The sequence below is a fragment of the Colossoma macropomum genome, unplaced genomic scaffold (assembly GCF_904425465.1).
Source record: "Colossoma macropomum unplaced genomic scaffold, Colossoma_macropomum, whole genome shotgun sequence".
NCBI classification, from domain to species: Eukaryota; Metazoa; Chordata; class Actinopteri; order Characiformes; family Serrasalmidae; genus Colossoma; species Colossoma macropomum.
The window spans coordinates 39,865,195-39,997,316 of NW_023494787.1; the positions used below are offsets into that span (position 1 = coordinate 39,865,195).

Consider the following 132,122-nt stretch of genomic DNA (forward strand, 5'->3'; position numbering starts at 1 on the left):
ATTGTGAAATGGCCGAAGTGGAAAATATCTTATTGGTAAGGAGGTACATGCAGGCACTGTAAGGTAAGGCAATTTAGTTAGTAAATAAAATGATATATCTACATTGTATACATTTATTGTGACCCCTGGTTCCTATTACCACCACTGTGAAGAACTCCAAGCTGGTGAGTTTCTCTATAATGCACAATTTCACACCAAACCCCTCTGAAAGACTTTGTTTATATTTTAACCATTGAACTGTGCAGAAATTTTGAAAAACTGGTAGACTTTCCTTTTAACCAGGAGATCTCGCTTTGGAGTCACTGTAGCACCGCTGTAAGAGAGGGGAGCACACACAGATGTGGCGGTGGTTAAATGTATAATTTTGGCCGGGGTGTCCCTTTAAAATTACACTATTTACAATGTTCAGCTTCCGGATCTTTAAGCGAGAAGTATCATATTATATCACATAACTTTAAGTTAAAATTAGAACTTGATTTTCTTGCCAAGACGATCGAAAAGGCTAACCAAGAGGTGCAAACAAAGGGACAATAAACACCCAGATGACCCGGCCATTGTAGTCTCTTGGAGAGGAGCTCGTCAACCTCAACACCGTCACTTCCGCCTATTCCAAAAGCTCGCAGACATCGCGGCGGCGGCGCAGAGAGGGAGAAAGTTTCCGAGATTTTCACGCTGCAGAGACTTTTCTGTTACAGAAACTCACTGGAGGGCTTTTCTAATCTGCGAATATTTGTATAGAAGACGCCAAGAAGACGGGCGACTGCTCCTCTCTCTATTTTTACTTCGGAGTCAACAACAAACAGTCAACACAGCAAAAGAGGTTAGCAGTTAGCTTGAGCTATCTGTAGCTGAGTGGTGTTAGCGGTGTCTGTTTATCCGTGTGGTGAATTGACTACAGCTGTTTGTAAATTTCGGGTGGTCTTAGTTCGTTCCTGCTGAGATAGAAATACGTGTAAACAATGTAAACAAACTGTGAAAGACGAAGCGGAGGTCAGCTTCTTGTTTGAATTTTTTTCGTTCCACATAAAATTGTGCAGTAGTTAGCTAGACGAGGCGCCAGAATGTAGCTAGATTAGCTAGCTAATTGCTGCACCATTTAAGGTGGAACGGGGAAATTCTAACAAGAAGCTGGCGAATAATAAGCTGACTAGCCTCGTAAAAGGTATTTTGAAAGGCTAAACCCCACTTCTAACTCGGAGTGGATACGTAAAGGACGCTGCTAGCTTGGTTTCGGTTTGGTAAAATCAATTGTTTTGGAAATGTGTTGAGGCATTTGTTCTATTCTAATCATAAACGGTTGGTAAGTGTAACATTAGTGAGTGTTTAGGTGTTTTAACCCGTCTAAGACTAGGGCTACATTTGCTTAACCATTTATTGTTGACTCTGCTAGCTACACCCATGGTGGTGTTTTGTAGCTAACGTTACCAAGTCAGCAAAGTTCTTCTTACGGGAGGAAATTAAGTTATGGGGCAACTCCACGAGTCAGCCTTTTGCATTCAGTACCTCATTCATATCATTTAAAGCCTTTCCAGTGCGAAAATCTCGTGTTCTGCCTAATGCGTTTTAGCAGGTCTTTCAACACACGGTGGGAAGAACTCCATTTATCAAGATTGGCTGCCTTTCTGCTCTTTGTTAGGGCAAGGTATTGAGAGATGGCGTGACAACCCTATTGTAGTTGTTTCCTTAGATCCAAATGATCTACCATGTGCTTATTCTGATCAAGGTTACAGGGAATTTGCAACGATGTTTCAAATGTAATCCATAGTTCGCTGTTAGTGGCAATGTAAACAAAGTCATTTAAAATGGTTAGAAACCTACTGACTGATTTCTTTATAATGGTGCTGTTAGGAACCAGGGGTTGCGATGTTTCCAACCCAACTATAGTCATTTATTTTGCAACATATGAAGCTACGTGTGTCTTAAGTTTTTATATGTAATGTAATGTTGATAATGATAAAACCTTCTATGTTTTTTTTTTTTAAATGCTAAGGCCAAAACATTTTCTCAAAACCATCAACAAACAATGTCTCAGGCATCGGACACCATATTTGTAACCATTTCATGCAGTCATTTTCTACGATGGAGCTTTTAAAAGCATTAAACTCTCCAGAGTCTAAACTCCAACACTGAATAATTCTGATTCAATAACAGAAGCGCATTTCATACCGAGCCACTCTGAATGACTGTTTACATCTTAACAATTTATTATGCATTATGCATAAACTTTACAAAACATTGTTAGAATTCCTCTTTAAAGACCAGTATATCAAGCTCAAGTCTCCTGTTAAAAACGATTCATATTTTCTTTCAGATCTTTCCAATAATCCATAGTCTAGCAGCCCTCCACGTTTTGTACATATTTTGCTAGTTCTCGGCTGGCAAGCATTCTGTATAGAAATAAACACAAGCTTGGCTTCGTACTGACCAACTCCAGGTTTCATTACAAAAAGAGCATAACTGGTCCTGTTTAATCGAATTTAGTGCATTGTGTGAAATACTGAGTAAAATCGTTGTTTTGATCGCAGTTTTTAAATGTACTGCTAGTGTATTGTGTCTGTGCTGTCTGGGTATCGTGAAAACGTCTTTAAATATTGTGATATATTTTTGTGATGTTTCCCATTCCTAATTTGAAATGCTAATGATTTGAACCCAACTTTTAAGTTATAGAACATCTAATGGTTGTTTTATACTTTATCCTAGAACGTGTAAGTGAAAGTGAAACCTATGAAACTTTGGCCATCTGATGGCTACGGCTGGTCAAGTTCCCACAGATGGGGTGAACCCGACAGGTAAGTCAGGTGACTGGAAAAGAACAATGATATATGTCTTGCTCTTTGTCTGCAGGAACAGTAGTAGAAGATGTACTTTCGTTAATGCTTTTGTCTGTTCTTAAAGCCCCTATCTACTGATTTTAATGATTTTCTTCCAAATATTTTTTGAAGTTTCTGTGAGCTTTTTACAATGATCTGGCAGTGAAAGAATGATGTTGATCTTCTCTGTTGAGAGGTTTTTGAAATTACCTTTGTTTTGTTGTTTTCTTCTGTTCGATTTGAGTTGAGTGAAACTAATAGTGCGTTCCGTTCTGGAGGCGCCTGCCTAACTAGTCACTCACTCTTCAAGGCATCTCTCTTGTTGGGCAGCATTTTAATCGTAAAGGAACCTTAGTAGATATCACATTCGGGACACTCTACAGAACCATCACACGTCACTGCGCTGTACACGTTTTATCTGTTTACTCGCAAATCAAATCTGCAGCAGCTGTTTTCCTTGCATTGGCATTATTGTGGTAATTTATTGTGTATGAAGAATGGGCTGCTTTAAGGAGTCATGTCTGCTGTAATATACTCGACACAAATGTCCCAAATAAATACAGATAATCGTGATTACTAGTTTGTGCATCATTTCAACTCGATCATTGTCCTCGACCTATAAATACCCTGCTTTATTTGTAACACACAAAAGATGAAAGCTACTTATAATTTGTACAGTTTTTCTGCACTCAGAAAAAAATGTTCACACACAAACTGCTAAGCTGGCTAACATGCATTGTATTTTATGCATTCTCATCTGATTTATGAGCTCCTAGTCTGAAATTTAGCCATCAACATTCATCCTGATGTGACTGTGATAAGCATAGCAATACAAGCCAAGCAGAGCAGGCAAAATTAAGCATTTATGGTATTTATTTAAAAAAAAAAAAATTTCTGAGCATTTTATTCATTTTACATTTTTATATCGTCCAGTATGTTAAAGTATTTTTCATCATTCAGAGACAGTCTGTAGCGCTGGTTCTACCATGTTTTCCCCCACATGCACTGTAAAAGTGAGCTGCTATTAGCCATTCAGCTCAGTTTTTTTCCTAGTAACAGCTGCTCTTTCTCAGCTCTTCAGCCAGCTACGCTTCTTTAATGTTATTCCCTAAGGACACCGATAGGTTACTTGCATACAAAAAGGCTTAGAAGACAAGCTGCCTTCAGAAAGGGACAGCCGTAGTCTCGGGAGCGTGCAAATGCTGCCTTAAAATGCTGCCTACTTAGACGGCTGCCTTCCGATCGGACAGCACCATAAATTTCATGTAGGAGATATCAGATATGCCAAAGTACCAATGAGAGTTAGTAATATGTAAATGTCAGCTACTCACATTCCTCGCCCTCCCATAAAGTGACTGCTCTCCCACTGCTCTGAGTCACAAAACTCCCAGAAAGTAGCTTATTAAGGCTTTTCTAAATTTGTCAGTGATGCTTGTTATAAAGATTTATTACACTATTGTTTTTAGCATAGCTAGATGCTGTTTCCTACTTGTGTTAGCCACCTGTCAGAGGATCCTATGAAGTTATAAGCGATTAATGTCATTTACAAGCATGCAATAGCTAGCAGTTCAGTTTAACTGTAAGAATAAAACGAAGCATTAGCTAAGTATTACGTTAGCTATCCCCCTAACATCAAGGCTCACTGTGATTCCCTGCAATTGTACTTTACAGGCGTGATGCCCAATAAGGCACATGAGAAATTCTCCACAGTGTCTGTAAACGTGACTGATTGTGGCTGCTTGTGTGACCTCAGTTTCAGAATCACAGTCAATCAGTTAACTAACTAGCTAGCTGCAGGTTATGGATATAATGTTGGTACTGAGCGTTCAAATCTATGTGATTGTGATCTACTTGTCATAGGATGAAAGCCTGATTTCTTGAACAACAGCTGCTTAATATTTTTAGGCCTCTAAAACTGTCAGCTTGTACTCCATTTTGCACTTTTTATTCACCAGTCAGAGCGGTGGACAAGAGTGAAATAGTTTTTCTGCGTGAGAGGCTCAGACGTTGTGCGGCTCAAATACACCGATTGGCAGTGTCGCTCCACTGGTGCCGAGTTGCTTACATTGTTTGCGTTCCGACGCGCCCTCACAGTTCTGAGCCAACAGCAGCTGTGAATTTTTGGCTGCGCCTTTATGTATTTTTATATTGTATTTATATATTTCGTGAAGATAATGCTGGTAAATGTTTATTCCCTGGCATATCTTATAAACATTTTAAACCATATTGACAGGGGCTTTAAAACTATCACGTCTCTTCATTTTGGTCGAATGAACAGATGGGAGGTACTGAGTTGTCTTTCACTTTTTGTTGCAGTTCATTGCATTTCTGTGGTATTCGTCTTTACTTCTACTAATCTAATTATAACTAGTTTGATGGTTGTCCTCCAGATGTGTTTATTCTGTTTTGGAGGAGGAGGTTGTTTCCTCGGAGAGGTACATGCATGCGTGTGTTTGTGATGTGAGTAAAGTTCATGGATGGCTAATGCTTTAGTGTGATATGGGGTCTTCGGTAACAGTGCTTCTGTTGCTTTTTATGTTGTAAGTAGTGTGTGCAGATGTGTTGTGGTTCAGCAAGATCTGATCAGAGTCAAAAATGTGGAGAAGGGGGTTCAGGACTATGAGCCAGGTGTTTGTGCATGCTCTGTGATTGTGCATTTGCAGTTGCTGTCACACTTCTAGCCAAAGTGAGCATATGATCTGCATGTTGCTACAAATAACAATATCTTCTGTGTGTCTGTGTGTTGTGGTTGGATTTTTTTTTTGTCGTCACGCTACACAGAAGGTTGGCTGTTCCTCCTAGTCAATCCAGCATCTGTGGATTACGCTTAAATGCTGCAAGAAGGCTGAGTAATGAGAATAAGAAGCAGGATGCTAAAGAAACGATTACATGAAAAATCTGCTTTACACAATTTTGCCTGTAACTCAGACATACTCTGTCAATCAGGAGATATTTTTGTACAACGTTTGCATCTCTTTAGTTGTTCAGCGGAGCTACAAAACTAATGTTAAGCATACACTGAAATTTCAGCCTAAATTTTCAGCCGAAACTGCTAAACACTTTCGGTTTTCGGCTGAAAATTTTCTGAAAATAACAAAGATAAATTGGACCTATTTTAAAATGAAAGACTTTACCATTAATGTTAAAGGTGATGAAAATGAGAAATAGTGATTTAAAATGCTGTTTATTCCTTTTATTATTCTTTCTCTTTTCTCCTGTGGTCACTGCAGACTAGGGCTGAGCGAGATGTGGAAAATATCTAATTATGTTTTTGTTTTTTTGTTTGGTTTTGTTTTGTTTTTTTTTGTTGTTGTTGTTTTTTTTTTGTTTTGTTTTTTTTTGACCAGGTTTGCGATTTAAATGTAATTTGTTTTCTTTAAAATTAGCTCTGGGACCTTCTTACCAGCATATCACGTTTTTTAAGCTTAAGACTTAAATGTTGACTTTTGTGTGCCAGAATGGTAGTTCACAAGCTCTGCATCATTAGGTTAAATTTCTCCATTTAAAATTTGAGACGTATGTGAATTATATAGTTTGTAATCACATTTACAGTTCTTAAGATCTGAAAAATGCGCTCTTTCAAGTTGCAATTTTGATATTAAAATGATTAAACGTTCAGCGGTACTGCAGACGCGTTCAAACAGTTTGAGCGGCAGCAACAATTTCCTATGTCCTGGGACAGTACACAAGCAATTTGTAATCTGTGTTCTTGCCAAGTAACGAGAGGGTACAACAAGTTCTCCAATACAGGTTTGATACCTATTGAAAACACTACATCCTGCTCGATATGCAGAATACAGCAAAACACCAGAAGTTCCTCCTAGCATGCTAACACAGTTCCTGCTTCAGTTCCAAGTGTAACTTAAACAAAATGGAATTCATTACTTTGGATGTGCAGCCATTCTGTTATGGAGGATGTTGGATTTTGGCTCATACAGTAGCCTAAATACTGTAATAATTGTACTTGTACTTATTTTATGTAAACTATTTGCTCATTGGCCAGCTTTTTTTGTAGTTTCAGCCCAGTGTGTCCTGATGTTTATTTATTTATTTTTTTATGTGTGAACTGTTCCCTTAAGAAAGCAATAACATTGCATTTCTACAGATTGTTGCTGTTCATAAAAGAGTCAACAGCTAAGAGTCCGTAAAGTACAGATAACCTCAGTAAATCTAATGCTGCTCGACTCAGTTTGGATTCTAGAGTACTGAGTGGGGAGTCTGTGGACCAGGAATTTTAGTTCTAAGGCTAAGTAAGGAGAATAAGAAGCAGGATATTAAAGAAACAATTCCACAGAAATCTTCTTTACATGTTTCACATTAACTCTGTCAACCAAGAGATGTTTGGTGTCCGAAGTTTGGATCACTTAGTTTTTGAGTTAAGCTATGAGGCTAATATGAAGCATGCACTGAAATTTTAGTCTAATTTTTCAGCCGACTCTTTTCATTAAAAGTTTTGTTTGAGCACTATTTTTGCCTTAGAATGCCCTGTGTGCACCTCTCCTCGCTTTTAAAAGATACATTTTAGGCCAAACTTATCCAAAAACCATCCTAAAACTATGTCCCGATCATTATGCAGCATATTTCAAACCATTTCATAGATGTCTGTGATATAGCTTTAGAGGCATGTAATACTTCGGACGTCCACCTCTGTGAACAATTTTTAGTTTCTCTAGAAAAGAGCTCTTCACATCAGGCTACTCCGAATGACATCTTTTATTTTTTTGCCGTTTAACTAAGCAGACATTTTGAAACTCTATCAAAATAGTAGACTATCATCTCAATCTACGCAAACACTTTGCTACCCCACAGGAAGAAACACAACACGAACATTACACACACAGTGCAAGTGTGATATTTTAGGCTGGATTGCTTACAGAACTGGTTCAGATCCCTTTTTCCCCTCTGATATCCGGTTGAACATTTTCTGTTGATATCAGCTTGATATAGATACAGGTCAATGTTGATATACAGTTTCTAGTACGTTACAAACAATGTTTACTTATGGACAGGAGTAGAGTTAAGATGGAATTTAGGCCTATCACGATCATGAAATTTTAATTGATTAATTATCATATGAATAAATGCAAATAATGATTTAATGATCTTTTCTTGTTTTTTTGATAGTTTTAAATGAACAGTTGGCTAAATTGCATACTAGTCACTTCTCTTGCTAGATATGTTTACTTAGTTATGTTTCCTTAGTTGCTAACACTGGTTGTACTGTGAAATCAATACTGCACACACACAAACATCTAAAGTTACACAGAATTATGTGTAGAGTTAAGCAGAGCTATATGTTCTGCATGAGAGTGAAAATATAAGCAAAAACACACTCAGTATGCTAGCATACATACTAAAAATGTTAGCTTCATAGCTAACTAATAAACAAACATTACTCTGCGCTGCCCCTGAACATGTTAGAACACTAAGTTAGAAGTTTTTGTCCCATGATGATTGTTTTTTCTTTTTTGAAAACATTTTTAACACCCAATTTAGTTGCAGCACAATATGATTGTAAAATCTAATGACTGAGGAAAGTGATTGCAGTCAGCTTACGCAATTGTGATCATTTCAAATAATTGCGAATAGGCGATTATGTAATAATTGTGACCGGCCTAATGTAAGTGTGCAATTCAGTCTCTTATTCAAGCCTCTGTGGTGACTTTGTTTGCAAACATTTGCAGTATGGCTAGTATTGACTAAGCTATCACGATTGGCCAAGTTCCTGATGTTAGTGAAAGCTGATGAGAGGTCGTCTGTTATTTGTCCAAATTATAAGTCCAAATTTTTCGAGTGAAGATTAAAGACCAGCATACTAAGCTTTTTTTCAGAATTCTGCATATAGATTCATTTTAGTGAACATGGTTATTTTGAAATGGCTTTAGTCATAAAGGCCTTTCTAGCTCATAAGTCTTTCATGCCCATAGTCATCTGATTCAGGTTTCTGTTGGGTTTCTGCATCCTGGAGACTGTGTTTGCTGGGAAAACAAGATAATATCAAATAAACAGAAAGGTGGAATGTAAAAAAAAGTTTGTGGTTTTTACAAGTTGCAGTTCACAAACATGAAGGGCCAGTGACCACAGACATGGATAAGCGTGTCATTCTTGGTGAAAGGTTCTGTGTAGTACTGAAAAAATGTTTCTTTGACTTGTAACAGTAACCCTCTTTGCTGCGACACAGAACAATTCCAGAAGGATTCTTTAAACAACCAACAGTTTTTTCCACCATCGAGAAGAACCATCCATCCATCATCTAAACCGCATCGAGAAGAACCTGTTGACTATTAAGAATGCATGCATTCAAATGAGAATTCACGGGTCTGTATAGAACCATTGTCTTTACTAAAGAACCCTTGAAGACCCATTTTTAAGACTATAGTCTTGGATTAAATTGCTGTGCCAGTGGTGAATTACCTTTGAAAGTCCTTTTTAGTCTAGGTTTAGGTTTCATCTGGTCTGGGGAAACTGGCCCGAAATGTTTGGCTGAAATATATTTCCATATAAGACTACAACTCCCTTACCCCATGGTTGTTTTTCCTTGTTTTTGTTTTAATTACGTCAAATTAGAAGTGGGCAGTATGATGATATTTTATCATTTTCATGATAAATTGTCAAAGTACACTTTTCTGGGCATGTCATGGATATCGTCAGCACCTAAAGAACACTAACTAACTACATGTTTCCTTACAAAGTGAGCAAAATGGTATTATTTCAATGAGGATTTCTATTTCCTCGAGCCTCAACGCACTTCTGTGTCCCATTTGCAGGCTTATTTGCATGTCAGCACTATGATAATTACTACAAGTGAAAAGGGAAAAAAAATATATCACCAAGCTAGTTCCTTTTAAAAGGAAGTCATCATCATCGGAGTTATATGTTTTCTTTGGCTATTATAGTTCTCATGTAAAACTGGTTCTTTGCATGAAATAAAGAGCAGTGCAACTCTTTAGTAGCAGAACAGAGATGCAGGAGATCATTGTTCATCAATAACAATATTAAGTGTACTGTTTTAGGATTTACATGCTGTTTTTATTACCATAAGACAGTTTATTGTAATGAGAAATAGGCGTATAGGTACTGTATAGGTACAGGCAAATACAAATTAGGTAAGGGGATATAATCAGACTGCTAAATTGATTTTTACTTGTAGCAATCAAAATATTCCTGTACCAGCTATGACAGCGTGCAGAGAAGGAAGTCTTGCTTTGTAAGTTGTAGAAAATATCCCTGCTGCTAAATAGAAGCTAAACTTTGTTCCTCTGTGTTTATCAAAATGACGCACTTGTGTAAATGGCTGCAATAGCACTTTATAACCTTAGGCAGTGATATCATCACTGTGCAAAACGTAGCTGCATTTTGTTATTGGATTTTTATGTTTCTACATCATTTACATTTTGTGAATGTTTCATGCTAAATGGAGCAATTGAAATGCTCCAAAATTACTTGAAATAAAATCTTTGTACATTGTTAACTTTTAATGTAAATTAATGTTTTTGCCCACACCTGAACTATTACTATTTTGTAGATTTTGGGTACAGTGGTAGTATTCTAAGTTCCCTGGGCCTGCCATAATACATAAAGGCCATGTGAAAAGTTGCTGGAATCAGGATTAGGATTGTTTAGAGCTAGAGATATTTGCATATCATTGCCTGAGTAACTGTTCTTTTCTCTTTGCATTGGTACAGGAACGACTGGAACTGGTAGGATGGCGTCTTTAGAAGTAAGAATAATTTTGGATTTTTGCCTTACTACACTTTCACTTACTCATATTCCTTGTCCCTTAGGTGTGTCAAACTGTCAAGTTATATTTTCTCATCCTTCAAAAGTAGCTTTTGGTTTCCTAGGTTCTATATTACATAACACCTAAATATTGTATTGCATGGACTCATTATTATACCTTTGCATCTCTCAGGGCCTGGGCTCCCCAAGTTCATCACAGACCAATAAGAAAACTATTGGTCATCGTGGGATTGATCCTACAGGGGAGACTACATACAAAAAGGTAAGAAAGTTTAGCTTGTTGTTCTGGTGTTAATTAATCCAAACACCCAAATAACATATGTGATCGATCCCTGAAGGAAAGCAATAAAATATACTGAACTTGAGAACATTTGTGGCACCTTGTGTTACAAAACAGTTATTTCTGAATTCTGTTTGAAGCTGTTAGTAGCAAGTAAAGGAGATATCCTCTGTGTTTCCTGACCTGTACTACACTTAGTTTAAAACAAGCTTGTTTTTGTTGCTCGCATTGTGCTAAACTGTCTGTAATTGGTTACTTTGCGTGCCAGTCTGATGGCCTTTTCCTGTCATAGTTTTGTTTTAATTCAATTTGCGATCCTGGGTTGATATTTTCATATGTGGCCGATATGGCAAAATGTAATATTCTTCAGGACGTTTTTTATGATACACAGTGGGTCACGATTTTTTTTTTTTCTGACGTGATCGAACAAAGGAGTTATATTGTAAAAATGCTATCAAAAACCATGAAGTCAGTTACTTGTATTCGACATATACACACTGTGCTGCACTAAATCCAATTAAACAGGACTAATTATACACTTTTTCCATGATATACTCAGAAAAGCACATTGTGACATACTGTGATGTAATTTATCATGATAGTTATACAGTATCTTCCACAAATATTGGCACCACTGGTAAACATGAGCAAAACAAGCTATAAAAAAAAAAACATGATTTTTCTTTCATTCAAAATATTAGCAAAAATCTCATCTTTATTTGAAGTATAGTGATTGAAGGAAAAAAACCTAAATCATAGCAGGAAAGGGGTATTTGTCTCAAATCTGTGTGTGCCACAGTTGTTGGCACCTCTTTATTTAATAATTTGTGCAGCCTCCTTTTGCAAAGAACTCTGGGTGTTTTCACGCGTATGCCATTTCAGTGTCTGAAGTGTACTGAGAACGCTGAGTCATAGTTTCTTTTGCATATGTCCAGTTCGTTTGTAGTTCGTTTTGTGGTTTGATTGATTTGTGCATTGTGAAAATTAAACTGCCCCAGCCCACTTTTGCTTTATGGTGAAGACCTCGAGGCTTACTGTACGCAAACAGCCGCAGTCTTCCAACTCTTCAACAGGTAAAAACAGACCACCAAGGATCATTTATAAGGTTCTACTCAGATTAAAGCCTGTCCGTTATCTGTGACAAAACAGCAGCCCTGACATATTAAAGCGATAAGATGCGAGAGCCAGCGTGATTTTACCATGTTAAAGGCTCATACTGGGCACGCAACACAATTTTAAGCTGCTTTCACACTGAAGGCTGAGTGAATGAAAAATCCGTATTAGCGTTAAATTTCATCAGGCAGAGCTCAGTGAGGAACACAACCGAAAACGGAACTCACCGCAGCAGACATGCAAGCTTATTTGTCCAATTTTGCGCAATGCGCTTTGGCCAGTCATCTCAGCGTGGCCAATAGGGGAGCAGCAGGGGTGTCTGGTGGTTCCTCTTGCCACCTGAAAGGTTAGATTTATCAGAGAACGCTGCCCACTTTGCGAGCGCTGCACACACCGTGAGTGCTGTGAAATAGAGTTGTGGTCTGAACAAGAAGTGGATCTAAGTGGACTGAGATTTAAAAGGACCAGAAAGAAAACAGTCCTCTTTATAGTTCGCTCACATTGTGAACACAAAAAGAACAAGGTCATTTGAAGTTGGTTCCCTTTCAGGTTCACTTTAACAGAACTCAGTTTGGTTCTTTTAAAACAAACTATATGTGAAAGCACTGAGTCTTCTCCTAGTCTTCTGATGAGACTGGAGAACAGATGTCAAAGGATTTGAGGTCATTCCTCCATACAGAGTATCTCCAGATCCTTCAAATTCTGACTGTCCTCTCCAGCACATCCTGCAGGTTTTTCCTCATCTGACCATAGAAAACAGTCCCAGCAAACAGACTGGGGTTATATACGTGGTGTTTGGTTTGATTGTGGTTTGGGAGATGTTCTGAACCTAAGATCTACTTAATGTCTGCAGTTCTCCATCTGTGATCCTTATATATTCTTTGTCCACTCATATTGTCCACAGTGCGTCGGGTCAGTATAGGCATCCGTCCTCTTCCCGGCAGATTCTTAACATCTTTAGTTGTTTTAAACTTCTTAATTATTGACCTCATAGTGGAAATGGACGGTTTACCTGTTGTCGTGTGGCCATTTCTTGATTTGTGTAGCTCAACAACCTTTTTCATCACTGCTGTATTCTCTGGTCTTTCTCATAATGATGGATAACTAAGGGAATTTGCTCTGTTTCTCATCTTTTATTTATATAGACATATTCCTCAGTGAAACAAGAAGTCATGACTGACCATTTAAGTGTTCCTAATCGCTCAGGGGAACTTTAAAACATAAAATATGAATAGGAATATACTTAATTTAGCTCTTCCTCTTCAGATTTTCAAGGGTTTCCAACAATTGTGGCATACATAGATTCTTTCAATCGTTACGCATTAAATAAAAGTTAGATTTTTGCTAATATTTTGAATGAAAGATCAAAAGGTTAAGTAATTAGGAAAAAAAATACAGCTTATTTTACTCATGATTACCAGGGGTGCCAATATTTGTAGAGGGCACTGTAATTGTTTTCATGTCACCCAGCTCTATATTCTCCTAATATTTTGAACAAACCTGGGAAGAAAAATAGTAAGTAAACATGTTATTGCTCAACTTCCTAGTGACACTAGAGCTGGGTGGCAGCAGGAGTGGTAGGGTGAGTTGTTGATTGCTGCTGATGGTTTCAAACGATGTGTTGAAACAATGCAGATTTACTAGATGGCAGAATTAATAGAATATGTATTCTCCACAATGAATTGTCACGTCTCCGTGGTGCACTTTGTCACAATTTTGTGTGGAAATATCACGGTTACACCCTCACTGTTTTTGTCTTCAGTATAGCAGTATAACTTTCACATCCCAATTCTGAGGTTGCAGCGTGTGCTTCGTTATCTCAGCACTTGCTGACTTGTTATAGATAGCATGTCCTGAAGTCATCTGAAGCATAACTGAGGCTAAAGGTTGAAGGTTACCTTGTGGGAAGCTTCTGTTGCTGTAATGACTTTAAGATCGTATAAGATCATATCTTCTCCAATAGTCAAAACAGACATGAGACAGCAGTATGAAAACAAACATGCAGTTATGAAGTATTTTGAAATCTTGCGCTTCATGAGACCCACAACAGTGTTGCTTTTGTTCATGTGATACTGATCATTTCCTTCTGTTTGTATTTTGCATTGGATAAACGTGGATTTCGCAGCATGTTTGTAATAATTTCTCTGTTTTGCTTTCTCAGACCACGTCGTCCGCCCTGAAAGGTGCCATCCAGCTAGGCATCACGCATACTGTGGGCAGCTTAAGTCAGAAACCAGAGAGAGATGTGCTCATGCAGGACTTTGAAGTAGTGGAGAGCATATTCTTTCCCAGGTGACCACAGAATTAAAGGTTTAAACGCAGTATTTTTAAGCTGGTTTGTAAATAGGGTTGTTGTGTCACAGTTTCACAGTACTTTTCCAAATTATGGATTAAATTCCATTCAAAATACTGAGACCCAACATGAAAGTATTAAAATGACACAAACTTAACACTTTCTTTTTTTGGATAGAATGATGCCTGGTTTAATCAATATGTATGTATATTTTAATAGAAAAATGAGCTCCACAAACCTTTTGCTAAACCATTTGGAGCTCCAATTTATGTGCTAAATTATCTGAGTAGTTTTTGTCTGCATAATGCTAATAACACTCAAGTATTTATGAACAGATATTTTGAGGCGGTTTTGTGAGAATGACCCATTTCCATGTTTGAAACATTCGAAACTTAATTTAGCTGTGTGTTTTGTTTTCCTTTCTTGCGGCTACTGTCTGTGACCACCTTAACCAACACAGTAGCCTATGCGTATCTAAAAAAAACATGAAATAAATTAGGCTGCTATTTATAGTAAAAATTTGAAAAATGGAAATAAAACTTTCTTTTTATTGACACAAAAAAAGATCTCGTCTCACACAAAATAAAGAAAATGTTCTGTTCAGAGGGTAAAAGTTGTTTTCAACACATAATGTCGAGGATGCCCGTGTAATATATCAAATTAAAAGCATGTGCAAGTTCATAATTTTTCCTTCAATTTTAGCAACTTTCATTTCTGTTTTAAAGTTTAAAAAAACGTCAATCTGTAATATTTTTCATTAGACTTCATACTGTAAAAATGGCAAACCAGAACAACACTAAGTGTTAAGGATCAGCATGTTACTCAGCCACTGTAATTTCCTTGTGTCTGCTTTCCCTGTGTCCTGTGGTTTTCTGCTTTCCCCTTTATTTTGTGGTTTTCTCTGTAACAGCCTTTCTTCTCTCTCTCTCTCTCTCTCTCTCTCTCTCTCTCTCTCTCTCTCTCTCTCTCTCTCTCTCTCTCTCTCTCTCTCTCTCTCTCTTTTTTCTCACTGTAAGCGAGGGCAGTAATTTGACCCCAGGCCACCACCATGGCGACTTCAGGTTTAAAACCTATGCTCCAATCGCCTTCCGCTACTTCAGAGAGATGTTTGGGATTCGACCTGATGACTACCTGGTAATATTCTTCCCTTTACTGTGCCTAATTGATCACAACAACACAACCTGATTTTTTTTTTTTTTGGGCTGCAAATGCGGTTAGTTGATGTCACTAGAGACGGCATTATACCGTATATCAATATTACAACTTTAATCAAAACCAATACTGATCTAATATTTCTTCTTTAAGAACCACTACGCTTTAAAATGAGCTATTTGTAATTGAAGCACCTCAATCTGAAAGTAAGCCATCATGCTCAAACTATTTAAACTACTTCACTCTGTTTTCCCTGTTGATACCCAGTCTAGTGTTTTCTACTGATATCAGTCCAATACTGATATTCATCAATACTGATATGCCATCTCTAGATCTGACCACACAGTGCAATAACAGTTTATTTAAAAAGAGAAAAATTGAGATCATTTGAAGCATCACAGGCTTTTACATTAGTTGATTATTAAAAAAAATGCACTTGACTTACATGATTAAAGTTTTTTTTGGCATAGGCCTAGATTGTATGTTTATCAGAGCTGGCTTTTGAAGTCTGCATAAAACTGCTTTGATGACATCACTGTCACTGTAGATTCACTGATCTGTGAATGTGCTTGTGTATTCTACAGTATTCTCTTTGTAATGAGCCGCTGATAGAGTTGTCGAACTCTGGGGCGAGTGGCTCTCTGTTCTATGTCTCCAGTGATGACGAGTTCATCATTAAAACGGTCCAGCACAAGGAGGCAGAGTTCCTGCAGAAGCTGTTGCCTGGGTACTTCATGGTGAGGGAGCCATCATCAGACTTGAGCTGTTTTATTAACTGTCAAATTATTGTTAATTTATTTAAAAAAGCTTTCTGTGACCATGTCTTAATTTGTAAGAAAATGAATTAGGTTTTTTGAGAGCGAGAGAGAGGCAGAGGTGTATTTCCTCACGTACTTCCCCTTTTTCTCTCTTGTAATGATCTTTCTTAATGCTGATGTTGACTCTTCTCCCAGAACCTGAACCAGAACAAGCGGACGCTGCTTCCAAAGTTTTATGGGCTCTACTGCGTTCAGTCTGGAGGAAAGAACATACGCATTGTGGTTATGAACAACTTGCTCCCCCGCGCCGTCCCCATGCATTTAAAATATGACCTGAAGGGCTCTACGTATAAGCGTCGGGCCTCGCCTAAGGAGCGCACCAAAAGCCTGCCCACCTGCAAAGACCTGGACTTCATACAGGACCTCCCCGATGGTCTGCAGCTGGAGAATGACCACTACAACGCACTCTGCAAAACCATCCAGCGAGACTGTCTGGTGAGAGGAAAAGTTTGCATGTCTACAAGTGAAGGAAGTGATGGGTGTGTTTGTGTGTCATGGAGCAAGATAAAACCTGCTAAACTTGATAAATTGCTAGGCTTTGGTCCAATAGTGCAGATAGTCTGCCCATAAGCAGGTGAAAGGTGAAACGTTATAAATTAACATTTGTTACCAAACATTTTAAATTAGAATACGGGAATAAAAGTGTCCTGTATTTGAATATGAATTTTAACTATATAATATATAAACTTTTAAGCACACCTTAATCAGTGTTTATTAGCAATTCTTCCGTCAACACAAACCACAGCTTCTACTACTCAGTCTAGTTGTCATCATCATAATTATAATGTTATTAGTATAAGTAATAGTAGTTGTTGTCATAGTGTAAGTATAAATACATAGTGTTTTTTAAAATATTTTAGTGTGCATTTAAATCAAGTAAATTCATATTTAACATTAGAATTATCTGGGACTGGAATTTTGTGGGACAAAATGTTGGCTTAATTGACTCTGTTTTTGCTTTTAACAGCATAAGCATCAGCCTAAACTCACTTGATTTATCTTATGTTGGGTAACTAGCCACATCGTCTCAAATGGAAATATATAGCTGCGGGAAAAAAATTAATTATTTGTAGGCCAAATTTAAGAATAAACTGTAAATATGAGATGGGGGGTTATGTAGCTTCTCACTGGCTGCTTTGAGATGATGGCTGATGTGTAAACTCTTTCTGTGCTACAGTTGCTGCAGAGTTTCAAGATCATGGACTACAGTTTACTCGTGGGGGTTCACAATGTAGAACGGGCTGGAGAAGAGGCGTCCACAGCAGTGTCTGACCATAGAAGGGCTCAGGGCCAGAAGGCCCTGTACTGTACAGCCATGGAGGCAATCCAGGGGGAGGCCAAGGGGAAAACTCCACCACAGTCCAATGAGAGGTTAGGCTACTGATGCACAGTGTGCAGAGCTTTTGTTTTTATCCAAAGGCTGATTTGTGGTTGACAAAATTCTGACCTTAGACAAAAGTGATGGAAGTACTACAAATGCTGACCTGACTAACAAGTAATACTAATAATACACTTCTGTCCTTACACACACAAAGTTGGCACAGTTATTCAAAATATAGAATTCATGTCAGCAACAATGCTTCTTCTATCATGTTTTGGCATGTGACATTGTTCTGTTCTGTGCAGCTGAGGCTGTTCACCGGTCTGTAACAAACGCAGGAAGCCAACTGCATTTTTAGTGGAATGCTACAGTCAATAATTTAAATTTACACATGATTCTGTTCTTTGTGCACGTTTCACTGCAGCTTGGGGGGAATCCCAGCACGCAACTCAAAAGGGGAGAGGCTACTGATCTTTATTGGCATTATTGACATCCTGCAGTCCTACAGGTACTAGAGTTTGGTGAATAATGTATTTTTGATGCTGTTATGTGATTTAATTCATAACCAAATACTTTATTTACATTATTTAAGACTTATTTAAGAAAACTGTTAATATGTTTAGGTTGGTGAAGAAATTGGAGCACTCGTGGAAAGCCTTAGTACATGATGGGGTAAGTCTGTGGTGTTTATAGAAGAATGCTTACAATGCAATTCCCAAAAGCATCTTAGTATTAAGTTTACCTTAACTGGTAGAGAGCACATTTGTTGTGAAGTTTGCTCTACCATTTATAAATCGCCTTTGTGCTTAGTGATGAAAAGAATCAGAATAACCTTTACAAAATTAAAAGGTTTAAGGATTATAGGAAAAATACACAGTTGTCTATAAAGCCATCTTAGCATGTTAGCAATTTTGGCAGCACTTTATTTGGATGGTCCTCTGTAGATGCTTTGTAGGTGCTCAGTCTATCTTTAACAAACGCTCAACTTAATATCTATTAAATGCAAGGGAAGCTGAATTTGCATGTGAAAGATTCTAATAAATTTGTCCCTAAGCCTAAACCTTAACCTCAAGGCGCAACCTACACTTACTAAATACACAATTTAGTTTAAAAAGTCTTATGAAGCTTTTAAATAGATTTAAAAATGCAAGGTCACAAAATGTCTAAAATTGTCTTATTTTTGCTATTGGAGGTATTACATTCTATAATGATGCTTAAAGATAAGATTGAAAAGAGTCACTGTGTATGTTAAATTCAGAGTAGTTTGCTAATCTGAAATACACACAACAGTGGTCTGTGGTCAGAAACAAACCACCAGTGAAAGGTCGGGGATGTCGTAACTGATTGTAGCCAAACACACTAAACAGAGAGTTCAAAGCATGTATTCATGTTTGAATTTCAACCAGTCCTTATGTAAAAAAGACATCATGACGCTTTTGAATTTGTGTGGTGCGCGTTGGAAATATTATTGTCCTTTTGTCGAGGCCTTCAAGTTTTAAAATGCAAAGATTTGAAAAACTGAAACACCAAAATGATACATGCCCACAGTTAGTGAAGTTTGTGAGAATCACTTACATTTTTTATTAATGTACTTCTGTAATCACTCACCCTGGAACTTAATTTTTATTTGTGGTTGTGTCTTTCACTGCATCTTTATTTTGCAACATTACAGAAACATTTGTGCATTATTCTCAAAAATAACCCTCTGCTTCAGGACACAGTGTCGGTACACAGGCCTGGCTTCTATGCAGACCGCTTCCAGAAGTTCATGTGCAACACTGTGTTCAGGAAAATGTCATGTAAGTCTAATTCATTGTGTCAACAAATACACTATATATTTTTTTAACCGATATACAAAAGTTGCAGTTTCACTAAAGCTGGTTAAACCCCTGTTTCTTTCACCCCTCACTAGTAAAAACATCCCCTTCTAAGAAGACTCGAGCAGGTGTGGTGTCTGCTGTGCGGAAGGCCAACACTGCCGTATCTGGACAAAGTCATCAGCCTCAGCCATCGGCTACACCATCATCAGCTAACGTGACGCAGACAAATGCAGAACAAACCCATCCAGACCAGGACACGACCCAGCTATCCAACAGCAGTGCTATCTCCCTCACTTCAGAGAAACCAGGAGATGGAGGTAGGAAGCTGTGGGGGGAAATTTATTGTGTAGTGAGACAGTGAAGTGATTTACAATTTTAGAAGGCTGAAGTAGTAATAAATGGCAGAACAGGCAACACAGAAAGGTCGAAAGATTGGGGTCTTTAAGGAATAGTCTTCCTTACATTCTTATAATGCTAAAAACAGAGCTACATTAGCATCTTGGGGTGAATCCTAGCCATAAAAGAAAGTCCACCAATTTTGCTGAATTTCGCTGAACTGTTGAGTCATTCAGGGTAATTTGATGGGAAATGCTGCATCATACCACAGTTACTTCTGGCCTTGCAGTGTGGCTGAGAGACGTTCTGTGATTCTCTATCAAGAGAAAATGGCATCTCTGTATCACACCACCTTATTCAGCTGTAAGCTAGCAACGACAACCAGCCATTTAAAAAAAACGACAGCCGGACCGAGGTGATAAGTGTCTTATAAGTAACAATCCTGCCAAAAAGAACTATAATGAATAATTTTTTTTCCTAAAAGCAATGGATCCATCGACACCATACGTGAGCGTCTGAGTGCCCTGTTTATATTTATTAACATTTTGTTGATATTCTCCCTCAACAAATGCTGTGTTGAACCCACCACCTTCTGTCAAAACTAATCCTTGAAGTGAAGAAAAGAGAGCCTCTACAGATGTTTACAGCTGAGACAGTTTACTGGACAGTTGCTAGTCTGGATACTTAATTTACTATCAGCTACTGATACAAAATTTAAATGTCTTAAAGAAATGTAATGTGTAGCTAGTTCAAGTTCCATGTAGACATCTGGAAGTCTTTGTGACACGATGTTACGCTAGATTTAGCAGCGTTTAAATGCAGCAGTGCTTGCATAAAGATCAAAGCTAATTTTCTTAAGACCTTAAAAATAAACTTATTAATCCTTTTTTGTATCATGGTTGTCAGAAAAAACTGTTAATAAAAATGTATTGAAGGCCTTGTGCCTATGACCCCAGCACACCAGTGCCACTACCTCAGGGTGCTGCACCCCTTCTTGTGTATTATTGTATAATTGTAGAGGAACTTGGTGACTGATTTTGTTTCATCAGTGATTCAAATGGCAGAAATGTAGACAAATTGGTGGAATTTCCCTTTAAAAAGCTGTTGTAAGTTAATGAGGAAATCCATTGAAAAGGGAAGTTGTTTGGTCAGCTGTAAGTTTGAATTGTGATGTTTATCAGCACTGTTGTTCTCATGTTGCTGGTTTATTATTGATTAGTTTTTCTGAGTTTCTGTGCACTGCTGAACTGATCTTTTTCTTTTTATGCTTGCAGATATGCAGCCCCGCCCTGACCTGCTCCCAAGACTTCTTACTCAAGATGATGTCACAAGCAACTCAGCTGACACAACACACTCAACATTTTCTCTAGGAAGCCTTGAACCTGCACCCAGCACTCCAGTCTTGAGGTGTGTGCGTGTGTTGAGTGCATGCATGTGGGTGCCTGTTTCTCATTGCTGGAGGAAATATGTCACTTTCTGCTATATTTCTTTCTGCCTTTCAGAGAGGAAGAGCAGAAGCCCTGCAGTGCAGATCAGAGCCAGAGTGTTCAAGAAAAGTGAGAGGCACATGCAGAAAGAGATCTGCTCTACAGATTAATGCTCAACACATGCACTCACTCACAGTGACATCTTTTTTGTACATCTTTTGTTTGCAGCACTGTATCTGCCCAGTCGTTAGAGGAGAGTCTGAATGTTGAGGTCATCTCTCTCAGCGATGTAATCCCTCAGACTGGCAGCTGTTACGTAAGTAGCGTCCTTTAAAAAAGTCAGCTTCGTGACCATTAAATACTCTGTGTGCACATAACTTGGGCAGAATTAAAACAACAGTGTGAGCAGGAATTGAGAAATGCGTTTTGACAGTGTAAGATATGTGCCTAGCACAGCTGGTGACTTAAGATATGCAGGACAAATATTATTGTTGATTTTGTGACTTTGAGAATGAGTAATTTTTCTGAAATATCGTTGAGTATTCAAAGCCTGTAAGGGTGCATTTATACCTGTAGTTTGGTTCCCTTGGTCCAGATTAATTTCATTCAACGTCATTATAACGTGCAAGAGTGGTAGCTTGCTATTGGCATGGATGTATAAACGTTCATATTTCGACTCCTTAACAACATTGTATGCATTTGTTGACATTCAGTGGAAGAATGTTGGGTTTGAAACCTTTTTGGTACCAAGGAGCACAATTTTCGTTTTTGACCTTGAGAAATCCAGCTTACTAGTTACTAATATAGGCATAATGGACTACAGAATGACGCACAACAAGGTCTTTTTGACATTGATCCAAAATATGTACACAAAAGATTGAGCAATTTATGACACAGTTTGGATCTAATGATTGTGTTGGAACATTAAAGTCCATCTAACTTAGCCATTTTGTGCTTTGGTCTAACTGGGCTTATGTATTTTATGTGAGTCTTGTTTATTGTATATCTTGTAGTATTCTAAAGCAATAAGCAATGAGAGGCTGGTGTATGTCGTGAAGCAAGGTGAAATCGCCTCAGCGCACTGAGCAGGAATATAAAATTTTGGAAATAATACATAACATAATCAGTGTGTGCAGTCAAATGCATGTGTGTTAAGTATTCTATAATAGCTTTGAACAAGTCTCAGCCTCATTTTATAAGTTTGTGTTAGATTTTCTACTTTAGAGATCATAAAGAGAGAAAACATGTTTAAAACAGCTTCATAAAGTCATCTGTTGAACCTACCATAGAAGGTATGTAGAGAGAAAACAACAGTTCATTCTATGTTTGCTCTGTTTAGACCTCTTTGGTCCATTTTGCTTTCCTATTTCAAGAGAATCGCACTAGAGTTTATTCAGAAGCGATCTTTGACAGACCGCCTCGGTGGCTCTCAGGCCACTTATTTATTGTGCACCAGGGTTCACATGGCAGTGTTTTGTCTTGTTGTAACCAGCCACACAAACAGAGCAATTGCACCAGGTTTCGTTTTAATAGAACCATACCTGCCAAGTCTGAACACACCCTAAAATGCTATTCAGACCAGTCTGACTGAATATGAATCTTAATGGTGCAGTTCACAGATGTCATTGAACTTTTTGGTACATAACATTGTTCTGGGATTCAATGCTAATATTTAGAATTTCTGTATGTACTTTTTTTGTTATAGTGATACAATGGTTGAAGGAGGAGAGACAGACTAAAGCCTGTGGGTGGACATCGAGAGAAGCTGATCAGGAAGGAAGAGAAAAAAGTCAAAGTAAGGTGGAAGCAGAAAGCATGCTACTCTGCTGCAGTGTTAGAAAAGGGAAGCAAAAAGAAGAGACTCCAAAAGGGCAAACCACAGAAAAGACTGTAAATACAAAGACCTTTTATGGATGATTACCACATCCAGGGTCGCTGCTAAAGAGACATTGTCAGTAGGAAGATGCCAGTGTTGCACATCGGGAGTTCCAAACCACTGTTCTTACAGCATTCAAACATGACAACAGTGCCTTAATCATACAGTGTGCCTGCAGTGACAGCTCACAGGAACAAGAATATTTTACAGTAGAAGGATCTTCTTTTACAAGGATCTTTAGTAAACCAAAATGTTTTTTGTTTTTTTAAACCAGAGACTGTTTACCAATGAGACAGACAAAATCAGTGCTGAGAAACATAGACACTTGCATGACCAAGGAGGTGCATACTTAACGCACAGGTCGAATCAAAAGGTGTCTGTTGTTGGGGTGAGGGGGAAGTAGTTGAACAACTGTAGTTGATGTTGCTATTAAAAGTTGAAATAACCTTAGCCTCAGCTTTGTAAACAGTTGTTGCAGATAAGTTTCATGCATCATTGATAATATTGTGAATATGCATCAGGGCTGTCTGATGATGGGGGTTTCAGAGATTAAAGAACCTGCATGTTGATTTATTCATGTAATATTAAAGTATGTTTTAAAGTGCCAAGGCAGAGTTGAATAAACTGGCAGGGCAGGATAGTTTTAATACTACAACAAACAAGGCTTTTGAAAAACTCTGTACATTAGCCACTGCAAAATTTTAGCCAGAGATGTTTAAAAGTTGCTTCATGCAAGTCCTAGTCAAGGTTTCTTATAACTAGGTTTAGGACCAGAGGGAGTTTTATTTTATTATAATTATTATTTTTTTATCTTTCAAAAATTCAATGTCTGGGTAGTCAGTGCAGTACTTGGTATTTACGGTTTAAGTTAAAAAAATAATTAAAAAAAAAGCCAAGACTGCCTATGAGAAAAAGAAATAAAAAGCATTTTGCATTGTGGCAGTGACTACAGTTGCCAAGGTAATTAACTACAATACTCATAATGCAATGTCCTCAAACCCCAACACTGCACATGACCATAGTAAAACTAAAAGGTAAATTTCACACAGATTAGCAGTCTTAATTCAGTCAGCTTTGTTCGTACTTTCCCCCCATTTGGCTGAAATTTCTTGAGTCCCTAGTCTAGAGTTCGAGGCGAGTCGTGAGTCATTTAAGCACGTCGGAGACGAGTTATCAATTAGGTCTCGAGTTAAAGTTGCTTACTAGAGTCCCCATCTCAGTTCTATCTCATGTAAATTTCACACTAGTCCAGATTGTCTGTGTAAGAGATGAAGACAGAAGTTAATGTGTGTGCCGTTTAATAAAGCTGAAGAGTAGAGTTGAACTGATTGGTAGAATGTACTGATGTCAAATATAGTCCTATTCCAGTGCCTGCAGGCTTGCTATTAAAGAGAAAACATACAGCATGTTTACTGTACCTTTCACTATATTATTCATTTAGATAGCTTGAGAAAATTGGTGCTTTGCTGGCAGTTAACTTCAGCTTTCTGTTATTTATTATCTGGATGATTTTGCTTAAAAAAAAGATATAAAACCAAAGGGTTGCTGACGTTTGAGTAAATGGGGTGAGTGAGAGATCACATATATCTTTGCTGGTATTTCCACTATACAATATATAGCTCAGTATTGTACATTTATAGTTTCTAAACTATACTTATTACTTTATTCTAAGCTTCTCAATTAGTACAATCCAACAGATAATAGAAAAAAAGTGTGCTGGAATGTGATGATGACGATGATTTTGCGAAAAACCTTTGTGAACACTAGATGGCAGTACACTGATTTTGTTATTTTGACTTGGTGACTTTGATTAATAAGTGTTGAGCACAACTGAAGACTAACAAAATGTAAAGGGCCCATATCATGGAAAAACAAATTTTTGTAGCCTTTCTTTTGATGTAGTTTGTAGTTTTTTTTTATGTAGTTCGATATAAATACTGTTGATGTTCCAATATGTATTATTCACTCTCCACTCCATACAGTCCAAAGCATGTAAACTAAGCTGGTTTTTGTGATGTGACAAAAACCAATGCATTTGCATCTTAAGCCCTGCCCATTCACACTGAAGTTATAAGGAGTGTTTCAGCCTGGACTAACTCATTTATCTGTCTTAAAGGCACAGCAAACACACACAAACAAAAAAAAATCTGGAGTAGAGGTCAGAAAAGGTCATATAAAATTTAATTATGACAATACAAACATGCACAAATGTCTTACGTGGACTTCGGAGGGAGGGATGCAGGATATGGGCCTTTTAAACTTAGCTGTGAAATGTGCATCAAAAAATTAGTACTGTCTGATTGATATGTTAAAAAAAAGGCAAATATGTTTGTAATATGCTAGAATTGTGGGAGAACTGGAGAACGTTTCTGGAGAACGTTTCTTAGCCACATTAGCACAGACTTTTCTGCCACAACACAAAAGCATATTTGATCTGTATAGTTAAAGTTCTCAGCTTTGCCACGGTTCTTTTAACCTACAGTTGCCTTACACATGAGTATTTAATATGTTTATACAGTGGTGAATCGCAGTCAAGAGGCATTGGAGGCAAAAAACAAGTCTTCTGCAATGAAAATGAGAACATTCCCATATGTATTTCTATGGTAATATGTGTATTGGAGCTGCCTCTTTTGCTGGAACGTAAGAGCTCAATGTGACGGCTAGCATGAAGACAGTTAAAGGAAGCAAGCCTGTACACATAACTATTTATTTATAAGTGTAATTTATTTCTTTACGTTTCCAAACGTGTATTATGTCGTATGCCTGGGGTTTATGCAATATATAGTATAAGAATGCCGGTCTATGTTTCCGGGTTGTAACGTCTGCAAAACCTGTCAATGAATGGTGTCATGGACCGTGAGACTGTAAGTGTGGGCAGCTCAGCCTGGCATCTCTCGAAGTCTGTGAGAACACCTGTTTCAGGATACTAAGATACTTGGAGCTTGCTCTGCTGGACATGCTGGAGTTGACCTTCTGTTTCTCTCACTCCAAGAACTATTTAAAATAGTAGGTTCTTATAATTATTCATTGTCTACCCAGGCAATTCTCTGCAGATGTTTTTGCTTTCTATTAAAGAGGATATATCAAATGGGTTACTTTTGTATGGTTTTAGCTGTTCTTTTTTGTGCTGACAGTTTTTCATACTGTATTCAGAATAAATTAAAAAACGAACAAAATCTTACATATTGACTCTGTTTTTGTGTCCTAGTGTTATGAGTTGTTACGGCAAGATAATTCAAACAGGGCTTGTGGGCTAGCAAATGAACAGCTGACCGGAAAATGGCTTCAACAGATTGTTTTGAAAATGCATGAGTCTGTCTTGACTCCTATCGTAAAATTACCCATATACATTCATTTTTAACTCTATACTGTAAGGTTTTGGACAGTGACTGTATTTTTTTAGTCTAGCACATTAAATTGAAGATGAAACAATCACAAAAATGGTTGAAGTGCAGCATTTCAGTATGAATTTGAGTGTTTATACAAATTATGGAAAAAACAGTTACTGTTCTCCGCCAGACTTGACATGCTTTGAAATTCTCATCTATTGTTAAAAGGGAATTTAACTTTTTGTGGTTTTTTTTTTCTTAAAACTTCATATTCAAATCGTTAGGAAATAAATATTGAATATGAAATGTGCCATTCTAGAGCAATCAACAAATTAAGTGAAGATTTATTTATATAGTGCTTTTTACAACAGGTGTCATCACAAAGCAGCTTTACAGAAAGTCGGAGAGAAACAGATTTGTTCACGGTGGTGATGGGAACCAGACATCTGAAGTGTTTAATGCCTCTGAAAGCTACATCACGGAAATCTATCACACAAAATAGTTATGACTATGCTGCCTGATGCCTGACACATTGTTTATAATAATAGTTTTAAGATGGTTTGAAAGGTTTTAGTCTAAAACAGTTTTATATATTATTTCATACATTTATATCGCTGTCAGAAGAAAACCTTGTATCTCCATTTTTGTTTTTGTTTTTCAGTTTTTGACATCATTTGAAAGTGTCTGTCATCCTATATATTGTATGTAGATTTCATGATGAATGGACCAAAAGAAATGGCCCAAAATGACTTGAAAATATTCTGGTTCCATTGACTTACATTAAAGTATGTTTTTTCCTTCTCCTGTAAAGTTACCATTTTGGAGGTTTTCTTCTGACAACAGTGATATGCAGGGCATTGTATAGGAAAAAAAGTGCCCAAAGAAAACCTTTTTTCTTATATTGATTTACCATTCAGAAGACACGTGCATAGTCACTGGTTGTTTTGGATAGTAAATTAAATGATGTATCTGTGTTGTAAAAATTGCGACCCCAAGGCCAGATTCACAAAAGAGTGTAAGAAAAAAAATCTTAAATGTGGCTTTTGTCTTAGCTACATATTTAATTTTAAAATGTTGAGATAAATTATTATATTTTTCCTAAAACATTCATACCTATATTACCCATGTGAAGTAATTGCCACCCTTGGCAGTAACAACTGCAGTCAAACATTTGTGATAACTTGCAATAAGTCTTTTTTATCTCTGTGGAGGAATTATGGCCCACTCTTCTTTGCAGACTTGTTTTAATTTGGCTACGTTGGAGAGTTTTCGAGCATGAACTGTCTGTTTAAGGTCTTACATCAATGGAATTCAAGTCAGGGCTTTGACTCGGCCACTACAAAACCCTAATTTTGGTTCTTTTGAGCCATTCAGAGAGGAACTTGCTTGTGTGCTTTACATCATTGTGCTGCTGCATAATCCAAGTGTGCTTAAGCTTTAGGTAAAGAACTGATGGGCGGACATTCTCCTTCAGGATTTTCTCATCGAGAGCAGAATTCATGGTTCCATCAATTACGACAAGTTGTCCAGGTCCTAAAGAAGCAAAGCAGCCCCAGACCACCACACCACCACCACCATGTTTGACTGCTGGTATGACATTCTTATGGTGGAATGCAGCGTTAGCTTTATGCCAGATGTACCAGGACCCATGTCTTCCAAAAAGTACCACCTTAACTAATCAGTCCACGAATAATTATCCCAAAGGTCTTGGGGGTCATCTAGATATTTTTGGCAAATGCAAGACGAGCCTTTGTGTTCTTTTTGGTTAGCAGCCCTCCCATGGATGCCATTTTTGCCCAGTGTGTACACTGACCTTAACTGAGGTGAGTGAGCACTGTGGTTCTTTAAATGTTTGTCTGTGTTCTTTTGTGACCTCCTGGATGAGTCGTTGATGCACTTTTGGTAAAATTTTGGTAGGCCAGACACTCCTGGGAAGGTTCACCACTGTTCCAAGTTTTCTCCATTTGTGGATAATGGCTCTCACTGTGGTTCGCAAGAGTCCCAGAGCTTTAGCAATGGCTTTGTAACCCAAGACTGGTAGATTTCAATGACCTTGTTTCACATCTGTAATTGAATCTCTTTAGAATGTGGCATCATGTGTTGCTTTTTGAGGCCTTCTAGCCTGCTTCACATTGCCAGACAGGTTCTGTGTCTAATATGTATATGATTAAATTCAACAGGTCTGGCAGTAACCACGTCTGGGTGTATCTAGTGTAACTGAACCCAATAGTGAATTGAATTTGGTTAACTGGTTGCTTTAGTAGCTAAAGGGGCAATTACTTTTCACAAAGGGCAAGGTAGGCCTGAACAGCATTTTTTCTTCAATAAATGAAATAATCATTCAAAACCACATTTTGTGTTTACATGGGTTACTTTTGTCTAATATTTAAAATAGTTTGATGATCTGAAACATTCAAGTGTGACAAATATGCAAAAACAGAAAAAACTGGGAAGGGGCAAATACATTTTTCACAGCACTGAATATACATTTGGTTCAATTTTATTTTCATTTTGCTGTCCTCTGATGCTGATGTGGTTAAACTGAATAACCAGTTAATGGAAATATGGAATATTTCTGGTAATCTGTAAAGTGTAACATGGTATTGATAGCCTACTTTTGAAAAACAATTGAAGTTTCCTCAAGAAAACAAATAAGACTTTCTTAAGAGAATATTTGAGAACATTGTTATAAGAATTGCATTTGAGAGCTGCTTAGTTTCTTAAGATCCTTTGTCAGTTTTTTCCTAGGAAAGCTTTCATAAAACTGGCCCCCTTTTCCTAGCACTATTATTGTAAATAATGTTAAAAGAGAATTCCACCAATTTATCAAAATTTCTCCATAATGAAGTCATTGCAATGAAAGCAAAGTTATTCAGATGGGTGTGATACAAAGTGCTCAATTCTAGAGAAACTTGAGTTAGTTCACAGTGACGGTGATAGCAACCAGACGTCCAAAGCATTTAATGCCTCTAAAAGCTCCCTTACAGGAAGTTGTTACATGAAATGCTGAAGAATACATTGCTTGGTGACTGAGACTTTGTTTTATGGTAGTTTTGAGAGAAGATTTTGGCTTAAAAATGTTTTGTTTAATCCATGGTGGAGGGAAATATGCAGGTTGTTCTAAGGCAAAACAGACCCCGAATAAAACTTTCTTTTCTTTTTGATTATTCGTCATTTTATTATCATGAACATTTGAACATAAATAAAGGAGCATTTTCCTGGTTGTTCTTCTGCACCAATGGGACATTGGTGTCAGAGGTGAGATTTTGCCGTCTGCAACAGGTTCCGCGTTTCAAGAGGAGCTCAAGATGCGTGACATGAAAAGCTGCACCTACACAAGCAGCCCCCTCTGTTAAAAAGGACATATGTTGTTGTTGTTTGTTAGTTTAAGGTGTGTTTACGCCGATACCATTTGTGACTACTGTACGCAAACTGAAACCATGAGAAACATTTAATGGTTTCTATGATTTTTTTCAGCAGGGCTGCAATGCAGCGTCTGTACCACGCGGTGGCGACACTAGCAATGACAGACGAAGAGCCGCTTTCAATAGCCAATCCGTTGCGCCGTTATGAATACCGCAGGTTAGACCAATCAGCGACGGCGTTGTAGAGGAGTAGAAAGTTTCCAAGATGGTGCTTGAAAGTACTATGGTCTGGTAAGAAATAAACAAACGCGTTGGTTCAGTTTTACTCTTTGCATGTCTATCTTACGTTTAAAGGTTATTGTTAATGAACCAGGTTTTGATTCGGTGTATTAATGTACGGGTGGTTATGCGTGGAAGTGTAGGCAGCGGAACAATGCAGGGCCGGTTAGTCTGATTCTCCTGAGTCATTATTACCCATCCGGACTGCTAGCTGTCTGACAACCTACACAACTGACTGAAAAACAGACTTCTGACAGTGGTAGAAACAAAGGAACGTAGCAACGACGAAAGTGGTCGATGTGAATGATAAAACATGCCTGGTTTCTACCTGCTGTGTGTGTCTGTAACGGTTTTGTAGTGGCTAACTAACGTTAGCTAGCAGCCCTGACGCTGGATTTGTAGCCTAACGGCACCGATTGCCGACAGGCTAACGAGGACGAGCATCTTAACTTCGTTTTCTGACAAACTGTCGGCAGTTCAAGTTCAAAGTCTTACTGAAAAAATATGGAAATAGTAACGTAACCTTATCGTTAATACGTGTCGTGCCGTTTAGCAAAGATGTTAACTAGGTTAGCTAAGTTAGCTCGCAGTGTGGTAAAGTTAACGCGTTATTCACACAAAGCGTCTGTGTGGCTCGTTAAGGTCACTGAAAGTGTCATTTGCTCTTTCATGTTTAGTGCAAATAGTTAGATATTCGAGAAACTAGCTAGTTCTCAGTAAGCTAACTGCGATCGGAGCTAACATGATTCAGCTAACGTGGCACAAACCTGCTTTTGTCAATGAGCTTCTTGTCCGAATTTTCCCGTTCCACCTTAAATGGTGCAGCAGTTAAACCCAGGCGCCTGCACCATTTAAGGTGGAACGGGAAAATTCGGACAAGAAGCTGGTGAGTAGGAAGCCTCGTTGATGTAAATCTCACAAATTCAGTGTTTGTGTTTGAGCCAAGAACTGATACAGGAATACAAGTAGTGTCCACAAACCACTGGACATACTGTGTAGAATTAGGGCCAGATTGCACTTTCACTTTTAATTATTAAAGTGATACTACAGACAAAACGAAACATTTGACAGTTACTACAGTGGTTGTAAACGTGTCTGTTCGCATCCTGCAGTGGTGCCTCAGTATTCTGTAGAGTCAGATTTTCCAGTTTAAAGACCAGGAAAACCCCCTTATGATAATGTATCTTGAAGGTGGGAGGAGCATTTGGGGGGGGGGCTGCTTTGGGTTGATGTTTTTTTTTTATTATTTTTATTTATTTATTTATTTATTTTTTATTATCTTTACAATTTTCTATTGGTTCCTGGTCTCACTAATGGTGTTTAGTGTTTTCCTGATGGGTTGATATCACTTCATAAAGGACTCTAATAGGATCTAAAGCTGTCCTACAAGAAACTAGTGGTCTGTAATAGTAACTCTTAAACCACTTCCCATTAGAAAACAAAATCATCAAAAAAATCATCCAAAAATCATCGTTCTAATGATCTTTTGTTCAGCAGGGTTGACATTAGCATCCGATCATCATCCAGTCAGAACACAGCATGTGTACACTTGCCTTTTTCATATGTTGCTTCTGCATTCAGATATTGATTGAGCTCATTTCCCTGTGCAATATTTAAAATTTTAATCAGGCTGCTCTGGCAGAGCCTAGTAACTGAAGCACAATCTAAAGGAAAAGTTAAAATGGCAGGCAGCTCCACAGGTGGCAAACAGCTTTTCGGCTTTTGCATTCGTAGGTCTACATCTGAATGCATATTCTGACACTCATGTTACACCACAAATGTAGCCACACTGGCCAAATCATCTTTACACACACACACATGCAATCTGAATGCGTGCTCGACTACCTCGGGATCAGGACAGCTAGAGCTGAACACATTCCAGTCACAAACGCGGTTACACTTGTCTATTAAATCTGTGTACAGGCAGTGTCCTGATATGGGGCACATTTTTCCCTTTTCTGTTTCATTTTTGATGATTCTCCAATTTTAAAACAAAAATGTTAACACAGATACACTTGATGCAGGGCAGATTTGGACCTACATGAGCCCATTTTTGATGGCCCATCAGGATTGGTTGACACTGCAGTGATTGATTCCATATGGCACATTTACATAATATTTGCTGGGTGTTGTAGTGAGAAAACAGTGATGAAACATGAAAACGATATCAAATCGTGAATTCTTTCAAACCGATGAAGCTGAGGGATACAAGGATGCGCTACAGGACTCTGCATAACATGACAAATAACATGAATCGTAGTTCTAGGCTGGAATGCCACTAGTCAGGATTCTATTAATGAGAAACACCGAAGCTCTTAGACTCTCATGGCCATGCAGTTTGCGTTTCCCAAGGCAGAACCAAATGTATTGCTTTGAAGTGCGAATGAAGTGTAAAATAAACATTCATGGCCTAAAAGGTTTAATACATACTTTCACTGTTCTCATCTATGTTATTCTTGTTTTGCAGTGTGGACAACAGTGAGTACATGAGGAATGGTGATTTTCTGCCCACCCGATTACAGGCACAGCAAGATGCCGTCAATATCGTTTGTCACTCCAAGACCCGCAGCAATCCGGAGAATAATGTGGGACTCATCACAATGGCCAAGTGAGGGCATTATTAACATTAGCCATGCTGCAGTAGCGCTTGTTTGTTGATTTGTTTTTAATGGTCTATTATGTGGATGTATTTGTGCGCACAGTAACTGTGAGGTCCTGACTACTCTTACACCGGACACGGGGCGCATCCTCTCCAAACTGCATGCCGTTCAACCCCGTGGAAAGATCAGCTTTTGTACTGGCATTAGAATAGCCCATGTGAGTATGACCTACGTCAGGGACGCTCAATCCTGGTTCTGGAGATCTGCCACCCTGGAGAGTTTAGATCCAGCACACCTGGCTTATATAGTCAGATACCCCTGTAAGCCTTGATTACCTGGATCAGGTGTGTTAGATTAGGCTTGGAGCTGCAGGGTGGTAGATTTTCAGGACCAGGATTGGGCATCCCAGACCTACACTGAACTACATTAATTTCATTTATGCTGCATGACTTACGCTCATAATGACCTGCTCATGGCTTTTCTCTGTATGTATGGGTCTTTACAGCTGGCACTGAAGCACAGACAGGGCAAGAACCACAAGATGAGGATCATTGCTTTTGTGGGCAGCCCAGTAGAGGACAATGAGAAGGATGTAAGTGTGTGTATTATGCCAGTTGTTCTCGACTTGGAGGACTCCATGCACTGCACATTTTAGTTTTTTTCCCTGCTCCCAACACACCTGATTTTCCTGAGTTCTGGCAGGAAAACACAGACATGTTCAGGGCAGGGGGTTCTCCAGGTCCAAGGTTGGGAACAACTAATATATATATATTACACACACACACACACCGCTGCTGTCGGGACAAAACCTCGTATATCTATTTTTGTTGTTTTTCAGTGTTTGACATAATTTGAAAATGTTGCCCTTTACATTGTGTGTAAATTGGACCAAAAGAAATGGCCCAAAATTACTTTTTAAAAAGTCTGGTTCCATTGACTTATATTAAAAGTAAAGTATGTTTTTTCGTTCTGCTGTAAAATTATCATTTCGGAGATAGAAGGTTTTGTTCCGACGACAATATATATATATATATATATATATATATATATATATATATATATATAAGTGTGTGTGTGTATAAATGTGTTGATTGGACTGTTCAGTGCCTCTGCATGTGAGCAGTTACCTTGCTTTTCTAATTTCCGATATATCCCTTTCACAGCTGGTGAAACTGGCAAAACGGTTGAAGAAAGAGAAGGTCAATGTGGATGTCATTAATTTTGGAGAAGAGGTGACCTGTTTTTTGTTGCATTGATTATATGTGTGGAATTAGTGTAACTAATTCTGAAGTCGAGCAGTGTTTACAGTCATCAGCACAAGAAAGCACTTTTATTAGGTTATAAAGATTATAATGCCTCGCCTATTCATTAAAGTGGTTTCTTTATGCAGCAGAATGAGTTTGCTCAATAATGATGGGCTCAAACTTGCATTAAACAGCCAACAACGTTCTGTGATGATGGCAAGTCCTATTCCAACAGTATGCTGTATTTTACGTATTTTTTCCATAAGCAACAGGTTACAGGTCATAAACAAGAACAAAACATTAAAACTATATACGATAAGGCTCAGAATGCAGCAAAACAAAAATAATATAAATTGTAATTTAATGCACCTTTACTCAGGGTTCTTTTTATAAGAAATGCTAAAGCTTTTGCGGTCATGCAGTTTGCATCTCTCAAGGTTACAGGATTAAATTTGATAAAATGTATCAACAATATCTGGTGAATAGGGCTGATTATCGAAATTTAATACATTTATGGTACCCACCGAATTACTTCAGTACTACAAAGCATCAAAAAATTGTTATTCAGTACCAAATATACATAACACTGTTGTCAGAAGAAAACCTTGTATCTCCAAAATGGTAACTTTACAGGAAAAGGAAAAAACCTACTTTACTTTTAATGTAAGTCAATGGAACCAATTTAATTTACACATAATGAAATTTACATATAATGTGAAGAGCAACAGGCATTTTCAAAATATGTCAAAAACTGAAAAATTATAAAAATGGAGATATGAGGTTTTCTTCTGACAACAGCAATAAGCAGTCAGTCTTGGCATCTGTGAGCCAACAGACTGATAACTGGCTGTCTAAAATGTCATATTCATGTTCTTTAAGTCAGGTCTTTCTTGATTAGTCTATATTCTGTTGCTGTTAATAAAAATACTCACTTCCAGCACCACATACTCCTTTCTGGTTTAAGCCACACACTTTTAAACGTAAATAGGTTCAGCAGTCAGTGTCAGAATTGGTATTGATACTGAAACATTTTTAATGATATCCATGCCCTATTAGTTAAGTGTTAATATTAAAATACTTATGACTTGTGTGTTGTCTGGTACGCTTCTTTAAGGATAACTGATGAATTTTTATTTATTCATTTATTTAATAGAGTAAGCTGGGTTTTTTTTTCTAGGATTTTTTAATCACTTAGCTTTGTTTGGATTTTGCATTTTTGCGCTCTCTTTTTTTTCTGATTGTGCTTCAGCCTCGTTGTTCTCACTTGTCCTCATTCCTTAGGAGGTGAACACTGAGAAGTTGACTGCATTTGTGAACACTCTAAACGGAAAGGAGGGCACAGGCTCTCATCTGGTCACTGTGCCCCCTGGCCCCAGTCTAGCGGACGCTCTGCTCTCCTCCCCAATCCTGGCGGGTGAGGGTGGAACCATGATGGGTCTGGGCGCCAGCGACTTTGAGTTTGGAGTGGACCCCAGCGCTGACCCCGAGCTCGCTCTGGTAAGATGACATGAGCGGGCATCTAGATTCCCAATAACTGTTGAGGATCTGGAGCCTGTTTTTGTGTCCCTCACTTAAAGGTAGCCTTTCTTAAACAACGAAATAGTGTTCAAAGCAGTGTTTGAGTTTGAACAAAACAAGCTTTAACAGTTTGTCAGAATATAGTTGAGTTCTGACTAGTGACAAAATTGAAGCACTGGGATGAAATCAAACACAACCATAGCAGTCACACCTCTGGTAATAAAATGTGTCTATAAATATCAAATAGTCTATGTTTAAACAGTTTAAATTAATCTTGCATAAAAACCTTTGTTTTATTTTCCTTCTCTCCCCAGGCTCTCCGTGTATCTATGGAGGAGCAGAGACAGCGGCAGGAGGAGGAGGCTCGCAGGGCAGCTGCCCAGTCAGCAGCGGAGGCAGGCATTCCCACCCCTACTGCTGATGGTAAGGATCCAAAGGAAAAATTAGCTTTTTTAAAAAATTTAATTTCCTGTTGCATTTAAATAAAAGGGACAATCTGGCCAAAATGAAAAATGTAACCATCATCACCACCTGCTGAAAACATGCTTACTCTCATCCTACAGCAGTGCCACAGAAGTCTCGAGAGTAAGATTTTTCAAGTTAAAGATTAGGAAACCCCCTTCTGATGACATATTGTAAAGATGGAAGGAACTTGTGGAAAAACTACAACTGATGTTTTGTGCCGAGATGTTTTAAAGCCAAATACATCATGTCTATGTATTTGCCAGGAATATCTTGCACGTCTTCAAATCATCTCTACAATGGAGAGAATTGATTACTCAAACAACAGAAATGACTCATCAGATGATGAGGACAACAAGCTAAAAGATAAAGTTAACAGTATACCTACTTGACTATCTAAACACTTTTCTTTTTTACTCCGTCACATCCAGATTTTCTGCCCTCAAGCCATTTAATTGAATTGTGTTATTAATAACGATATTGATTATAGAGGATATAATATTGATCGACAACCCTGATAAAAGTACGTAATACTAGCTTGGGTGTATTTTATATCTGAAAGATCATTGGCTGGTCTAACACTCAGGATTGGTTGAGGAACTGAGGGGGTTTCTTTATAGTTGTATGGCATGTTTGAGTAATGCTTGCTGGATACTGAAGTGAGAACGTTTCTTGTTTTTTTTTTTTTTATTCATCAAACGATATAAAATTTTTAAAACTGATGAGGCTGAGGGATACATTGCAGTGCTACAGAATATGGCATAAGATGAAAAATAACATAGTGAATGCTTCCTTTAGGCCTGAATGTCCCTTTAAGCTTTTGTAGTGTTCATATTTTAGCTGCCCGTGTAATTGAACCTTTGCAGACACCTTGTAGCCAGTGATTGCTTTTCACTATGACAGGTCAGGCCTGTTTTTTTTTTGTTTTTTTTTTGGCTCTTATGTAGTCATTTATAACAACTTTCAATTCTGATGTCAGGAGTGTCTTTGTGCTGCTAGAGTCTCCATTTTGTGACTTGCTTTGAGTTATTTGAGTGGCTCATTCATATATTTGTGTTTTTCTCAGAATCGGAGGAAGCTCTGCTGAAGATGTCTGTGTCCCAGCCGGAGACGGGTGTGGCATCACTACCAGACTTCAGCAGCATGACTGAGGAGGAGCAGATTGCCTATGCCATGCAGATGTCCTTGGCTGGTGGAGGTTAGTTTACAGTTTTGTTGACATCTGTTCCCCTCACAATCCTGGGCAGAGAGCCCAGATGATCTACCCCCTGCAAAGTTTACTTTCGACTTTAATCTTACCTGCCGGTTTAATATTCATGTTGACTGTTATGCTTGTGAAGTGGAATTTCTGATGGGACATGCTGTCTGTGAATGTGTCTGTCCACATTTTTTTTTTTACAGAATTTGGAGAATCAATGGACACAGGAGCTCCAATGGACACGGCTGAATCAGCAAAGGTAAAAGCACCTAACCAATGTTTCTTCTTGGTCAAATTAACAAAATTAATTTCCACTCTAATTTGAAATCTTGTCCTTACTCACTAAATATCTTTCTATTGCCAACAGGAAGAGGATGACTATGATGTAATGCAGGATCCAGAATTCCTCCAAAGTGTACTGGAGAATCTTCCTGGTGTGGACCCCAACAATGAGGCCATCCGCAATGCCATGGGCTCTTTGGCCTCTCAGAGTGGAACGAAACAAGATGGCAAAAAAGATGAGGAAAAGAAAAAATAAAATGTTGTAACCAAACGTTATTGATAGACAACCTATTTGATGGAGAAATAAAATGAGAAAAAATCCCCTCAGAACAAAAACAGTGAGCCCCGTATGTTGCAGCATACAAGCCTCTATAGTGACAGGCTGTAGAATGAATGATGATTGGGGCACTAAACATTGTAAAACAACTTTGGATGGATACCAGTTTGCTCAGAAATTGTCTAGCAAAGCTGGTACCTCAAATTCACACATAGCTTGCTAACTACTTTTGTTCCTTTTGTGGTCGCTTGCTCTCTCTTTATGTTCACAGCTGACTTTTTGTTTACTTTGTTTTTCTTTTTTCTTATTGCCATTAAAGGTTCAGTTTAAGAATAATGATATTCCTCATTGCTCCTTTTTACTTTCCCCTGGATTTCTATTCTGCTAATAGAAAACGATATCAGCTTTTCCACTGAATAGTCACAAACTCATGAACTGAAAGTACTGGGTATTACAGATAGGGTTTTATTAAAGACCTTTAAAAAAACATTGTAAACAAAGTTTGTTTCAGAAAATTTCTAAATGTTTTTCTTGAAAAATAAACCTACTGTATAGAATTTTCAAAGAAAGCTGTCAGTGTTCCCAAAATGATCATGTACAGTACATATAAACAAAAGCTCCAAACTACAGCAATGCTTGTGTCCATTTTATCTCACATGAACTTTCCACTGCTTTCATCCATTTATCCATAAATGGCTAAGGTTATCGTATTACTGATACAGTATTCACCCATAAAGTATTGTAAGAAGAAAAAAAAGTATGTAAAAAAAAAAAAAAAAATACAAACTAACTTTTAGTAAAGGTTTTCCAGTGCAGGTTTGTGACAATATTTACAGGTCCATACTGACTACAGTACCAGTCCTGATATACAAACAGAATGTTGGAACTATTTAGACCAGTTCTTAAACATGTATCACTTCAAGACTAACTTTGTGAAGGCACAGGTTCAAACTGCTCAGTACAGAAACTGATAATGCACTTTATCCATATGTTGACACCACATCCTATTATGACACATCATACAGTAGTGAGGCACAGTAATATACAGCTCTCCATAGGGCCGATTTTTTTTTGTACCAAAATCTAAATTTGTCATAAGGGCAATTCCAAATCTTAACAATACAAAGTTCGTCTGGCACCCTGCATTCAGCGTTCAAGCCAGAAAAAAACTGATGTGCAGATTTTTCACTAACAATCATAATATTGATCAGACAAATCACAATTAGATATTTTCCACAAATCGTTCAGCCCTAGCGCCACATAATAAAGCCATATGCTTGTGAAAGTGAATTACTCTGTTTTATGTTTAACGGTATGAGAGTAAAACTTGTCCAGTATCGGATTACAAGGTCTTTCATAATGCATGTTAAGCTCCATAAATAAATATGGAAACCTTATTTAGCACAAAACATGACAGATTACCTTTTTGAAAGATACTTGCTAAGGTTCCGAGTCTTAACAACTCATACTACTGCACCTACTGAAAATACAGAAAACATCCTGTTTCCTACAGAAGGCTGCATTTCCAACCCAAAGTGACATATGAACAATACTGCTAAAACAAAACTATTCTCATCTGTCAGAGAAAGTTATGTATAGGTATCTAATTCCCAAAAGCATGTAGAAAATAGTGTTCATGTAATCCCAGAAGACTGCTTGCGCTATAGGAACAGTCAGCACATTCAAAATTCTCTTCTTGCTCCTCATTTTGTTCAGTGTTTGCAGTGGTGGTTGGGTCCTCTAGGAATACACTAGTTTCCACAAAATTATCTGTCTGAGTCACAGAATCGTGACTAGCTTCGTCCTCAACATTACTGGTTATTGTGCAAGGTGCTGGCATGCATTCAGTGGACTGAGACTGAAGAGGAGTAGATTCTGGGCTTTCCAAAGCCTGAGGTAGATGTGTGGTATTAGTCTCAGAACAGACTGAGGAACTTTCTGGTATTCTTCGCTCAGAGTGTTCACTTCCAGACATGCTAATGTTTGCAGATGCTTGGTCACTACTTGCTGGCTGCGTGCTCTCCTCCTCATCGGGGTCCAAATTAATGAGCGGGAGACGTGTTCTTGACAGGCTAGGCATCACATAGAGCTTGTCTGGGTGGGGGTAAGTATAAAGGCGCTCATCATTTGGAACGGCATCAAGGTTAAGATTTGATAACACAGGCCTGGTAGTAGGTGATGGTGAGTCTGTGTGAGGTTGAGATCTCCCCTCAAACCCAGACGAGGTAGATTTGTTAATATGGGTAGGACAGACCTGACCTCCGAAATGACATATCTGGTGAGCATAGAGCAGATCACCTGTTGAGAAGCTGGCCTTACATTTCTTGCACTTGTGTGAAAATGCTAAAGGCTCTGATGGAATATCAGGGAGGGGAAGACCAAGCATGTCCTGGTGAGTTTTCAGATGTTCCTGTAGGATTTTGTTGTTTGTAAAGGACAGTTTGCATGTGAGACACTGGTGAGAAACTGCACCATTGTGTAGACGACTGTGCTTAAGCAGGTTTTTCAAATTACTGAAGATCTTCGCACAAACGTCACACTGGAAGATTTTTGACGACTGATGAAATTCACACTGGTGAGCATGCAAAGCTTCTCCATGGACAAAGGTTTCAGGACAGACGGGACAAGCGAAAGGTCTCTCCCCTGCATGGTCCAGCATATGCCCTTTATATGAACCAATGAAGCGAAATTGGAGGTTGCACTGTGAACAAGAATAGCAACGGCGTTTCCTACGATGAATCCTTTGGTGCAACCAAAGTCTACTCCACCTCTCAAACGACTGCCCACATGGTCCACAAACATATCTAAAACCATGGGCATGTGTCTGCATGTGAGCACGTAAAGTCCTGTATTGCTCATATCGCTGACCACATGGGCACTCAAATTTCCCAAGACTTGGTGAATTTTCAATGCATTCCAGAGAGTCATTTAAGGAGACGCAAGTGATCACAGAAGGTGTGGGTGATGGGGGACCTGAATGCAGATGAATGGGTAACTTAGCAACATAAGTCTCAGGCAACAATGACACCTCCATGACCTCAGAGGGCTGAGGATTAAGGTGTTCTGTCCCTTGCAGAAGATCAGTGGAAGCTTGGGAATCCTTCTGAGAGTGACTTTCATTTGACAGGGAATTGTTTTTGGTTTTGGAATTTTGTACAGAATGAGGGTTAAGGGTTGAAGTATTCAGAGAGGAAGTATATTTTTGGGTGTCACTGGAGAAGATTTCAGAAAGTGATGCACGACAAGCCACTTCTTCCCCGCTTGACTTACAGCAAACCTTACAATGAACGCTAATGTCGGAATCCTTCGTATAACTCTGTCCACAAGTGAAGCAAAGATATGGTGGAGCTTTTGTGTGGGTTTCAAGATGAAGAGTATACTGGCACCACTTTTGACAAAGCAGTTTGCATATCTGGCATCTGAAGAAAACTGGTGTATTTACTTGACCATCAATTCCTTGACTGACTAGGAAGCCCTCAATGTCACAGTTGCCCCCATTTATTTTTCCTTTTACACCACAGTGCTTGGATACCTGATGCACTCGTAGTGCAGAGAGGTCATGGAAAGCACGGCCACAGTGAGAACAGGAGAAAGGAGTCTCCCCTGTGTGGCCCTGAGAGTGCTTTTTCAGTGCCTTGAGTCGGTTAAACCCTTTACCACAAATGGAGCAGGCATATGGTTTCACAGGCCAATGGGTCTTCTCATGGACCTGAAGGTGTGAAGATTTCTGAAATTCTTTTCCACAGGTTGAGCAGGACAGAGGACTCTTTCCATCATGCCTATGCATATGAATTTTCAAAATAAATTTGTTGGGAAAGTTTTTGTCACAAATCTCACAAAGGAGACTCGTGTCATTTCTGAGGGGAGAAGTTAAAGGGGTAGAATCTCTGAATTTGATATCTCTGTCAGGTCCACTCTTCTGCTTTGTCCCCTGTAAGTGGATCTTAAAATGGGATACCAAACTCTGTTTTTGGGAGAATTTTTTACTGCAGCATGGGCAACGCAGAGCTTCTGACTGCATATGAATTTTTCTGTGAGATTTGAGTTCGGAGAGCTGAGCAAAGTTCTTGCCACAAAGTTTGCATCTGTAAGGTTTTTCACCAGTATGAATACGCTGATGAATGGTGTATGCCGAGATATGACGGAAAGATTGACCACAGTACTTACAAATGATAAATTTCTTTGCTAATTCTTTTGGTAGGGATCCTACTTTCTTATGTTCAGCAGCATCATCTACTGCACATGTGCCTATGTTTAGTGTTGCTATGAAGTCTTCAAAATACTGTATAAACCCACCTGCATTTTGACCTCCAGAACTTTTAACTGAAATGCCCTCTCTAGCAACCTTAAGTCCAGCATTTTCAACTGTAACATCCCTCGTTAATACATCCAGATCAGATGCTCTGATACTTGTATCCGTCACAAGCTTCTCTGACTTTTCTTCCTTTATCTTTTTATCACAAAATGCATCACCGATCTCGTTGGAATTAAATCCTGTGGTATTAACAGAGGACTGCAGAGATAATTCAAAAGCATCACCACCATTTGATTCAGTGCTGGGAGTGTCTTTCTTCTTTTCATCCCATCTTGTCTTTTTCTTGCATTCTCCTCCCTTTACGTCCTTGTTCTTTGACTTAGAAGATAAGGGAGTGGACAGAGCGAAGTGGACTTCTTCAGCTGCTGTTGTCAGTAGCATCTTGCTACTATCGGCACAAAAACCTTTTGCTGAGCATATTTCAACATCTCTCGCTGTAGATTCCCCATTGGCTATACCAGTCTTGAGAGGGCATTCAAAGGAATCTAAGCCAGTTTTTCTTGACTCCAGTTGCAAACTTCTTGCTTGCTGGCTCAATTCCGTCCTCTTGGAAACTTGTTCAGTGTTCTGTTTTGACATTTTCCTCTTATTTTTTAATTCTGCCTTTACATTTGGATTCTCTCCACATTCAACCACTAAAGGTGGTAGCTTTAATATGTGACTTTTCTGGCCAAATTTTTCCTCTTGCATTTCTGCGTGGCTCCCCAGTGTCTCTGAGCTATTCTCCAATACGTCTGTGTCTGCAACCATACCTTGATCCTGGGCAATCTTTTCACTCTTGAATTTTCTTGTCCTGGGAAGGATGCACGTTGCTACCTGTATTACTTTTCCCTTGGATACTTTTAGGTGGTGGCCACGCAGTGTGCAAGAAACCAATGAACTATCTTCGTTTGTCTTTTGGTCTTTTTCCTCAGATGTTGAAGTTAGGAGACCGTTGTCTGTAATGTCACAGCTACTCTTAGGCAAAGGATCACTGATGTTGGATCTGATTTGAGATCTTTTCTTCTTATTGTGCTTTCTCTTTTTTCTTATTGTGCTTTTGCGGTGCACTTCATATGATATAGCTGAATGATACTTTGATGAAATGCTGTCATTTGCTGCATTGTGACCAGGTTTTTGAAAACCTCTGACTTTGCCTCGGGTAAACCTTGACAGTCTTCTGGAATATCTCAAACTTGATACGTTGAAGTTTGGTAACTGCTTTTTGGACTTCTTGCCTCCGTTTTGTGCACGAGCAGGAAGAGCTTGCAGACTGTTTACCATCTTAGAAGTAATCCTCTGTTCTGGAGGGTCATTTTGCAATCCACTGGCAACAGCAATTTTTGATAATGTCCTTTTCCTGCACGTCCGGCTAAACTTTCGTTTCATCAGATTTGTGGGTTCTGTAGCCGTAGTTTCATTTTCTGCACTAGCAGCACTTGCAGAAAGATATGAGATTTGAAGGGGTGGGATATTATTTTCCACAGGAGACGTGCTCTGCTTTGAAACTTTCACAGGCTCAAGATCTGTTTTTTCAGCTTTGCAAATTAAGGCTGTTTGCACTGCATTTGTCTTTGATCGTGCAGATCTTCTCTGCTTCTTTGGAGGTCTTCTTTGTGACTTCTGCCCAGCACTGCTGGAGCCATTACAGTTAGAGATACTAGTGTGACTATCCACAGTGTCCCTGGTAGCTACTGGACGAGACAGAATTGTCTGCTTCTGCTCAGGACTCTCACAGGGGTCCTCCAACACCAGGCTGACACCAGAAGAGGCCTGGATACTGGAACAGGAGTTATTTTGTCTTGTACGGCATGATTTTCTAGAACCATCCACTGTTGACTCAGTATGTTTTTTCTCTGACTTAATTTCCATCTTTATTAAATCTCCAGAAACATCATTTTGAGAGATTTTCTGCAGATCTTTCGCAGTTATATTTTCGGAAGTATTCAGGGCTGCTGATAATGGTTTGGCTAATTTCATTAGCTTCCTCTTTTTAAAGGGACGGCGAGCTCTTTTTCTCTTTAAAACACGAGCTTTAATGCTCTTGAGATTAACCATTTTAAGATCATTCTTACCAAGACTGGGGGAACTGTCTTCACAGGTTTCTTCTACTTTGATTGAAACTCTTCCTTTCTCAAGAAAATCTGATACATTTTCAAAATGAGTAGAAGGCAAATCACAGCAGCCTTGAGAATAAATAGGTTCTAGCTTCACATTTTTTGGAGTACTCTTACAAACAAGAGAGTGGTTTTTAGAGGTAGATTCTCGTTGCCTTAGCTTCTTCAGATAATCTTTGACTTCCATTGGTTCAGTTTTAATGTCAGATACAAATTGAAATGTATTGTCTAATTCTCTAGACAAACAAGCATCAGGTGCTCTATAAGTTTCTATTGTCTCTGCTTTTGCATTCTGTCCACATTTAGGTTCTTCTGAGGTTTTCACAATACTGAAATCCTCCAAACTGTGCTGCACTGGTTCCTGAAGAGAATTCTGGTCATCAGCTTTGCTTGTTGCATTAACACTTTCAACATCTTCGTTTGAACGTCTTCTGATGCAGCTTTTAGATCCTGAATTCTGAATTTCAGGGGTTGTGTTAACATCTTCATATAAACCAAAAGATGAGAGTTTGTCTGTTGATACAGCTGGGCATTTCTGAGCACAGCCTAATGCCGCATTTTTGTTTTTTATTTTGGAATTCTTCCTTTTCTTAAATTTCCTGGTGGTATTCCTTGGGCTTAAACTTAAATTGTTCTCTGAGACTGAAATGGAATCTGCTGGCTCACAGGAAAGAGGATCTCCCTCCAAATTACAAGTTACATCTTTAGTTGTTTTGTTTGTAACTTTTGTTGCATGCACTTTTGCTTTTACAGACTTCTGTGCAGCAGATGTTGAGACTAATGAAAGACAATCTTCTTGTTGGGACACAGTTTGGCTTCTGGCAGTTTCTGGCAGCTCTGCACTGTTTTCCTCTTTTTCAGTCAAAGCTATAGGGCCACACTCCTGTTCTGCAGTTGGGGTCTTAATCACATTATATAAGCCAAGCTGTTGCTCCTCCGGGAGATGTGATGTTTTCTTTGGTGAGCCGCAACTGTTCTCTGGTTTCTTTTGCTTTTCCCTTGTGCACTGTGAAACATCAGTAGTGTTAACTGCCTCAGTAAGGCCTTCCGATGTTAAGTCCTCAAGGTTGGTCACAGGACAGTAGTCTCCAGTTTCTCTGCTTTCACAGGTTCTCTTTGGTGTTTGTCCAGTTAATGCCTCACAGTCTAAAGCTTTTCTTTTTCTTGGTGTCTTCTGCCTTTTTAATACATTTTGTAAATTCTGAGGGACATTTTCTGAGGTAAATGAGGGTGTGGACTGCTGTACATTCTTGAGAGAATCAAGTTGAGGTTGTTTCTTATAAGGGTTTGGTGAGTTTAAACACTCTTTTCCAGCTGCCATTGAGGGAAGTACTTTGTCAGAGGCAAAGTCTCCTGGCTCAGCAGCTGAGTCTTGAAATGTAGAGGGTTCCTGAGCTTCCACATGAGATGCCTGAGTACTAAAACCATTACCTGTTTTTTCCCATTTGTTTGGCTTCACTTGGTTTTTCACCACCTTCTGAGGACTTTGAACCCCAAAGCAGGCAGTTCTGGATGTTGATCCAGTTTGTTTTGTTAGTGTACATTCAGCATTTGATGCCATGTTTAAGGATACCTCTTGTCTAGGAGGTAGATCAGAATCTTCACATTCGGTTGCAGTCTCCTTTGTAGTGTCTGTTTGGATGTGAAAGGGCTGCGGAGATTTCAGTGTAGTGGTAGGAAGGATCTCCTTGTGAAGGTTATGCACAAGGTTCTCTAGCTGACTGAGAGAGGTAGAACATACAGAGCTTGGCTCAGCAGAGGTATTGGTAAAGGCACACAGCCTAACTGTGTTAGACTTCTCATTTTGAATATTAAGTTTTAAGGGGAAATTTTGGACGTCATCTGTACTTGTTCCTTGTTCTAGATTTTTAGATTTCCTTTCCATATTAGTTCTGATCATACTTAAATTATCTGACAAACAGGATCTCACTGTAGGACCTGAAACCGCTTTCTCTTTTGTAGGTACATGTTGCTCTAAAGAGCAAGTCTCAGTGGTGTTATAAAATCCCAGTGATGAGCACTGTTCAAGTGTCCTACAAGTTGTCTTTTTGTGTACCTTGTCGTTCACAGATGAGTCATCAGTCAGGGAATTTACCTCCTGCAAATAGGAAAAGATGAACTCATAAATACTATAATTTGTCTCAACTGGCTTCTTCTAAGACAATTTATACCTCAGTAAAACAAAACTTACCCTCTGTTGAAGATCTTGACTTGATTTAATAGGAGTGATCTTCGCCCCATCAAATAGAACAATAAGAGATGAATCTTGAGCACCAATCACTTCCTCTGTCTTGCAGTTTTCATGGTCATTTGAACTTTTGCAATCTACAGGGTCAAAGTGGCCCTTCAGAAGTTCTGTTCCTCTTGTCTCACTCTGTGCTTCCTCATAAACCACTGATGTTCCACAGGATACATCCTGTTCCAATTCCACACCATTACTCATTTCTAAAGCTTCTTTAATCACAGATGTCCAGTTAGAAGAGCTGCTTTTTTCCAGTTCCTGGTCCTGTAAAATAAATAATAACACAAATTCATCTCAAAAGAAAGTGAATTTAGAATTTTTAATTAAGAATAATCTGTAGTAGTCATTGTTACCGTTTCTTGAACCAGTGTATTTGAGGCATTGGTTGATGCAGCAGCTAAATCGTCATTCATAAAACTGAATCTCTCTCTCATCTCTACTGCAGTTCTTTCTCCATAATCCTCTGCAACGTGTCCCATATTGGATCTCATGGGGTGCTGACTGACTCTGTAATATGGATAATTTACTTTATCTGCTGCCATTCCTGAAGGAATTCCCTGGCCATCATCAGAAAAAGGATTTGAGGCACTAGATGTGTATGATGATGCATGTCCAACAGACTGGATGCCTCTCATCTTGTCGGTCCCCTAAAATTAAACAATATTTGAGTTTATAAAAGAAAGATTCAGTGCAGCTTGAAGCTTGAAGCATTCAATATTCACAATGAAGCTTCAACATACCTTTTGCTGAGGTGTCTGCGGCCAATTTGATTGTTCCTCATAATTTCCATCAGTTGTTGCTTCTCCATAATGTGGAGAAACATCATTAGCATTATCCAATTCTTGGCATTCCCGCAGTGTATCAGACCCATATGCCACTCCATGGCTGCAGCCCCGCTGGGCATTCCATGGCGGGAACTTGCCATTCATACTTTCACAAACCTGGGTGGTATGGTCTAACTCTTAATTTCCATTTGCTGGCAACAAAAAACAATAACAAAAAAAAAAATCAAACACGAAAGCCTGTAACAGTCCCATAATAAAGAAAAAACTAGAGCTGGGCAATATACTGATATTTATCTTTATTGTGATAAACTGCATCACAATATGATTTTCTGAACATATCCTGGATATCATATATATATATATATATATATATATATATATATATATATATATATACAGAATGTTTAGGCGTTCACAAAAGCAGTCTATGCTCTTTACTAGGCTAATAAAATAATACTGAGCTCACATGGAAACAAGATATCTAAAAAGTAACTTTCTGGTGGTAGTACTGATTTCAAGGCACCAGTATTGGTACCAGTATCAATGTTGACCCTACACAGCAATAGCAAGGCCGGCAAATCAGAAAATTTCTCTTTCTATAAACTGCCATGTAAAGTGTAATGCTGCAACAACTACTTGACATGCCATCAATTACGGAAAAAGGCCAATCTGCTTTTTACTTTACAACGTGAGTGCACTATAATGTCTCCTAACAGGGGTATTCAACTGTAATCCTGGAGGGGTGGTTTTCAGCACAGTTCCCCTGCTCAAACATGCCTGAGTCAACTGATAGGAATTACCAAATTGTTCTAAACACAAGCCATTCAGGACCAGAGTCGAATACCTCTGCTCTATGATGTTCATATATGCAGTTGTTCAGACAGACCGCAATACCCTGCAGGAAGCGTTGGGGGCGATATGGCAGCATGACTTCATGAAAGAATTTTGTACAGACTCGAATGAGCGGAAACAACAGAAAGCATAATGGTTTGACTACCCTTTAAACAGGCAATATTTTAACTGATCATTGAAATAATTAGTTGCTGCCCTAATAATGTGCTGTATTTCTTACATTCTACACACTTTTAATAAATGAAATTAGTGTCTTACCTGATTGGAGATTATGAGGATAATCAAAAATGCTATCAATTGGTGGTTACATGAATGCATCACAAATCTTGATGCTATCAGGTAAATTAGGGGTGTAAGACTATGGGCTTGGAGGGCAATGCTGTGTTTTGAGTGCTTTCTCTGATTTACCTTACTACACGTGACTTAACTCATCAGCTAACAGTCCAAGAAGTTCTTTATTAGCTGAACTGGGGTGGGTGATGGGGCCAAAATCTAATACGTGGTTCTTCAATTACTGTCCTGGAGTACAGTTTGGTGATTTCCCTGCTTAGACCAATCTGATTCAACTCATGTGTTAACTGCCAGGTTTAGTGGTTGTGTTTGAGCTGGAAAATCAACAATGCTGGACACTGACCCTCCAGGACCAGAGTTAAAGAGAGTTATACATGCAGCTGGTCAGTGTTCTTGACCTTCTTACTTGTGATATTCACCATATGTTCAAAAAAGCATAGTGTGACAAAATTTATTACAATAACAATTCCATCATACTGCCCACACCTGAGCTGACCTGAGGTAAGTCTTGATTTGAAAAACCCTTAAAGGAGAACTCCAGGTGTAAACAGTCATTCAGAGTGTTTTGGTGTGAAACGGTTCATTTGTAGAGAAACGTACAGACTCAGATTTCTTTAAAGTGGTCGTGATAGGAACCAGGGGTCCCAATGTCTACAACATATAAATATAGCCACTGTATTTACTATCCAAAACCACCAGTGAACCTACATGTGTTTTCTAAGTTTTTATGTAATGTTAATGATGGTAATATAGTAGTCAAGCTAAAAAAATAAGTTTTCTTTGGGGACTATTTTGCCCTAGAACACCCTGATTGTAAATAAATTGATTAACATATGTTTTAGGCCAAAACTTTGTCACAAAACTACCGCAAAATAATGTCTCAGACATCAAGCTGAGCATTCATAACCATTTCATGCAATATTTATCTGTGAGGGAGCTTTTGGTGGTTTCTCTCACCACTGTGAACAATTCTGACTCTGTAAGTTTCTCTAGAACGAAGTATTTCACACCAAACCACTCTGAATGACTGTTGACAGGTCTACCATTTAATTATTCAGAAATTTTGAAAAATCAGTGGAGTTCCCCTTTAAGACATGCAGATTACTGCAGTGTAAACCAAATAGTCTCACAACGTCCCAAATTCATTCAGCGTATTCTTACCTCGGTTAGACAACTGGCAAAAATGAATGGATAATTGCATAATGCAAAAACAATGAGAAAGAGGAAACGGTCACTTGGCGTATTTAAATCTGACACCGTGAAAAACTACTATCATTTTTAAAAACCTATTAAAAACAGGGATACGAAGGAGGAACTTCAGTGGTTACGGGTTTATCTACACCAGTTCTTCGGTACAGCGACTTCCTCAAACAGCGACACTTCTCCTTCACACGTTTCACTGCTTTTCTTCCCTCTGCAAACTCAGCCAGCTCGGTTCTGCCTCCGTTCACTGAGGCCTCACGGACTCCGACTCAGACTCAGCTACAGCGCGGAGCGGGTCTAAACTCACCGCTGCTGTTCAGAGCGAGTTTCTGCAGTCGACATTTCCACTTCGCTCAGAAGTTGTTAGTTACCTAAGTCCAGCAGCATGTCCTACTCCATGCTGACCACTATGCCCCTTCCCTTCCCCACCAGCAGCCCCTCAGAGTACAACTCCCCCCAACACAACACAGCACTCTTCTCTCACACCTCTTCTTCTCTCACTCACCGCTGCAGCTCGGCGGTTCACTCCTCCACTCAGGAGGGCTCGTCCGTCCTCAGCGCCTTCACGTCTTTCCCGCAGCAGCTCCTTTCTGCGCTGTAAGTTGTTTTCTGTCTCTAATGTGGACTCTGAGCAGTGAGGGTCCCGCGGCTGCACCCTGTTTTCTCCCACTGCTCCCCAACACAACATCCGCAAAGACCGGAAGTTGACAACGTTGTTGCCCGAGTAAACTCGCCAACCTCGACCACGAGTTAAACATGGAGACCCCGTACTAGCAGAGAGCACGCCCCCGCTCCGGCACCTTAGCCAGCAAGGCCGTTTCAGGTTTTAACCCAGACTGTGTTGATGTCAGAACTTTAATGAACCAGTAAAAATGTAAAAACTTCATTCTAACAATTCAATAACTTATACAGTCAGTTCAGCCTCAGACAGCGAAACACGGCCAGTGGGAATTATGTTTAACACGCAGCGTTTCCGCTGCCTCGAGTGGTGAAGGGCGCTCGAACGGCCGACAACGCGACCTCTACCCTTTTACACGAGTGAAAACACTAAACTTGCAGTGAATGTGAAACAAAAAAATATACCGGACGGACTTTTATCAAATATGTGTGCATTTTTAACACAGCAAAGAAAATGCTGGATTGTATTCACCGGACCGCCATGTTTTTCCGAGTGGTGGGCGTATCTACGAACGAACGAGCCCCTGAGCTAAATTGGGTTTAGTTGTGTTTACTAGTTACCAAACCATCTAGCTTTACATTAGCGCCCGAACACAGCACCAGACTTAAGTTCTCAGAAGTAAAAATGTTATTAGTATTAGAAAAAATGAAATTTAAAATGTAAAATTTATGTCTTACAATTCAGAAACTTAACTTTAAGAGCACTGGGCCTCATTCACCAACGATTTTCCACGTTTTTTCGTAAACCTGTTCTTAAGAAAGGTCCTAAGAAAGTCTGTCAGATTCATGATGTGTTCTTAAACCACAGAACTGTTCACACCTTTATCCTATTGAGTGTGAAGATTCTGTCCTTACCTAAGAACAAATCCCAAATAACACTGGTGGAATCTTCGTGAAAACTGCGTAAATGGGAGACATTTCCTTTTAAGAACAGATGGTGACTGAGGCCCAATTTTTACCAAATTAAAAAATTGCAGATTAAAAGCTAAAAAGGCTATCCATACATAACTCCTGGCCAGTATTCATGACATTTTAACTTGTTCAAATTAAATTTCTGATAAAGAAACTTTGGATTAAAAGCTAAAATGGCTTGTCTGGCCCTGAATTATGGGTGAGGTTAAGAAGAAATCAGCACATCTGTCCATCAATACCATTTTAGCTTGTAATCCAAATTTCTTTATATCGAAAATTCAGTTTATCCAAGTACAAATGTTACTAGCACTAGAAAAATAACATTTGACTGAAAATGTAAAAACCTAATTCTAACAATTCAACAACAGCTGGTAGAAATGTTTAGCATTTTAGCATTTAGAATTTAGCATTTAAGACTTGAGTTCAGAAGTAAAAATGTCAGTAGTAGTAGTAGTAGGGAAAAAAAAATAAATTTGAAATGTAAAATTTAGATCTTAAAATTCAAGAAGAATTAAATAAGAATTTATGGCTTTTCTCAATTCACTTGAATGGGAGGATATTGATTTGTTACATATTCTTATAAAACTTTAAATTTGCACATGTAACAGTTTTTTTTCTTGTGAGGACTGAATTGGCTCATGCTAAAATTTAATTGATAAATAAAAATGGTTCTCCCACTAAAATGAATTGAAAAAAGCCTGAATTCTTACTAGTGAGAACTGAAGCCCTAAATCAGATGTATGTATTCCAGTACTAATAATTTTAATAACATTTTTACTTTTTCAAATTAAATTTCCAAATTCAAAAATTGTGAATGAGAAGATAAAGAGCTTTCCATACATAACTCCTGGCCAGTATTCATATTTTAACTTGTTTACACTGAATTTCTGAAACTTTGAATTAAAAGCTAAAACGGGTTGTGAGTGAGGTTAGGAAGAGATCAGCACATCTCTGGCCATGAGATATCAATACTCTTTAGAGAAATTTACCATTTTCTAGCCATGAATATGACTTAGAAGTCATGAAGTGTTTGGTTAATTTATGTGCTTCTAGGCTGTCTACTCTTGGAAAATGTCAAACATTTGGAAAATATAAAATATCAGAAAATACATAGTACCCAGAAATAATGACACAAATAGTTTCTGTTTATTGTATTGGCCTTTTTACAAAAGATCACAGTCTTGCCATAACTCACTAAAACTTGTCATGTGTCACTGGATCATATACAATTTAATGCTACAGACGTTAGGTCTACAGGATGAACTAGACTAAACCACCAGTATTTACTATGAAGCACTGAACATACAGTCATTCTGAAATACTATAATTTATTTTTCATGGAAACTTCTGAGGTTTACTTTGTTTCTGTGTGGCCAATGACTTAAGTGCTAAAGGTAAAACTAATGTACACCGGTCAACTGCTACTAGCTTATTTCACTGAACGAGCTTAAATTGTGTAGCTGATCCAAAATATGTGACAGAAACTGTCCAGCAGATGTTGTGATCCATTGCATTAGTAGGCCTAATTTGAAGCTGTTTACTTATTCATAGTTTTTACAGAGCATATTCATTGTTTTCTGTCCATTTTCTATCCACCTTGTTCCAGCTTGTTTCTTAGGGTTTAAAGGTTTCTACGATGGTCTGGATCTTCTCTTCAACTTGGGTGGCAATTTGCTGATACCAGTTTTGCACCTCCTCGATTTTATCCTGGAAACTGGCACGCAGATTCTCTTTGGTCTTCTCAATGTGTTCTCGTAGATCCTCCAGGCGAGATTCCAGTTTCTCCTTTAGTTCTTCAGCCTGGGTCTTCAGCAGCTCTGTGAGGCTTTTGGCCTTATCTTCAGCATTTTGGCGAACTACGTCAAAGTAGGGTGCCAGGCGATCTTTCACATCCTCCATGCCCTGAGCAGCACGAGCCTGGACCTCCTCAAAGTATGTTGCCATTTTCCTTAAAGTTGAGAGAATGACTTCATTACAAAAGAAGAGTCTTGCATTTCAGTTATTACTGTTTTTTGAAAAACCTACGCAGTCTATAAGGTTATTCCTCAAACCATATAATTGCTGAGTAGCAGGGATGGAAAACAGTTAAGTCATTATAGTTTGTTACTATACTTAAGTATTGTTAAACTGCTGTAGGCTGAATAGCTGGCTGTATGTAAATATGTAGGTTTTGTGACATCATAAAAGTCATGAATTTAAAGGGGGCTGATTGCAGCTTAGCTTTCATATGTGGACTGATTGGACTGGGGAGTGAATGGTATGTTTTTATTTTTTTCTTCAACAGTGTTCACATACTACATCAAACTCTTTTACTTCAAAATGCAAATAAAATTTGGTTTTCCACAATATTTATGTCAAAGACACAAGGTAAATTTGTTTTTTCATGATATTTGAAACATCTGTGATATAAATAAGCTTTCTATGGGTTCTATTTTGCCTTACAACACCCAGCTCTTCTGCCATCAAAGCATTTTAAAAAATGTGTTTTAGACACCAGGACAACAACTTACCGTCAGTGTAACTATTATAAAAAATCTTATAGGATCATGAAGTAAATAGCTTCACTGACTTACTTGTTGATCTCCTGGGTGTCCTTGTTCAGGCGTTTCTTCAGCTTGCGGACATAAGCGTTGACTCTGTTTTTGACGTCCTCTGCATTCTGCTCCACCATGGTCTGGAGCTCCTGGCTGTATTCAGCCATGCGTTCTTTGGCATCTACCATATGCGTCTGGAGTTTACTGGCCAGCAGCTGAAGATCTTCATGGAATTTCTCGGCGGTCTGCTGAGCGTAAGGGGTCAGCTTGGACTGCATGTCATCACTGTACATCTGCAGCTCTGCCATGCTGTCACTGATCAGTGTGCTGGAAGATAGAAATAGAGGAGTTTAGGGGCAGAACAGTGCAGTTATTGTGATATTGTGATGCAAAAATGTTCTAAAATTCTATTAATGCAACTTAATTGTTTGCAAACAACCAGCACCATCAACGACCCAAAATACAGTGAAAATTGAGTTGTGAATCTAGTATCGTGACTCAGATCAGGTAGTAGAGTATAGAGTATGTTATACCCATAGAGAGTTTTGTATGGATCACTACAACTGCATATGGTGTAAGAGATTCTGACCAGCTCTTTGGCTTGTAGGATAAACACTTGCTGATTTTCACTTTCTTGCCAATCTGTAGCTGTGTCATTCAACTATTACAACTTTGAAACCATAAAATGAGCTCAAAATAAGAAAAAAAAACCATTGAAAGTTGGTGTCTGAGTGTTCTTTTTGAATTGCATCTTCGGTGAATTTTAATAACAGTATGCATGAAAAACAGCACGGCACAGCAGTGACTTCACAGATGCTGACGTATTATTTTTATGTGAAACAACAATTTTCATGCTTGCTTTTCATTTTAAATGGTGAATGTGCATTACAGCAATTGTCTATCCTGTGATGCATTATTTCATATCATTCTTTTTCAAAACCATTCTTTTTTGAAACCAAAAAGGCAGCAAACTACATTTTAGAGAAGCTCAGATTTTAGTAATTTTTGAAGACTGTGTAAGCTTTTCCATACTCACTCCAGTTCTCTGACAAGCTGGGTGCTCTTAATGTTCTCCCTCATCTCCTCAGCCTTGGAGCTCAGGTCAGCCACATACTCCCAAAACTTATCCACCATCACCTCCCAGCGTTCTTTGGGCTCATCCTGAAACAGGAAGCGCCCTTGGCAGCCTACAAAGTAAAGATATTATACGTTATATAGTTTTTCTGGAGAAATAAAAAAAAAAAGTACAATATTATGGCTTGACTGGACAATAATGATAAGGGGAGTCTGGATATTTAGTCGTATGCAAGAGTTTGGGCGCCCCAAACAAATGACATGTTTTGTTAATTTAAAAAACTACAGAGATCACCCCTCTGCACTTTTCAATGCACGACTGTTGTTTATTTGCTAAATTTAACTTACTGGGGAAAAAATAAAACATAAAATGTGGCCTGTGCAAAAGTTATGGCACATTTTATGTGTTATGTTTCCAATATGTTTAAATCAGCATATGCATAGAAATTGTGCACTAAAATGTTTTAGAGGACACTCAAAAATATCAACCAAACTTGTCATTTAACCAGCGGTGTTAAAACATTTGCATACGACCATACCATCAAGTTGTTCATAGCATTCATTCATGACAGGAAAAGAATCTCACCTGAGATGACTGACAGCGCGAGGATTACAGCCACAAACTTCATGATTATCCACCAGAGAGCACACCTGCAGAAAACACACGAGTCTTGAGATTTTTGAAAGAGCTAAAGTCTGACCAGAAGTAGAAGCTAAATAAACTACTATGAGATCTAGGATCTTAACCTTGGTTCTGACTCACCTCACTGGGCCGAAGACTGGAGTATCTGTGGCAGGGCTTTGGGACTGGCTGGTATTTATATGACATGGATCTAGTCAGATGACCCTGTTAATGGGCAGAACGTGTTCAGACGAAGCTGAAGTGGCATCCCCTGTCCGAAGTTCTCGCTACCAGTTGCTTTGCTAATCTGTATTGCCATATTTCATTCCACGTTGTAACACAGAGGTTCCAAAAGGACATGGCACATACTTCCTTGTACTAAAGTGAAAAACAAACTTTAACATGCGTTAAATGTTTAATAAGCATAAGAAATATTTTAGTGTAATATGTAATCATTCCCCACATTAACAAGCAGCATTTATTTACAAGGTGTGAACAAAAACAGTTCATTCTAAACTGACCCAATCCTCAGGTTTAAAGATTACAGTGGATGGACAGTGAAGTGTGAAAAACTCTGGACATCTAATGCATTTGCAGTCGACAATAGTTTGCAGATTGGTAATTCTTAAATATCAGTAACAGATTAAGTATGTCAGCACTTTGTTATCAACTCAGCAGGGTTGAAGTACTTTTAACTGAGAAGTCTTGACCTATAAACTCACATTTTACATAATAAAAGAGATAAACGCATTCAGACCTATGTACCCTGATTTGTCAAACTGCCTGTAGATAGTCAGAATATGAACAGGAGAAATGTCTAATAGACTCGCTCTTTTTCAAGCATTTTTCAAAGCTTCCAAAACAGATTATTGCTGAAAGAAGCAGTACATAGTTTCACTTTGCTTAAGTGCAACAACCTGCCACTTTAGCAATAAAACTATTAATACACTATGTTAAGGGTTACACTAGTTCAAGGTCCAGGGGCAGTATAAGGAAATTTCCATTAATCTTAGTCATGCATTTTAAAACATCAAAATCTCACGTTGAAATGATTATTTAGAAAGTGAGATGAATGTTGTTACAGTGTTGTACACCATTGTGAATAGAGTAATTGTGAATACATTAATATATACTTCCACTTTCACATATTCCATTTCCCCAATTAGCATCTGAGACAGTGACGTTTGTCTTGGCAGATGTGATCTCTAACAAAAAATACCTACTCAAAATCGCAACAGTATACTGAAAATCTTATGTGAATGAGAATGTAAGTAAGAATATGTTAAGTGTAGTTCTCTGTGTAACATCACAGTGCTTCTCGAATGTTTACTCTTTGTTCTATAGAATAAGTTGCATTGCAATTAGCCAAAGCCTTAATTAAAGGGGTGTTCTGGCCTAAAACTAAAGATTAATGTTATTTGTCATGTTATGCAGTATTCTGTAGTGCAGCATTGTAACGCTCAGCATTATCGGTACGACAGAATTCGCAATTTTATGTTGGTTTCAGGCTTCCTTAGCCTATTTCTGCCACTGGAGAAAAATATATATACAGCCATTTAACTAGTCATAATAATGAGAAAGTTTTCGACTTGACTTTAAAATAGCATTTTATTACTATGACTTGCCGTCTCATAACGATGGGATTCTTATAATTGTGACTTAACATCTCATAATAATAACTATATCATAATAATGAGAAAAGTAAGACATAATTATGAGATACTACGTCATATGAGATGCTAAATCATAATTATGGAAACTTTCTCATTATTATGACTTACTAAATGGTAGCATTTTTACAGTGTCAGAACCAGGCTTCCATAATATACTTTCACCAAAATACTCAACATGCTTTATGCCCAAACCTCAGACAACCGTTGAGAATCCCTGTGGTGTCAACCAATCCTGACTGTTAGCCTAGCCAATCAAGCTAGCAACAACCAAGCTAGCAATACAACCAAGCTAGCATTAGTGTACAATGTATGATGGTTGTTGAACTGAATTGTAAAGAAAACAGCAATTCTGTCATTTTTCAGCACACAATGGATGTCAGCTTTCAGCCAGAGAAAACAAACCAAACTGAGGTATGATATCTTGATAGCCAGTCAACTTGCTAACCTTAGCCTTTAGCTTTTTGTCCTTTGTATCTAGTCATGAGTCATTTCTTTTATTTGAAAATCCATTTTCCCCATAGTACTGATAATTTGAAGGCAGTTACCACAGTTATATATTGCTAAAATAGGCCATTCAGTTTCCTAGCCATAGCCATCAGTCGTGGGCTGGAGGTTAGGGAACCAGCCTTGTGACTGGAAGGTCGCCGATTCGATCCCCTCAGTTGACAGTATGTGACTGAAGTGCCCTTGAGCAAGGCAACTAACCCCCAACTGCTCCCCGGGTGCCGTGGATAGGGCTGCCCACCGCTCTGGGCAAGTGTGCTCACTGCCCCCTAGTGTGTGTGTTCACTAGTGTGCATGTATGTGGATGTTTCACTGCACGGATGGGTTAAATGCGGAGGTCTAATTCCAATGTGTTAAAAACACAGTTGGCTAAAGGTTCATTCATTCATTCATTCATTCGCCTTTCTCTAACATTCACGAGCTACTGAAAAACAATTATAAACAGGCCCTCTCTAAAATCCACTGCAAAGCAGTTGTAAATTACTCCCTGCCCTCAAAATCATCAGAAGGGGATTTTAATAGTCTTTAAAAGTAAGCATGTTTACAACAGATGTAACGTTTAATATTCTCATTTGGGCTTAAACTGAAAACTTTAACTAAAAACTAACTAAAAATGCATTGATAATAATTTTGCACTAGAGCAGCTATTGTAGCTAACAAATAATGGTAGCTTACAGCTATTCATTAACATTGTGCAAACCACATGCCTAAATCGGGACACATTTCACAAACCATACCAAGTAATCGCAAAATTAATCAGTATCAGAAACCACTTAAGCAAGTCTGTTTGAGATCACCATTGAGGAGCACTGTGTACATTAATCTTTAATCAAAGACCACAGGAAGTGCCCATAAATGCTGGAAACCCTTATAGAGTTAGTTTGAGTTAAATGTGTTTTTTCTGTTTGCAGAAGGTTTCAGAATTCTTTTCTTGAAAAAAATGCATTGCAACTTCCTGATGAGTGTAGATCTAACAAAAAAATCAAGATGGCTTCTCAACATAGACTTAGGGTTGCTAAGATTACTTTAGGGGAATTCCACTGATTTTTCAAAAATAAAACAAGAAGAAAATACAACATCAGCTACATGATTTCTGCACAAACTACAGTGCATATTTTTAACATTTCTGTATGCTTAATGTAAGGCCTATGTGCCCTGTAGTGCCTCACTCGTACTCGCTGATTTCCATCTTTCCCTCCAGAGGTCACTGTCAGTTTATGTCAGTTGTTCCTAGTGCTGTATTTGTAATTATTAGATGTTTTTCATGATAGAAAGTCTTTCTGATCATATATCTGTAACCCTCTCCTTTACAACACTATCTGGTTTTGGAGCATTGATTTGTCTCTGTTTTGGCCACCTTTGACTCTATGTGATATCTAGTTACTGAATAATTTGGATTGTTTTTGGACTCTGGACTTAATAAACTTGTTCTTGGATCTTGATGTTCTTCAATTTAAAATTCAAATGTGCATTGTTATCTCAGTGGTTATCTGTGTGTCTCCTTGTGTTAAGGTTGTGTTTTTAATAGGTGAATAATGCACTTTATCTGCATCTGTTTAGTGCTCCAAATATCTATATTCACAATGCCATTAAAAATATAGGGCACAAGTGAAGCACACTGTATTCCTAATACCAGAATAGATCTTTTTCATTAACTATCATTACTCTATATTAGCTTCCAATACATTTCTGACTGAGCTGAACCTCCTTTGATAGCAAGCATATCAGTCCACTAGCTTTTAAGGTCAGCACCCCACTGACTGTATCTACCACCCAGTCCTGCATATAAGGTCTAACTAAACTAAGATAAACATTACAAATAATTGAAATAAAAAAAGTGACTAAGTCTAATATAAAATTTTGTTGAAAACTGTTGCTGACTTTGTATTACCAGCTTTATTTATGATACTACTGTTAAAATTATTTACAAAATGGTAATTTACATATAAAAAAAGAAAGAAATGAAGGAAAAATAAGTAAATTGGACTGTGAGTGGAAAATGACCAGTGAAAAGTGACATTTTGCTTAATACTCTGCTTGACAGCTCCCGACAGCTTTGCCATCAGTGGGCCAACAGTGGCCGCTGTTCTCTTGCTGACTGGGTTTAGAGCTATGAAGACGTTCTAACTGATAACAGAAACATGCAAACATGAAATAAAATATAGCATGTTCCTGTCATTTCATTACATTTTTAACTTTATTTATTCTAAATAGTTGACACAGTCATACATTTTTGAGTATGTGTTAGCTGCACATTAGTTCACGTTATAGCCTTTCTTCATCTAGTAGCACAATGCTAATTCCCACTAGCACAATGCATTAGCATTTATGCTCTGGCTTAAACACAAATATTTGAAGCCTTGGACAGACATTGAGGTATTTTTTTAAGATTTGTATGCTGGGTTCCTAAATTGAATATTTAAACTTATATATTTGAACTTAATATCTGTTAGAAAGAGCTATCTGCTGACCTGCTAAAAGCTGTTTTTGCTTAGCTTTCATAGCATAAGCTTCTATCCTTAGTTTTGTACAGTGATTTACAGTTTTAATTGGTTGGATACTACTGAGTCAGTCTGCTCTACGTGGACCCCAAAGTATTACCTTACCTGAAAATGTTAAGCAAATCAGAGATGGTCAATTCGGAGGCATCCAATGATTTCATGTGGACTGACCATGTAGTTTTTGTGGCCAGTATACCTGCACAAATTTTTTGGCCATCTTGAAAACCTGTTAGTTGCTCTTTTTCTGCAAGCTGGCTAATGGAGAAGGAAGCCAGATAGCTAACGTTACAGCTAGAAAGCTAATTGTCACATCTGTATTTATTCACCTATGCATGAGTGGTATACCAGTGTACTGTATGTTTGTGTGTTTTGTGTAATGCATGCTGGGTATTGTAGTGAAACATTAATAAACAAAAACATGAAAAGGATGCAAAATCCTAAATTCTGTCAAACCATTGAGGATGAGAGATGTACTGCAGAATATTATGTAACATAACAAATGCCCCTTTTAATTAGTTTGTCATGCCTGTATGGTTATGTGAAACTGCTGTCTACATTTGAAAATGGTAGGATGCAATGACAAACGTAACATGTCATCTCTAGATAATGGTTATGTGTCAACATTGGGTTGCAAGTGCTTTTTGAACATCTTATCTCATACTTGCCTTTAAATGATGCATGTTATACAAAGAAAGCTTTGAAAATACTGTTGGGAACATTATTTTTATTTCAGCTTCTTTTTAAATAAAAAACAGAACAGTATATGATAAATAAAGGGAAAAACCTAATCAGTAAAGCCATACTATCACCTATTGTATTCCAGCAATCCTTTTACCTGGAAGTATCTCTCAGTCCTTTGTATAATTGAAATATGCAAATCTCAGCAGAGAAAATGTCTGATTACTGGCTGCTCTTTGCAAATGACTCCCAGAGAGCGGTCAGCTGGGCCTTCAGGTCCTCAGCGTAGGGGTCCAATGACTTCTGCATCTGCTGGCCTTTATAAGCCAGCTGATCTTGGAAATTCTCAGCCAATGGGATCATGGTCTTCTGGAAGTCCTGCAGGTGCTGTTCCAGTTTCTGCCTCAGCTCCTCAGTCTGGGGCTCCAGCTGGGCCTGCAGGTCCTTCATGCTCTTCTCCAGATTGGCCCTCAGCTCCTCACTCCTCTGGAGCAGAGTGGCTTTCAGAGTCTCAGCGTCCATCTCTGTGTAAGGGGCCACATTCTTTTCCAGCTGCTCCACCTGCTGCTGGAGCTCTGACATAACCTCCTGGACGTAGGGCTCCAGCTGAGACTTTACAGAGCTCAGGTCCTGCTGCAGACGCACCTTCAGCTGCTCGGCCTCCTGGGAAATCTTGGTTAGCAGGTCCTGAGTCAGAGGAGTCAACTGACCACGAACAGCCCGAGCGTACTGACTGATGACATCTGCACTCTCGGAGATCCGTGCACTGAACAGAAAGAGAGAGGCACCTCAATTATACGGCAGACTTTTTGCCTATTGTGTCCCACATGGGGTGGGAACAGTGTGGTTAGTCAGTGAGCAGCTGGTATGTGGAATTTGATATGTGTACACTATTAACCTTTGAAAGCACTGAAAAAGGGCAAATAGGCCTTCAAAGATGCTTAAAACAAACAGGCTGAATTTAGGGTTATTTGCAAGAAGCTGAAGGTAAGACCTGGTGTACTTAAAACAATGCATTCAGAGTCAGCTAGGTTAGCTGGCTAAATAGCAGTTAGGGTTTGGAAACTATGGCTGGTAATAGTGCTAAAGTTGACAGATCAGAAATCAATGCTTTGGCTTGCAGTTTTAATGTTAGAATGAAGCATTTTGATTAGAAAGATATGACAATCTGGTATTGATTTGATGAGCTGTGGTGGTCTGAAAGGTGAGCAAAGTGCATAATGTAAATCTAGCTAGGTGGTCATTGTGTTGGTCAGTTGAAAGTGCTTTTCTAGCTAAATCTTTCAACAACAGTGCTAATGTTGCAAGAAAGCTTGACCTACTGAGTCTAAATCCAAAAGGCATACTAATGGCTTTGTATCAGTAGTTCAACTCACTGAGTATGACTTCTCCATAGCAAATAAAATGACCACTGTGTGAAGGCTAATTGAGAATGACTGCCCTGATGAAAAAAAAAGCACAGACCAGCATGCATTGTCTAGTTTGGTGCTGGTTTAGCGGCTCACCCAGCATGGCCATGCTAGTTGACCAGCATACCAGCATCCAAACACAATATAGACTGGTTTTACATACAATAACTTACATTACTGCTGGCCTATGCTGGTTTTTCTAGCAGGCTGGTACTGTATGCATATGAATGCCTGAGTGAGACATTTCTAATATGATTTCTGTTGTCATATTTTGTCACTCACTTGACTTCCTGTCCCATTTCAGACTCTCTGATTTTCTGAAGTATGTCATCAGTTGTTAGAGTTGCTTTTGAAACATAGTCCCAGAAAGCATCCTTCACCATGTCCATACTGGGCTTGGCCTGGTCCTGCCACATAGACTTGGCATGGCAACCTTTTGGCATTAAAAAACAGATTTCAGTGATGTTTTATTGTGAGCATGTTTTGACATTGATTTCTTGTTTTCTGTTTAGATCAATCATGAATGAAATAAACGTACTCACCAGTAAAAACAGCAATAGCAAGAACCAAAAGGACCTTCATGGCTGGATGTCTGAGAACTCTGAAAAGAAAAACAAAGCAAAACATGATTTATGTCACCACTACTTATAATTACATACTTACATATAATGCTTCTTCATTTTCATGCACTGTATGTTTCATTTCTACTTCAGAAAAACAGAATTATCCAGTTGCTTACATCAATGTCTCCCGTTTGTCTCTGTGAGTGTGAGTGTGAGTTCAGTAGGCATTAGGTCTTTATATATACAGACCACAGAGCTCTGATGAAAGAGTCAAAGTACAAAACTCAGCGTCCTGCTGTCACCACTGTGGTGTAACTCATGCCACATCACACACTCCAACCTAACTAAAGTCAACTGAAATAGACTCTAAATCATCAGTCATCAGTATCATTATTTGATTCATCAGCTAATCTGAAATAATCAGCAACAGTGGTTTAGCAATGGGATTTCAACAGAATGGAATGTATCAGCCCAAATCTACTATATTGTGGCCATTTTAAAGGAATAGTTTACTGAAAAGTCTAATGAAAGGCTTTTTCGGTGACGTAGACTTCTATTATATGAGACTTGTAGCTTCAGTGCAAAACTAAAGCAAACTTCAGACACCAAACATGTCTTGGATGATAGACTATGTTTGGGATAAGAGAGAAAATGTCAATTTTTTCAGTGAACTATTTCTTTAAAGTGGAATTCACAGATTTTTACATTTCTGCATAATGTAATCGTTAGAATGTACACAACACATTTCAAAGTGGTTTGGTGTGAAATGGTCCATTGTAGAGACTGATTTTAAAAGTATAATGTTGATAATGGTAAAACAGTAGGAAATCTAAAAAAAAAACCATTTTATTTGGGGTCAATTTTGCCTTAGAACATTTCGTTGATCTCATTACTGTATGTAAAAGATTTCAGGCCAAAAGCTTTTCTCCAAAGAGAGAGCTTTTAGAGGAGGACATCTGGTTCCTATCACCAGCACTGTGAACAATTCTGACTTGGCAAGTTTGTCTAGAATTGCACATTTTACATCAAATCACTCTGAATGACTTTGTTTACATCTTAGGAATTTAATTACACAGAAATGTTTGACAAATGGGGGGAATTCCTGTTTAAAACAGCAGATAGAAAACTGGAAGCAGAGCACTGTAATAAATTTGATTCCTACTGACAGTGAGTTCCACAGCTCTATATCCTGGAATATGTGAAAATGCTCAAAGTGTTTATTTATTTATTTATTTATTTATTTAAATGTTCATCTTCGACACAAAAACATTGCATGAAATCTGTCAGTCCATCAGTCTGAAATCACATTGAAAATCTGGGATTGTTTTCATTTCAACCTGGAAATAAACAGCAGGACTGTGGACTTAATAAACCTGTTCTTGGATCTTGATGTTCTTCAATTTAAAGTTTAAATATGCGGTTTTTATCTCAGTGGTTATCTGTGTGTCTCCTTGTGTTAAGGTTGTGTTTAGTAGGTGAGTAATGCACTTTATCTGCATCTGTTTATTGCTCCAAATATCTGTATTCACAATGCCATTAAATATATAGGACACAGGTCAAGCACACTGTATTTCTAATACTAGAGGAGACCATTTTCATGATACATTTATCAGTACTACTGTGTTTACTCTATATTAGCTTCTAATACATTTCTGACTGAGCTGAACCTTCTCTGATAGCAAGCATATATCAGCCCACTAGCTTGATAAGGTCAGCAGCCCATTGACTGTATCTTCTAGTTCCACCCTCTGACCACCCAGATTACTGTCCTGCTTACAAGGTCTAACTAGTTTTTAATCTCCTCAGATAGATTTTAAATGCACATACCTTTTTATTTTCAAACATAAATTAAGATAAATATTACAAATAATTGAGAGGGAAAAAATGGTAACCAGGTCTAATATAAGATTTTGTTGAAAACTGTTGCTGACACTGTGCTAGATTGATTACACTGTTATTACCAGTTTTAATTATGATATTACTGTTAAAAATATTTACAAAACTAATTTACAGGATAACAAAGAAAGAAATGAAGGAAATTGAAAAAAAGTGATATTTTGTCTAATGCTCTGCTTGACCACTCAGCACCCGGAATACGCTGAGCAAAGAGCCAGTGGGCCACCTGCTTTGCCATCAGTGGGCCAACAGTGGCCACTATTCTCCTGCTAACTGGGTCTAGAGCTATGAAGACACTCTGGCTGATAACAGAAACATGCAAACATGAAATAAAATATAGGATGTTCCTGTCATTTCTTTACGTTTTCAACTTTATTTACTCTAAATAGTCGACACAGTCATACATTTTTGAGTGTGTGTTTTTGGCCATTTTGAAAATCTGCTAGTTGGCTCAAATTACTTTGAAAATGCACCTGTATAGAGTTTCATGTTTGTTCACTCCTTGGGTAAGTAATCTATTGAGAAAATATGTCATGAAAAGACTTAAAGCCAAAATGCCACCATTGCTGCTGTTGTAAATGCCTACTCTCCTCCTGTGGTGCCATAGTCACTTTGCTAATTTAAAGGTTTCTTCTAATGTATCTTGAAGGTGGGAGGCACTTTTGAAAAACTACAAGCACTTTGGGACAGATACACGAAGGCGGGCTCTTTGTCCAAGCTGGCTAATGGAGAAGGAAGCCAGATAGCTAACGTTACAGCTAGAAAGCTGACTATCACGTCTGTATTTATTCACCTATGCATGAGTGGCATATCAGTGTATTGTATGTTTGTGTATTTTTGTGTAATGCATGCTGGGTATTGTAGTGAGAATATTAATGTGCAAGAACAAGAAAAGGATGCAAAATCCTAAAATATGGCCAACCCTTAAGGATGAGAGATGTACTACACAATTTTATGTAACATAACAAATGGCCCTTTTAATTAGTTTGTCATGCCTGTATGGTTATGTGATATGATAAACTGCTGTCTGCATTTGAAAATGGTAGGATGCAATGACATAACATGTCATTTCTAGATAATGTGTCAACATTAGGTTGCAAGTGCTTTTTGAACATCTTGTCTCATACTTGCCTTTAAATGATGCATGTTATACAAAAAACAGCTTTGAAAATACTGTTTAATCATTATTTTATTTTAGTTTCTTTTTAAATAAAAAACAGAACAATGAATGATAAAGGGAAACACTTCATTAGTAAAGCCAGACTATCGGGTATTGTATTCCAGCCTTCCTTTTCCATGGTATTGGTCAGTCCTGTATAATTGAAATATGCAAATCTCGGCAGAGAAAATGTCTGATTACTGGCTGCTCTTTGCAAATGACTCCCAGAGAGCGGTCAGCTGGGCCTTCAGGTCCTCAGCATAGGGGTCCAATGACTTCTGCATCTGCTGGCCTTTATAAGCCAGCTGATCTTGGAAATTCTCAGCCAATGGGATCGTGGTCTTCTGGAAGTCCTGCAGGTGCTGTTCCAGTTTCTGCCTTAGCTCCTCAGTCTGGGGCTCCAGCTGGGCCTGCAGGTCCTTCATCCTCTTCTCCAGATTGGCCCTCAGCTCCTCACTTCTCTGGAGCAGAGTGGCTTTCAGAGTCTCAGCGTCCATCTCTGTGTAAGGGGCCACATCCTTCTCCAGCTGCTCCACCTGCTGCTGGAGCTCTGACATAACCTCCTGGACGTAGGGCTCCAGCTGAGACTTTACAGAGCTCAGGTCCTGCTGCAGACGCACCTTCAGCTGCTCGGCCTCCTGGGAAATCTTGGTTAGCAGGTCCTGCGTCAGAGGAGTCAACTGACCACGAACAGTCAGAGCATACTGACTAACAGCATCTGCACTCTCAGAGATCCGTGCACTGAACAGAAAGAGAGAAGCACCTTAATTATACGGCAGACATTTTGCCTATTGTGTCCCACATGGGGTGGGAACAGTGTGGTTAGTCAGTGAGCAGCTGGTATGTGAAATTTGATATGTGTACACTATTAACCTTTGAAAGCACTGAAAAAGGGCAAATAGGCCTTCAAAGATGCTTAAAACAAACAGGCTGAATTTAGGGTTATTTGCAAGAAGCTGAAGGTAAGACCTGGTGTACTTAAAACAATGCATTCAGAGTCAGCTAGGTTAGCTGGCTAAATAGCAGTTAGGGTTTGGAAACTATGGCTGGTAATAGTGCTAAAGTTGACAGATCAGAAATTAATGCCTTGGCTTGCAGTTTTAATGTTAGAATGAAGCATTTTGATTAGAAAGATATGACAATCTGGTATTGGTTTGATGAGCTGTGGTGGTCTGAAAGGTGAGCAAAGTGCATAATGTAAATCTAGCTAGGTGGTCATTGTGTTGGTCAGTTGAAAGTGCTTGTCTAGCTAAATCTTTTAACAACAGTGCTAATGTTGCAAGAAAGTTTGACCTATTGAGTCTGAATCCAAAAGGCATTTGTATCAGTAGTTCAACTCACTGAGTATGACTTCTCCATAGCAAATAAAATGACCACTGTGCGAAGGCTAATTGAAAATGACTGCCCTGATGAAAAAAAAAGCACAGACCAGCATGCATTGGTCTAGTTTGGTGCTGGTTTAGTGGCTCACCTAGCATGTCCATGCTAGTTGACCAGCAAACCAGCATCCACACACAGTATAGGCTGGTTTTGCTGGTGACCAGCATAATAACTTACATTACTGCTGGCCTATGCTGGTTTTTCTAGCAGGCTGGTACTGTATGCATATGAATATCTGAGTAAGACATTTTTAATATGATTTCTGTTGTCATATTTTGTCACTCACTTGACTTCCTGTCCCATTTCAGACTCTCTGATTTTCTGAAGTATGTCATCAGTTGTTAGAGTTGCTTTTGAAACATAGTCCCAGAAAGCATCCTTCACCATGTCCATACTGGGCTTGGCCTGGTCCTGCCACATAGACTTGGCATGGCAACCTTGTGGCATTAAAAAACAGATTTCAGTGATGTTTTATTGTGAGCATGTTTTGACATTGATTTCTTTTTTCAATTTAGATCAATCATGAACAATATAAACATACTCACCAGTGAAAACAGCAATAGCAAGAACTAAAAGGACCTTCATGGCTGGATGTCTGAGAACTCTGAAAAGAAAAACAAAGTAAAACATGATTTATGACAACACTGCTTATAATTACATACTTACATATAATGCTTCTACATTTGCACATACTGTACATTTATTTTTCTACTTCAGAAAAACAGAATTATCCAGTTACTTACATCAATGTCTCCCGTTTGTCTCTGTGAGTGTGAGTATGTGTTCAGTAGGCATCAGGTCTTTATATATACAGACCACAGAGCTCTGATGAAGGAGTCAAAGTACAAAACTCATTACCCTGCTGTCACCACTGTGCTGTAACTCATGCCACATCACACACTCCAACCTAACTAAAGTCAACTGAAATAGACTCTAAATCATCGGTCATCAGTATCATTATTTGATTCATCAGCTAATCTGAAATAATCAGCAACAGTGGTTTAGCAATGGGATTTCAACAGAATGGAATGTATCAGCCCAAATCTACTATATTGTGTGAAGTCCAAAATCTTTTTCTGTGACATATACTTCTATTATATTAGCTCCAGTGCAAAACTAAAGCAAACTTCAGACACCAAACATGTCTTGGCTGATAGACTATGTTTGGGGTAAAAGTAAAAATTGTCTAATAAAGCTGTTTCAGTTTGTTTCAGTCTTTCAAGTGTAATTCACAGATTTTTACATTTCTGCATAATGTAATCATTGGAATGTACACAACGTCATTCAGAGTGGTTTGATGTGAAATGGTTCATTGTAGAGACTTATTTTTTTACACTGTACAACAAAAATAAAGGCATTTGATTTACTATCCAATTCCAGTGAACCTACACATCTTCTGATTTTAATGTGTAATGTTGATAATGGTAAAACAGTGGGAAATCTGAAAATAAAAACAGTTTATTTGGGGTCTGTTTTGCCTTAGAATGCATTGTTGATCTCATTAATGTATGTAAAAGATTTCAGGCCAAAAGCTTTTCTCCAAAGTGGGAGCTTTTAGAGGGAGGATGTCTGGTTCCTATCACCAGCACTGTGAACAGTTCTGACTTGACGAGTTTGTCTAGAGATACACATTTCACATCAAATCACCCTGAACGACTTTGTTTACATCTTAAGAATTTAATTACACAGAAATGTTTGACAAATGGGGGGAATTCCTGTTTAAAACAGCAGATAGAAAACTGGAAGCAGAGCACTGTAATAAATTTGATTCGCATTGACAGTGAGTTCCACAGATCTGTATCCTGGGATATGTGAAAATGCTCAAAGTGGGGTTTTTGTTTTGTTCTGTTTTTTTAATGTTCATCTTTGACACAAAAACATTGCATGAAATCTGTCAGTCCATCAGTCTGAGACCACATTGAAAATCTGGGATTGTTCTCATTTCAACCTGGAAATAAACAGCAGAACATTTCAGGATTTTGAAAAAATTACAATGTAGAAAAGTTCTGACAAAATGAAGGTGAAATGTTCACAATTCAGCACTATCTTTAGGTCGCTACTCAAATGCAAGCAAATTTGTGACTCTGACGATGTTAAGGCTTTTGTACGAAAAGGAGTTCAAACGACTCACAGGTTTGATCTACTCAGCAGAAGCTCTCGTCAATGTTAGTGATCAGAGTCCGTGCCAGCTCGAGGGCACACTGCCGTTAAAGCAAAAGGGGGACAAACACACACACCCACACACAACATGACATGAATCAGCATAGCACAGATTGCTATGCCTGATAATATAATTCGTAATGCAACATTTTTTTTAAATTACAAAGGATTGCAAAATAGAAGCATTTGCACTAGTGCCTTCAGACTTTGGTCCTCATTGTATTTAATGTCATGTTGACCCCACAGTTTCCTAAGAAACTCTATACAAACTCACCATGACCCAAATTAAACTTGTACAGGAGGGGATAAAATTCTGTTTAAGACGAACCCCCCTGCACAGGGTGATATATAACCTGCTTATCATTTGAGATCCTTCATCCCAGTGAGCTAAGCATTCCGTGCACTGAACTCATCACTGATAAGCATACAATTAACATACAAATGTATAGACTGACCTTAGCTCTTCTTTATCTTTACATAGCATATGGCGGAGCGCTGGTACCTCCGGTCTCAGTTCTGATATTGATCAAGAGGTTTCAAGCTCAATCAGTTCAAGCAATGCAACAGAACTCAGTTTTAGTCACGTAATGTATACTGTTTTCAAGGTAAACCTTGGATAGCGTTCTCCAGCCAAATGATAAATGACAATGTCTTTTCTATTTAGAGACCCCGCTTCACATTAATCAACTGCTGAAGCCTGTATGTGGGACCACATTTCAATTCCTTACTCTCACAACTACATAACTTAGTTTCATAGAACTTACTGAATAATATGCAGCAGTTATATAATACTAAAGGGGAATTACACCAATTTTTTTTTTTATTTCTGTTTAAAATGTAAACAAAGTCAGTCGGAGTGGTTTGATGTGAAAGGCTCCATTCTAGAGAAATTTACTCAGTCAGAATTGTTCACAGTGGTGGTGATTGGAACCAGACGTCTGAAGAATTTAATGCCTTTAAAAGCTCCTTTACAGAAAGTTATTACATGAAATATGGTTGCAAATACTGAAACATTGTTTTACAATAGCTTGGAGGTAAGATTTTGGCTTAAAATATATTTTTTAATATCCAGTCATGGTGGAGAGGCACATGCAGGATGCTGTAAGGCAAAATAGTGCCCAAAGAAAATGCATTTTTCAGAGTTACCACTATATGTCCATAATTACCATCACATATAAAACCTCACAAGACGTCTGTAGGTTCACTGGTGGTTTTGGATAGTTAATAAAATGACTATATTTGCATTGTAGACATCCTGACCTCTGGTTCCCATCACCACCACTGTAAACAAATCTTAGCTAGCAAGTCTCCCTAAAGTTAGTTTATATTAAATGACTCTGAATGATTTTGTTTACATCTCAACCACTGGATTATGCAGACATTTAAAAAAATCAGTGAAATTCTACTTTAAGTAGTTGAATGAATATTTTTATTATAAGCTTAAAGATTCTACTTTAAGTAGAAACGTGACTGTAGACATTTTACTTGTTTTGTTTTCTGTTGTGTTATTTTACTTTATACATTTTTCTGTTGTGATTTTCTGAACTAAACCCATTCAATCCCAGCCAGTAATGACAACAGGAGTCCATATCAGAGACTAAAAAGGGGTCCATATCAGACTAAATTTCAGGAAAGAAGTGAGCTTACATGATGCCTTAATGTCTGACCTAAAGCTGCACTATGTAAGGGTTTTTTTTGTTAAAATTTAAATAAGCTGCAGTAGTCAGGAGAAAAAAAAAACTCACTTTAAATATGGTCACCCTACGAGGTTTTTTGGATCACATCATACATCATTACATTTTACTGTCCTTCTCCTGTAAAGTTACTTTTTGGAGATACAACATTTTGTTCAGCGATGATATGTTCCTACACCATGTGTGAATGTAATTACTTTTAATACCTACATCTACGTGATGAATGCCATGCAGTTACCCACAGTGTAAAATAAAGAGCTTCTGAACTGAAAATGAAATCCAACCTATTGACCAGACTGCTCCAGTGATGTGGACTTTCAGAAGTGATGTTTATTATCAGTTGTGCTGAGTCCTATCTGTATGAATGTGTTTACAGAGCTCACACAGGAGATTTCACTTTAGCTGAGTTGGAGTGTGTGATGTGGCATGACTAAAAGATACGGTAGTGGTGACAGCAGGGAGATGAGTTCTGGACTTTGTCTTCTTCATCACAGCCCTGCAGTCCATATATATAGAGCACCAGTACCTGCTCAGTACACACTCACCCTGGGACATACAAGGGAACAAGAAACACCTAAGAGGTAAGAAGCTACCTTTACACCTTCATTCAAACGTTTGTCAGTGTCAGTTTTTTAATAATATTAAGCCAGTTTGTTTGGAGATTTTTGAAGTGTTTACCATGATTCTAATGTGCTAGTCCTGTACAATTTCGGTATACTAGGAAGCTTGAAAATGAAGAAATGTTAGATGTGTCCAGAATGATGTGTAGAGATGGACTTTTTCACAATACCACAGTATCACAATATTTTGACACAGACTAAATGTGCTTTTAGTGTCACATTTAAAAACTACTATCACAAATTAAGAATGCAATACCATTTTGCATGATGTACTGCATGAAATCTAACTGAACAGGACCAGTTATGCTCTCCTTGTCCTACTGACGATATCCACCATATGCTGAGAGAAGCATATTGTTTATCACAATAACGTATTTAAAAAATATATTTTTTTATTTTTTTACATAAAATATTGTATTGCCCACCCCTATAATAGAGATGTGATGACTGAGAAAGCTATACAGCACTGACAATTAAATTATAATAATATGCCTAGTTCATCATATTTCAAAAGTGAATATCAAATCTCAAGGCAGATAACTCTACAAAGATGAATGTACATAGATAGTTACAGTATATTCTTTATAATTTTGTTATGTCTTTTTCACAAAAGTTCTCAAAAATAGTGAATAAAACATCTATAACTATCTTTTGGTGAAACCATGTTTAAAAACCATGTTTGTTTTGTCTTTGGTCTTTCAGAGTTCCTGAAACACACAAACATGAAGGTCCTTGTAGTTCTTGCCGTTGTTGCTTTTGCTGGTGAGTGTTTCTTTTTTTTTTAACTTTTAGTTACTAAGTTGAGAAAAATCCTAGAGATACGAGAAACAGAATCAGGTTTTCAATTGTATAAAATTATCTTGGATTTTCCATGTCAATAGGTTGCAATGCCAACGTGCTGATGTGGCACGACCAGGCCAGGCCCAGTATGGAGCTGGTGAAGGACGCTTTCTGGGATTACGTTGCAAAGGCAACTCAAACAACTGAAGACATCCTGCAGAAGATCAGAGAGTCTGAGATGGGACAGGAAGTCAAGTGAGTGGCTAACAATAAGAACTAAAGTCAAATATCAAATGACTTGATTAGCCAATTGATTGGCTTTGTATTCTAGTGGTGGCAATTTCTTCCGCCAAAAAAAGCAGTTCCAGCAGCTTAGAGTAAAGCAGCTGTTGTTGAAGACCATCTTCAACAAATCATGAAACTAACTGTTGTAAAACCATTTTTATTAACACCAAAGAATATAAATTTTTCCATTGTTGCACTTCTTTCTGTTCAGTGCCAGAATCTCCGAGAGCGCAGATGCCATCAACCAGTATGCTGTGGTTCTTCGTAGTCAGATGACTCCTCTGACTCAGGAGATGCTGACCAGGGCTTTCCAGGAGGCTGAGCAGCTGAAGATGCGCCTGCAGCAGGACCTGAGCTCTGTGAAGTCCCAGCTGGAGCCCTACGTTCAGGAGCTGATGACAAATGTCCAGCAGCAGGTGGAGCAGCTGAAGACAGAAGTGGCCCCCTACGCAGAAATGGACGCCGAGACTCTGAAAGCCACTCTGCTCCAGAAGAGTGAGGAGCTGAGGGCCAATCTGGAGAAGAGCATGAAGGACCTGCAGGCCCAGCTTGGACCCCAGACTGAGGAGCTGAGGCAGAAACTGGAACAGCACCTGCAGGACTTCCAGAAGACCATGATCCCATTGGCTGAAAACCTCCAGGAACAGCTGGCCCAAAATGCCCAGGAAGTGCAGAAGAAACTGGACCCCTATGCCCAGGACCTGAAGGCCCAACTGACCGCTCTCTGGGAGTCTTTTGCAAAGAGCAGCCAGTAATCAGATGTCTCCTGATAAACAGAGTCTGACTCTTGCATCCGAAGGACTCAGCTTGTCAAATGTTTACAAGGTTCATTATGACCACTAATCACTGTAGCACAATATTGTATTTTATTGTTCCATGTAGGTTCTGTATTAACAAATAAATGAGAAGCTGAAAAGAATAAATCTCTCTGTCTCTTTGATAAAAAACCCAGATTGCAATGTTGAATTGGCCCAAATCTGGGCCACATCTAGCATGACGGCCCAGAAGTGGGCCAGAGGTCATTGCCTGAACCCATATATGTGTTTTTATCCTATTAATGTATTCCTCCTGAATAGAAATATGACACTTACTACACTTAAACAGTGCTATTAAACATAACATTAATAAAACAAACATAACAATAATAAAAACCACAATACAATGATAAGTATTATAATGCAGTATTTAATAATACAGCTGTTTGTTATAGCTGTTAGCGGGCCACTACTTTTAAACCACCACTTTCAGAACTGACCCACCACTAAACCACTAGTTTAACCACCAGATCTTTACATATTTGGCAACCACTTTTTCTGGTGGTTATTCATTATCATTTATTTGGGCTTTAAGGAAATGATGGCCCCTTAGTTCCAGTGAAAGGAACTCTTAATGCTTCAGCACCAAGAGATTTTGGACAATTTCATGCTCCCAACTTTGTGGGAACAGTTTGGGAACGGCCCCTTCCTGTTCCAACATGACTGCGCACCAGTGCACAAAGCAAGGTCCATAAAGACATGGATGAGCGAGTTTGGTGTGGAAGAACTTGACTGGCCTGCACAGAGTCCTGACCTCAACCGAACAGAACACCTTTGGGACGAATTAGAGTGGAGACTGCGAGCCAGGCCTTCTCATCCAACATCAGTGTCTGACCTCACAAATACGCTTCTGGAAGAATGGTCAAAAATTCCCATAAACACACTCCTAAACCTTGTGGAAAGCCTTCCCAGAAGAGTTGAAGCTGTCATAGCTGCAAAGGGTGGGCCGACATCATATTAAACCCTATGGATTAAGAATGGGATGTCACTCAAGATCATATGCGTGTGAGGGCAGACAAGCAAATACTTTTGGCAATATAGTACATCTACTCAACAAGAGACTTCAACCTTGTAGATAATGTGCTCAGAAATAGGAATGTGCTTCACAGGCAAGTCAGCTATCTGTAGCTGTAGAATCAGGGAGATGCAAAAAGGTCTATGGGATGTCATTATTCTCTCACACAGTTAGATAAAGGCTCCTCTAGGCCTCTTTCATAAGAGGATTCTTCTCCATTATCTCTCACGTACATTGTAGCACATACAAGAATGTACAGTTTGTAGGGTTTCAATACAGTGTTCCTCACAGGAAGGCCAAAAGACAGAGAATCTTAAATGTCACTTCTAAATGTCATGCTGTGTAGTTTTTAACCCTTTAATTATAGAAAAAAGTTTTAATGGGCTATTCAGTGCAGCAGCTCACTTACTCTCAATCACACACAAAAGTAAACACAGTAAATGACGCCTAACTGTTTTATATAGGAAACTGTATTTATTTTCTCTGAGGCGTACAGTTTACATATTTATATGATTTAATACTTAATACAGAAGTATAAAGAAAATGAAATCCATGAAAAAAGGACAGAAAACTGATAAGGAGCTAACAACAAAAAAATAAAACTTTAATTTAAATCAAAACATTTTCTGAAAGATCACAGATTAAAAAAAGAAACTTGAGTTTGAAAAAAAGAAAAACCCATATCAAAAAGAACAAACAAAAGCGATAAGAATTACACAAACTACCAAAGCAATGCAACCGGATCGATTCTTGATGATTGTGTCAGAGACTCTCCATGGTTTCCACATGTTTTCAGAAGCTGTTCACTCATATTTTCTCACATTTCTTAAACAATATGTTGATTTACATATGTTTTTACATAATGTACACTTTTTTAATGGCCATTTTAGCTAAGATTTACATTGCAGGAGTAAGGTAAAATACTTTCACTAACAAACATACGGCCGTTAAACCTTGAAACACTTCAATTTCTGATTAAACAGGGACTAATATACATTCCTATCAAAACATGGATGTGGAGATTTTGTACTTCTCTGACCGCTTGATCTGTGAGTGTCTATATGGCGTTGAGCTGGCCTGGCTCAACCAATAGTCACACCAAATCCACATTGGAACTTGTTTTTACGATGGTTGAGGAAAGAACAAAGTGCTAGAGACAGGGGTAGAGGCAGCAGCTTTTTTTCTAGTGTGGCTCCTACTACCCAGTTACTGTCTATAGAACCTGGAGGAAAAAGAGAGAAAAACAGGAAAAAAATGAAAGGATTCCATGAAAAGTCATTTTAAATATCTGCAGAAAACACAACATACTTTCACTAAAAGTTTTTATTGTATGTGTATATGTGAATCTGTACTGGCCAAACCTTTAAATAGGAGATTGGCTTTGGGGACGTCCAGCTGGTAGCCAAACGAAACGCTCGTGTCCTGCATGCGAGCGCTGGCCTCAAACTCTACACCAATCTGCAACTACAGAGCACCAAAGAGAGAATACTGCAAAATGCTGTCTACACCAGATATAAACTTACAAGGAGCCTGATGTCTTAAACAATGTTCACACTGGTGGTGATAGGAACCAGACATCTGCAGAGTTTAATGCCTCTAAAACCTCCCTCACAGAAAAGCTATTAGACAAAATGGTTAAGAACATGCCAGCTGATGCTTGAGACATAGTTTTATGATAGATCTGAGAGGAGGTTTTGGCCCTAAAAGACACTTTTTTTCTAAGTACATTAATGGTGGAGAGGTACATGCAAGCCGTTGTGAAAAAAAAAAAATATTTTTTTCAGATTTATCACTGTTTTACCATCAACGCTACATATAAAAATTCAGAACACACACATAGGTTCATAAAATGGCTGTGTGTGTGATGTAGACATCTTCCTGGTTCCTATCACCACTACTGTAAAGAAATCTGAGTCAGTACATTTCTCTATAATGCACCATCTCACATCACATAACTCTGAATGACTTTGTTTACATCTCAGACTGAAATATGCAGCAGTTTTGGATAGATAAAATGATCGGTAAAAATCAATTTCATTATTCAAAACTACAGGTATTTTATAGCAACATTCATCATGTCTAGGATGCTGAGTCAGAGTTTTAAGAAAAAAACAACAACAAAACATAACGTGACACTACAATGTACACAAACATTATGTCATCTTTCACTTCAGAGCTCATGCTTCTAGTATGTCCACTTCTTAATGTGTGCTAACAAATTATCATAATCATTTTTTACAGTGATCAGAGTCTCCAGATTATACCACACAGCAGAGAAAGGACGTTTACCTGATCATTGGCTTTGTGATAGTATGAAGCATGTGCACCAGCACCTCCTAACGTCAGTGTGGCAATAAAGTTGGAGCCTGGACAAAAAAAGTAAAAAAGAATACAATCTTTTTCCAGAACTTCAAGAACAAACCATCTGTGACAGCTGAGCAACTAATGTCTATCAGCCAATAATGTCTAACTCAGAAAGTTACCTGTGTATCGTCCTGCCAAAGACATGACTGTGCCCTCTTCTCCTGGCCTTCGGTGGTACACCAGCTCTCCTCCTAACGCCAAAGACGGAGTGATCGACTGCAGGTAGTGAGCTACAACGATACCTGAGAGAGAGATATATAGCTTTTACTGCAGCTGTTCACTTTAGCTTTTACCAATGGAGTGAATGTGAATAAACACAGAAAATGTATACATTCCAGCTTACTTAAGCTTTGAAGGAATAGTTTGGCAAAAAATCTAAATAAATAATTTCCCCCCAACCCCCAGTGTAGCTGATCAGCCAAGACATGCTTGGTGTCTAAAGTTTGCTTCTTTAGTTTTACACTAGTCTCATGGAGCCTATCGTGATCACATACCGAAAATACATGTCTGGGGATAGCCTGTTAAATTACGCTTAGCGTACACCATCTCTAAACCCAACCTCCAAATTCTTAACGTGCATTCTCTTTTAATGTCTGGAGTACAATTAATAACAAGCAGGACAAGCAAGCTAGCGAAATGCTATCGTTAGCACACATTTATTCTTTAAAATGAATCTTTCAGAAACACCCATCAATTTAGCTTTATCAGAGTGTGCTCCATACACAAAATTTATTCAATGAAACTACTTCAAACAGTAAGTTTGAAGACATGAGCTAAAAGGATTCATTTAAAAAAGGTTTAAATGCAAAGCTCCAGCACAAAACTAAAGAAGCTGAACTTTTCCTTGAAATGTAGATGTACAGTTGTACAGTTTGGAGGACTCTGGTCAAATTAATTTGATATTCAAAGTGACAAAAGTTAACAAATCTTCCACAGGGAACCCACTTCTGCACATTTTAATGCACAATTACTGTTTATTTGCTGAATTTAACATATTGTACAAAAATAATAATCAAAAAACTTTGTGGCACATTGTATTTATTATTTTCCCCCCAATATGTTAAACTTAGCAAATAAATATAAATTGTGCACTATATTAGCAGAAAAATGCTAAAAATATTTAAGTTTCTTCCCTGTGGAAAATCAACATGTCATTTGAGCAATCGTATTACAACTATAAATTGCTGATGGATCCTTTAAAGACTCACAAACACACACACAAATATAAACAGTGGTTTACCAGATCCCACCACTACGTCTGGGTTGCCGAAAGTTACAGTAGCTGTGAAGTCCTCTCCCCTAAACTCAGCATCTCCTTGCCAGTTCACAAACTTCTGCTGTTGTGTCTGTATTGGTTTAGAAAGGGAAAAAAAGCATGAGCAAGAGCCAAATACACAAGTCAAAAGTGAATATAAATTGGCATTAATCCTACTTGTATTTTACCTGGAAAGCTAGTTTGGAGCGCACTCTGTTGGTTACTTGGTGAATAATCTGTGCGTTGAGGCTGCCAGTGTTGTCCATATCACCAACCATCACAGGAAAAGCCTAGTAAATAAAAACAAACATTTATTCACATGTTAGAAGAAGCCACTTGCTTGCACTCCTCTACTGGCCATGTACATGCAGACTGTACTGTAAATGCAGTTGTTATAACTTGCCTGTAATACTACTTCTACTAATAATAATAATAATAATAATAAGATTATAATATAACAATATGTGTACATTAACACTCCTAACAAAATGAACCAGAAATGTGCTTGAATCCATCTGATATACTTTTACAGACTATAAAAACCATGTTAGTAGGGCAATCCATGACTTCTGTGAAAATGTTTGGTTGCTCCTCTGAGCTCTTCATCTAAAGCTTTTTCTTATGTCTTTGGAAAAAAAAAAAAAAAACATCCCCTGGCTGATTAAAAACTGGGGCAAAAATATGCCATCTGGCATTTCAGCTGTAAAGAATGCAGACACCTTAAAAATAATAAGCCACAGATGTCTGCGGTATCGCCAATGACCCAACTTGTGATCTTCCAAGGATAAGGCCAATGTATAGCTGTTGTGAACTAGGGGTGGGCGACTTGGCAAAAATACATTATCACGATACTTGAAAATGTTTTCACAAACACATTATGTTTTTGAAAAGTGGAACAGCCAAGTTTGATGAGTTAGAACAAACCCCAGCAGAGATACATTCACAGAAATACTGTCAAAGCAAGGAATTTGATGATTATACAAAATCTACTGAAACAGGACTAATTATGCACTCTTTGTAATGACACATGCAGTTGGTCAGTGTTCTTTACGTTCTGACGATATCCATGATATACTCAGAAATGCATAGTGCAAAATCATTTATCACAATAATGACAAAATACTGTCATATTGCCCACCCCTACCAGAAACCCCTTTTTGAAGCCTTTTAACTACATGATTATTAACCAGGTGCATCGGGTACAGACAAAATACTAAAATGTGCAGAGCATGATGAGATGAGTGGAAAAAAAACATGATTTTTCACTTAGCCAGACAACTTAACCCCAAAGTCTAGCCTGTCCAATAAGAGAAGAGGCACATTTCTGAGGGACATTTCTATTGGATTTACACTTTGGGTAAAAGTTATCCAGCTAACTGAGAAATCCTGCTTTGTGAAACACTCCAGCCCCAGAACTGGGAAACCACTACTGAGCCCAAACATATTTGAAACAACAGATGTGTCTCAAAGCCAAAGATGAAACCGAGGTAGGCAGCGTGCCTTGGTCTTTACGTCACTGACTGCTGTCCAATTTTGTAAGATTTGTTTAAATACAGCTGGGAAATGCACCTACAATTCTGAGAATTCAAAGGACTGGTGTATCCTTCAACACCTTCAGTCACCTACAATCTTAGAAAAAGTTTTAAAAATAATGGAAACAGCCAGGAGTGGGCAACATGCCACAGCAACAGAGTGTGTATAAACAGTTTGAGTTAAAAATAAATAATGTTGGTAACATTCAGTTGCTTATAAGAATATGATGGAATATGCCAATAAACAGGTCACAACATTGGGAACAGCGTTGTTATTTGCATGGCTTACATGTAAGCTGTGGCGTGTCAGTACAGTCTAGTCAGGGTGATTTGATTGTGCAGGAGGGAGCACTGAAGAGGAGCCTTGAGATATCATGGCTAGCAAAATGCCTCCTACATCAACTGCACACCTGATACTGTGAGAAGCAACTAATAAAGCATTTTACCTCTCCAGGTCCTGTCTGCTTGGTCCCAACATAGGTAGCACCAAATCTGTAACTGGAGTCTCCCAGGGTGCTCAGCATGATGTTATGATTAACCTGTGAAGACGCACAAAATTCGACAAGCAATTAAATTCAGTTCTTATCAAAACGAAAGGTGAGGCCAGAACCAGGAGACATCCTGGGCCACAGCACTATGGCTAAAAAAGGCAAATAACATTTTACATGACTTTTTATACCTTGTTATACACAGAATTTATTACTAGATTTACAGATCTACATTTTCCTTGTTCCTACATTCACTGGCCATTTTATTAGGTACATCTACAATATAAGTAGCTAAATGATGAATGGTTTTTATATCAAAGCGGCAGTTTGAAAAAGAGTGTAGTTTTCAATTCGCAAAAGCCTCAATTTAAATCTTATGCTACATTATTCACAGTTGCATTCAGCACTTAAGCCAGAAAAAAGAATGGATTTGCTGGTTGTCTTGGCAAAAAAGCCCTGGTGCTTAATTTAATGAAAGCAATTGCAATACTGGTTAGAAGAATCATAATTAGGTATTGTCGCCCAAATGTTCAGCCCTGTTTCAGTGCCCCAGTGAAGCACTTACTATGATGTTCATGTCACTTTTGTGCTGAAAATGGTCCACCATCCAAATCTCTTCAGCAGTGGTTTATGGTGATACCATTGATTAGGTAGAAGGTGGCTGGAAAATTGTGCAGCAACAGATGAGCTACAGTCAGTACTTGTAAACCTACAAAGTGCATTTATTTGGAGTTTATCTGTTACCAATCAAATGGCCAGTAATTGTAGGTACGAGGTAGGTTCACTGAATAAACTGGTGTCAGTGTGGAATGCCTAAAGCCTCACTGGAAGACCAGGGAGATGGAAAAACATAAGCCTGCCTGATGCAATCAGACACAACAGACTGACCTGGAAATGGTTGCTGAGGCCTTTGTTGACGGTTAGCCGAACTCCCTCCATTTGCATGGGGAAAACCTCTGAGAGGCAGACAGATCCATGAGACCACAAAACTACACAACCCACGATTCAATTTTTGTACAAAGGCCTTAACCTGGTCAATGTCACAAATCTGCTTAAAAGGGCGATTCAATTATTATTCAAACTTTCTGCATAATTAAATCATTAAGATGTAAACAAAGTCATTCACAGTGGTTTATTGTGAAGTGCTCCATTCTGACTCAGAAAATTTCTCACAGTTGTTCACAGTGGTGGTGATGGGAACCAGACGTCTGAAGAGTTTAAAGCCTCTAAAAGCTCACATAAAGGTACTACATGAAACGGTTATGAATCCAGCGCCTGATGCTTGAGAAATTGTTTTGTGGTCGTTCTGAGATAAGATGAAACACATTCATGGAGGGCGTTGTGAAGCAAAATGGTACTTAAAGGAAAATCTGCACTATTATTTATTAAACTTTATTAACATTACACATAAAAACTCAGAAGACAAGTGTAGGTTCACTCGTCCTTTTGATAGTAAATAAAAAGGCTAGTTTTGCATTGCAGACTTGATGACAGGAACCAGGAGTCACATCACTGTAAAGAAAACCATGTCGGAAAGGAACCATTTCTCGTCAAACCACTCTGAAAGACTTTGTTTACATCTCCATGACTGGCTAATGCAGAAACTTTGAAAAAACTTTGAAAATTCCCCTTTAAATTTACATGTCATAAATTTTCATTATCTTAAAACATTCAAAATTCTAACATTCTCTCTTTATTTCCACACCCACATGTACATAACTAACAAAATCCTGCGGAGTTCAGACATATTGGAAGCTATATTTCACACAGAAAATAAAAGACCACAAAAATGATATATGCAGTAAATGTTTGAAGTAAAATATGACTTGCACATAATAATTAAAACATTATTTCTGTAGTTACTGCCTTGCTGTGTCTGTACTAAAATTAATTTAAAAAGAGCCACCAAGAGTTGAGCCTCTGCTTGTAAAATAAGCTATTTTAAGATATTTTCCAGACAAAATCGCTACATTTGTTGGAAACATGTCAGCTTGGTGCTGTGGGTCGGCTAGAACTCGTATAGAAAATTCTCAGGCTAAATTCAGGTTTGAACCAAAACATCAGGCCTGTATAAAACTCTACTCTGAACCAAAGACACAGAACAAATCTCGCTCACCTTTGCATTTGCGATGACATTCCTCGAAGGCGCCCGGGTTGGGAAGCGTCACCTCTGTCTCTTGCTGCCCAGCAGCAGCACTGCCAGTGGGCGAGACGGGCGACACTGTGGGCATGGTGAAGCCAGGGGGCACTGAGGTCAAGCCCGGGCCACCTGGCATTGGTGGGGGTGGACTGGGTGAACTGGCGGCCAGGACACTACCCATACTGAGAGAGACAGAATAGAGAGGAGTAGAGAGGAATAGAGAAAAGCAGAGAGAGACAGACAGAAGGGAGGGTTTTACAAATGGGGAAGCAAGGAAAGCTTTAGCAAGGATGGAAAAAATTAAATAAAATGAAATAAATAAATAAATAAATAAATACAAAAAATAAATAAAAGTAAAAACATACATTACTAAAATATTTGGCACGACAGTTGGTTATTCACATGACTGACTGTCAGAGAATTTACTGTTCAGAGTCTGTCAAGGACTGCAGCTACTGACGAAGCTGAAGTCGGTTTCTTATTCGAATTTTCCCGTTCCACCTTAAAGGGTGAAGCAGTTATTATTATCCCGCCTCAGCCGCCAGAATGTACTTGCGAACCATTTAAGGTGGAACGTGGAAATGGGAACGAGAAGCCTGGGAATAGGAATCTGACTGCAGCCTCGTTAGCTACTGACTAATTCTCTCTCTCACATACACACGTGTGCCATTGAATGACATGAGACGACTGAGACCACTGCTCTGCTATGAGGCCCATTAAAGTGTGAGAATGAGGGATTTGTTCTCGGGCGCTCTCTAAAGACCTTAACACATCTATTATGTCCTGTATAAAAATACTAAAGCAATAATGAATGGAGATTTACTCACGTTGCACGTCTCGCAGAGGACGAGTCCTCACCCGGTAATGAAAGGTCGCCGCAAACCCTCACGCCCCGCCCACTTTAGCTATGGTGCTCTGTGATTGGACAATAGAAGCTCTGGCGACTGTCTATCACCGAGCAGACGGGAAAATGTGTCGTTACCACAGAGTAGACTGTACAGTATAACGAGCCGTGTCACCCTAAACCTCAGTTATGTTCCCCAGAGTCAACGTTCCGAATGATTTACTGACAGTAACATGTTTTAGGAGATGTAAGTGTTCCCCCAAAACGGACTACAAACTCTGTCGCGCAGATTACGTCACTCCCACACACCCCGCGATGCGACGCCAGCAGAAGGTCATCGGTTTTGTAGTTCAATTGTATTTTAATCGTCAAATTAAAATTTCTGCTGTTAGGTTGTATCCGTGCTTCTTTTTGGTATTATTGTTTCGCTTGGCTGGTTTACAAAAGTTCCAGCTTTTTTACATTTAATCCATTATTTAAAAAAAAAAATCCCCTGTAGGGAAATGAATGGCGCTGCCAGTAGAGGGCGTCCACACTGCCCTTTCTAATGAAAGGTTCATTTTATGCAGCAGGAGTATTTCACTGACTATCGGCGATAGATTCACATAAACTGTTTTTAAACCTCGAATTACACAAGGCACACTGACCGGTTAATTTATTGACAGTTCTTATAAGAATCAGATTATAGTTAACCTTAACTATTACTGCAATGACTAGCAGTGAAAAAATAGGCTTGTTGACTGTAATAAAAGTAAAAACGACACCTTTTAAAAACATGAAAACGAAAATAATTATGATCGCTGCAAACCTAAAATGAAAAAAAAATCCTGAGAGAATGACCATTAATTTTTTTAAATTGTTTGTTTGTTTGTTTATTTATTTATTTATTTATTCATTTATTCATCTATTTGTGTTCGAGGCAAGCTGGAGCTGAGCAGAGCTCAGTCTGCTGTGTGTTCATTTCCGTCTGCCCTTATCAAACAGCAACTATGACAGCATTCTTCAAAATATTAAACACTGAAACTGAAACGAAATAAAACTGAGCTGAAACTATTACTTTCCAGAAGATAAAAACAAAACTAAAACTATTAATGTACGCTTAAGACTAACTGAAACTAAATCAAAAACCAAAACCTAAAAATAAGCTGTTCAAAGGTCCTTCTGCTAACAGCGGCTATTTTGCTGTTTTAAAAGTAAATTATTATTTAGGTCAGTTTTTCTTCAGATATACTGAAAACAATAATATGTCCCCGAATTAAGACATTTGAAAACATTGAAAAACTTCCAACCTTTTTATTTTATTTTTCTCATGAAGTTCACTTATAATGTTTGTGTGGTTTTATGAACCAAAAATGTATTTTTCCCCATTTCCCACCCACTACTTTGTATTTTAATAATGGGAATGGAAAAAGTTTATGTACTGATATATATAGGTGTGTGGTTGGATGTGTCTGTTCTGATTAGCTGCCTCTTTCATAGGTGAAACTGAAACACTCCGGAGAGCTGGGGACAAACCCTCAAGACAAACCTCTGGCAAGCCCTCGGTGGACCAGTGGGGAAGGACAGAAGGGAACATTCTCAAACACCACCAGAGTTTACCATGGTTCTGTAGATTAGATGAGATTTCAATTTAGATTACTCATATTTTTAAATATGACCTGTCCAGGGTGTATCCTGCCTTCCACCCAATGACTGCTGGGATAGGCTCTGGCTCCTCCTGCGACCCAGACGGATAAGTGGCTTAGAAGATTTTTTTTTTACCCAGTATGTTCATCTTAGCAAATAAACAGTAATAGTGCTTCAAAATGTGTGGAAGTGTGTTCTCTGTAGAGGATGTGTGTATTTTCACTTATAAAATCAACAAGACATGTTATTTGAGTAGGGGTGCCTAAGTGCTTGTATCCGACAGTATTATAGACTGTGACTTTGCTTAACTTGCTCATCTTTCTATGACTGGATTAGATCCTTGATGCGGAAAAGAGGCCTGATGTGCTGTAGCTTTGTTTACAGTGCATGCCAAGGACACTCTTAGATCTGGAGGAGCTGAGTGGTGAGAGAGGCTGTTGTTTGCCTCCTGTTTTGGCCACACTGGAATCAGTGTTGTTGGAGTGTAAGCTGCAGTTAGAGCAGAACACCAAAGCAGATCACCATCCCGGCCTGGCCTAAACTGCCCTGTGACGTCATGGTGTCCTCGCTATAGATGTATTCAGGCCATTCTAGTTAATTGTAAACATAGCTACAGCACATCAGACCTCTTTTCCACATCAAGGATCCCTCAGTAAAAAAAAACCTATTTAATAAAACAATGAAGTATTCAGACCTTAGATATGTACAAGGATTATGTTATGATCTACTGAAACCCTGGGCATTAATTGAGATAGAAATTAGTAAATTATAGACAAAATCATCATTTATAGAGTACATTCTAGTAAAGAGTTTTACTGTGTGTTGCATATATATTTCTTGCACATGATACATGTATGTTGGGATATATCTGACCCAAAGGCTGAAGCCTAAATTTACACGTGTAAAAATAATACTTACATAAATGTAGTATTTTTTTTAAAGATCAAAAAAGAAGTGTTAGTGCATAGGCGGAGCTTATTTTAGCCACACCCCTGCATTTTAGAGCAGGAAGTGAGACTGCATCCCTGTCTCTCATGGCCACATTGTTGAGCAGTTAGAGTCCATTGTTATGAAATGAATGTGTCCTAAAGTCTGCAAATCAGTGTGTAACATTAAAAATTGTCACTACGGAGACACATTTTTTTGCAATTAAGTAAACTTGTTTGTGTTTAATGAAAAGTGCTATGATTTTATGTGTGTACAACTGTTCAATGCTATGTATGCTAGTCATGTCATGTAGTTATGCTCAGAATTGTCTAAAATTGTAAGCTAATAAGCTAAATAGGCTAAAATTGTCACTACTAAAACAGTCACTACTGAAACATTTGGTAAAGTTTCAGTGGTGTTATGATAGTTTTGGTTGTGGCACAATGGAATGTTGAATCATTTATTTTAATAAAATAAACCTAACCTAATTAAGGTTTACCGTCACTCAAAGGATTTTAGTATAAAGTCCAAGTCAGTTGAAACTCTGAGATGTTTTTTCAACTCTGACTTTGAACCAATACAGCAGAATCATCCATATAGAGAACTACATCTCTAGTTCCTTTGGCTCGGTATCATAATTGATCTTTGCTCATAAACAGTGCAAACAGTAGCCAATCAGTGTCTGCTACAATTTTAGGAGCCTCTTTCTGTCTGGCCTTTCTTTAACATCAGGGAGTTTTATGTTTAAATGAATAAATTAATTTGTGCCAAACTGCAATATCAGTTATGTAGCCTATTGATGCCACTTTGTGTTACCAGCCATGACAGGTTCATTGATATAATATCTTAAGGTGAATTCAGGCATGTCTGTTGAGACCCTGCTCTGCTGAGGACTTAGCAAAGATTTGTTTTCACAGCTTTGATAGCTGAAAGGTCCCTGCATGAAAGAGAAGGACTTAGGCTGGTCCCTGGACTGAGGGGATTCATCATAAAGCCACAGTATCAGTGTACAGCATTAGCTGAAGCCCAACACTGAAGGCCTTCATTCATGAGTCCTGCCTTGGACAATCCATGGTGCACTCACACACAAACCATGAGAGACTACTAGAGTGGTTTGAAGTGAAATTCTCCATTCTCAAGAAACTCACTAAGTCAGAATTGTTCACAGTCATTGTAATAGGAACCAGATATCTAAAGAGGTTACTGCCTCTAAAGTCTTCCTCACAGAAAGGTATTGCATTAAATGCTGTCTGATGTCTCAGACATTGTTTTACGATAATTTTGAGATGGGATTTTGGCCTAAAATGTATTTTTCTAAATTAATGAAAAGCAAAGAGGTACATGCAGGTTACTGCAAGGCAAAAGAAACCAATGGTAGATTTACTACCATTTTAACATGATCAAAATTGCATATAAAAACTCAGAAGACAAGCGTATGTCCATTGGTGGTTTTGGATTTTAAATAAATTGGTTATATAAATTGTAGACATCACAACCCCTGGTTCCTATCAGCACCACTGTAAAGAAATCTACAATGAATCATTTCACATCAAACCACTCGAAATGACTGTCAACATCTTAGCTACTATGCAGAGAGAAAAATGGGTCGAAATACACTTTAAGGACTCAAGCTGATGCTTCCAAATCGGCTTATTTTGGCCGTCTAACTAAATCTAAGCTAAATTGATTTAGTTCTCTTGAAAGCTTTTGCCTTGTCTATTTCAACAAGTTTTTCTACACTACTGTGATTGTTCTGCAATACACTCCAGCATGTTCACTGCTGAGATGAAGAAACAGTTGATCTCATAGTTGTCATTACTCCCATTTCTATAAAAGTCAACATGAGATTCGGGGTCCCATTTGGCCTTGAAACTGGAGAGTGAAGAGTTATGCTTTGTCTCCTGTAATCAAATTCATATCTTTTAATGTATTGTGGCATCTTGGCGGAAACAAATAAGAGAAGACTATAATTTCTGATTATTAAAAGCGCTTTTTATTGAACAAGGCAGAAAAGGCCACTGAAAAACAGCCGGAATAGGAGGGACGGTCAATTCTAGCAATGTAGCTTCACTACTTAACCCACGCCCTGCACATTAACACACCATAAACACATACACAACTTAACCCTACAAACAAAAACAGCAGCAGCAACAATAACAAAAACGTATTTAACCGGGGTTAGGAACATGAGGCGCATACTTTGCCTCTAAAGTTCCCTTCTGCACATGGAGCTAGTGGCAGCTGCCACAATATTATTCCTAAGAATATATTGGAACACCTAGGAACGTATTTCTTTGGCTTTTGTCTCTGCGAGGCCTGTGGTGTTTCTTCTCTTCAAGGACATCATGGACGTTCAAGGACATTCTAAGTGAAGGTTGTTGTGACCTGAGATAAGGGCCATGCCAGTCTCCTAATTACGTAACAGGACATGGTGCTGTCTTGGGTAGTGGAAGTGAAACTGGGCAATAAATGACATTTTGGAGTTTATTTCGGAACCTCCGAGGCTTTAGGCTTCACTGAAAGTGACCGTTGCAGATGCACGTGATGCGTCTATCTTTGCTGGCTGAACTTAACCAATGACTTTGGTTTTATAATAACAAATCAGTGGTTGTAACCACACTCTGTTTAGTTTGCATAAAGGCATAACTGCTTTGTCTAAGCCTGTGTTAGGTGGGGGAGCAACTTGAAAGTGCGCTCACCCCCAGGTGCTTCTCACATCTTTAACTGTGTGTTATACTTTCTTTCTCTTGTAACTTTTCCTTGCGTCCGGGTTCCTCCCTCAGGAACCAAAGGAAGAGATGCAGGGATAAGATGTGATGACGGAGAAATCGATGCCAAATTTGTTTTTCCAAACCGTGGAATCCTGGAAGCCTCCTCTATCCTAGATAATTTGCTCTACAATTTAGGCCAGGCTTTAACTAATGAGGTACACATTACTGCACTTGTAGGCTCTTCAAACAACATGCATACTATAAAAATAAGACGAGCATTTTTATTGTTATTCTTGGTAATGTTATTATTTTCGTCTATGGGATGAGAGACATATATATGCGTACAGGGACTAAGATGGAGGGTTGGACATCTACTCTTCAGAACCGAATGTGCTGCACTGATACTTTCTTTTTTTATTAGATGCAAAGCACTTTATGGACCTGGCACTCACATTTAGCAGCCTGAAGATTCTCCACAAGGGGGTGTTAGCAGTTTTGGTGCTTCATATCAATGACACTTTGCTTGCTCTCTCCTCTATCCTTCAGCCCATAACCCAGAAATCAACTAAAATCTACCATCTTTAAGAACATGCCAATTCTTTAAATGCATTTGGAAGAATCAAGGAGAGCGAATTCCAGAGCAAGGAAACAAGGTGCATCTAACATGGAGGACTTTTTTTGTTGTAGCACCTAATTTAGATCTGTGATACAGTTTCTCCAACTCCAACTGTATTTTCATTTGATGATTTAAAGTAATGGCAGGGTAAAGCGATGATAAATGTTAAATAAATGGTTGACGTACTTGAATTTCAATAAAGCATACTAATGTAAAATGTCAGTTGATAGTACAATATAAGCATTTATTACGGGCAGATACTTTAAGCCCAGCTAATAAAAGTGACAACTGAGTAAAGGACCTCTTTCTCGATTCTTGCGTCCTCACTACAGATTACATCAGTATCAGGCTGAAATCAGCAGCAAACACAGTCCTGGATAGTGAAAACAATGAATCTGACCAAATCCTGTAACACCACATACTTTGCGTGATGTGATACTGTTAGCTGTTTATTTCTTCATGTGGGGTAGTGCAGTATTTGACTACTTTAGACATAAAAGCCTACTTTTACACGGTCATCTTCAGTGAAATGCATCACATAGTTTATTTTAAAATGCAGTAGTTTCTAAAATATTGGCTGATGCTCGCAGATTCCATTTCAGTAAAAGTAGAAAGTAATGCCATGCCATCACTACCCCAGCCTTAACTGAGAACAAATAGTGCAGTGCATTAACGCTCGCCTTTAATATACAAAACATTCAAATAAGTTCAAGAAATCCGTTTTCTTACAACTCAAAACAAAATTATCTAAACATCAGACACATGAAAAGGTGAAATTAAAACACAGGAACTGAGATGCAGGTAATGGTTTTATTTCAGTCAAACAACTCCCCTGCATTGGTTTCACTTTAAAACACTGCCAAGTGAGAGTGAGAGAGCAGTTCACAGGAAACCTGCTTTCATAAAGGGTGTGCAATAACATCAAGAAGATCTGATCATACAGGCAAACATTTCTGCCATGTGCTGGAAGGGTGCTGTCTTCCTTTGAGAGAGAGAGAAAAAAAAAAAAATTTTCTAAATATTTCTACAGAATATATAACACTCTGGGTCACTTTCCCCAAAAAGTTATTCCTTTAGGTGTGGATGTGGTCACCAACACAGTGAACAACATACCAAAAGTTCAGGATGATATCCATAGTGGAAAACATATTAAAACTTCTGAAATCTGGCACTCAAATCAATGCTCTAAACAGTAACTCATTCTAACGAACAGGGAAAGTATGCTTTTCTTAGATTTTTGATGAAAAATAAAACCCACGATACACCCCAGTCCTGTTATGGTTTCAGTGAACACAGCTCTGTCACTCTGTGGCAGTCAGAAGGGTGAGAGGGGGAGGAAAGAAAAACAAAACAAAAAACAAAATTCAGAGACAGTCGTTGAGGTGTGTACAATTTAGCGTACAACTACAAAACATAATGCTGAGAATTTTTTCCATTGACTTTTGTTCTATCACTGCTGCAGACGCTGCTGTTTTTTTCCAATTTACCTGCATTACAATGTCTACAGCACATAAACAAAAAATATTTAGCAAGACCCCACCATCCCCTTAACAAACAACACCCCCCAACAACACAAAAAAATGCTCACCCCAAACAAGCCAATCAAATTGTGATGAACAGAATGTTTGCGTTGGTTCAGAAACAGTAAATCTTTTACAATGTAAATTCACGACTTTCGCAAACTGACAGTGATGTTTTTTCACTGGCGAAGTCGAGGTTCAGAGGATTCACTGTGCGTGTTCGACAATATTCGGAGGCGATGAATTCTTATACACAGTGTTACAAAAGTAAGAACTGAGGAATTACCTCAAACAAAATTTTGCAAATAACACAGCTGGCATACGTCAGTGTGGGCTTTACAACTAACCTGCATTAAATGTTTCTGCAAGGATACTGGCTCAGATTTTTGTCACCCTTAAAAAAACAAAGCCACAGCTGTAATTACTGATACTGACATAATGGACTTCTTCACACTCACACACACACACACAAGCATGCGTGCATGAACACACACCCACATCTGCAAATGTATTGACATACAGGATAACAAATGCAGCATTTTCAATAAATGTACATAACACACACCTGCTCTCACTCTCCCACTCAGTCTCTCACACACACACTCTCTCTCTCAGACACACCACTCACTCTCACTCTCTCTCTCTCTCTCTCTCTCTCTCACACACACACACCACTCACTCTCACTCTCTCTCTCACACACACACACCACTCACTCTCACTCTCTCTCTCACACACACACACCACTCACTCTCACTCTCTCTCTCTCTCTCACACACACACACACACTTTTTGGTTATGCTTGAGTCCTGAAAGTCAGTATTACCACCCACCTGAACAAAAAAAACTTCCAAGACCTCACACCCATTTGTTTACCCATGTTTTTGTAAACTGTACACCAGGTTTACATTCATACAGAAATCAGTCACGATCTCTCAAAAGAACTATTTGGTATTAATTTTCCATAAGGAGGTGGGGTAATGCAATTTTACCACAGAACGGCCAATAAAGAAAACGTTCTATAGGCAAAATGTTTGGCTGTCCACAAAAAGAAAACATACCAAACATTGAGTTTAATCCTAATTACGTTCATCTAACTATTGCTAGCATGAATTACATTACCATACCTGCCCATGTAAAACTATCCCTGTCCAAACAGTACTTAAGAAAGATGCTGCCGATAGAAAAAGAAAAAGAAAACCCAGCCAATCACTCTATAGATGTAAAATGCACAGTTTCACTATTAGTAGTAACAATGTGCATTGAGAAGAAAACAAAGGGGAAAAAAGACCTTGAGAATAATTCTGCTCTCAAAACAGGACATACTGTTTTAAGCTGTGATCTACACTAGGGCAGCACAACATACTGCTAAAAGTTTTCGCAACGCTGGCCGTTCCGGTACTGATATCATCAAGGCTTGAAAACAGGTAAATAAGCCTCTAAACAAAATAAGCAGGCCAGTGTTTAGAGTTTCATGTCACATTTCTGGCTCACCAATACCATTTTAATATATTGCAATGCATCGCAATTGCAAGATGAGACAATAATCACAATATGAAACAATAAAATCACGGGCCAATTTCAGCCATTTTGTGCAGCCCTTCTGCATTGCGCTTTACATAAAAAGAGTTGCCAGAGTATAAAGCTTGAAGGACAGAATTATGCTAACGGTCATTCCGAACTGAAGTTTCATCCGTAACTGACTTAAGCACATCAGCATAGCACCGCTGAGGCAAAGTCAGCTATTCACAAAAGCCAAAAGCTTTACTAGGCTTATTTACAGCTAAGAAAAAAAAGCTAACTGATGTTTCTGCACCAGAGCACGGAGCTACACACTGTCCCGCCTGGCTCAGAAAGCATCATGGCCAAAACAGAGAAGGATGGGGGGGGGGAGATTCACTCTGCAAAAAAAGTAGTTTTTCTTTGCGTTAATTTTGCAGTGAAAATATTCTCAAAGGGGGGGGGGGACAATTAGAGCTGCCACAGTTAGAAGATGCTACAGTTTTGCTTTAAAATAATTATTCTTATTTCAATCTGAACATATTCTGTAATTTAGAAATGAAACGCACATTTTAGAAAAGCCATTTAGGGAAAAAAATCTTCCATATTTATAAAGAAATGATAAAGCTGCTTAAAGTAAAAGCAAAAAAAAAAGCAAAAAAAAAAACACGACTTTCTCAAATTTGTTGACTCATTTATGCTACTAGTTTTCAGACATTCACCAATATGCAAGACAAGAAAAAAAAAACAAAAAAAACAAAAAAAAATACAACCGAGCCTGAAATCTATTTCGTAAAATTAATTCATATGCTTTGCATGCAGAACGTTTATAAAGAAGGAAAAAAAGGGGGAGGGAAAACAATCTTGTCCTCTAAACATTTAAATGGACCTGCAAACACCTCTGATAAAGTATGTGTCTCCACAGTGTTCAGATCTTTACTTATTCACAATCTGTTATGCGACTCATTTGCAGTTGGATGCTCTACATTTAGTATTAAAACTTGAGTCTGCAATAAGATGTCTGAAAAAATTCTCCTCTTGACATTAGGCTGCTCCCAGTGGCTGCGCTGAGCCCAGGAATTTTAATCCCAACATTAGAAACATTAAAAAGGCTTGACTCAACAACAATAACAAACCTTCAAGGAGGTAAAAAGATCATCTTTAGCTGCCGTGTCTTATTGCAAAATATCCCCAGACAGGTGCATTATGTCCAAAAGCAGTAGGAGGTTGAAATTTAGAGCTTCCTTCTGAGCTTGCTGTGATTTTCCAATTAGTGCAACAAATTACTTGGACAGTTGGTGCAACAATCATGTGAGTGATGTTAAAGGCCAGCTGTCAAAAGCACCAACTGGAACAAGATGCCTTTCATTTATAGTTTGTTAGATATGTGCCTTCCGTTTATAGTTTATATAAACTCTGTTCATATGGTCTTTTCAGTTTTAACACATCTGATAGCTCGCAAGGAGGCGCTCTAATACATGAAAGGTTAGCGTTGGTAAGTACCTTCCTTGGCATCCTTTAATATCAACTAGCACCACCAGTAACTTTTCTTTTAAAAAGGTGCAGTCTTTAAGCCTGGGACATTCTAACAGTTGTTCATACTTTAGCATATATATTTTATTATAGATACATCTAGAGTCTTTAGTTAGCCTGCAACTGAGGAGACATGTTAAGGCACTTAAGTGAGTAAAAAAATGTTTGTGTATCTGGCAGGCTGTGGCAGTTTTATACTCCTGTAGCCAGTGAATAGAACTGTATCCACTAAGAACTTGAACTTGAGCATTCTCTCTTCTCTTCAACTTATATGTAGTAAAAAACAAGCAATAACACCCAAGCTACAGAATTAAGCCTGTGCACTTTCCCCCCCTCTTGCTTTTATTTATTTATTTATTTTTTATCAGAGGTGTTTGCAAGTGTTTCACTATCAAGTAAACCTGGACTTGCATGTCTTGATTGATTCTTTTTACTGCAAGTTTCAAATGGACTCTGGAATGTATAGGTTTGTTCCTTCAAAGTCAACCTCAAGTCCTGGTGCAAAGCATAATACAAGTCTGGCTGATGATCAAGTCTTGACATACATTTTTGAAATAACAAGTAAACAAAAACTACTGCCAGGTTTCAGGGCACAAAATTTAACCGCACATGGGGAGGGAGATGGGAAGGAGGAAGAAAGACCCTCACAACAAAAGAAAAAAAAAGTTCAACGCCAAACGGTGGTGTGCAAACGCTGATGTTTGTGCAAAGCCAGGTTTGTTTCTCTTATTGTTCTGAGGAAAGGAGAGCAAAAAGCAAAAAGTTACTAATTTTGCTACTTAAAATATGCACAGCACAAAAGGTAAAGGGACAAAAAAAAAGAAAAAAAAACTTGTTTCCATCACCCATTAGAATCTCTAATATGTCTGTTCAAATATAGAGACATGCTCTCACATGGCAAGGCACACCCACACATACTTACTTAGGAAGTTTGAAGTTTCCCTGCCAGTTGCTCCCTCTCCTCTGCCTCCGCCTCAGAATTCATTGTGTGGTACTCTGCCACATACAGGCTTTTATCAATGCTGCCAGGGATTGGCTTGATATCAGTCACCAGCTGGTCCTCAATGGCCTTCAAGTTAAAGCGATCCTCTGCTGTGATCAGGTTAATGGCAAGACCAAGGTGGCCAAACCTCCCTAAAGATGATTAAAAAAAAAAAAGGAGACAATGTTTACTGTTGTCCTCTTTATTATACAATCTGCTTTTGAATAATTGATTATTGTTCACTTCTAGTTCTACTGATTATTAAATCTACTCAAGGACTGACTCCAGACTGGGGTTCTTGGTTTAACATTTAGTTTGTCAGATCCTAAGTGGAACACGATCAAGTAACTTTGAACATTAGAAGCTTCTGAGTTTGAATTTATGTAAGAAAATTACAGCACAAATTTACGTTTGACATAAAAAAAAAAGTAGAGAATGAATTGGCAAGTTGTATGTGAATTTGGACTGATATATCACCTGAGCGCCCAATGCGATGCAGATAGGTCTCTGCATTCTTGGGAAAGTCAAAGTTGATGACCACATTCACAGCCTGGATGTCAATTCCTCTGGTGAACAAATCTGTAAGGAGCAGATACTCAATAATGAGGTACAACTCCACCTTTAAAACTCCAAATCGAAATACTTGCAGAACACTTTAAAAGAATGTTTTTATTTGTTCACTGAAAACAACCCCTTTTCATAAAAGAGTAAAAAAATTCAAAAAGATGAGCGCAACTCCATTTTAAACATTTTCAGACTTTGTGACTAAGTGTATTTAAGAATAGAGATGTACCTGTGCAGACAAGATTTCTGCACAGTCCATTTCTGAAGTCATGGAAAACACGGTTTCGGTACTCCTGCCAAAAAAAGAAAAGGCACAGTCAAAAACAACCCAGTTAGAATTCTCAATACTTGTAGTAAAAACAAAGACAACAAATCCATGAACACAAAAAAGTCTGACTAGTTTCTTAAGTAAAATTCACATAAAACAGAGCATCTGCTAATCAACTCCCAATCAGTACAACACAGATACAGACAGAGTTGAACTCACCTGCATCATTTTGGCATGGATGTAAAAACAAGAGTAGCCCAGTTGGGTAATTTTCTTGGCCAGGAGTTCCACTCTCTGAGTGGAGTTGCAGAAGATGATTGACTGATTAATCTGCAGCTGTATTGAAGAAAACAAAAAGGCACAGTGTATTGACTAACAGTCAATTCATGTTTCAAATAAACCAAGTCATGTCAAAATCACAGTGCGTGTTTACCCTTGAGAAGAGTGTGTTAAGACAGTGCACTTTCTGCCTCTCAGTGACGTAGGCATAGTATTGGGTGATGCCCTTTAGGGTTAGTTCCTCCATCAGATTAATCTCATAGGGCTTTTGCAGGTGCTTTGCCTGTGAGAAGGAAAACACAGGGTGGCCTTAAATATGCAAGCATGTTCATTACTATTAAAACTAATTGTTCAGACTAACCTCTACACCCCTTACCATGAATTTCTGTACACTGATGGGAAAGGTGGCAGAATAGAGTAGAATCTGCCTGTTCTTGGCAAAGAAGCTAATAATGTCCTCAATAAGCACCACAAAGTCCTGGGAAAGCAACTTATCAGCCTGAGAGAAAGAGAGAGAGAGAGAGAGAAATTCTGAGAATGTGCCCTCGTGGACAAGGGATGGTAAAAGCAGACTAGAGTGTCAACTGTTTAACCAACTATTATGTTCTGAAAGCTCTTTCCTATATATTTTTTCTTATTTCCACAAAGCGTTTATATGTAGCACTAATCACAACAACAGTTATAACAATAAATAAAAACAACAGCAGCAATATTTTGACTTACAGGAATTTTGTGATTATACCTAACAGGAAATCAGATGCTGGCACACACATACACAGTGACAGTGTGCAAGTTGAAGCTTAATTTTTGTGTCAGACAATAAAACGTAATAGTGCAGTTCTGTAAAAGCTGAGGTCGTAGAATACTGTCATCTTTCATTTGGTCCCAGCACTGTAATTAATCTTGTAAAAAGGAACAGATTTACTAAAGTCACACAACTGTCACTGTTTTGTCTGAAGCTGTGGCTGGTTAACCTGTTGCCTTTGTGTCTGAGGCCAAATGTATGAGAGCTGAGACATGACGTTTTTCCTGAGACTCAAAAACAGCTTTGTGTGATGTCTGAAACGTGACAACGTTGTCTTAAGGTGACATAAAATGCAAAGGGGGGGAGGGAGGGGGAATCCAAATACAGGCAATGGCCTACAGGTATTGTACAATTAGTCTTATGTTTATCTCTGATCATGGCATCATCTATAGTTTTGCACAGTAGTTTATGCATATGACAGCACTGACTACTACTACATTCATTATGCTAAGACACATTAACTACTTCTGTCCTTATGTACATTTAGTGCTTATGTCAGTAAGATCCATGATCACTCACCTCATCCATAACCATCATTTGAACTTTATCCACTTTTGCAACTCCCTTTTTGATCAAGTCCAGAATCCTGCCTGGTGTAGCTATCACAACATGCACTGCAAAACAATCCAGCAAACATTAAAAAAAAAAAATAATAAAACATAATAATACCGTGCAAAACACAGATGATTCTTTGTAATCACTGAGCGGTAACTGAAGTGGCTTTTCTAACAGAAATTCTATGTCTACAAAGAATTGTTCTAGCGAGTAAATACACTTGCGAAAAGAGTGTCCTTCTGTGAAGTTGGTCCTGTAAAGTTAGTCCTAATCATTTAAATGCTAGGAACATAGTAGGACTGTGCTTTACACTGGCAAATGCTTAATTTATCTGCACTAAGTCATCTGACAAATTATTACCAGTCTCATCCAGACGCATGATGTCATCTCGTAAGTTGGTCCCACCAGTCGTCGCCATAACTTTGACTCCACCTAGATGCTTACTGAGCTGGATGCTGATCTGACTGACCTGTAGAGCAAGCTCACGGGTGGGCACCAGTACTAAGGCTATAAACAGAGAGAAAAACTGAAATTAGCACAGGAGAGGATTAAAAAAAAATCTTTTCCCTTCATTGATGGAGGTGATGAAAAAACAGGCCTACATGCAAAACAGTTGCTTCATCTAAATCTGTGCAGGATGCTAGTGAGATAAAAAGGCCACTCTACCCTGAATGTGGTCTTTCTTCAGGTCTATCCTCTCCAGCATCGGAATCAGATAAGCCCCGCTTTTTCCCGTTCCGTTTTTGGCACGAGCCAGGATGTCACGGCCAGAGAGAGCGATGGGTATACTCTCCTCCTGAAGGCAAAAAAACAAATGAATTCTTTAAAACTGCTGGATAAGATAAACTGGACTAACGCTGGAACTTCTGATGCTTAGTTAATGAGACTGCTTTCTCAGAGACTGTAAAGTAAGACGTGCAGTCACCTGGATGGGGGAAGGTTTCTCCCAACCCATTTCAAAGATTCCCATCAACAGCTCCCTCTTTAAACAGTAATCCTCAAACTCATTCCCCTTGGTGGCAGTTACATCCTGTAAAAAAGACAAAAAAAAAGTTAATGATAAATGTATTTAGTTAACTCCAAAATAAAAGTTGTAAAAGGTGTTATAATGCAAATGACCAAGTGGTATTCCAAAAATGAAAAAAACATTTCAGAAAAGCAAGATCTTATAAACATATAAACAGCTCAAAATATAAGTAAAAACAAAAAGAGGCGTAGCTAGTGTAAGACTTACTGAAGTTCTGACTCTATTGTCTTTGGGTGGAAGCTGTAGGCTCTTTTTCCAGTCATCGCCAAACCTGAGAAGGATAGAACAGTAGTAACAATGCAAAGAGAAACAGAAATATAACATGTATTAACATTGTGTAGAATTTTTTTTCCCCTTTCAACAGATAGCGCTAGACTCACCTGATTCCAGGTCCTTCTTGAGAGCCGCCAGCAGATTTTAGGCCTCCAGTAGGAACCTTTCCAGACTGACCACTTCCAACAATGGGTCCTGATTGAGAGGCCGGCTTAGGCTGCCCTCTGAACTGCCCATTCTGCTTGTTGATCCCCATTACAACAGGGCCTACGTTCTCCGTCCTTGCACTAGCCATCCTCTTCTCCTTTTGTTGCTTTTTCCGATGCGCCTTTCTTCACTTTTTTACAATGGACCACTAGGCCTTACAAAAGTTCTAATAAAATATTTACAATGTCCTCAATGCTGCAATCAGAACTCGATATCGATAAAGTCTTTATATATTTACAAACAGGTTTATGTACATGTACAGTGTGACCTCTTCAAATAAGAGCAACTGTCATCACAAGAATAGGTTTAACAAGAAAGCTCTTCCAAACGAAGAGAAATAAACATTTATATGCATAAATAGTACACCTGCAGAGGGTATAGAAAATTATACACAAGCAGGTTCCTGCAATAGAACAACTAAGGCAAGATAAACTAAGGAGAGCGTATTGCCAAAATGCTTCTCTTCGGCTCAAAAAGTTCAATCTCTCTCTTAGTCTTTAAATGCTTCTGTATTTATCTATGTTGGGGCCTTTCGTTCCAGTTCGTTAATATTTTTTTTTTTCCAAAATATGCAAGACTTAATCCTTTCGATGTCCTGTTCAAAAGCGCTATCCAGTTTTACAGCTTAATTGTACGTCTGTCAAAAAGCAGTTTCTCTGAGGTTCAAAATCCGTAAAGTCTGTGGAAAACGCAAACCTCCAGAGAGACAAAAGTCCAAAGCACAGTACAGCTTTACGCTTTCAAATAGCCTCGCCCAACTTTGAGGATTGAGACTGCTGACCTTGGGTCAGTGTCAGAGTGTGTGCAAGTGTGAGTAAATGTGTGGGCATGTGGAGCTTAGTGTGTATCCTCTCCTCCTTGTGGTCTTCCAACTAGACCTCCGCCTCTGTCACCTACAAAACACAGAAACAAAAATCAGCATATATGTACATGAGAATTAATTAAAAGAACTACACAGTGCACCTACATGGTAAGTGGAGCTGATAAAATAGACAACGGGGTACATATAATGTAGATGAAGGTAGCAAATGTATATAATTTTTTTTTAAAACTTATATGCCGTCAAAATATTTTGTGCATAAATTGTTAGCAGCATTAACATAAATACATGCCCCACGTCTAGGCTGACGAGGGCTCAATGTACAACTGTTCAGTGTTTCAATGGAAACTTTAAAAAGAAGTTTAAGTAATGTTACTGTATCTCATAGCATCACTACGAAACTATTTTTTACTGTGGCTTGTCCTCTTAACCCAATACTGCATGCACAGCTCTACAATTCTGTCAAACACAATGAAGTTCAACTGCTGCGTCTTCCAGCCCAAGTTATCTGGCACAGAGAACTTTCACAAATTCGCTTGTATGGCAAGCTTGCAGATTTAGCTCTTACAGAGGAATTCCACCAATTTTTCAGAATTTCTGAATAATTCAGGCCTTGAGTCATTCAAAGTGGTTTGATGTGAAACAGTTCATCATAGAGAAACTTACAGACTCTGATTTCTTTACAGGTGGTGGTGACAGGAACCAAGGGTCACAATGTCTACAACACAAATATAGCCATTTTATTTAATATCCAAAACCACCACTGAATCTACACGTGTCTTCTGAGTGATCATATATAATTCTGATTATGGTAAAACAGTGGTAATTCTGGAAAAAGAAAGTTTTCTTTGGAGGCTACTTTGCCTTACAATGCCCTGTATGTAGGGTACCCCTCCGCCATAAATGGGTTAAAATAAATGGATTAAAATACATTCTAAGCCAAAACTTCAATCACAAAACTACCACAAAACAATGAGCCAGACATCAGGTAGCATATGTCTAACCATTTCACATAATAACCTTCTGTGAGGCAGCTTTCAGAGGTGGACGTCTGGTTCCTATCACCACCACCACAGTGAACAAGTCTGATTCGCCAAGTTTCTCTGTAACACCAAACCATTCTGAATGAATCTGTTTACATCCCAACCAATTAATTGTACAAAAGTTTTGAAAATCGGTGGAATTCCCCTTTAATGTTAGCAAATCTACCGTTATCCACGCACAAAACTCAACGCACCTCAGTTCAGTGCTTATTTATTGTGCTGCTTGACTTAACCAGATGAATTCTGGTCGCTAGCCAGCTGGCTAACGTTAGCCAAGCTAATCCGAGCTAACGAACTGGCTAACCGCTAGCTCGCTAGCTACGCTTAAAAACGAAACGTTTATCCTCAGTTAACGAACTGCACACTGTTTGCCAAGTAAAACAGATAAGGAAACTAATATGTAATTATCTGAAAACTAAGCCCAAACTTAAAAAGTCCGCTAACTTGACTTCGTTTCACAGCGTCGACATTCTGTCACAGCAGCGTCGAGAGCCGTTTGTCTGAAGACATGTTGTCTGTCCAGATCTGCGGAGCTTCGGCTCCTCGGCGAGCGGAGCAGTTAGCGGCACAAATAACCTTCATTTGATTCTTTCGACGGTTACGCTGAAAGCACCTACCCTCTGCTCCTCTCGACGATGAGTTCTTGTGTATATGTTGTGGTAATTCACCGACTTAGCAAGATATTGTTTTCAAAATTGGTCAATTCGCCTCAGCCAACGCGTCTCTTTTGTTGTGTTTCCCTTTTTCAACATGGTCGACCTCTCTTCATCGCCCCCTCACAGCAAACAGCGAGCAGCTAGGCTGCCATCTGCAGTTCGGAGGATCTTTGCGAGATTTTATGGCATTTCACTTTGTTTTATTGATTTCTTTAACTTGAATTAGCTAGTCGGAGTTATTATAACTATCATTTATCTAGACTGAAAGTTCAACCCTCAGTTAAAGGGCAATTCCATCAGTTTTTCAAAATATCCTCATAATTAAACTGCTAAGATGAACCCTGCAGAGACTATTAAAACCATTAGGATTAAACCTGGGGGTTTTGCTATGTAATGTGAACTGCCTTAAAGGGGAATTCCACCGTCTTTCAAAATTTCTACATAGAAGTTACATTGATTCGGAATTCTGTACAGTGGTGGTGATTGGAACTAGGGCTAGCAGTGTCTACAATAAAAATACAGTCATTTATTTTATTTAATTTCCAGTAATGGAAAAAAAAACAACAACAATATTTAATCTACACGAGTCTTTTTATATCCATTTAATGGTGATAATGGTAAAATAGTGGTAAGTTTGAAAAATAAGTTTTCTTTGAGCACTATTTTGCCTTGCAGCCATGAATGGTTTTCAAAGAATATGTTTTAGGCCAGATTCGTATTGCAAAACTAGACCACAAAACAATGTCTCAGGCATCAGGTAGTGTATTAATAATCATTGCATGTAACGGCTTTCTGTGAGGGGTAAAATGAGACACCGTTTACAGTGGTGGGGATAGGAACCAGACGTCTGAGGTGTTTAATGTCTTTAAAAGCTGCCTCACAAAAAATTATGTGAAACGCTTACGAATGCCTGAGATACTGTTTTACAACTTATTTACTTACTTAGTTTTAGATAAGGTTTTGGCCTTGTATTTTTTGAAATCCATTCATGCCTGAGAGGTATACGTAGGGTGTTTTGTGGCAAAGTGGTACCTAAAGAACATGATTATACAACTATTTTACTATTATCAACAGAAGTCACGTGTAAGTTCACTGATTGTTTTGGGTAAGTAAACAAAGCAGTTGTATTTGCACTGTAGACATTGTGACCTCTGGTTCCTATCACCACCAAGGCAACAAACTTAAGAGTCATAAAGTTTCTCTACAGTGCACCATTTCACTTCAAACCCCCCTTGATGCCTCCATTTACATCATAACGATGGAATTAAGCAGAAATCTTTAAAAATCGGTGGAATGTATCTCACCATAGTAAATCATAAGTCCAGCAGAGACTGAGAAAAAGAGAAAGGTCATATCTTATAGTCTTTTATACTTTTTCTTTGATATGATCGGTTACTGATTATAAAACTCTTGACAGATAACAGATGTAGTGCAGTACTTTTGAAGGAGCTCGTGCATATGCAGATTTGGGCGAGTCATGAGTCTGCCACGAGTCACCCAGCTTTGTCCTAGACCGCGGGGTCAGTGATCCTGTTATGCTACAGTTTCTTGGAAGAGGATGGGCTGCTTAGTGCCATCAACTGAGAGAAAACCAAAGGGGGCTTACATTGCAACTTCATGTTTTGCTGTTGAGGAATTCAGGTGATTAGGTACTGTGCTATTTCAGGTAGGTTTTGGGCTTCAGCTTTACCTTTTAAAGGGCCACTCTGTGATGGAAGAACAGTAGAGAGGACCAGTAGTCAGTAATCTGTTAAAGCACATGTTGTGGCTCTAATTGCTTTACATTAGAAGTGCTTAATTTGGTGTATAAGGGGGAAGACATCACACAACAAGGAAAACAGAAATATTGGCATGCTAAAATGAGGTTACTACAACGTTTTAAGCACAGGCCAGTGTGTCAGATAGATAGATTTGAATAACATTATGAATGTCTGTTTAAGTGTTTCTATTACAGGCAATATCTTATTACAAACTTCCGAAGTTCCAAACCACTGGGACAGTATGTGAAATGCTAATAAAAACAGAAAGCAGTGATTAGTAAATTCTGCTTATCCTGTATTACATTGTGAACAGTGCAAAAACACAATATTTTATGTTTTCCTTCTAGATTTTTTGTATGTTTAGTAAATATATACTTCTTCCAAATTTGACGCCAGCAACATGTTCCAAAAAAGTTTGGAAAGGAGCATGTTTACCACTGTGTTACATCACCATTGCTTTTAACAGCACTCAAAACTCAATACTCATTTAGGAACTGAAGACACCAATTGATTCAGTTTTGAAACTGGAATTTTTTGGCATTCTTTCGTTATACAAGTCTTCAGCTGCACAACTGTACAGGGCCTTCATTGTTGTATTTTGAGCTCCATAATGCCCCAAACCTTTTCAGGCAGGCAACTCTAGCACATGTACTCTCTTATCATGCAGGCATGCTGATGTAACACATTTAGAATGTGGTTTGATGTTGTCGTGTTGAAATAACCATGGAAGTCCTTGAAAAAGACGTTGTCTAAAAGGCAGCATATGTTGCTCCAATATGTGTGTATGGTTTTAGCGGTGATGGTCTGTTCATAGTTGTGCCAGATACCCATTACTTGGGCACTAATTCACCCCCATACTATGACAGACCCTGGCTTTTGAACTTTACATTGGCAACAATCTGGATGGTCCTTGGCCTGGAGAACACAACAACCATTATTTCCACAAACGTCCGAAAATGACGACTCATCAGATCACAATACACGTTTCCACTGTGCATGAGTCCATTTCAGATGAGCTCAAACCCAGAGAGCTCAGCGGTGTTTCTGGACATTTTTGATCAACAGCTTCCGCTGCACAGAGGACAAGCTTAATGTTATTTGTGGATGCAGAGACAAATGGTGTTCATTGAGTATTCCCGAGCCCATGCAGTGATATCCATTACAGAAGCATGTCGGTTTTTAATGCAGTGTCATCTGAGGGATCAAAGGTTTCAAGCATCCAGTTGTGTTTTTCAGCCTTGCACTTTATGCACAGAAATTTCTCCAGATTTCCTGAATGTTTTGATATTATGTAATATAAAGTGTGAAATGTCTAAAATCCTTGCAGTCACTCATTGAGGAACATTACTCTTAAACTGATGGATTATTGGTTGACACATTCTTTGGCAAAGTGCCAAGCCTTGACCCACCTTTACTTATAAAGGCCTTTCCTGGGTGATCTTTTTATAGCCAAGCATGATTGCAGCACCTCTGTAAGATGCTTTGAACATTTCAAAATGTTGTTAGTCTTAAATTGCACCTTTTGTTAGAATGTGTTACAGATAGCAATTTCAGAATGAGTGAATATTTACAAAAACAATTGTTAATAACTAAAACTTAAGTCTTTGTACTGGTTTTGTTTAAATACAGGTTTCTCTGTCTGCATTTATGGTTGGGTCTTTCTGGAGCCTGTGTCAGGGCACGCAGTAACAGCTGGTAGAGAGAGAGGATGGCTGAACATAGTAATTATGCTCAGAGAGAGAGTAAAATATGGCCAAAACGCTTTGCAACAGTATTTGCAAAAAAGTATTTTTTTTTAAAACAGGAGAAGAAAAGAAAAGGCCTTTCCAAAAATAATAATAAGAAAATAAATGCGAGAGAGAGAGAGAGAGAGAGAGAGAGAGAGAGGAGCCCCACAACCCTCACGGTTGACTGATAATTGGTTTGTGGCAATCCAGCAATCCAATTATAAGATGAATTAGAGTGTCAAGATATTTATAGCACTTTTTTTGTATGGTCACCTTTTTCTGTTCCTCTTTCATCTTCTTATTCTTCATTAGTTGTAGAATGACATGATCAAGCTTACACACAATGACCAAATGCAAAACACTAATGATGAGCGCGGTATTAAGTGATGTGTTGGAGTTGTGTTCTGCTGCTCGGGAAAGCTTAACAAGCTTACTGTGTATGATGTCACTGTTTATATCATCATGGTTGTAGTCAGAGAGTTGGTTGATGTGGATCCATTCTATTGTGTCCAAAATATTGGTATAAAGAAATAAAGCATTTAAGCATTAAAGCACTTGTAAGAATCACACAGTGCAGGGGTGTTGTAAGTCATGATGAAAGTCTTACATCTTGTTCCTTTCAAGGTACCAACCGAGTGAGAGTTTAGGGCATTTTTTCCTGAATGTATGTCTTTGCGTATTAATGTCACACAAATGCTCAAAAGGGAGGTCCAGCTTTGATGTATATGTCTCAAAAGCAAAATCAACATTACACTGTTGAAGATATGATGACTATAGTAGAAGATGATGATGATGATGACTTTCATCCTTGGGAAGACATGTCCTTCACCTAGTTTTGACTGAGGTCTCTTTTAACGCACTCTCAAACATCAGATTCATCCGCTCAGGGAAGGGGTCTGAAACACGTTTAATGTTCTTCCGCAATTACACATTTCCACCACAGGGGTCTCCAAAATCCCCACAGCTTACATAGTGTTTTGAAAATACTGAATAAGAAAACCAGAAATGTGTTTTCGGCCTGCCCTAAAAATAATAAATTAATAATAAATAAAAGGTCGAGTCATCAAGCAGTTCTTCTAAATTACAGTCTTCTATTTCTCACTCACTGAGGGAAGGAATAGACAGCACTTTCACGCCTCTGCATCTTGGCTGGCACTACTACTGAAGAACATCAGACACACTGCTGAGGGAAGCAGGAACACTGGCAAAGAGAACGAAGCCAGGCGTGAAGCGTAGAGGCAGTTGAAGATGCATGCTGCATTCTCCATTCAACATTTTCAGTGCAATCTTTTAAGTCTCTTCTTTTGTTGAGAATAATGAACGTTTTGTTTCTTTATTCTACTACACCATTTCTCTGTCTCTGGCACAATGCACAACTGCATGCCATTTAAAAGCTCACAGATTTATGCCAGCTAACCTACTTCATCAAAAACAACGCAAAATGTCAAACACTGTCAGTCTGTTTTATTATTTTCAACCCATATTTGAATAAACAAAGATATTTATTAGCAATAGGTGTAAGGTAGAAATATTAGGCATTTATGAAAATATTCATCTCAAACAGTATAAATACAAGAAGAAGTATAAATATAAAGGTGAGATGTATATTTACAGCAGCTTAGAAATCATAGGCCATTATAAGCCTGTTAAGAGGTATTAAAAATACTACATTCATTCATTAAATAGAGCCATACCATGAACACTGCACGGTATGTGAAAATAATGCCCTAAATGCTTTGAATTGTTATTGTAATGTCTTGTGCGCATCTTAAAACAACACACATCTAAAAAGTGAATGGGCACAATGGGGTGAAGCATGACGCCCTGCATGTTTTGACCACTGTGTCCCATTCAGACATTTTGGTATAGTAAATCTTTGTAAATCCAGTTGAAGCAGCAATCCCCCCACACAGAAGCTGGTGCAATAGCATTCCTCCAAACCATGGGTTCCCAATCCTGGTCCAAGAGATCTACCACCCTGCCCACCTTAGTTCCATCTTTAATCAAACATACCTGATTCAGTTAATGAAGACCTTCAGGAGCATCTGACTATGAGAGCCAGGTGTGTTGGATCTGAACTCTCCAGGGAGGTGGATCTCCAGGACCAAGATTGAGCATCCATGCTCCAAACTACTGCCTGTAAAATGTTAAAACTACCTACGATGTTCGATACACTCACAGTGTATTTAAAGGGTAATAAACCCCAACAGAATATAGATATAATTTGAAGAAAAAGTATAAAAGATTAATGTCAGTAAAGGTAAGTCCAGCAGCATAGATGGATTTTAGAGCTTCACTGAAAGCACAATGGCGATACGCTGGTGAGACATTCAGTAAATGTGGAGAGGTTTGAAGACCAACTCTGTTTTTAAATGTGCTTTTAATGTACTGCAGTCCACTGTAGGGCAACATTTTTGGAGCTTTTTTTCTAGTTTTCATTGTTTAATGTGTTTAAGGTGGTTTTTATGAAATGTGTGCTTCTGAAGTAAGAAAAATTATCATACATAGGTTTTCATGGGGCATACAAACTTATAAACAACCACGCAAAACTTCACTGATAAAATAATTGTTATTTCTATCTTATCTTATGGTAAGACCTGATAAAAAAAACGAATATTTGTAGTCTTATACATGCTATGGGGAGGCCTGACAAAAGAGACTGACAAAGATCTACTTATGTCATCACCAATTTTCGGCAGCCACTATCACCCTGGCATGACGGCTTATGCATTTACATGGCCATTCGGTCACATACCATCACTGTTTTATACACCAATTCTGCAATAAGGTACAGAATAATGTAAGTTGTGCTTTAAATTTATTTTTTTTCTCTTGTTGGTAGCTACAATAGAGTAGCCCCACCCCAGAAAATCAGCTACCAAGCTAATAACTGAATAGCAGTTTTATTCTAAATTCACAACCTGAGGATGTGGTGTTGTTGAGCTGTTCTTATGTGTGCACTTGTAGAAGTCCATGGTGAACCCAGACATGAAGGTTGCTCTATTCTCTCTGGAAGCCTGTGAGGTCATTGTTACATATCCTAATTATGGAAGCACAAATTTCACAAAAAACATTTTGAAAACTAGAAATACAAAATAGAAATTATGCTCTTTTAGTATAAATGGTAGAATGCTCCTTTAAGATGTTGCAGTGTGTGGATAAGTGAACAGTTATGTGTAGGTGTTTTTCTAGTTTGATTCAAATTTCTTCCCTTTATTTTTTTTCAGTCCCTTTATTTATTCCTTCTCACTCTGTTTTCCGTGACTTTTATTAGCTTATCAAGCTACTTTCCTTGGTTCCAGAAACATCAGTTGTTCCTAATCGTCCAGCTTACCCAACCATGGTATTGTGTTTGTGGTTGAGGTTCGGTTGCCTGTGCGTGTCAGGTGGCGATTCCTGTTCAAAGACTTCTCGGATTCGTCCCACACAGATGTCCGATGCTTCCTGAGTCTCTTTAGAAACTTGTGATAGGCTGAGAAAGCCGTGTGGGAGGTCCTCTATCACCGTCAAGGTCACTGGTTGGCCAATGCTCCTCAGCTTTTTGGCAAACATCACAGAATCGTCCAACAGGGCATCCAAAGCCGAAGCCTGGGAAATAAGGTAATGGTGAAACATCAGTCAAAAGTCTGGAATAGCTGTATATAATAAGCATGGGTGGGCAATATGTTATTGTGATAAATTACAATACGCTTCTTTTGAGTATATTAAGGGAATTGCCAGTACTTCCAGAATACTGCCTCAGATAAGCTAATGATCTAAACCAAAACAACACTGGATGCTGATGAAGAAACATCATCTTCTAAAGATGTTTTCCCCCCTCTTAAGTGGACAATGTGCCAACATATTTTCATACATAACATTTCATACATTTGGTCGCCCATCGCTGTATACTGCAATCATTTCATGAATCCTTAAACTTTTTGTCATATATCAATGAACATATGATAACACAGCACTGTTTAATGCAAAAACCTTAGCTTTATAAGTACTTTTTGCTCACCAAATTATCACTGATTGATTATCATCATCTTATTTAGCACCAATCCAGCAGCGGCCCTCTTATCATGCTGGGGCCGAATCTCAAATGGCTCCCTGCTCCCTACATAGTGCACTGTGGAAGAATTTAAATACTGGATGCTGCACCCCAATGGTGCAAAATACAGCTAAGAAATAGTCAGTTGAGACTCAGACACATCAATACTCGACGAATGATGCACTATTTGGCTGCAGAGGCTAGAATTTCTAAACTTTCATAGCTAGAACACTATTTAGGAAGTACGGAGCTGTTTGGGATTCAGCCTGAGTTTGACGCAACTTCTGACTGAAAAATGGGCATTTTAAGCGTGTAATCCATTCAAGTGACATTTTTTAAACTTTTATACTGATGTTTTACAGTTCATCACACCCTACATACTTTAATTCAAGCCTGTGATATTAATGATGGAGTTGTTTTGGCTGTTGGCTATCGTTTAGCCTAGTAGCTAGCCAACCAGCCTAATTCTGGTTAAGAACATAAGTTGCCAGTTCCTCAGTTTAAACAAAAAACGGGGTTCTTACTTAATCAGTATACTCGGTGGTCCATGTAAGTAGCATGAGAGTCAAAGATTATTCCATTTACAGCACACGGGATTTTTTCTTAGTGCCGTGGTGCAGTAATACAGAGTTCAGTTGTTGTGAAGCGGTCATAGGTGTGCGTATATTGTGGATTTTACAATGGCTTTGAATGTGGCTCAGCCAATCAGATTTTAGGACCGAAACCTTCAGTTTTATAAATCTGCTTATGGGACTTGTTTGAGAATAATAAACAGTCATACTTCATTTTTGCATGACCATTGTCAAACCTCTCTTTGTCCTTTAACATTAAACAGGCTGTTGTTGTTACCTTTAAGGCAATCTCTGTTCTAATTGGCTCCATCATTCAAATGGTGGATATATGTAAATGTAAATGTGGTGGCTTTTATGTCATCACAAAAACAATGCTGTTTTAGCTGTTTACTTTCTAAATATAGACTGTATGGAGTGCAGAGTGAATGGTATATTTTGAAAAACTTACAGCATTTACAAACTACATCAAACTAAAAAAAGAAAGGAAAAATTGATATAGCCCATTTAAATCAGATGTTGAAAGCAACAAAAAACACCCTCTACTCTCTGCTCTCTACACATTTCTGTCACCCCTCAGTTTAGTTTCTTACCACTAGGTGCACCGGTGGCAGTCCCTTGAGAAGAATGTCCGGTGCAAGTAAAGGAGACACAAATGGGTTCTTCATTATGGGGGTGCAGGGGGTCCTAATCTCTGCCAGACACCCAGAACGCAGTGGTTCAAAGCCTTCAGGGAATTCCTTAGAGCACTGTAGCGTGTCATCAGAATGAGGCACTGCATTTTGAGGCCCGTTGGCTGATCTAGTTGCTGGTGGTGATGAGGCAGATGTATTGTTGAGTAGCGACTGAAGCCAGTTGGAGGCTCCTTGCGTGATGTCCCCTAGCAACACTGCTGTGTCCCGGCCCAGAGCGCTCAGAGTGTCCAGCTGTTGTATTGGCTGCACAGACTCACTCTCTGTACCTGAAAAAAGAACAAGAAGTGGAGAGATAAAGATATTATTAACACAATCATGTTCATAACTCTATGGAGACACTGGGGGAGCCTTAGGGGAAGAAAGGAAGTAAGAAATATAGCAGGGGAAATGGGAGTTTCTCTTAATTTATCATCACAGATATTACAATTACAGACCAACCGGTTGGCCAATAATATCGGGGGCTATTGATAATCCAGGGTTTAATTGCTACAGTTGAAAACTGGGTGGTTGGGAGCCCAATATGAAGCATTCTCTCTTTAACTATATGACAGCAATACAGGCTGAACTTACAAATGTTAACAAAACATCATGGTTAGTATAACAAAAATTTACAGTATATCTAAACCTCAGCTTTAACATGAGGATAGTATAATAGGCAGGACAATATAGCAAAAATACAACATCTTGAAACATAGTGACATTAACGATATTTAGTTTTTTCTGCGGTTTGATATGTTGGAACAGGCAGGATGGTGGTCTCCTTTTCAACTGCCCAATAATGCATCTTCTGTTTTATTTTCATTGATCTGTTAAAAATTGTTTTAAAGTATGTCATTTGATGTGATCACATGTTAAATGAAACTTGTTTCCAGGAGTTGGGATGCTTGCAACTGTTGTGGCGGAGTTGCAAGTGAGTTGCAGGGCTCGTTAATGCAACTCAAGTGCACTTTAGTTTCATGTAGCCTAAAACATCAGTTTCCATGTTCTGTATACATGAAAACACCACTAACTGGCAGTCTGGTGCACTATATTCAGCATTCAAGCCTCAAGCCAGAAGGAGTGGAAATTCTGGTTTTCTTGGCCAAAATAACAGGCCTGGACCTTAAAATAAAAGCTTCCTCACAGAAAGCTTGTACACAAAAAATTTATGAATATGACTGATGCCTGTTTTACACATTGTTTTATGCCAGTTTTGAGATACTGTTTTGCCCTAAAATTAATTATTAATATTTTTGTAGGGCATCAAAAGGCAAAAAGAAAACAGATTTTTACATTTACAAATTTTTTACCATTACTAAAAACTCAGAAGACAGTACATTGACTGGTCATTCTGGACTATAAATGGTTCCTATCACCAACACTGTAAAGATCAGAGTCAGTAAGCTTCTCTAAAACACAACATTTCACATCAAACCACTCTGACTGACTTTGTTTACATCTCAACCATTGAACTATGCATAAAACTTCAGGAGCTAGTAAACACATAAGCAACATAAGAAATAGATTACTATCTTACCAGTGTAAGCATTGATGCATTTATAAAGCACGCTGAGAGGCAGCAGTGGGTCGATGAGGGTCAGGAGCCGGGAAGGTGAAGCATCTGTTGTCAAAAGCGTGGCTGGGTATGCAGCCATGATGCCATCAGGGGTTCGCACACCGTGAGACATGGCCTTCATTGAGACTGTCAGGCACAGGTTTCCACCCGCACTATCCCCCGCCAGACACACACGCTCTGCTGTTGAGCCTGAGATAAAACATTAAGGGCCAAATTTATCAGTCCTCGCTGCCCCACACATTCAACACTAACAAAAAGTTGTTTTTGGTGGCATGTTTTGTGTATGTGTGGGTTGCCATGTAGCACAAACCCAGTAAGTGACAGTTCTTTAAGGCCCAACAGTAAGCATAGAAACACTCTTCCAAGGCTCGAGGGAAGGGGGCTTCAGGGGCCAGAGAGTAATCCACAGAAAGAATCGGTGCATTCAGATCCCTTGACCAGGTCTTCAGATAACTCTGAAAAGAGACAGATATTCAGGACAGATTAATACATGAAGCACAAGAAGTACAACAAGCTGATCTTCTGCATTAGAGATACAGAACACAAAAAGTGATAGAATCTCTTTCAGTTTGCACTGGAGCTTTAAGGCTAATGTAGCTAACATGTAATGAAGGCTTTGTACTCCACTAATTAGCATCATGTAAACTGCATGCCTAAATAATCACATACCTCGCCTCTGCACTGATCTGTAAAAAGTTCTGTATTATTAAAATGTTAATATGTAAACAAAGTCACTCACTGTATTTTGACGTGAAATGCTTTGTTCTAGAAAAATGTAGAGTCTGAATTTTTCATAGTGGCGATAGAAACCAGACCTCCAAAGTGCTCTTAAACCTCCCTCACAGGAAGTTATTACATATAATGGTTATAAATATGCTGCCTGGTGCCTGAATCAATGTTTTTTAATAACTTTCTTTTAAGCTTTTGGGCTATAATATCTATAGCTCTAAATTTATTATGCTGTAGAGATATATGCAGGGTGCTGTAAGGCAAAATACTTCCCAAAGAAAGCTTTCAATTTATTTCACATTTACCTTTACTTTACCTTTATCAACCTTACATATACAAACTCAGAAGACACGTAGGTTCACTTGTCATTTTGGATAACAAGAGGTGGGTAGAGTAGCCTAAACCAATACTCAAGTAAAAGTAATGATACTGGGGACAGTGATCACTCAAGCAGAAGTAAAAGTACATTCCCCAAAAAACAGCTTGAGTAGAACTGCAAAAGTATCAGGACAAAAATACTGAAGTACTGAATAATTTATGGAACTGCAGCGGAACTTAGTAAATCCAGCATCTAGCAGCACAGGAGCTGAAGCTTGTACAGCTCTATTTTAGTGTTTTTCAGATTCTTTTGGTCTAAAATAAAATGCTAAAAGTTCCAGAGATGTGACCAATCACAAAACAGTACAGATGTTGTCACCAACAAAGCATAATGAAATTAAACACAAAAAAGGAATTAGTAACTAAATACGAATCGTTAAAATGTAAGTAGATTCCTCCACTCTCAAATGTGCTTGAGAAAATAATCAGGAGAGTACAAATCCATCTACATGTAACTAATTACTAAGCCCCTCTGTGGATAACAAATAAATTGGTTATATTTGCGTTGTAGAAATTGTGACCCCTGGTTCTCAGTTGGTAATTTTCTCTATAATGCACCATTTCACATCAGACCATTCTGAATTATTTTGTTTACATAACTGAACAACAGAATTCCTCCTTAAGAAATCTTAAATACATTTCATCAAAGTAAAATAAGAACCTAATATGTTACATACAGTATAACATACAGCTCTATACTGTTATAAGAACAAAACATTTTCAACATACTTCATGAGATCTGGATGTCTGTGCCACGAATCCTCCCCCGTGAAAGTGGATGAGTAGCCACGGAGACGGAGATCTTCCCTGGTTCCTGAAGCCCATGGAGAGAGACCGCTGAGGCCCTTCAGAGCGAGACAGTGCCAGCAGCTCTGCACTGTCCTACAGATACAGTCAGTACAGTTGAGTTACTGGGTTGATTGGAGTAGCTCAGCAAACTCTGCCATTTGATCTACATAGTAATAAGACACTGATAGTATTTCAGATTTAATAAACTCTCACTAACAACTGTTTAATTCATAGCAATTTCCTTTGGCTGCTGATCAACTGTCTCATAAATACCACAAATGTGCTGGAGTACAAGACCACATACATACAGTCGTATGCAAAAGTTTGAACACCCCGGTCAATTTACATTTTGTTAATTTTCTAAGTGAAAATAAATATTTTAATGCACTGTTTATTTGCTGAATTTAACATACTGGAAGACAAATAAAACATTCAATATTTGCCCGTGCAAAAAACTGGCACAAGTTTCATTTAGTTTCTTTTTTTATTTATTCCAATATGTAAAATTAAATAGAAAGATTCCCTATTTAAGTTCTCTGCAGAGGACGTTTTAACTTATTTTCACTCACAAAATCATAAAAACATGGAATTTGACCAGGAGTATTCAAACCTTTGCACACGACTGTACACTGATTCCAAACTTTTGAATGGCAATGTTTTAATAGTATAAAACAATTGAGGTTAGATAAATGTATAAAATCATTCCAATATACTAGCCCTGTGCTGTATGAAACTGTAAAAACATTCAGGTTTTCAAGATTGATATACAGACCTGTACACAATTCTAAAAAGAATGAAGCTAGAATAAAATCAGTAATTAAAATGCTACATATTTCAAAAGTGGTGATCAATTCTTGAGCCAGATAACTTGACAAAAAGGATTGCACATAGATATTTTAACCTCTTCTTATTCTCAAAATACTTGAAATATGGAATGAAGCCTGAATACATATGTTGGAGTGCAGTTTATAGCATTTAAATATCTACAGTTACCACTATTATTGTTTCTAAATAACATCACAAGTATTAACATGTCAAATGATTTCAAACTTTTCGATCATAGTGTTTTTTTCATGAGCAATCTCACTGAGCGTGAGAGCATACCTGTCCCTCTCGAAGTGTGTGAGAGATGAGGCGCATGTTCACAGGGCCTGGTCCCCAGTGGGCAACTGGAGGGGACACAGTGACCGTCAGGCTTGGGTCTGAGGCCAGAGGCAAACTCAGTGACTCTCCGGGAACAGATAGAGTCAGATTCACCTGCACTGGGTTAGACGTGATGCTGGCTAGACCCTGCAGAGAGAAAAAGAAAGAGAGAAATCAAATCAGTCCCAATGTTTTAGGCTGACTGCTTTGTCTTATATCTGGAACAAAAAATGGCTTGTTACTCAAGTCTGTTCTGCTGTGCATTAGATTCCTTATCTTTATGCCTTATCTTTTGTTGGGTACCCAACAATGTCAATGATTCTGTTGATTCACAATCGTCACATACAGTTGTATGCAAACGTGTGAACATCCCAGAACATCCCAATCAAATTGCATGTTCTGTTGATTTTCTAAGTGAAAATGTTAAAAGTTAACACATTCTCTATAGAGAACACACTTAAATGACATTTTAATTTTTGCAAATTTTAGTGCACAATTTCTATTCATTTGCTTAGTTTTAATTTACTGGAAAAAAAAAAAACATAAAATAGAAAAAGTACCATAACTTTGGCACAGGCCACATTTTTCCCCAGTGGGTTTAATTCAGTAAATAAACAGTAATTGTGCATAAAAAGGCAGAAGTATGTTCTCCATAGAGGATGTGTTAACTTATATTCACTTAAAAAAATCAACAAACGTGTCATTTGACCAGGGGCGCCCAAATTTTTGCACATGACTATATTAATGGGCAGTTTGTGGTAATTTGGGGATATTACACAGATACTTTATCCTGTACATATTGACCGTATCTTCTACAAATTACATTCGTTTTAAGTCACCGTGCACCAATAATATTAGAGACCCTCCCTGATACTGTGTTTTAATACAGTACTATGCAATGGTTTTAGGCACCTGACAAAAGTAGATTTAAAAAGCGATTTCACTGGGTAGTAAGCATTTATTTACTTAAAAAAGCTAATATTAGAATGAATACCAATAATATTAATACAGTAAGTAGTGATCTCATGTAGTGGCTAATGGACTTTCTTTCTTTATATGATGGCTTTAGGTATCATGGAGAAATCTAGAAGCAATTCGGTGCTCTTCTATAACCAGCTCACAAGAATATAAGGTATTATATTATTTGCATCTATCCTAGAGATATATAGTGTTTAAGTAAGCAAATGCCCACTCACTGCTGAGATAAATGGTTTGAAGCAGTTTCCTTAGGTGCCTAAGACTGTTGCGCAGCACTGTATGACACAGTACGGAAAGAAAATGTGTTATGTTTTTCCGATTGATGCTGACTTTTAAAAAAGGGGGGCATAAAAATTCCAACTGACTGAGATCAACTCGGTTTCAGTGATGTTCCAAAACGTTTTCCAGAACTGCATATCCAGGTTCTGAGTGATACGTTCAAACTCGGCCCCCCTCAGCTCAGGGTCTACCACATACTTCCCAGAGGTGAAGATCGAGAGAGCGGCCCTCCCTATGGACAAAATTCAAAGCTGCAATGAATCGTGGGAAGCGACTTGCAAAAAAAGCACTAGAAAGGACCCGAGCCATTTAATTAGCTTAAAGGAAAATGCATTAATATCATTAATAATACACAAATCTAGTGGTGGGGGGGGGCATTTAACAACGTGTTGAAATGCTAGTCACTGACCTAATCTACTCTGCTGTTTATTGTAGTTCTCTCCGAAGGACACCATACTGATCACCACTGTCTGCAGGAAAGGCCTGAGAGAGGGAGAGAACTGGGTAGAAAGACAGAGAAAGAGTGTGTGAGAGAGAGAGAGCGAAACATGCAGTCCTTTAAAAGTCCTTTAACCATATTAATGTCACGTATCAACACAAGCTAGAGTAATTTAAAGGAATGATTTAGTCAAATAAAAAAAAATACATAATGTTCCACTTTCCCTAAATGTAATTGATCAACAAAGACATTTTTAGCATCTAAGGTTTCACAGTTTGATACTGGAGCTACGAGGCTAATGTAGCTAACACGGAATCCAAACTTACAGCAAAACAATTAACACTACGCAAACTGCATGCCTAAATCATCACAGACTTACCCTAAAGTAATGTAAGTAATCACACACAGACTTGCTTATGTGTTTGATACTGTATTACACATCGTTAGCTACAAAGATGCAGACGAAGCTGCATTGCACAGCTAAAAACAGTAGCAGCTAATTTGAAGCCTGAATTTTGTTAGCAATAACAGTATATCGTACTGTGTCAGAAACCAGACAAACAAGGATATTTGAGATGATGCAAAATGCATTCAGAGGCGAATTAGCATTTTTGTGGGTGCTAATACAGGCTATAAACTTCCATTACTTGTTAACTGTTAACCTTATACGCTAAGTGCAAAAATAAGGAATCCAACCTCAAACACCGAACATGTCTTAGCTGACTGACAACAGTTGAGGTAAAAGGAAAATTGTGTAAATGTAATTTTGGTAGAACCTCCCCTTTAGAGATATATATATCGTTTAAAAAGCAAAACATATTCAACATACAGTCATATACAACTGTTTGAACGACCTTCCAGTCAAATTACATTGTAAGTGAAAATTACTTAACACATACATATAACATTTTATTATATTTACTTGCTGAGTTTAACATACTGGAGAAAACTAAAAGATTTTTGCAATGGCCACATTTATGTTTTATTCTTTTTTTGTATTCAAAGGGAAATTTCACAGATTTCAAAGTCATCCAGAATGGTTTGCTGTAAAATACTTCATTCTAGAGAAACTAACAAAGTCAGTTCACAGTAGTGGTGATAGGAATCAGATGCCCAAAGTGTTTAATGTCTCTAAACGCTCCCTCACAGAAAGCTTCCATAAAATGGTAACAGATATGTTAACTGATGCCCAAGACACTGCTTTACGACAGTTCTGAGACAAGCTAAAATGTGTTCTTTATACATTTTTGATGGAGTCCCCAAAGAAAATGCATAGTTTCTGATTTATTACCTGTATCAACCTTGCATATATAAACTCATGAGACAGCTGTAGGTTCACTGGTGGTTTTGGACAGTAAATAAAATGGCTATATTTGTGTTGTAGACATTATGACCCTTGCTTCCCACCACTGTAAAGAAATCATTGTTGTTCAGTGTCCCTACAGTGAACCATTTCACATCAAACCACTCTGAATGACTATGTTTGCATCTCAATTAATGAATTATGCAGACATTTTGAAAAATTGGTGGAACTCTTTTTTTTTTCATGTGTTAAAATGGGCAGAAGTGTGTTCTCAGTCTTTCACTTAGAAAAATAAACAAAACATGCCATTTTGCTAAGGTTCTGGCAAAAACATACATAATTGTACGTCATGAGATCGGGAGGTTTGTGCAATGAATGATTCCTTTGACTCCTTTGTGATGAAGAATTCCTATAAATTTTTTCCTCGTGTCATGTAGACACCTCGGTTTTATAAAACGAGGAACATTACAATATGAGGCATTAATGAACACATGTGAGTGCACAACAAAGCATGAAACGACTCACCTGAAATCCCAGGCAGCGGCCATAGAAGCAGGCCTTGTGCATGGATGTGTACTCTTTCACAAACCTCTCACTCAGGTCACCCTCCTGAGAGTAGAGCTGCCCATGTTCGTTGTCGTTAAGTAACCGCTGGGCCAGGTAGAGCAGGGCTCGTAGCTGGCACAGAGCCGTGCAGTACGCCTCCATTTCACTTGCATTGTGGTCCACCCGGAAAAACACCCCCCCACAGCTGGAGGCAATGTAACGGCCCTTATGGATTATGTAAAGAACGCAGGAGTGTACCACCTGTAGACAAAAATAATTTCCCACATTAAATACAATTTTGAATAAAAAAGCAATATGAATATGAACAATGACCCAAGCACTAACATGCAAGTTTTGAATGAACTCAAACTCCAAACAATGTAATCATGTTTGATAACAGGGCTGCACAATATGGCCAAAATGTTAATATTATTTTTTTTTTAATGTTAATGTTAACGCTATTTTATTGCTACATATTTAAACTGTCATAAACCTTGCAATACATTAAAGAATGCATTACTCAATCAGTGATGTGACGTGGTTAAAGGCTGATATGCAATATTTTGACCAAAATAATCAACGTTTGTTCGACAGAATGATCACAAAAATGATTGTGATCGGTTGGAGGGCATTGTGTATATTGTACATACAGTGGTATGCAAAAGTTTGGGCGCCCTGGTTAAATTTTTGTTGACTTTCTGAGTGAAAATAAGTGAACATATCCTCTAAAGAGAACACACTCCTGTACATTTTATACACAGTTACTGTTTATTAGCTGAATTTAACAAACATTGGAAGAAAAAACAAAACATAAAATGTGGCCTGTGCAAACATTATGGCACATTTTGAAATACATTAAAAAAGACCAAGAAATAGAAATTGTGCATTAAAATGTGCAGGTTAACTTATTTTCAACAAAAAACAAATCAACAAAACAGATCATTTGACTGGGGGTGTGTAAACTTTTGCATATGAATGTATAACTACACACTACAGCCTTCTGACATACCAGACTCCATTACCACAATAACAATTAGAAAATAATACATTGTGCCGCCCTATTTGATATGTGCAGTATTTCATTCAATTTGTTTCATTCATTTAAAAAAATTAAGCTTGTGTAGAACTGCATTCTTTCTGCCAGGTGAAGTTTACCTTGACTAATGTACGGAATCCATTCCCAGGTGTCTCTGTATCAAAGTCATAGTGGTGGTACACAGCAGCGAAGCCAGTGACCAGCGCCCCCACAGCACGGCCATGCTCCTGAATACGTCTCATCACTGCTAACAGCTGATTGGTGGCATCATTGTACAACAGATTGACCTGACCAGAGAGGGCAGAGATAACCTCCACACACACCGCCTCCAACGTAGAGAAGATGAGTCTGTGGTCCATATTCAGTGACTGAGACAGAGAAAGAGAGAAACAGATAAGAAATTGATTTTTCTTTCTTTATATACAATAATAACGTACACAATGTCGATTTAAATATTATAAAGTATTCACCAAAAGGTATTTTTAGATGTTTTATTCAATCTTTTAAGATTCTGTAAAAAGAAGTTATTAAATAATAAAAGGTCAATTTTTGTCTCTGCCTTGATTTGCTTTTGAATTTTGGATATTAATTTTAATATAACTTATTTTTTTATGGTATATAACTTTCTCAATCATTTCAGAATGTTCTAAAATAATGTTTTACACTTGTCTGCAACCAAATTGTTTTTATATTATTGAAACAGTGATTCCCAAATTTTGATCAGTGAATCCCAAGTTTTAAACAAGTCACAACGTCTGAACAGCAATTTCAAAGATTTGAAGAGTGAATCCAAGATTTTGTAAAAAAAATTTAACTTTTAAACAACGATTTCAAAGTTCTGACCACTTATTCCAAACTTTTGAACAATGATTCCAAAGTCCCGAACAAAGATTCCAAATTACCAACTTTTGAACTGTTGTGCACATATGTACACATGTATGTATACATATATGCACACACAGTCATACACATCTGCACATATATACATACACAGACATACACACTCGTACACACCATGCACACACACACAAATCCAAAGCCTAATAACATCAAAAAGGACAAAACGCTGCACCATGACAGAACAAAGAAACAAGTGTAAACTATTGTGTTCCAGAAGGCAGACGCTGACAGGCCGGCCTCTGTCCTCTCTGGACAACAAGTACAATGACTGAATGGGAAAACATCACACATAAAGCCAAAGGCATCTGATTATTCTTTTGATGTTATTTTGATTATTAAAGCGTGTCTCCAGTTTCTCATATAGACTATTCCAACCATTCTGGACTCATGAGTTTTCACTTAGACATGCTCTTTGCTTCACTTAAACCATTTGAGCCCCATTGGATACCCAGCGTGACCTCTGACCCACTCATCACCAAACACTCCTATTCTCTATCAGTTACTCTGGCTGCCTCTCTCAGCTAGTAATTCAACACGTCTCCTCTCCTTATCACTTTCAAACCTGCAGAATCTCCTCAGCAGAGGTGTCCAAAGGTCCAGCGTGGCTGCAGGTTTTCGTTCCAACAAAGCAGGAGCACACCTGATCAAATATTAGACTGATACCAACTGAATAAACACAAAGAATCAGATTTTATCCTGCGTGAATGGAATGAAAACCTGCTGCCAAAACCGGGCCCGCTGTAGATAAGATTGGACACCCTGAGTGCTGAATGACTTCTTGTGAAATGCCCTGTTTAGAGATTTCTATTATAATCAATAATCATTATCGCCGAAAGCAAAAGGACAAATTCTTTCTAAGCACTTATTACTGATTTATACGAAGTTGGAGCACTTTATTAGAAATCCCTGGGGGCTGTTATTGCAAAAATGATTTACAATCAATCTCTTGTTCAGCCCTCTTAATAGAAGACAACACAGCGTGCCTTTCTGAGAAGGCCTTCAAAAGTTCTATTCATATTTAGGTGCAACATGAATCTGACCCTCCTAGAACCAAAACACAGCTATTTCACCCTTTTAAAGCTTCAGGAAATTCAGAAAAGGCCCAATGATCTGCAGATTACACACACACACACACACACACACACACACACATACATATAAATATATATATATATATATATACATATATATATATATATATATATATATATATATATATATATATATATATATATATATATATAACATAAGGTTTATGCATCTTCTGTGTTTCTTCCATATACTTGAATATTGATATACTATGAAGTAAAAATTAGCTACATAAAGAAACATATAAGCTATGCAATGAAGCCATTTAATCAAGAAATTAATGAAAGATTTGTTCCCTGACATATTTATATAATTTACTTAACCCCTTAAGAGGCCAGGGTCTGCCGGCAGACCCATTACCCATGTCTGTAACCTAAGAATAGCTCAACCAGTCCCTGTAGTTCAGCCACATAGCAGACGTATATGTATAATGTACATATAATCCAATATTTGATACTTACATATATGTACATATATTTTAAAATATACACCTGCCTTTATGGTATATGTGCATATATGTATCTATCTATATTTCTATATCTATATATCTATCTATCTATATATATACTTGCACACACTTACAAACATCACACAACACAACAGACTTTACACCGAGTTTACAACAGAGTTTACACCGCAACGATCAAATTATGTGTACATTCTGAAAACTCGGTGGCGTTCCCCTTTCAGGTGAGGGCACAGCTCAGGCCAAGAGTTTCCCTACCAGCAGAGGGCGCCCGTGAGTAACACTGAAACGCGATCTCAACGCGAGAAAATGACACTTTTTTGACGTTTAAACAGTTCGCCCAGAATCGGCGTGAAGCCAACATGAGGCACAACGGCAGCTCCCCCGGTTCCCTCATGGGAAGATGAAGACAGAGCTGTAGTAAACGCAGTAAAACATACCCTGGCAGTGACGGGGGAAGCGTAGTTACCGGCAGCTCCTCTTCTCTTCCTCTCCCGCTGCTGCTCACTCGGCACGACAACAACGCACAACTTCGAGCCGCTTCTCGGAGTTGTTAGGACGAGCAGCTCGAGCTCCAGAGGTAAACCCCACCGCCCGTACGGCAGCAGACTGAGCGGAAACAGCCCCCAGAGCCCCCGGACACCGAGACCGGCTTAGCTCTCTGAGCAGGCTCGGAGTTTCTCTGCGCGTTTGAAGACAAACTCCAGCCGTGTGCTCCTCTTCTTCTTCCGCGCCTGTGAAGAGCGCAGCCCGCAGCATCCTGGGTATAAGAGTCATGTGAGGAGAGTCTGTCACTGATAGAGGAGCCCGATAACGCAGACTTTAACGATTTTAACAGCTTTTAGAAACACTGACACCAGAAACGTCTCACAAACAGAAAGCACGACAAGCATGGCGCCCCCGTTTACCTCCTACACCAGCTTTATTTACACAAAACGAGTTAAACTTTCCTTCTTCAGCCACACCTGAATGGTAGTCACCTTCCTCTTACCTCGGGTCATTTTACTTAATTTAGTTTTCACTAACAGTGCGAACACTAATAAAGCCCACCCCAGAAGGAAATATTGCTTATTTTGTGCACAAACACATATTTGTTCTTATATAGTAGATTATACGAGTACATCTACTGTAGCCTACATGTCATTTATACTCTGCATACTTAACCAAATGCTGTTCATACTGTACATACAGTCTCTATATTCCCTAACTCAGTCCACTTCCCCTCTGTATATATGTATTTAAATATTTACATATGTAATATTTGGATATTTTAACTGTCCATAACTGTACATATATTGTAAGATATAGCATCAGTTGCTGTGGTACTACTTTCCAGCACTCATCTGTGAATGATACTGTATTTGCTCTTCTGGTTAGACGCTCACTGCACTTCACTGGCTTTGTACCTGTACTCTGAGCAAAAAACTGAATCTAATCTAATCTATATGTAAATAATTTGTGACTAATATAAATTGGATGTATAAGGGAAATCCATATATGCTAATATATGTCATTTATTTGAAATTCACGTATTGCCATGTATCAGATTTCCGTGAGGCACGCACAGAAAAAAAAGTTAACCATTTAAATCATTTCACTATTAGCAAAAAAAGACCTACATCCTGGAAAAGAGGGTCTTCAAGGGTTTTATAGTAACGCCAATGGTTACGTAACCTATTGATTGATTGATTAAATGGTTCTACTACCATTGAGTACAGCTGTTTATGGTTCTACAAAAAATGGTTCTATATAGGGTTCTAATACTCTCAAAGAAATTTGGTACCATAGAGATCTTTTTTCTGCTAAGACTGTACATATTTATATAGTGCCAAAAAGGTTATATAACTTGTAACAAAAGCAGAAGACTTTTAGTTGCTTTATACGGGGGCGTTTCCAAAATCACCATATACTGTCATTACAAAGTTCGACCTGTGGGAGGCGCTGCTGCTTTTCTAATGACCACGGCCTCCGCTGAACTACTCCGCTGAACTACTCAGCTGAACTTCTGCTATCATAACAGTTCATCTTGTTTAGCATGCTCTCGCCTCAGCCAATCAGAGCAGACCTCGGTAGGTTGTAAGCCAATCATATGAAACATGGGGGCGGGTCTCTGATGATGCTCAGTCTGCAAAGTAACGCCAAGTTCTGACAGGATTTTGGCAAAAAATTGGCCAAAATGAACAGTAACCCTCATTTAAAATACATAATATATAGAGTGAAACAGTGAGCAGTTATATAGTGAAGATACACACCTGCAGTATGAATTTGCTGCAAATGTAGTATCTGGCTATCTAGTTTTAACAAGTTGCTTGTTAGCTAGCTATCATAAATTGCTTTAGGTTTGCATGAGATAAAGACAAGTGGATAAGCTATAAGCTGTAACACTAACATAATAAACTTCACAGACAGTGAGAGTGAACGAGCGAAAGAGAAAGAAATAACGTTATTATCAGCTCTTTTGTTGTTTGCTTTCATGTATCTATGCAGTGTTTTGAAACAGTATTCACAGTATTAGCCACGTATTGCTGTTTACATTAAGTTAATGTCAGTGAAAAGTCACATAGCGAGTTTTCATAACGCAGCTTAACACCTCCAACTTCTCAATAAGGACAGTCAGGTGAGAAGGATATTGCCAGTACAAAAAAAAGAATAATAATAATAAATGAATAGATAAATGAAAAACAAGCAAACAAAAAAAAAAAGCCCTGATTGAGCTCTCATTAATGATTCAGTTCTTGTAAATCTGAGTTTAATAATAATAAAAAAACCCAATGTATCACCAAACGCAGGCGAGGACAGGGAGCGAAGAAATTTGAAGGAGACAGACGGGGCAGAGGAGCAGGCCTAAGGGAGGTTAGTGATGAAGAGGAAAGCGAGTGAGTTTAAACTTTTGGCTAATTCTGAATTTGTACGAATGTTATTCCGTTAATAGATCTTAATCTGTGAGAAACTTTAATTGAGAAAATATAATATTTGTTGTGTCAGACATCACTATGATTATGAAATAATGTCACCTAGATGATAACACATGGAAGCACAACTATAGCACAAAATAACACACTTTCTGATTTCACTGAGATTGTACTAGATTATCTGACAGACAGGAGATAGCATTGTGTGGCTTAATGATCTGTGTCTGTTGTAAGTGAACTGATACAGTATTTAAGTCATACTAGGCCTGTGCCTGATAAAAACAATGAAGCGACAGATCTACTGTGTGCAAGCTTGAACAAAAAGCCATTTTTAATCAGTTTTCCACTGATTGCAACTCTAAAAATTCATGATAAACCAACTTTTTTGGGGCCATTAACAAAATCTCATGGGGAGCATGCACCACACCTCTCTTGTAAAGGCTTAGCCCCCTTATCCATAAATCTCTTAATGATATCCCTGGCTAAATGGAACCTTTTTTTAGAAATGTTCTTTGAAGAACCACATACGGCAGGTTTTTATCAGGTAGAACTATTTAACCATGTAAAGAACCATGTAAGCATTCAGATGGTCCTTTGAATTGTCATGATTCCATAACCATTGTCTTTACTAAAGAAACATTGAAGAACCATATTTAAGGGTGTATATACTGATCATAAAGTAAAGTAGGCCAGAGAAAGCTAGGATGGTGTTCTTTATCTTAATGCTTTATTTTATTTTGTATCACAATCAATGTAAATAGAATAAATACTGTAATCTAGATCCTCTAGGGAGGATAAAAGTAAAGGTGGCAATATTAAATGAGTTTTAAATCACAGTTTAAATAAAATCCCAGGTAAAGTAGGCTTTATCCTTTCTAAGACACATTTCGAGTCCTCTAGTGTTGTAATAAAGGAAAAAAATCCTCATGTCTTAAACAGTGGTTTGTGTGACTAACAATGTGCATAATTACTCCAAACTACAGCAATAAAATAATTTTCTTTGTAATATGCACCACATAAGTTTTACAGTAAGAGATTTTGGCTTAGTATTCACTTTCCTTGTTCCCTTTTCCTTTATGTTCAAAGGTCTGGAAAAACAGGAAGAGTGAAAAAACATAATCTTGTACTCAGTTTGCCGCACTAATACTATAATGCCATAATCACGCTAATACTACAGGCAAGCGCACAGAAACTGCGCACCTTAGATGGGCTTAATCTTTATGTTTTGCTTGCCAGGCAACAAATGGCTTCCCAGCATTTGTCTCCCAGACTGACTGTAGTGACATGGTAGTGTAAATGGATGAAATGGAAAAAACTGAGGACATATTTCTTTCCCAAAATGTTATTCATTTTCATTTTATAAACTAAAGCTGTCAAAGTAAACTGAAGATATTAGATCAAACAAATGTTTAAAATAAAATATGTAAATGAGATAATGTCATAATGGACTGATGTCCAATACTATACTTCACGGATGCATTTGAGAATCGACAGATTGGACAGTTCATTGCATTGATTTTGGCTGATCCCTGTCACAGTTTTATGGTGTAAGTAATGTGAGGCAGGTAAGTGCACTCACATGGTATTTGAACACTGCTGCAACACCTGTAAAATGTCATAGCATAATTAATGCATAATTCATTGTAAATAGTCAGTTGCCTCTCACTTTCAGTGTAGAACTTTATATGATTAATGTTATTTAGATAACATTTTAAAGATCGGACTCTGCCATAAAAATTCACCTGACTATACGACACTTGTTGTTTTCTGGCTCTGTCTTTTTATGAGACATGCAGTTGTTTGGTGTACTAGAAGCTCTGACAATACCCACATCATACTCTGAAAAGTATATTGTGATGTCATTTATCACAACAGTGACAATACGCTGATTGGACACTTCATTAAGCAAACCTCCTTGTAACTAGACTCATCGTCCATTTTATCAGCTCCACTTGCTGTATAGGTGCACTTTGTAGCTCTACTATTACAGACTCTAACTGTTTATCTCCATACTTTGTTAGCCCCCTTTCACCCTGTTCATTAACATCACCACCATGTCAGTGTCACTGCAAATAAATAACTGAAAAAATAATACCTGGTCAGTGGTGGTCCTTTGGGGGTCCTGACCATTGAAGAACACGGTGCAAAGAGGCTAACAAGGTATGAAGAGCAAAAGATGGACTACAGTCTGTGATTGTAGAACTACAAAGTGCTCCTATTTGGTCAGAGGACCTGATACAATGGACAATGACTGTAGATACAAGGTAGGTGTACTTAATAAAGTGGCTGATCAGTGTATATCATCATATTGTCCACCCCTACATAGAAAGTTTATCTGTTCAACACTGCACAAAACTGCCCTCTGGAACAGTGAAGGCCAGCATCTGCCTGTTCCAGCTAGGTATTTTCCAGTTTGTCTACTATATATATATATATATATATATATATATATATATATATATATATATATATATATATAAAGTGCTACTGAGGACTCAGTAGCACTTTATAAGTCAGGATTTCACTGTTGCTTAACAAAAACAATGCAGTGGTCAGCTTGTTATAACTGACTAAACAGCATTGTAGTGTTTTACATTATTATAATACAGCTGATCTCGAGCTCATTAAGACCTTGTTTATTGTTTTATTTTGATGTCTTTTTTTATTGATGTGCTTTTCTTTAATTGACATAGACTAGTTGTAATAATAGTGTTTACAAAGTTCAGGTTTATGCTTTACTAAATCAGAATGAGTTGCACCACAAAGACTAGTTTTAATGTTGAGCTTCTTAATAGTTACTAAATGTTTACACCTCGCCCTGAGCAGGAGTAAGTTTTGGGGAAACGGTCAGAAACCACATAGAAAGCACAAAAAATACAGAAAACATGACTTTTGGATTAACTACGATAAAATTCTAAACGCTATACACTGTGATTTTACTTACAGCTCTAATCATTGCTGTGGTTTTAACTCTGACCATGAAGCTAAACACCCACAGCTCCAGCTCAGTGAGACTCAGCAGCTGCCTAAACATCTAAACTGGGGCTGCTGTTGTGTCGGTTAGCCAGAAACTGTCGTTTAAAGAGCTGCATATTTGGTTGTCTCAGGGAAATATTAAAGAATAAACAGACTGTCGTAGAAAAATGGCTTACTTTTAATTAAAAAATAAAACTTTACCTAATACAAAACAGAAAACCCAGGCACCCAGATTGGCAGAGAAAAGGTCCAATATTTTATTAAAGATTAAGGCCCCACAAAAACAAGCATTAATCTAAGTTGCTCTGGGCTGTAACTAAATCACACAAAGAGACACATCAGTGTTTGTACACATCTGGGCAGCGAAGGGGTTCACCTCTCTCCTTCTTTGACCCTTCCATTTTTTATTCATCTCTGCATAATTTGGGAACCATTAATTCTTAAAGTACATGACGTTACCTGCTACCATTATGTCCTAATTAACATATTAATTTTGGACCATGTTCAGCTTTGTCTGAAAAGAGCTGTATCATTCTTCATTTTCCAAAACCTTAGAATGCCAAAAAAAGTTGTATTTCAGTTTTGGGATGCACTAATAAAGAATATGACTTCAGAAGGTCCCCCCATCTCCATTCTAGAGAGGCTTCATTAAAGAAAATAAATTTGAGATCATTGAGATCGTACATGCAGAAATCCTACATGGTATTTGATTGTTATCCTTTAGGTCACACTAAGTTCACTGTGACTAAAGGCACAGGGTGCACAGAGTTCATTTTACTAGAGATACAGAACTTAATAAATCTCCACAAGACAATGGCTGTAGATAATTAGTTTTGTTCAGTTTAACTACACATTGTTCTCTTCCATGCTGGATATTTTTACCATCGACAAAGTTATTACAAGCTGCCATCACGTTTTCATAGCAGCAGGTTTATAGGTTGGTTCTGAACATGTTATCATCGTGTTAAAGCGATATACACATTAATTAGTTGTTACTAGTTGTGGTGCAACCAAATTTAGCAAAATAATAGACTGAAACTAAGGAAAAACTGGTGCAACCCAGTTCAGGTCTACAATACAAATACAGGCATTTTATTTACTATTTTAGAAAATGAGTGAACCTGTAGTTAAGTTTTCATTGTGCTCTGTTTTGCCTGATCACTCTGTGCATGTACTTTTTCACCCTACATCAAAACATACATTTTAGGACAAAAACTTTTTGAAACAAATTGTAAAATAATGTCATTTATTGGTGATTTTTGAAGTGAAATGAAGTAAATACAGCAAACTATTTTAAAATGAATGGCATGTGCAAACGTCAGTACTTAGTTACACCCCCTTTGGCAGACATCACATCACTTGTAAACACTTTTTCTAGCCGGGTAGCAGTCTTTCTGTTCTTGTTTTAGGAATTTTTACCCACTCTAACTTACAGAGCATTTGGAGGTATGTGATACACTTTAGCACCCATGTGTCAACCACAAGGCCTGGTAGGCCAGATCAGGCCCATAGCATAATATTATCTGGCCTGTGAAATTATTTTGATTTTCTATTAATATTAGCCAATTTCACAAAGTGCTGCACTACAATCCCCAGCATGCACTGCAGCCTAATGTGTGTAACGTAGCTTATTGTAATGTGCATAATGTGCTGTAGCCTATTCATATATTTATTCATTTATTTATTTTATTTTTGAATATTTCAAGTGTTCATTATGTAATATTTTATAGGTTCACAACAACTGCCTTTAATTTGATATTGGTGTTTTGGCTTATTTTGAATAAACAATAGCCAGCCAGCTCAGGTTATAGCAAAATGTTATTTAACAATCAATTAAAAACACAGACGTTCTCTGGCCCACAGGTTTGTAGAGGTTTTTTAATATGGCTCTTTTAGTGGTTGAGTTTGACACCCCTGCTTTAGCACATGCCACGATTAGTATTTAAAGTTTATACTATTTTAAAATGAATCTAATATAAATAACAGTGCATTAGCATTTACTGAAAATGTAATGTTTAAAGCAGGTTGCTGAAGAAGTTTACTAATTTTCACTTTGAAAATCAACAGAATATGTAATTTGGCCAGGGGTGCAAGAGGGTATCATCGTATTAATAGATATTTTTTTATGCCAAATGAATTTTGTGAAGCTGTTTAATCCAAGAAAACAAACATGATTAATAAATTGACATCTTGCTGCATGATTGGAGTGCCAGTGCATGGTCATTGGTAAAGAATTCCACTCTAAACATGCCTTCGTCTGGCTGGACAACACTCACGTTACAGTCTGTTCTGAAAGGTTTGTGCACACCTGATATGGGGTGTGTTCAATTTAGACAAATGCCGTGAATGTAGATTCAGTTTATCCAAGAGGCTTAAAAACTGCCACAAAAAAACAAGGAGTGCCAACTACGCTTTAATGGATTGACAAAGGTCAAACCATTGTAACATTATATTTTTTCAATTTAATTTTATAGAACTTATATACATATACTGTATGTATTACTATATTAATATACCATTATCTTTACAATAAGTGTTTCATTTCTATTAAAAATCACCATATATCATTAGAATAAATACAAATAAAGATAAAAACTAAAAATAACAGGAATTTCTTGTTTTCAAAAAAGCATCTGATATCTTGTGTGCTAGTCCAGATTTTTCCTGGACACCTCCAGGAAATCCATTGCATACATTTGTTAAATTCCATTATCAGCACAATTGATTTCACATAATGAGATATTAATTAGCCAAACCAGGTGTTGGTTGGCAACTACAAATAATATATAATAATAATAATAATCAACAAACTCATCGACAAATCACTATTTATTGTAATATTAGTATTTTTCTAAAACAATAAACATTTACTCTCTCTCTCTCTCTCTCTCTCTCTCTCTCTCTCTCTCTCTCTCTTTCTCTCTCTCTCTCTCTCTCTCTCTCTATATATATATATATATAATATATATATAGATAGATAGATAGATAGATATAGAAATAGATATCGATATATATAGATAGATAGAAGGATAGATACACACTGTGCATATATATGCAAAAATTTTTAGGTGCATTGTATGCAAGTTTATATTTAAGAAGCTATTTAATTGAGTTTTAAGCTATTATAACTATACATACTTTCACTGTTCCAAAAAAACAACAACAAAAAAGGCAAATTTACAGGAGAAGGCAAAACATTCTCTTCTTTTAATGTCAGTCAATGTAAAAAGATTTTATTTGAAGCACATTTGGACAACGACAATATACACACTTAAAAACAGTCATTAGCACTACTATTATAATAACACACACACACACACACACACACACACACCATCTAAACTGCTTATCATTCAGGGTCGCGGCAGGGTGCTGAAGCCCATACCAGCTGTCATTGGGCGGAAGGCTGGACAGGTCACCAGTCCATCACAGGGCAGACAGATAGACATATATATTCACACACACACTCACACCTAGGGGCAATTTAGCATGTCCAGTCAGCCTGACTGCATGTCTTTGGACTGTGGGAGGAAACCGGAGTACCCAGAGGAAACCCACGCAGACACGGGGAGAACGTCGACTTTTTTGAAAACAGGAAGTTCTTGATCAGTTTTACTGCCTTAATATTTCTTTGCAGGTGTTATTTTATTATATAAACTAAATATTATATTATAGAAAAAAACAATAAAGAAATAATGAGATTTATGACTGTCTGTGTGTTAACCAGTTCCAAAGCTCTCCTTGATGAAATTCATGTGATTGAAAATCACCTGACCATATTCTAATTCACACACGACCATCGTCATCACAAGGTTCTCTGTGACATTGTTTTTGAAAATCTTATTACAGTAATCTGTCTGAAGTCAGACTAAGAAGATTTTTTAAAGTCTCAGAACATTATTTTTCATTCTCCTGTGAAGTTACCATATTGGAGGTTTGAGTTTCTGTTATGAAGGCAACAGTATATTTAATTTTGAGGCATTCCATTGTCCATTGTAATAAATAGAAGTACGCTTTATACCTCAAATGTATTTATTTTTTTGTCACTGAAGTTTATTTTTGTCACTGTCAGTTTATTGTAATTCCAAGGAATTGTTTGTGAGATTACAGATTTATGGGTGCACTCCCTGAAGAGATTCTCTTCTTTTGAATGTCTCTGGCGCCATCGATTAGCAAGTCAGAGTGCCATTACTGGTACTTATGATCTTTTCTACAAGGTATTTGTCTGTTGTTTGCTTTGGCGTTATGTTAAGCTCCACTTTCTTCTAGAGCTAACGAGTCCACCTAGAGATAAAGAGCAAAAAAAAAAAAAGACATCTGGGCCCTCAAGTTTCAGTGGAGCTTAGTAAGGTCAGGTAGTGTAGATGGTATGAGCACGTGTTTGTGTACAGTATTGTGTAAATTCAGGAACCACCCATTATTTATTTTAATTTCCAGTTAAAATGGTCACTGAGTACAATTTATTTGTTTTTCAGCACCAGGTCAAAAAGCATATACATACACCGACCTGCCACATAAGTACGCCTACCTTGTATCTATGCTCATTGGGCCTCATTCACCAACCATTCATAAGAAGGCATTTCTTCTTAAAATCCACTTACGCAGTTCTAATGAAGATTCTGAATTCACCAATGTTTTCTTATTTGGACCTTATAGAATAAATTTGTGAATGAGGCCCAGTGTCCATTTTATTAGCTCCACTTACCACATAGGAGCACTTTGCAGTTCTACAAATACAGACTGTAGTACATCTGTTTCTCTGCATATTTTGTAAGCCCTCTTTTACCCTGTTCTAGTACAGACGGGACCCCCACAGAGCAGGTATTATTTGGGTGGTGGATCATTCTCAGCACTGCAGTGACGCAGCGCGTGTTCTGCGCTGGTTCTGAGTGGATCAGACACAGCAGTGCTGCTGGAGATTTTAAACACTGTGTCCACTCACTGTCCGCTCTATTAGACATTCCTACGTCCTTGGTCCACCTTGTAGATGTAAAGTCAGAGACAGTAGCTC

The 132,122-nt window shown here is 38.2% G+C and overlaps 9 protein-coding genes across 13 annotated transcripts; 3 read left to right on the forward strand and 6 right to left on the reverse strand.

Moving 5' to 3' along the window:
• Nucleotides 1-595: 595 nt before the first annotated feature.
• pip5k1aa (phosphatidylinositol-4-phosphate 5-kinase, type I, alpha, a) lies at nucleotides 596-26,167 on the forward strand. Of its 2 annotated transcripts, XM_036567317.1 has the most exons (18): nucleotides 596-820; nucleotides 2,701-2,789; nucleotides 5,201-5,245; nucleotides 10,496-10,530; nucleotides 10,723-10,812; nucleotides 14,105-14,235; nucleotides 15,253-15,370; nucleotides 15,973-16,125; nucleotides 16,342-16,641; nucleotides 17,384-17,577; nucleotides 17,952-18,035; nucleotides 18,151-18,199; nucleotides 19,242-19,326; nucleotides 19,440-19,664; nucleotides 20,958-21,090; nucleotides 21,186-21,239; nucleotides 21,339-21,426; nucleotides 22,816-26,167. In XM_036567317.1, exons 2-18 carry the CDS (start codon nucleotides 2,744-2,746, stop codon nucleotides 22,816-22,818), a joined length of 1,833 nt encoding a protein of 610 aa, XP_036423210.1. In that variant the 5' UTR covers nucleotides 596-820; nucleotides 2,701-2,743; the 3' UTR covers nucleotides 22,819-26,167. The 2 variants fall into 2 exon arrangements, with proteins under 2 accessions (XP_036423210.1, XP_036423211.1); XM_036567318.1 differs by lacking the exon at nucleotides 5,201-5,245.
• A 3,714-nt stretch (nucleotides 26,168-29,881) lies between these two features.
• Nucleotides 29,882-37,877, forward strand: psmd4a (proteasome 26S subunit, non-ATPase 4a). The gene is made up of 10 exons (XM_036567321.1): nucleotides 29,882-29,971; nucleotides 32,427-32,567; nucleotides 32,662-32,776; nucleotides 33,065-33,151; nucleotides 33,723-33,791; nucleotides 35,085-35,300; nucleotides 35,636-35,744; nucleotides 36,850-36,981; nucleotides 37,185-37,240; nucleotides 37,349-37,877. The coding sequence occupies exons 1-10, from the start codon at nucleotides 29,946-29,948 to the stop codon at nucleotides 37,517-37,519; spliced, it is 1,122 nt and encodes a 373-aa protein (XP_036423214.1). The 5' UTR covers nucleotides 29,882-29,945; the 3' UTR covers nucleotides 37,520-37,877.
• Nucleotides 37,878-37,989: 112 nt separating this feature from the next.
• On the reverse strand, nucleotides 37,990-50,010 carry si:ch73-347e22.4. 2 transcript variants are annotated; one of them, XM_036567319.1, is made up of 5 exons: nucleotides 49,830-50,010; nucleotides 46,934-47,169; nucleotides 46,547-46,840; nucleotides 46,143-46,457; nucleotides 37,990-46,049 (listed from the first exon to the last, which is right to left on the reverse strand). In XM_036567319.1, the coding sequence occupies exons 2-5, from the start codon at nucleotides 47,120-47,122 to the stop codon at nucleotides 39,144-39,146; spliced, it is 7,704 nt and encodes a 2,567-aa protein (XP_036423212.1). In that variant the 5' UTR covers nucleotides 47,123-47,169; nucleotides 49,830-50,010; the 3' UTR covers nucleotides 37,990-39,143. The 2 variants fall into 2 exon arrangements, with proteins under 2 accessions (XP_036423212.1, XP_036423213.1); XM_036567320.1 differs by lacking the exon at nucleotides 49,830-50,010 and having other exon boundaries at nucleotides 46,934-47,295.
• Nucleotides 50,011-52,374: 2,364 nt separating this feature from the next.
• Nucleotides 52,375-55,354, reverse strand: apoea (apolipoprotein Ea). The gene is made up of 5 exons (XM_036567322.1): nucleotides 55,286-55,354; nucleotides 55,109-55,173; nucleotides 54,485-54,635; nucleotides 53,488-53,775; nucleotides 52,375-52,862 (listed from the first exon to the last, which is right to left on the reverse strand). The coding sequence occupies exons 2-5, from the start codon at nucleotides 55,149-55,151 to the stop codon at nucleotides 52,529-52,531; spliced, it is 816 nt and encodes a 271-aa protein (XP_036423215.1). The 5' UTR covers nucleotides 55,152-55,173; nucleotides 55,286-55,354; the 3' UTR covers nucleotides 52,375-52,528.
• Nucleotides 55,355-60,526: 5,172 nt separating this feature from the next.
• LOC118806050 (apolipoprotein A-IV-like) lies at nucleotides 60,527-62,725 on the reverse strand. The gene is made up of 4 exons (XM_036567324.1): nucleotides 62,649-62,725; nucleotides 62,452-62,510; nucleotides 62,192-62,342; nucleotides 60,527-61,266 (listed from the first exon to the last, which is right to left on the reverse strand). Exons 2-4 carry the CDS (start codon nucleotides 62,489-62,491, stop codon nucleotides 60,723-60,725), a joined length of 735 nt encoding a protein of 244 aa, XP_036423217.1. The 5' UTR covers nucleotides 62,492-62,510; nucleotides 62,649-62,725; the 3' UTR covers nucleotides 60,527-60,722.
• An 8,541-nt stretch (nucleotides 62,726-71,266) lies between these two features.
• LOC118806051 (apolipoprotein A-I-like) lies at nucleotides 71,267-73,369 on the forward strand. Its single transcript, XM_036567325.1, has 4 exons — nucleotides 71,267-71,342; nucleotides 72,084-72,143; nucleotides 72,263-72,416; nucleotides 72,658-73,369. Exons 2-4 carry the CDS (start codon nucleotides 72,104-72,106, stop codon nucleotides 73,199-73,201), a joined length of 738 nt encoding a protein of 245 aa, XP_036423218.1. The 5' UTR covers nucleotides 71,267-71,342; nucleotides 72,084-72,103; the 3' UTR covers nucleotides 73,202-73,369.
• Nucleotides 73,370-74,728: 1,359 nt separating this feature from the next.
• On the reverse strand, nucleotides 74,729-82,968 carry tomm40l (translocase of outer mitochondrial membrane 40 homolog, like). Its single transcript, XM_036567326.1, has 10 exons — nucleotides 82,883-82,968; nucleotides 82,032-82,237; nucleotides 80,804-80,871; nucleotides 79,874-79,966; nucleotides 78,084-78,185; nucleotides 77,881-77,986; nucleotides 76,760-76,882; nucleotides 76,566-76,642; nucleotides 75,638-75,740; nucleotides 74,729-75,498 (listed from the first exon to the last, which is right to left on the reverse strand). Exons 2-10 carry the CDS (start codon nucleotides 82,234-82,236, stop codon nucleotides 75,359-75,361), a joined length of 1,017 nt encoding a protein of 338 aa, XP_036423219.1. The 5' UTR covers nucleotide 82,237; nucleotides 82,883-82,968; the 3' UTR covers nucleotides 74,729-75,358.
• Nucleotides 82,969-89,575: 6,607 nt separating this feature from the next.
• On the reverse strand, nucleotides 89,576-100,918 carry LOC118806053 (probable ATP-dependent RNA helicase ddx6). Of its 3 annotated transcripts, none has more exons than XM_036567329.1 (14): nucleotides 100,771-100,918; nucleotides 98,191-99,183; nucleotides 98,018-98,081; nucleotides 97,709-97,813; nucleotides 97,450-97,579; nucleotides 97,144-97,290; nucleotides 96,748-96,842; nucleotides 95,800-95,922; nucleotides 95,578-95,706; nucleotides 95,364-95,480; nucleotides 95,106-95,169; nucleotides 94,790-94,891; nucleotides 94,253-94,464; nucleotides 89,576-89,761 (listed from the first exon to the last, which is right to left on the reverse strand). In XM_036567329.1, the coding sequence occupies exons 2-13, from the start codon at nucleotides 98,376-98,378 to the stop codon at nucleotides 94,253-94,255; spliced, it is 1,476 nt and encodes a 491-aa protein (XP_036423222.1). In that variant the 5' UTR covers nucleotides 98,379-99,183; nucleotides 100,771-100,918; the 3' UTR covers nucleotides 89,576-89,761. The 3 variants fall into 3 exon arrangements, with proteins under 3 accessions (XP_036423222.1, XP_036423220.1, XP_036423221.1); XM_036567327.1 differs by having other exon boundaries at nucleotides 89,576-90,085; XM_036567328.1 differs by lacking the exon at nucleotides 89,576-89,761 and adding an exon at nucleotides 93,979-94,064.
• Nucleotides 100,919-105,740: 4,822 nt separating this feature from the next.
• lipea (lipase, hormone-sensitive a) lies at nucleotides 105,741-121,971 on the reverse strand. The gene is made up of 11 exons (XM_036567330.1): nucleotides 121,664-121,971; nucleotides 118,888-119,136; nucleotides 117,712-117,993; nucleotides 115,854-115,944; nucleotides 115,531-115,676; nucleotides 114,149-114,334; nucleotides 112,985-113,137; nucleotides 111,459-111,603; nucleotides 111,110-111,337; nucleotides 109,492-109,859; nucleotides 105,741-107,884 (listed from the first exon to the last, which is right to left on the reverse strand). The coding sequence occupies exons 2-11, from the start codon at nucleotides 119,125-119,127 to the stop codon at nucleotides 107,627-107,629; spliced, it is 2,097 nt and encodes a 698-aa protein (XP_036423223.1). The 5' UTR covers nucleotides 119,128-119,136; nucleotides 121,664-121,971; the 3' UTR covers nucleotides 105,741-107,626.
• Nucleotides 121,972-132,122: the final 10,151 nt, after the last annotated feature.

Bases quoted from the DNA above. Each gene is read 5' to 3' on its own strand.
- lipea (XM_036567330.1), bottom strand. From the start codon at position 119,127: ATGGACCACAGACTCATCTTCTCTACGTTGGAGGCGGTGTGTGTGGAG. The intron at 113,138-114,148 runs GTATGCTCTCAC...CTGTATCTGTAG, and splicing joins ACACACTTCGAGAGGGACAG to GACAGTGCAGAGCTGCTGGC. The intron at 109,860-111,109 runs GTAAGATAGTAA...TTCTTTTTTCAG, and splicing joins ATGCATCAATGCTTACACTG to GTACAGAGAGTGAGTCTGTG.
- apoea (XM_036567322.1), bottom strand. From the start codon at position 55,151: ATGAAGTTTGTGGCTGTAATCCTCGCGCTGTCAGTCATCTCAG. The intron at 53,776-54,484 runs GTGAGTATGGAA...TCTATCTTCCAG, and splicing joins CAGCTTGTCAGAGAACTGGA to CACACTGATCAGTGACAGCA. The intron at 52,863-53,487 runs GTAAGTCAGTGA...CTCAACTTTAAG, and splicing joins GACACCCAGGAGATCAACAA to GAAAATGGCAACATACTTTG.
- pip5k1aa (XM_036567317.1), top strand. From the start codon at position 2,744: ATGGCTACGGCTGGTCAAGTTCCCACAGATGGGGTGAACCCGACAG. The intron at 16,126-16,341 runs GTGAGGGAGCCA...CTCTTCTCCCAG, and splicing joins TGTTGCCTGGGTACTTCATG to AACCTGAACCAGAACAAGCG. The intron at 19,665-20,957 runs GTAGGAAGCTGT...TTATGCTTGCAG, and splicing joins AGAGAAACCAGGAGATGGAG to ATATGCAGCCCCGCCCTGAC.
- LOC118806050 (XM_036567324.1), bottom strand. From the start codon at position 62,491: ATGAAGGTCCTTTTGGTTCTTGCTATTGCTGTTTTTACTG. The intron at 62,343-62,451 runs GTGAGTACGTTT...TAATGCCAAAAG, and splicing joins TGCTATTGCTGTTTTTACTG to GTTGCCATGCCAAGTCTATG. The intron at 61,267-62,191 runs GTGAGTGACAAA...CTTTCTGTTCAG, and splicing joins GAAATGGGACAGGAAGTCAA to TGCACGGATCTCCGAGAGTG.
- LOC118806051 (XM_036567325.1), top strand. From the start codon at position 72,104: ATGAAGGTCCTTGTAGTTCTTGCCGTTGTTGCTTTTGCTG. The intron at 72,144-72,262 runs GTGAGTGTTTCT...CCATGTCAATAG, and splicing joins TGCCGTTGTTGCTTTTGCTG to GTTGCAATGCCAACGTGCTG. The intron at 72,417-72,657 runs GTGAGTGGCTAA...CTTTCTGTTCAG, and splicing joins GAGATGGGACAGGAAGTCAA to TGCCAGAATCTCCGAGAGCG.
- psmd4a (XM_036567321.1), top strand. From the start codon at position 29,946: ATGGTGCTTGAAAGTACTATGGTCTG. The intron at 29,972-32,426 runs GTAAGAAATAAA...CTTGTTTTGCAG, and splicing joins CTTGAAAGTACTATGGTCTG to TGTGGACAACAGTGAGTACA. The intron at 33,152-33,722 runs GTAAGTGTGTGT...TCCCTTTCACAG, and splicing joins TAGAGGACAATGAGAAGGAT to CTGGTGAAACTGGCAAAACG.
- tomm40l (XM_036567326.1), bottom strand. From the start codon at position 82,236: ATGGGTAGTGTCCTGGCCGCCAGTTCACCCAGTCCACCCCCACCAATG. The intron at 79,967-80,803 runs GTCAGTCTGTTG...GCGTCTTCACAG, and splicing joins GCCTCAGCAACCATTTCCAG to GTTAATCATAACATCATGCT. The intron at 75,741-76,565 runs GTAAACGTCCTT...GGTGCTCTGTAG, and splicing joins ATCACAAAGCCAATGATCAG to TTGCAGATTGGTGTAGAGTT.
- si:ch73-347e22.4 (XM_036567319.1), bottom strand. From the start codon at position 47,122: ATGAATGGCAAGTTCCCGCCATGGAATGCCCAGCGGGGCTGCAGCCAT. The intron at 46,458-46,546 runs GTAACAATGACT...TTTATTTTACAG, and splicing joins ATACACTGGTTCAAGAAACG to GACCAGGAACTGGAAAAAAG. The intron at 46,050-46,142 runs GTAAGTTTTGTT...TCCTATTTGCAG, and splicing joins GTCAAGATCTTCAACAGAGG to GAGGTAAATTCCCTGACTGA.
- LOC118806053 (XM_036567329.1), bottom strand. From the start codon at position 98,378: ATGGCTAGTGCAAGGACGGAGAACGTAGGCCCTGTTGTAATGGGGATC. The intron at 97,580-97,708 runs GTGACTGCACGT...TTTTGCCTTCAG, and splicing joins AGAAACCTTCCCCCATCCAG to GAGGAGAGTATACCCATCGC. The intron at 96,843-97,143 runs GTAATAATTTGT...ATTGTTTTGCAG, and splicing joins CATGCGTCTGGATGAGACTG to TGCATGTTGTGATAGCTACA.